Source organism: Camellia sinensis, chromosome 13 (genome assembly GCF_055761805.1).
Source record: "Camellia sinensis isolate YWXY chromosome 13, ASM5576180v1, whole genome shotgun sequence".
NCBI lineage: Eukaryota > Viridiplantae > Streptophyta > Magnoliopsida > Ericales > Theaceae > Camellia > Camellia sinensis.
The window spans coordinates 128,879,704-129,023,882 of record NC_138973.1 but is presented as its reverse complement, the minus strand read 5'-3'; the positions used below and the strand labels follow the sequence as shown (position 1 = coordinate 129,023,882).

Sequence of the window (144,179 nt, the reverse complement as noted above, 5' to 3'; positions counted from 1 at the left end):
CGAATGCATGCTCGGTCGGCTTTGCTCTGAAATCTGTTGCCATGCCACATGTTGCCTCTGTTTGCACTGCTCTATACCTCTAAAAACTATGCCAACTTCTGTGACACTTCTGAACCAACTTTTGGGCATTCTGAAAGGTCATCGACCAAAAGATAGGGCCATCGGCCGTGGGAAATTGGTCATCGACCAAACATAAGGCTATCGGCCAAGTGTTTGTTGCCGATCGGCACTGAATGTGGTCGATCGACTATCTCTTCCTGTGAAAAGCTCCTGTTGCTGCAGTAGAGGACAAATAGAGCATGGCAATACATTTACAAGACAATGTCTGCACAACTACACCCCTTATCATGTTTAAGACTCAAAGGTGTGTAGTTTTCGACCCTCGGACCACCAATCACGCATTTCAATGCATGATGGCCAAAGAAGCCAAGTGTGCAATTCAATATCAAATGAAATGCACAAAACACATAAGGGGCCCCAACCTCTATCATGCTTGATCAAGAGGCGAGGGAATGCACACACAATGCAATGCAACCTAAGCATGCAAGCAACTCAAGCATGATACAAATCTAATGCAACATGAGCATGCAAACATACAATATGCAATAGGCATACAACCTAAGTATGCAAACATGCAAGGCATGTAACAACAATGCCAATGACAAACATGCAACAACATGTGAGGCAAGCACGTGGCAACATGTAAAGGGACAAGTATATCTAGACCAATGTAATACATACATGATGAACTTAACAAAGTAACATAATCATGCAAGCGTTACAATGTAATAGGCATGCAACAACAATACTAATGATAAGCATGCAACAACATGCAATGGGACTAGCATGTAAACATTCAAAGCAACTTAACAAAAGGCATGCCAAATGCATTATAACTCAAGCATGCAACAACATGCAATAGGCCAAGTATGCAACAACATGCAAGGCAAGCATGCAACAACAAGCGAAAATGGACTTAAACCAATATGGACAGCTCTCAAACATGCCCAAATTAGTGGCCAAAATGCTAAGAAATGAGGGACAAAAGCATATACAAACATGCATACTAATTGGCCTATCACCTAGGCATGAAGACACAACTCATAAGCACACTTAAAAGAGTGAAAAGTATGCAAGTGTGACAACACTACATGCTCTGAAATGATGTTAGAAATGATGCCAAATCACACATATAATCATAATCATAGCATGCATAAGGCTTAAAGCCTAAGACTAGCAAAGGGACTTGAACCAAAGCTACACAAAACAAAGAGCATATGGCAAGTATAACCAAAAACAGTCCTAAATCATGTCAAAATGAGCCTAAAACATACAATGGCCAAGGCCAAAACATGCTAGAAAGGTGGGCTCAAAACAAAGAGCATGTATGGCTACAAAAGAGGTGTTATACTACACCTATCAAAACCGAACATGGTATGATTTAAGCAACCAAAATCAGAGTTATGGCATGTTAGAACAAGACCAAAAACACATTGAAATGGCATCCTAGAGGCCTAAACATGGAGGCATACACAATGGTTCATTCATGAGGCATAAGATATCAACTCTTTAAAATATTAAAGGAGTGATAAGTTCAAGTATATGAGCATACTATATGGACTGAAATAACATAACAAGTGATGCCAAATCACTGAAATGACCCAAGTAAAGCATGCTAGTGACTTGGACACTCAAAGCTAACAAGCTACATTACATGGTGGTTATACAAAACAATGCAAGCATGACCAAGACAAGGAAAAATAGAGCTCTAGAATGGTAAGACAAGGCTAAAAGCTTCATGGAGTTGAGCCAAAATCATGCTAAAATGACATGTTACAACATGATGCATGTTGAGGCAAACAAGAGGATTGCAAGACAAGTATATGAAGCATATAAGAGGCCATCAAACCAACTTGAAACAGAGGTATATTATGGCAAAACAAAGCCTAATACACACTAAAATAAGGCTAAAACAAGAAAAGGATACAAACCATCAACATAAGCCATTTATGCAAGCATTCAAGATGACAAGGAGAGGGATAACCCTCTCCTATTTAAGATCTCAAAACCACCTTTCCACCACTGAAAATCCTCTAGATTTCAGTGGTAGAAAGGTCATGCAAAGCTAAGAACAAAGGCCAAAAGGGGTGGCCTAAAACAAGGCCTTGGAGGGGGTAAACAATCCCAAATCAGGAAGAGACCTTAAACTAAGGTCTAAAGCAAGTAAAAACAGAACTTTTATCAGTTAATAGCTAATCTTGAAACAATAAGCAAGAAGGGCTAAAAGCTTAAGCAAGAATGGGGTATTAAAAGCAAGTTTGCTCACCCTTGAAGAACACCTCCAAGAACACAACACCAGCAGGTTTCTCTGATCAAAATCACCTCAAGAACCCTAACACCAACTACTTAGGACCTCAGCAACCAAGGATGGTGTTCTACTAGGTGCTCTAGTGCAAAAGTATGAACAAAACAACCTTTAAGGCACAAACACACACAAACATGTGAAGAGAGGCAGATATAGAGATAGATAGATACAACTCTCTAACCCTAAATTTTCAGAACCTTTGAGAAGGGAGGAGGGACTCCTTTCTTATAGGAGTCCAAATTCTAAGCTTCCTAAGCAAGCTAAGGCAATGGACATATCCCTCCATACATGTGTATGGAGAGGGAGAATTGTGGATGCCAACTGTAACAGTTGGTACAAAATATCTACAAAAAGAAGATGAACAAGGTTCAGCCAGAAAATATGGCGATCGACCAACACAAGGGTCGATCGACTAAAAAGAGTGCCGATCGGCCAACACTTTTGGTCGATGGCAAGAAAACAGGGTCGATGGCTTCATGCCTTGGCCGATGGGTTGAGGTAATGGCCAACAAGCCACCCTCTTCCCTCAAAAGCAAAAACACAAGTGCTTGGTCCACAACCAAGCACAAAATAGACAAGTTGGGAGATCTTGAGGCAAGGCGCATGGCCGAGACCTCCGGGAACTCGAAACGAACACAAGTATGGATAATCATCAAGTGTTCAAACGATGACGTCCAAGTCTTGAGGACGGTCAAAAATGGGGTGTCTACAGTTGCCCCTCTTTGACAGAACTCAAAAGTCATAAAAATGATGGGAGTGAATATCAGAGCCCAGATACGACCCATTTTTGACAAGGCCGAAGACTTAGACAAGCATACAAGATAGCAAGATATGTGCCCAAAGGCAGGGGCAAAATGTAAGGAACATGCACGATGCCGAACATAACTTATGATCATGCAAAGAAAACTGTAACGAAGCAAAACATGCAACAATTTTAAGCAAGTGAACACGAATCTAACTACATTATATGCAGAAAGGATGTAAGAGAATTATACAATTCTCGCTACGTCTCACGCGGAGAATGTACAATACCTGTCCGGTTCATCTGGTTGCGCCAGCCTTAAATGAACCGTACATACAATATCGTGCCTGCAAAAGAAAGAAACTTAACAGGTACAATATCGTTAGAAACATGCATAGCAATGCAAGTGAAAAGTGCGTGACAACGCAAGTGGAGGGGTGCATGACAATGCAACCTAAGTGTGACATATAACAATGCGGAAGGGATGCAAGACAATGCAACCTAAGTGTGACGCATGGCAATGCGGAAGGGATACAAGACAATGCAACCTAAGTGTGATGCATAACAATGCGGAAGGGATGCAAAACAATGCAACCTAAGTGTGGCGTATAACAATGCGGAAAGGGGATGCAAGACAATGCAACCTAAGTGTGACACATAATAATGCGGAAAAGGGGATGCAGGACAATGCAACCTAAGTGTGACGCATAACAATGCGGAAGGGATGCAAGACAATGCAACCTAAGTGTGACGCATAACAGTATGGTGAAAACAAGCATAACAATGCAAGTGAAGTGTTCATGACAATGTGATGCACTAAAAAATGCAGGTAAGGTGCACAAGATAGCGCGATGCAATGCACAAAACAATGCGATGCGCAAGATAGCGTGAGTGAAATGCAATCCACTAACAGGTGCATATGATGTGCGCAAAATAGCACGATGAGCAAAATAGCGCGAAATGAAATGCAATGCACTAACAGGTGCATATGATGTGCGCAAGATAGCGCGATGCGTAAAATAGCGCGAATGCAATGCAATGCACTGACAGGTGCATATGATGTGCGCAAGATAGTGCGATGCACAAAATAGCGCGAATGCAATGCCGAATGCAAGTAAGGTGCACAAAACAGTGCGATGAAATGATAGAGTAGATGCTAAAGGTGACAAACTCCAACCATGCTGGAATCATGAGAGGAGGAAAAACAAATCCCAAACACGCCGAAAACATGTGAGGAATGGGGACACTCAAACCACGCTGAAATCGTGAGAGGAGGTCCAAAAACAACCCGCCCAGGCCTGCGTATACAACGCAACCTGAGATAAAACCTGTCCAGGCCCGCATGTCACGCGTCCTGAAATAAATTCCAAACACGCTGAAATCGCGTAAGGAACGGGACACTCAAACCACGGTGAAATCGTAAGAGGAGGTCCAAAAACAACCCACCCGGGCGTGTACCAAACACAACTTGAGATAAAACCCGCCCAGGCCCCCACGTCACGCGTCCTGAGATAAATTCCAAACACACTGAAATCACGTAAGGAACGAGACACTCAAACCACGCTGAAATCGTGAGAGGAGGTCCAAAAACAACCCGCCCAGGCGTGTACCAAACACAACTTGAGATAAAACCCGCCCAGGCCCGCGCGTCACGCGTCCTGAGATAAATTCCAAACACGCTGAAATCGCGTAAGGAACGGGACACTGAAACCACGCTGAAATCGTGAGAGGAGGTCCAAAAATAACCCGCCCAGGCATGTACCAAACACAACTTGAGATAAAACCCGCCCAGGCCCGCCCGTCACGAGTCCTGAGATAAATTCCAAACACGCTGAAATTGCGTAAGGAACGGGACACTCAAATGATGCTGAGATCATGAGAGGAGGTCCAAAAACAACCCGCCCAGGCCCACGCATCATGCATCCTGAGATAAATTCCAAACACGCTGAAATCGCATAAGGAACGGGACATCTCTTAGCGTATCACATGCGAGAGAGAGAAATGAGTGGTACAAACACTGAAACGTGTTCCAAGTGCTCTTAACCAAAGAAAAAGAAACACAGGGACATATCCGAGTGTTTCGAAATGGAATGAGTATTGGAATGTATTCCAAATCTCTAAACCAGAAAAGGAGAAACATAGGGACATATCCCCATGTTCCGGAAAGAAGGAGAAACATAGGGACATATCCCCACTGTTTCGGAAAAAGAAGGAAAGAGAAACATAGGGACATGTCCTCGTGTTTCATAGAGAAAGAAAGTGCAAAACAATGCACAACTCTCAACGTATCACACGTGAGAGAGGAAAGGGACAATTTCTCAGCGTACCACACGCAAGAGAAGAAAGGTAAACCTCTCAGTGTATCACACGCGAGAGACAAAAGGGAAAACCTCTCAGTGTATCAAACGCGAGAGAGGAAAAGACTATACAAGAAAGCGCGGTCATCCAAACGCGTATCAAACGCGAGAGGAGAAGGGTAGGTCCAAACGCATGCCTAAATGTGAGAGGAGAAAGGTAACAGTCAAAACTAAACCGAAACTTCTCTAAATGAACAGTACATACAATACCGTGCATAAATGAGAAAGAAACAAGATAGGTATAACGATGCCATACAATGCATGACGTTAAAGGAATGCAATAAACAGACTAAGCAGCGCTTTAGAAAGCACCTCACGAGGTGAGTGGCGGTGAACCGCTCTACTCCGATGGGGATCCTCCCTGTGTTCCCCGAACACCAACCCTCAACTCACAGTTCAAAGGTTCTGAATTGCTAGCAAGGAGCAACATCTGCTGGGGAAACCACAGATGTTGCTTTTTCTCTTGATCATACTCACAACTTTCCCTATTCTTCAATGAGGTGATAGACTAGGTTGGATCAGTATCCAGAATCGAGATGCATACCCGCTACCTCGGCCTATGGGGCTTCCATACAGATTTTAAGCCAGGGATACTCCCCTGGGTATTTAAACCAGACTTTAGTCTCAGAAATTCCAAACCTTTGTGTTCTAGGCAACAACCATTCGAACTCTAGTTTCCACCATCGCAATTGATCTCCTAGGAACTCATTGCAAGCACAGCCAAGATACCCTCTGGAAGGGACTGGTACTCCGTGAGAGCACTTCTGATCTCCATTCTGGCATGAAAATAGTCGGCACAATATTCTATTCACTCTGAACACACAGCTCATACAGCACACTGCTTATTTTGAACACACAGCCCATAACACAGTACTCTGTTTATTCTGTACACGGCTCATACAACACACTGCTCATTCTGAACACACGGCTCATAACACAGTGCTTGGTTTATTCGGCACACAGCTCATACAACGCACTGCTCACTCTGAACATATGGCTCAGAAAACAGTACTTGATTTACTCTGCACACGGCTCATTTTGAACAAACAGTTCAATCTGAACATATGGGATGCAAAGACGGAACTTGCAGAAGTTGAAACACCTTCAGATGCTCTAAATTTTCCCTCTTTTCTTTTGCTTCATAGTCCGAAACCTATTATAGCTTCAGATAGGTCCTGGTTCTACTGTTCTCACATGACTTGGGTCGAACCCTGCAGTTTTATGAAAGAACAAATCCTGTTTTGCACAAATGTAGAGAATGGCATAGCACTCTGAGCACAAAACGAATCTTTTTTGAAATTAAGAAATGAGCCATCGACCGGGTATTGAGCCTACAACTGAACATAGCGAAAAAGACTCAACAATGGAAAATAAAGGTAAACAACCTAAACGCATCGAGAATCACTCGAAACGACTCAAAGCAAGAATCGAGACAAACAAAACAGCAGACACAATACTCAGATGTGTTACAAAGATGAGAGACCTCTATGTTCCCGAGGAGCTAGTTTCTCCGAGTATTGTTTCCCACCCTTTCTCATATGTGATTCTCACATCACTCGGCCCTCAGGCTCTGTTTTTCTTAAAAAGCCCTTTACCTCACTTTTTCTCTCAACGCACATCTCTATATTCTTCAATCTCTCATTTTTTTATCCCTCCCCTGGGTGGTTGATGGATAAACAAGAAGTTGCGGGCTCTTGCCCCTAGTATTCTGCTAGATTCTTCTTCTTCTGCTCACAACAGTGAACTCCTCCCACAGAGGGGTCGCGCTACAACTGGGTGTATAACCAATCTGCAGATAATATCGGTTGACGATACTCTGTTGGGGAGTTTGGACGTGATCAAATGTGTCCAGAAAAGAGATTGGAATATCTTGATCCAATCCGGTTCGTGCTTCGCACTTGGCTTGATACCTCATTGCTTGGAGGATGTTGAGAGCTTTCAGCCCTTTGTTGTTAGCTTCAGTTTTGCCCTTTCTGGCAAATACGATGCCCTTTCCGGCAAGTAGAGTGCCGTTCTGGCAAGTATGTTAACAATGGGGAAAAGACAGAACACCTGACTCAATTGTGCCCCTAGTTCATTATTTTGACCATTTTTTGTTTTGGCTTTCTATGAAAATAATTTTGATCAATATGGGAGTTAGATTAACATACTTATTCAACTTTCTGATTTGAAATCATGCAAGTTAGTTTGTGAGCAGTGAAAATTTTCCTTTTTTGGGTCCAAGAAATGGTCCAGTTTTGGAAAAATGAAATAATTTTTGAGAAAATTAGTCAACCTCAGTAAAAATTCTCAAGAACTGTTTTTGCAAATGGCCACTGCTCGACCAACACAGAATTTACTCTTGAGATGCACAACCTCAAATCGGAAGTAATGGAAAATTGTCCCTTTGCCTAAATGGCGCTACACGGCAACGGAAAGTTGCCCCTTGTTTGAATAGCGCCGCAGCAACTGTAATCAGTCCTCAAAGTGACGATTACAACCGAACTCTCGGATATAGAAATGACAAAGATGATCTGAACCATTACATGGACACTATTGACTTGGAAATGTTTATGGCTGGACTTCAAGACGAAGTTACCTACGTATCCCAAACATGGGAATCAAGCCTTACATAGTTCCGGTTAAGGTACACTCGGGTATTAACCTCTCCTTTTACGCTCTAACTTTTGCCATGGCTGCCCTTTCTGGGTTTTCAACCTTACGAGCTTTGTTTTTCTTTTTTTCTTTTTTTCTTTTTTCAATTCTTTTCTTCTTTTTTTTCTATCTTTTCTTTTCTTTTCATTTTTCGCATTTTCTTCATTTCTTCTTTTTGCTTTTTCTTGCTTTAACTTTTGCCTGGGTCGCCGTTCCGGGTTTTCGGCCCAACGAGCCTCTCAAGGGTAAAAGTGTAGCTTTGTCCATGTCAAATGGTTTTAGGATCTCGAAGCCATCTAAATCCAGGAGAGTGGCTGTTGTTTGCTGACGATGTTGGAGTCCATCCTATTGGGGTTGAATTTTCCCCTGGCATTGTGGATAGGAACTCAGTTGTCCTTAGTAATACTTTCTTCTTTCCTCCCTTCTGGGATTTGGCATTCTTGCCGATCTTCGTTGATTTGCGGAATGATCTATCTTTGGCTCTTCGAGCATAATCTGACATCTTTTGCCCCTAGTTCGAGGGGTGTTCCTGATCTAGCTCCGCAAGCTTCTTTTGATCACATCTGATCTACTTGCCCCTGGTTCGGGGATTTGGTTCAAACCGGGCCACACGGGCCTCACATTGTGGTTGACCGTTGAACATTCTGAATCTAAGTTCAAGGTTTGAAAGCCAGGGGTCGAGTCTCGGGGCTGAGAGCGATCCTTAGGCTGCATAATCTCAAGAGCGATTCCACACAGGTCTTCGCAGGACGGTGCAAAATATTTTTTGAAATCTTTTAAGAAAGCGACAAATCGCTCGCGCTGAAGACAATGCGGAACCAATCTGGATCAAGCCAGGATCCCTCTCAGTACTCACATTAACAAACATGATTTTATTTATTAAGGGCTTAGCATGCCTCTCTTTCTCTCAATTGATCGAATTTTACAAATCCCGAGGAATTCCTTTCTCTTCGTTTTCATCACAGTGTTCAAAATTTTTTGAAAAACTTAGGTCAATGCAATGATTTGAAGGCACAGAAGAGCAGGTGAAATGCACTGCTGTTTCATTCAAGTTTGCTGGCATAACAGGCTCAAAGCAGAAACAAGTACAAAAGCATGAAAACCACAGCTGTTTCATTTAGATCTTCTGGTGTAAATGGCTCCATGGCAGAAACAGACTCAAAAGAAAGCGAAAAGACAAACACAAAACAAAATAGTGATATCCGAGGTAACGCCCCTGGAATCACTCGACTCCTATGCAACAGGACTGACTCGATACAACAAGACAGACCCAACTGACATAGTACAAAAAGACTGACTATATACAAGATAACAAAACTAACTGAATACCCAAGTCAAAAAGTAAAAAAACTAGCATTTGTAAATGCTCAAAATAGTGTGTGCCATACACCACATCTAAAGTAAACTGAGTGCCACCCGCAAGTGGTTTATCCCCTGATCATATCACATTATCTTCCAGGTTCACTGATCCAGTGACAATAGACTTTGCTGAGCTTGGTGGGAGGACGACCCCATTGTCAAACAAGTCCTATACTTCATGGCGAAGACGGAAGCAATTGTTGCTGCTATGACCAGTTTACTGATGGTATGCACAGTACTGAGTAGCGTCATGACTTTATAGAAGACGACTAGGGAGAGGCGCGGCTCGAGGGGTTTGAGATGCCCTTTTTCAGCAAGGATTTGAAGAGCCTTGGACAAAGACATATAGAGGGCATGGAAGACCCTGGGACCTCGGGGTAGATACTTCGAGGTTTGAGGACTTTTGCTGGACGCACTAGCAAAGGGGTTGGCAGGCGCTGATTTGGTTTTATGATCTTTCCCGGTTATAGAATTAGGGTTGGAAGGAACAGTTCTGGTACGATGGTCTTTCTCCCGATTTTCTACTTAGCTTGAGCTGCCTTCGTTCTGAGTGGCAAAAGTGTCATCCACAGTTTTTACAGCAATTGCAAGCACTTGTTGTTTGTTCAGCCCTCCGATTTTCAAAGCCTCAATAGCCTGCAAAAGTTGTTCATAGGGATCAGTGTCCGCCCCCACCTTGTTCTTACCGCTCGCCTCAGCTTGGTCGAAGGTTTGGGTTGCTACATTAGTACGACGTCCTGTTGTTGTCGACATGTCGTTGCCGAAACTTGGGATGGCTTCAGGTTGATTGAGTTCAATTATAATTCGCCCCAATAGCGGAAGCTCTTCCGGCATGAAGTTCCCGGCATGTGACATGGTCGGTGGTGGAGCCGATATTCCATAGGCTAGATCAGCAACAGATCTCTAAAGATCATCGATCATTCCCATCAGCTCAAAAGTGGTGGGCTCACGGGTTTGAAATATTTAAGGTTCCCAGATTGGATGTGCGGTAGGTGACCTGGGCGGACATTGCATCTCAACATTGGTTTCACTCTGTATGGTGATTCCTTGGTTTAGTGTCGCTGCCATGACCACAATTTCTTCTGAATTCTGTGTCATCATGAGTCTGCTGAACTGAATAGAGGTGATGTGACTGGTGCCTGACGGATCTAATGAACCAGTGAGCCTTAACTGGCCCTTTTCTGCCTTGCCTCAACGAAGGAGAACATTGGTTGCTCTGGACCGAATCTCTGAACTGAAAGAGAAAACAGGAAGCACCTCAGCCCAATTTCACCAGAGCAGACATAAGCATAGCTAAATAACTATATTCGACCATCGATCACTCTTCCCCAAATTACTGCCCCAAAACTGAATCTGATACCCGCAGATATAACTGATTCTCAAAATACTGATGCCCGCAGGCCTAATACTCAGACTTGCAAGCTGATACGTGCATTCCCTATAGAGGTACACTCTAAAAGCACATAATCAAGCAAATGAGAGCTAAAACACCCTTATGTTGGGGTAGGGTTTCCCTGTCCTATTTTGTTAGGAGCTAGGGTTTCACTACGCACATAGCGGTTTCAAACAACCTATATTCGGGTAAGCAACCTGTCCTAGTTTGGAATAGCCACTATGGATTCCGAATATGCACTAGGTCGAATGGTCAAAAAGGGTGCCCCGGTAAAAATCGGGGTTTGTGTTCCCGTCGTGGCAGAGCTCGAAACCGGTCAACCTTATGGCATGCTTTTCAAAGCGAGCCGTTGGCAAACCGTTCAGGAATAGCATACGGAAAACACGGTGTCCTAGGCACACCAATGCAAATGCAATGCAAAGAGACACATAAGTGTAAACAAAACAAAATATCATGAGTTCGAGTTGAGCTCTCTAAGTCCCCAGCAGAGTCGCCAGAAACTGTAGGTGCGCCCTTGTGCTTCATGCTACAGTTTAGACTTAATGTCACAGTTCTTAATCTGATCTCACAATGTGCGATGTGAGATTGATAAATCACCGAAGAGTCCAAATCCGGCAAATCGTTTTGGAAAACTGATTTTTGCAAAGAAGTGCCAAACATGGACTACTTTGCCAGATACAGAGTCGCCACCTAAACATTTTATTTTTGGGGGGATTTAGGAAACCCTGACTCGTGCCTAAGGCCACGTGTCCGTGATCACCAAAGTTGCCTCGGCTCGGGAACTTGGGTACCAGAGGGGAAGGTCATCTATGAGCACCCCCGCTCGCTCGATCAAAGATCGGCTTGTACTAAGCGTGATATCTTGTTTTTGAAAACACATGCGTTCTTATTTCGATTAATTAGCTAGAATTACTACGTGATGCGCACAACAAACAAGTATAGACCAGATCGCCTAATTTGGAACAAAGCATCGCATATTCGTTTGTTTGGAAAATGATTTGAAGTTTGCTACTCGCAAGTAGGCTAAAATGTGGATTTCAACGAATTGTTCCAATTCAAGTAATCCAACCTCACCCACAGGCATTCAGGCGGTTATATCACATAAGCAGTTAGCCTCATGGCAAGCATGCTATCATCGTAAAACTCACACTCATGCAAGATGCTAAAGCGTAAACACTTACAGTGTAATCCGAGCCAAAATAGAGAACTAGTTAGAAATCAATGCATGATCCTAGCTCATGTTAAAATGGCTAATGCATCGCATGCAAAATGCAACTAGAAATAGGCTCGGTTATTCTAAGATGGCATATGAGATGCGACGATTCGATACTTGTATTCAAGTAGGAATTGAAATGCAATGTAGTTAGTATGATGCGCCGAGCCTAGTGCATGCAATACAGATGAATAATGCAAACATGCATAGCATAAGGATGCTAATTGAAATATGCCCTAAAACTAACCATCGTAAGCTCTTAAGTAAAAGGGAGAAAGAAATGGGGTTGGGAAACATGCATCACACACACGCACGCTTATTACAAAATTGCGCCCTCTCGACGGAAGGACTAAAAGAATAATACAAATTAGCTAATTAACTAACTAACAAGCTAATTAATTAGTACACAACACTTAACTAATTAAACAAATTAATTAAACTATGAAAATAGTAAAACAGCCTCGGCAAGAGGGACGAATGCATGCTCGGTCGGCTTTACTCGGAAATCCGTTGCCATGCCACATGTTGCCTCTGTTTGCACTGCTCTGTACCTCTGAAAACTGTGTCAACTTCTGTGACACTTCTGAACCAACTTTTGGGCATTCTGAGAGGTCATCGACCAAAAGATAGGGCCATCGGCCGTGGGAAATGGGTCATCGACCAAACATAAGGCTATCGGCCAAGTCTTTGTTACCGATCGGCACTGAATGTGGTCGATCGACTATCTCTTCCTGTGAAAAGCTCCTATTGCTGCAGCAGAGGACAAACAGAGCATGGCAATACATTTACAAGACAATGTCTGCACAACTACACCCCTTATCATGTTTACGACTCAAAGGTGTGTAGTTCTCGACCCTCGGACCACCAATCACGCATTTCAATGCATGATGGCCAAAGAAGCCAAGTGTGCAATTCAATATCAAATGAAATGCACAAAACACATAAGGGGCCCCAACCTCTATCATGCTTGATCAAGAGGCAAGGGAATGCACACACAATGCAATGCAACCTAAGCATGCAAGCAACTCAAGCATGATACAAATCTAATGCAACATGAGCATGCAAGCATGCAATATGCAATAGGCATACAACCTAAGTATGTAAACATGCAAGGCATGTAACAACAATGCCAATGACAAACATGCAACAACATGTGAGGCAAACACGTGACAACATGTAAAGGGACAAGTATATCTAGACCAATGTAATTCATACATGATGAACTTAACAAAGTAACATAATCATGCAAGCGTTACAATGTAATAGGCATGCAATAACATGCAATGGGACTAGCATGCAAACATTCAAAGCAACTTAACAAAAGGCATGCCAAATGCAATATAACTTAAGCATGCAGCAACATGCAATAGGCCAAGTATGCAACGACGTGCAAGGCAAGCATGCAACAACATGCGAAAATGGACTTAAACCAACATGGACAGCTCTCAAACATGCCCAAATTAGTGGCCAAAATGCTAAGAAATGAGGGACAAAAGCATATACAAACATGCATACTAATTGGCCGATCACCTAGGCATGAAGACACAACTCTTAAGCACACTTAAAAGAGTGAAAAGTATGCAAGTGTGACAACACTACATGCTCTGAAATGATGTTAGAAATGATGCCAAATCACACATATAATCATAATCATAGCATGCATAAGGCTTAAAGCCTAAGACTAGCAAAGGGACTTGAACCAAAGCTACATAAAACAAAGAGCATATGGCAAGTATAACCAAAAAAAGTCCTAAATCATGTCAAAATGAGCCTAAAACATCCAATGGCCAAGGCCAAAACATGCTAGAAAGGTAGGCTCAAAACAAGGAGCATGCAAGGCTACAAAAGGGGTGTTACACTATACCTATCAAAACCGAACATGGTATGATTTAAGCAACCAAAATTAGAGTTATGGCATGTTAGAACAAGACCAAAAACACATTGAAATGGCATCCTAGAGGCCTAAACATGGAGGCATACACAATGGTCCATTTATGAGGCATAAGACATCAACTCTTTAAAATATTAAAGGAGTGATAAGTGCAAGCATATGAGCATACTATATGGACTAAAATAACATAACAAGTGATGCCAAATCACTGAAATGACCCAAGTAAAGCATGCTAGTGACTTGGATACTCAAAGCTAACAAGCTAGATTACATGGTGGTTATACAAAACAATGCAAGCATGACCAAGACAAGGAAAAATAGAGCTCTAGAATGGTAAGACAAGGCTAAAAGCTTCATGGAGTTGAGCCAAAATCATGCTAAAATGACATGTTACAACATGATGCATGTTGAGGCAAACAAGAGGATTGCAAGACAAGTATATGAAGCATATAAGAGGCCATCAAACCAACTTGAAACAGAGGTATATTATGGCAAAACAAAGCCTAATACACACTGAAATAAGGCTAAAACAAGCAAAGCATACAAACCATCAACATAAGCCATTTATGCAAGCATTCAAGACGACAAGGAGAGGGATGACCCTCTCCTATTTAAGATCTCAAAACCACCTTTCCACCACTGAAAATCCTCTAGATTTCAGTGGTAGAAAGGTCATGCAAAGCTAAGAACAAAGGCCAAAAGAGATGGCCTAAAACAAGGCCTAACAAGGCCTTGGAGGGGGTAAACAACCCCAAACCAAGAAGAGACCTTAAAAAAAGGTCTAAAGAAAGTAAAAATAGAACTTTTATCAGTTAGTAGCTAAGCTTAAAACAATAAGAAAGAAGGGCTAAAAGCTTAAACAAGAATGGGGTATTAAAAGCAAGTTTGCTCACCGTTGAAGAACACCTTCAAGAACACAACACCAGCAGGTTTCTCTAATCAAAATCACCTCAAGAACCCTAACAACAACTACTTAGGACCTCAGCAACCAAGGATGGTGTTCTACTAGGTGCTCTAGTGCAAAAGTATAAACAAAACAACCTTTAAGGCACAAACACACACACAAACATGTGAAGAGAGGGAGATATAGAGATAGATAGATACAACTCTCTAACCCTAAATTTTTAGAACCTCTGAGAAGGAAGAAGGGGCTCCTTTCTTATAGGAGTCCAAATTCTAAGCTTCCTAAGCAAGCTAAGGCAAGGGACAAATCCCTCCATACACGTGTATGGAGGGGGGGAATTGTGGATGCTAGTTGTAACAGCTGGTATAAAATATCTGCAAAACGTAGGTGAACAGGGTTCGGCCAAAAAATATGGCCGATCGACCAACACAAGGGTCGATCGACTAAAAAGAGTGCCGATCGGCCAACACTTTTGGCCGATGGCAAGAAAACAGGGCCGATGGCTTCATGCCTTGGCCGATGGGTTGAGGGATGGCCAACAAGCCACCCTCGTCCCTCAGAAGCAAAAACACAAGTGCTTGGTCCACAACTAAGCACAGAACAGACAAGTTGAGAGATCTTGAGGCAAGGCGCGCGGCCGAGACCTCCGGGAACTCAAAACGAACACAAGCATGGGTAATCATCGAGTGTTCAAACGATGACGTCTAAGTCTTGAGGACGGTCAAAAATGGGGTGTCTACACTTAGTTGTCACCTTGCATAAGTTCTTCCTTAAAATGAAACAAGGCTATCTTTTTCTATCCACTTCTCACATTATTTTCAAAGGCATACCTTAAATATTACATCTGACTTATTTGTATATTATTTAGCATATTTTTATCACAGGAGAAGTGAAAAATTACTCATGGTTGCCATATTTTTCTATTACTCTTCTTATTTCAAGCTTTGTGCAAGAGAGATGAGTATTTTCAACCTACTTTCAAATATTCTATAAAAATCAAAAAAATATCACCTTGACCTCATTTTTAGATCAAAACCTTCCTTAAAGTGTTATCCTTCAAGTAAAAATAGTTTTATTGAAAAAGAGACATTGGTTTAAGAGAAAATCGTATTTTCGTAACAGTTGACGAATTTGGACAGTGCTAGAGTATTTCTTTAATAACTAAAGCTATCCCATTTTCGAAAGATGATCTAGATACCAGATAAAATTCTATACAATCCATGGAAAGGCTGAGTTCAAAAGAAATCTAGAAATGTTGCTTAGATTGTGATCTTTAAAGTGTATCTAATCTGAAAATTTATATTTGCTGATGATTTCATATTTTTAATTTCATGAATGTGCTTCTTATCACTTGTTTGGGCTGTAGTATGATTTTTACATTGTTATGTCTATATTTCTTTACAATGATGCTTTGATGATGCTTATACGTGTATAGAAATTATTGTGTCCATGGCTTGTTCTAACCTTAATTTAAAACATCTAACTCAAGGGGAAAGTAAGTGGGGTGGTATTAGGTTTTTGATCACTTGAATAATAATGAGATCATAATGTGTTAACTTCAAGTATGGACTGATGGAATGTGTTCTCTAATGAAGGTTCACTCTTGCACAAGTGGTTGTTTCGAAAGCCTTAAATGGACTGATTGTACTCGGACCCTAGGTATTTATGATGGATAACGTTGGAGGAGTTATGAGCATGACCTTTATTTTACGATCTCTTTTAAGGTCCTCGATTGGCCCTATACAGTATATAATTGTTGTAGGCATCCGAGGTAAAGTCTGCAAAGTAGCAAAAGTTGGGGCATATTGAATAATCTGAGTCCAATTCTTGTGGTTGGGAGGATGAAATCTCTTCGGGGGATTTCTAGATTACTAACACTTAACTTTGTAACCCTTTTCTTGTTTACTTGATTATCATGCTATATTGTTTATCGCAAATATGATTGCGTATTGAATTGGGAAAAAATTATGGAGTGTGTATGCATTTACTGGGTATTCAAAACTCATGATGTTTCATGCTAGGTATTGAAAACGATTAGTTGGTCGAAGGCAAAGTTGAAGCATTTGAAGATATATGGCTACCCTAGAAGAATTAGAAACTAGTTTTGTTAACTCCCAATTTGTAATCATGTTTTGAATTGTAATGTTTAAACTCTTGATGTAATTATGACTTATCTCTTTTAATTATTATTTTACTTATATACCTATATATATCTTTTTCCTTCTGTCAACTTATGTAGACCTTGTGTTAATACCTTATCAAGATTTGTCAAAAAGTAACTTTATTATCTAAAGAGATTGGAAGGAGATTGAATTTTGAAGGGAGGCTATATTGACTCCTCTGATCTTCCCCGGGATCTTACTTGGTTACTGACCAAAAAACTCATTAGTGACATTTCCTAGACTTGTATAAACCATGTATTTTTTGTTAATATATTTGCTGAGATTTTCAATTTTTGGGGCATCACATGTTTAGGCCCACAATTTTTTACGGAATGATTTTCAAGATTTCCATGATAAGATATTTTACAATATATTTTTAGCAAATCGGTCCCTTCTAGATTTTTTAGCAAATATAACTTTCTTAGTACATGACAATTAGGGATGGCCACGAGGCGGGTTTGTCATCTCTCACCCCCACCCCACCCCACCTCCGCTACGGTTGAAATTTTTCAACCCCATCCCCATTCAGACAGGTATGGGGCCCCCCGTGAATCAGATTAAAATGGCCATCCCTAACAACAACTAAAAATGATGAATCTTATGTTTATGCTTTTGCTTAATAAAATTTACTTATTTTAAATATTTTTAATTAAATTAATTTTTTTTATATAAAATTAGTATTCATATTTTAATCTAAAGGTGTTGGCTATTTTTGACATTCCGAAAGTTAGATATGTAATTCAAGCGTGCCAATAAGAATTTGAAAAGTTCTTACAGATAATAAATATCAATTTTTATCAAACAATTGTGTTAAGGTTCTCTTAGCCTCAATGAAGAGGACTTTTACTGTGTTATGTTGAAAAGATGAACCAAAACTTTAACTCACATTCGTCATAGAATAGGAGGGAGAGATTGGGCATAAATTGCAACTGATTAATTTAATAAACAATTGCAAAATGTTACCTTTAGTAAGGGCAACTACAAAGCTTTTAAACCAACTGGGTTTTGAAAGTACAAGGCTAATTTACTCCTACGAAATGTAAGTGCAGTGCATAAGATTAAAGTGCATAAATTTAAAGATAAATGAAATTGACAAAGACGTAGGGTCTAGATTTGGTCGGGGGGCTCTTCAGTCTTTGCTTCCATCTATTTATAGCCTTTTCTTGGTGTCTTTGAAGCAATTAGATTGCTATCTTCCACCATGATCTCCTTCATTCTCACTACTCCTTCGGGACATAACCTTCCCTTCGTGTGCGTGTAACTGCTAGCAACAACTACTTATTAACTCCTTTTTTATGTGCCTCTCACATGTTGCTCGTTACCTCTACTAGTTTAATTGGCTTTCATGGCTTACGTGGGCAATTTCAAAAGTGAGACTCTTCACTATCTTATCAAATACCACAGAATACCATTTCCTTGCCACATGTTACTTTCGAATTTGATGGTTTAAATGTGGCACCAACATAAGGGTAAATTTAAATTAAAAAAATACCATCATGGAAAAATAAGATCCAAGAACTGCCTAAGAGTGGCCGTTTTTGTTATTTAGGGTAGCAGGGGAGATTGATGCGAATGTGACCCATAGGATTAAGGCGAGATGGTGTAAGTGGAGAAGTGTGTCTGGGTACTGTGCGATAAACGAATACCCACTAGACTAAAAGGTAAGTTCTATAGAACGACTATAAGACAAGCGATATTGTATGGACGGAGTGTTGGGCAACTAAGAAACAACATGTAGATAAGATGAGTGTGACTGAGATGAGAATGCTAAGGTAGATGTGTGGCAAGACTAGACAAGACAGAATTAGGAATGAGTGTATTCGGGAATGGGTAGGAGTAGCATCAATAAAAGATAAGTTGAGAGAGAATTGTTTGAGATGATTTGGTCATATTCAATAGAGCCCAACAGAGGCAGTAGTAAAGAGATGTGACGCTATAACGGTAGATTGAAGTGTTAGGGGATGGGGTAGGTCTAGATTAACGTTGGCTAGCGTTGTAAATAGAGATATCGATCTACTTAATTTGACTAATGAAATGTCCTTTGATAAGGCCACGTGGAGAAGAAGGATTCATGTAGCCGATCCCATTTGATGGGACTTAAGGCTTGGTTTGGTTTGGTTTGGTTTGGTTTACCATCATGGAAAAATGAACTTTTTGAGAACAAATTATAAAAAATAAGACTTAATTGTTCACATTAATATTTGATATTAAGAGCAAAATAGAATTTATTAATAAAAAATGTTTGAGCCTCTAAAAAATCTCTCACTCGCAATGATATGAGATGATATGTGTCAACTTTGATTTGTCACACACTCAATCATATAGAGCCAACTCTCTTACCAGATCATTGTGAATGCATTGGTGAATTTAAAATTATAAATTCTAACTTTTATCTTTTTCCAAAAAGAAAAAAAAGAAGTAGCATATCTTGAAAATAGGGTAAATTACACTTTGTCTTTTTGTAACTAGTTATTGTCTCACTTCGGCCCTTAAATTCTTTTTTCACACTTTGACCTTTCATGTTAAGTTTTTCAATTACTACAAAAATTAATTTATTCCTGAAAGAAAATGACATATTAACAACCACGTAATATAAAAATATTTCATTATATATGAACTCACACTTCTGATATGAACTCAAACTTTAATATAAAAATATATTCTTATGTCATGCCATGTGATAATTAATGTGTTATTTTGTTTCTAATTTTGAATAAAAATTAGTCTTAAAAGCAAATAAAAAAAAATTAAAACGTGAATAACCATAGTCAAAAAAAAAAAGAAAAAAAAATTAGAAGTCCAAATAAAAGGGAGATTTAGCAATAGCTCCCCTCATATAAACATTTAGTAGTTTAAGGACGGAAAACAATAAAAAAATAAAAAATAAAAATAACAGGTTCAAGTCCTCTATGACTTCCAATGTCATTTTGGATCAAAGCACCCCCAGTGCTAAAGCATTGTTTAGTAAATTTAGTTAAAAAATCAAAAAGTCACTATAAATTATCATATCACCTTCTCTATTTTTTTACATATTTTTTCATAAAAACTCCAAAAATTACTAAAATAACTTACTCTCAGACAAGGCCAAACAGTTTGTTATCTATCTTTGGAATGATATAAAAACTTTAAAATTCAATTACTTTTTATTTAGATATATGTTTCTCAAAAAAAAATTATTTTTAGAATCCTCTAGTCAAGATTTAGTAAATAAGATCTATGATGAATATGAAATTAAAAAAGTAAAAAAAATAAATTTTCACTAACTCAAGTCAAAGAAATTTCACTAAAATCAGTTAAATTTAGTGTAATTAATTTTAAGTTTCATTGACAAAATTGCTTATTTTCTCCTAGAAAAAATTTCGAATTGTTTAGAGAAATTTATAAATTGCTTATTTTCTCTCAGAGAAATTTTAGAAATTGGACAATTGAGAAGTCAATGAAATTTATTTGACTTTTAGTCAGAAAACTCAACGAAAATTTATTTTGTTCTTTTCAAAACTTCATATTCATCATAGATCTTATTTAATAAATCTCGATGAAACAATTCTTAAAATATAAATTTTACAAAATATGAAATTTTAGATCAAAAGTTATTAAATTTTAAAATTTTGAAACATGTTCCAAAATACAACTTGTCTACAGTAAAGAAGAAGGCGCTAAAATTTCATGGTATCCATTGTTAAATGGGCATTTTTATATTTATGTTGAAATTTGTCCTTATCTTCCTATAATTTCAAATCTTAGGGACTTAAACTAGCAAACAAATTACCATCGGGTGGTGGTGGCAACATGAAAATATGCCTTCCTTCCACTCAGGTGAGTAGGGCTCGATTATTGAGAGGCAAAATTAGTGTTTCCCTTAATTGGTTGAAACTGACCATGCTATACTCTGATCATGATTTTGCCTCCTGTGTTGGAGGTTGGTGCATACCTCGTTTGCTCCGATGATGGGTCCTTTTCTTAGGTTGGGTTAAACCTGATTAGCAACTGGTTACTTAGGATCAGGGCGCACGGATGCTATGATGTCTCCATGGAGCATTTTTTTTTCTGTTAAAAAAAATAACAAACCAATTGTGGTTGTCTTTAAACTCTTACACAAATATGTAGAGGGATCCCTCCCTAATTTTCCCATAAAAAAAATAACTAAACATGAAAAGGGAAAACTATAATTTAGCCCTGGAAAAAATAGGGTAAACTACCAATAGGTCCCAATAGTTGGACTTAATTCCCATCAAGTTCCATTGAAAATAAGTCATACTAAAATCATTATTAAAAATAATTTTTTAACAGGATTTTTTACATATGTCACTAAAAATTAACAATTGGTGATTTTTTTTGTCAATAATTTTTATAAATTGTCGTTAAAACTTACTGACGTGGCTAAGCCCATAGAGGCCATAGCCCACTATAAACAACCCAAGCCCATCACTTGAAGCCCAGTACATAACCCAGCTAGAGGAGTCCAGAACAGCTGGAACCCAGCATGGCACAAAGAGCCAATGACATTCAGACACGTGGTAGGTGAAGGGCGACCCACATCAACAGACAAAGATCTGCAAAGTTATTGCCACGGCACATCACCATTAATGCGGCCCATCACAGCATTTATTACGACAACACCTCTCCGTCGGAACTGGACCCCCTTACCCTAAACAAGGTAAGTTACAGCATAGACTTTCGGCGAGGAGGGCAGGTCGGAAGGGACAGCGAAATGATTACCAAAGGATATAAGCAAACGTTGAAGACAAGAAGAAGGTTACGCTTTCTATCTCTAATCTCTCCCTCTATACTCTACTTCTCTTCCTAACTTGCTCGTCGGAGGGTTCACTGGGGGACTACCCCGTTCCTCGTTGAACTTGCTTGCAGGTTATCCGGTGGGCTTGATCATTTGGACTTGGGCTTGAAGAGCTTGGACCAGTCCGATCCATTCACTGGGACAAACTGTATTATCAGTTGGCGCCGTCTGTGGGAAGTGGTTCTTATCCGGACGCCAGTTGTGCTCATTGTCGCCGGAGACCCTGTCCTTACAACCTTTTCCTCCTACCCATCCAAGTGTATGGTCACGACTAGATCCATGGCTTCTCACCATAATGCTACCGACCATCAAACCGGCCCTCCCAATCCAAACAACCCACCACAGTATATCATTGAGCTTACCAACAGCATTAACCACATGGCCGAACAAAACCAGGCCCTAATAAATGCTTTACTCCAAAGAAACCTTCCGATGCCTGCTCCACCACCTCTAGATATTCCACCTAACCAAGAAAGAGCCCCGAGCCATACTGTTCCGCAACCCTATCTACCCAACTTGGAAGGTTCGCAACCTCCTCCCCCGCATATAAATCTACTGCCTCCCCCTCCACACCCTTCGGTCGTGGCACCCACCCTTGAAGGGGAAGCCAGCAGCGTCCAGCCCCTATTGACTAACCATGGTGACCACATTCTCCTCTGGGACACTGAACTCCGAGCAATGAAGCTCCAGCTCCAAGGGGTCATGCAGAACATTCAGCATAAACCCTCTACCACGGCCAGCTCACCATTTGTTACCTCCATCCGGGACAAACCTCTGACTGCCAAGTTCAAAATGCCCACCATTGACTCTTTTGACGGTACGACGGACCCAGTCGATCATCTAGAGACCTACCGTACCCTCATGATCCTCCATGCCTTCCCTGACAAGATCATGTGTCGGGCTTTCCCCGTGACACTGAAGGGGTCAGCTTGACTGTGGTTCAGCCAGTTACCAACAGACTCTGTCTCCACTTTCCAGCATCTCAGCGACTCCTTCCTCAGCCACTTCATTGGAGCCCAGCGCCAACGCCGCCCTGCAACCCAACTCCTCAACATCTGTCAGACCGAAGGGGAGTCGCTGCACAACTTCGTTACCCGCTTCAACACCGAAGCCCTGCAAGTAGCGGAGAACGACGACAAGGTCATCCTCACGACTTTCATGGCCGGGCTACGATCGTCCAATTTCCTCTTCTCTCTCTCCAAAAACCCCCCGACCTCTATGGCAGCCCTACTCTCCAAAGCCCAGAAATACATGAATGCCGAAGATTCACTAGCCGCTCGGCAGGATCCAATATCTAAAAACCCAACCCTCAGAGAAAAGAGAAAAGACTCAGAACCCAGAAACACCCAGTATAACAGCCAAACAACCCACTATACCGATCGACCTCCTCGCGCTGACCGGTCGGCACCAGCCCGACCGCCCGGTCAGTTCGAGCAGTACACGCCCCTTAATTCTCCCATGGAACAAGTTCTCCACTAGATCCAGCGAGACTACCCCCTCAAATGGCCCCTACCCTCACGGACCCCTTCAAACCGGAAAGACCAGTCCAAATATTGTCGTTTCCACTAGGACCATGGCCACAACACTGATGACTGCATCAACCTCAAGGATCAGGTCGAGACCCTCATTCGTCAAGGGCGTCTCAGCCGGTTCACGGACACCCGCCCACAGCAGAGGCAAAGAACCGAGCCCCTCAGAAACAACCGCCGGCGTACCCCACCCCGGCAGCCAGCCTAACCAAACCAAGGCCATGATCGCCCCCCATAACAGCCTCGGCCCCCAAGTAATCCCCCTCCGCCAGTTGGTGAAATCCAAGTCATTTCAGGTGGCCTTGCTTGTGGCGGACCATCCCACTCCGCTCAGAGGGTAGAGCTCAAGAAGATAAGGCAAGGCTCGGACAAAGCAGTTGCCACGGTAGACCGACCCTCCAAACAGCCCAAGCAGTGGACAGATCCCATCACCTTCACGGACACCGACTGTACTGGCATCCATTATCCTCATGATGAACCTCTCGTCATTTCTGCCCTCCTCTCCAACTATAAGGTTAGACGGGTTCCCATCGACAATGGTAGTTCTTCAGACATCATATTCCTCAACTGCTTCCGCCAGCTCAAAATTGGGGAGGAAAGTCTGTCTCCCCTCCAAATCCCTTTGGTCGGTTTCATTGGTGACTGGGTGACCTCCATTGGCTCCATCGATCTCCCCATTACCATCGGCGAATACCCACGACAAACTACCAAGTTACTCACTTTTCTTGTGGTTGACTGTCCCTCTGCCTACAACATCATCCTTGGTCGCACAGCCCTCAACGCTTTCCAAGCCATCACTTCAACCTACCACCTCGCCATAAAGTTCCCTACCGACCAGGGCATCGGGACAGTACGGGGAGAGCAGACCATAGCCAGGGAATGTTATGTCACCTCACTCAAGGAAGTCAAGCTGAAAGAGGCCATGATCATTGAAGGACTTGACGCCCGAGATGAGGACGAGTTGGTTAGAGGCGAACCGGTGGAGGAGCTCATTGAGGTTCCCATCGATCCCACCAACCCTATGAAGACTGCCAAGATCGGCAGCCAACTATCCCCCCAAGCTAAGGCCGACCTTACCGCCCTTCTAATCAAGCATAATGATGTGTTTGCCTGGACCCATTCAGACATGCCAGGCATCGACCCCTCTTTCATAACTCACCGCCTCAGCATCGAACCCTATTTCCGACCTTACCACCAGAAGCAACGAATCTTCCATCCAGAGCGCAATACACTTATAACCGCAGAGGCTGACAAGCTCCTTGAGGCCCAATTCATCAAAAATGTGGATTACCCTAAATGGTTGTCAAACGTGGTACTAGTCTGCAAGAACAATGGCAAATGGCGACTCTGTGTCGATTACTCTGACCTGAACCGAGCTTGCCCCAAAGACAGCTATCCTCTTCCCCGTATAGATCTGCTGGTCAACGCCACGACCGATCATCAAATGCTCAGCTTCATGGATGCTTTCTTTGGTTACAACCAAATCCTGATGCACCCGTCCGATCGGGAACATACATCCTTCATTACCGACCGAGGTACCTACCACTACCAAGTAATGCCATTCGGATTGAAGAACGTTGGGGCCACCTACCAACGGTTGGTCAATGCCGTTTTCCATCACCAGATAGGTCGGAATATGGAAGTATATGTTGACGACATGCTAGTCAAGAGCAAACTCTCCACTGATCATCTGACCGACCTGCGGGAGACCTTCGCCACCCTACGCAAGTACCAAATGAAGCTCAACGCAGAGAAGTGCGCCTTCGGCGTAGGTCTGGGAAGTTTCTGGGTTTTATGGTCAGTCAGTGGGGCATTGAAGCTAACCCTGAAAAGGTCAAGGCCTTGATTGAGATGCAGTCACCCAGGACGGTCAAGGAGGTTCAAAGGCTCACTGGCCGAGTTGCAGCCCTCAACCGTTTCATTTCCCGTGCAACAGATAAGTGCCTACCGTTCTTCAAAGTTTTTCGGCAAACTTTTGAATGGACAACTGAATCTGAAAAGGCTTTTCAGCAGTTGAAGCAGTGCATGACCAATCCACCCCTCCTTTCACAAGCAATTACAGGCGAGCCCCTCTTCCTCTATTTAGCTGTCTCAAGCACCGCAGTTAGTGCAGCTCTTATCAGGGAAGACAACTCTGTCCAACGGCCGGTCTACTACATCAGTCGGGCCCTCAGGGAAGCAGAGCAGAATTACCCGTTGTTAGAAAAATTGTCCTTGGCCTTGGTCACCACCTCCAGACGGCTCCGTCCCTACTTCTAGGCCCATTCCATAGTGGTTCTCACCGACCAACCCTTGAAGAAGGTCATGCAACAACCAGAACTTTCCGGCAGACTCATGCAGTGGTCAGTGGAACTCAGTCAGTTCGACATCTCCTACCGGCCTCGAACAGCAATTAAGGGATAGGCTGTCGCGGATTTCATCCTGGAATTCACTAATCCTACACCAACCGCTGTGCCCCCACCCCCACCAACCCTTACCGAGCCAGAAGACCGCATTCATGGATTCTCAACGTGGACGGATCATCCCGCAGGGAAGGTAGCGGGGCTGGCCTCATTCTCACCGCCCCTGAGGGCGGCTATTTCAAATGTGCTCTCTGTTTCTTGCTTAATGCCAGTAGCAATGAGGCCGAGTATGAGGCATTGATAGCAGGGCTCCGCCTCGCTAAGGACATCGGAGTCAGCCACATCCGGGTGTTCAGCGACTCCCAGCTCATCGTCGGCCAGATTACGGGGGAATTCGATGCCAAGGAGGACACAATGCGGGCTTACAGGGATATGGCCCTCCCCCTTGTTCTCCTCTTCAATACTTTCCACATAAAGCACATACCTCGGGCAGAAAACTCCAAGGCAGACGAGATGGCTCAGTTGGCCTCTACAGACCAGTCCGACCTCAGCCACGGTGTCCGCCTCGAATACCTAGTCCACCCGGCCATCTCACCCGATTTACAAGAAGTGCAGTTCCTCCAAAAGGAACCCATCCCTTGGGCCTCCGACATCTTCCTATTTTTGACAATGGGGAAACTCCCAGATGACCGACAGCAGGCCGCCAAAGTCAGGGCCCGATCGTCCAATTACATCCTGGTCAGTGGCATCTTATACAAACGTGGTTTTTCACGCCCATACCTGCGATGCCTCAATTCGGCTCAAGCAACCTATGTAATGCGGGAAATCCATAAGGGAATTTGTGGCAACCATTCGGGCGGCAGGTCTCTGACCCACAAAATACTCCGTACTGGTTATTTCTGGCCAACTCTCAATCAAGATGAGACTAATTTCGTGCTCAAATGTGATAAGTGTCAACGTTTTGCCAACACCCGCCACGCTCCTCCTTCAGAGTTGATCACGCTTTGCAGCCCTTATCCGTTCGCCAAATGGGGGATCGACTTGGTCCGTCCACTTCCCACCGGCTGAGGTCAGACCAAGTTCGCGATCGTCGCCATTGATTACTTCACCAAATGGGTAGAGGCAGAACCCCTTGCCACCATAACTGAACGGAACATAACCAAGTTCATCTGGCAGTCGATCATTTGTAGATTTGGCATCCCTCAGGCCATCGTCTCCGACAACGACAAACAATTTGACAACGCCAAGTACAGGAAGTTCTGCGCCGACCTCCAGATTCAACCATGTTTCTCTTCCCCCGGTCATCCCCAGGCCAATGGCCAAGTCGAGGTCACCAACCGTTCTCTCCTGAAGATCATCAAAACTAAGCTCGAGGCTACAAAGGGGCTTTGGGCCGAGGAACTACCGAATGTACTCTAGGCTTACCGAACTACAGCTCGAACTCCCACTGGGGAAACCCCTTTCTGCTTAACATATGGCGCTGAGGCGGTTATTCTAGTAGAAGTCGGTCTGCCTACTCCCAGGGTTTTACATCCGGATCCAGCACAAACGGAAAAGCTCCGTCGGGCAGACCTGGACCTAATCGAAGAACTCAAAGAGACCACCACGGTCAGACTGGCCTCATACCAACAGAAAATGAGAACACACTATAACTGGAAGGTCCGACCAAGGGAGTTCGCTGTAGGGGACCTTGTCTTGAGAGAAGCAACTCTTGCCACCAAAAATCCGACTGAGGGTAAACTGGCAGCCAAATGGGAGGGACCTTACGTTGTGAAAGCCCAACCATGTCCGGGCACCTACCGGCTTCAGGACATGGAAGGTCGAGACCTCCCCCACCCATGGAACGCCGAACACCTGAAACGTTACTTTCAATAAGCTCCTACTTTTGTATCGCTCAGTTATTGTATTTTCTTTTCGACAAATTTACACATTCTTGATATCTCCTTACGCAATGTAACTTTTCAATTAACTGGGTTACACTTCCCCTGTCATCCATTATATATTTCAGTTATCTGTATAGTGTCTCCATGATGTTTTTATTACAGCCCTCACGAGAAGCCTCAGCCAGACTGAGCATCATAAAGCCTCAGCCAGACTGAGCATTATCAAGCCTCAGCCAGACTGAGCACCATAAAGCATCAGCCAGACTGAGCACTAAAAAGCCTCAGCCAGACTAAGCATCATAAAGCCTCAGCCAGACTGAGCATCATAAAGCCTCAGCCAGATTGAGCATCATAAAGCCTCAGCCAGACTGAGCATCATCAAGCCTCAGCCAGACTGAGCACCAAAAAACCTCAGCCAGACTGAGCATCATAGAGCCTCAGCCAGACTAAGCATCATAAAGCCTCAGCCAGACTAAGCGCCAAAAAGCTTCAGCCAGACTGAGCATCATAAAGCCGCAGCCAGACTAAGCATCATAAAGCCACAGCTAGACTGAGCATGGAGCACTCGGCCAGACCAAGCCTCAGCCAGCCTAAGCATAACAAGTCTCAGCCGGACCAAGCGCCACAATTTCAGGTTCCGACTGGGTTCCTTACGACGTCAATGAATCATAGCTTAGCCCCAACTGAGCACGCGTACAGGGCTCGGTCAAAGCCATCTACGTAAACTTCATGTTTGTGGAATTAGTAGACACACCAAGTCACAATTCCAGGTCCAAGTCTTTACACCACTCTTTGCTTAGCCAAATTCCAAAGACGATCGTACGCGTTTTCTTTACAAGTCAGATTATTTTCTTCTCAATCAAACTTTTACAAGTCAGCCTGTTTTCTTACAAGCCAAGCCTCACTCCAATAAACCACTAATCTACTTCAGCAGTGTGGCAAATACAAACTTATATTTTTATTACATTTTAAATTTCACTCTGCATTGAGGATTTCCTAACTTTACTCTACATTGAGTCTTTATTACATTTTAAATTTCACTCTGCATTGAGGAGTTCCTAACTTTACTCTGCATTGAGTCTTTATTGCATTTTAAATTTCACTCTGCATTAAGGAGTCCTTAACTTTACTTTGCACCCAGTTTCTATTACAATTTCAATCCCACTCCGTCTTGAGGAATTCCTAAATTCGGTTGTTATCACAAATTTATCACAACTTTTTATCACAAGTTTTCATCCATTTCAGACGCACAAGTAAACACAGTCAAATGCAAAACACAACTGAAATTTTTTTTATTCACAACTTTGTACATAAGTTCATTACAGCAATTCAAAAAACAAAACAAAAAAAAAGGGAAAACAAACAAAACAAAACAAAAACAATGTCTGTGCAAAGTCTTCTCCTTCTTCTTCTCTAGTTACTCTTTCTCACTGGAGATGAGGTCTTCTTCTTCGATACCCTCATCCAAGGGGGTTTGGGCCACATCATCCTCACCAATTGTTACACTACTGAGGTCTAAGTCTGGGAACAGTTCTTCAGCTCTACGTTTGAACATCTTCCAGCCACTGTCCCAGAACTCAGCCATTTCGTGTTTATAGAAATCTGACTACTGGAAGCTCTCAATAACTTCTGCTTCGGTTCTGTCTCCAGCGGTAGTCCTCGATGGGCCCGCCTCCCCAGATTCTTGCCTAGCCAAGCTGCTGGCGACCGCGGCATCAACTGCCATCTGAAATTCAGCAGACCCTTTGAATTGCTCTACCGCTGCGACGCACAGATCGGGGTAGGCCGCCCTCTCAGAGGCTGCCTTCGCCCTCTCTTCATCCAGCTCCTTCTGCAGGGTTGCCCTTTCAGGCGCAGCCTTAGCCCTCTCCTCCTCCAACTCCTTTTTCAGGCTCTCCTTTTCCGCCGTCACCTTGGCTCTCTCTGCTTCCAACTCCTTCTGAAGGCTCCTCCTCTCCTCCACTGCCTTAGCCCGCTCGCCCTCCAGCTCCTTCTACAGATTGCCAATCTTCACATCTGCCTCATCTTTCTGCCTGACCAGCTCTTTATTACTGCTCATTGCCTCTTCATGGCATTCGACCGCAACTGCACAAGCTTTTTGGGCCTCATCCAACTTCTTCTGCTCGCCAGCCAGTTGGAACTCAAGCGACACAACTTGGCGGCGTGTGTTCTCCAGCTCCACTCTAACCGCTTGCAGATCAGTGTGGGCACTCTCCCAACTTGCACTATTCTTCTTCAACTTTGCAAGCTGAGCCTTGGCCTCATCTGCCTTGAGTTTGGCAGCCCCCGCCTTCCTCAACAGAGCCCCTGCTAAGGTGGCTACCTCCATTTAAGAGGAGCATAACCCCCTTAGCAGTTCAGCCTCGTTGAATCTGGATGCCGAGCGCAAGGCTGCCTCTTCTACAATCCCTACCAGGCGGTCTGCCCCTGCCCTGGCTGGGCTTTCTTCTCCCTCTAGCCGCCCCGTCACCGCACGAGCATGGTAGATCGTTGTGGTCAAACTAACTCCCCCTCATTGAGGTGCAGGACCCCCCTGGGGCTGTTCTTCCGTCCTTGGCCCAAGGCCAGTTGCCCCATCTTCTACTTGCCCTTCAGGGGCGGCCCTTGCGACCCCTGCGGCGATCGCCGCCACCACTAGTACCACCTCCATGCCCTCTGAGGCGATGTCCACCACTTCTGAGGCAATCACTCTTCCTGGGGTCCCCCCCACTTCCCCCCCCCCTCTGCCTCCTTGGCCACACTAGTCTCCTTTACCCTCGTCTTCCTCCTCCTCTTCTAGGCAGGCTCTTTATCACTCCGCATCACCCTTTTCTTCTTCTTCACCACGCCCAACGCTATCTCCTTCAAAGATTTCTCCTTCAAAGGGTCTATTGGGGGCGGTCGCGGCACAAATTCGCCTAAGTCTTTCTCTTCCAAGGGTTTGGAGCGAGGTCGAATTCGCTCCCTTGCAACCGGTTTTGGTGGTCGGTCGGCCTGGGACTCTTTGAATTTTTGGGCTTTCGCAAGGACGGTTTGATCCTTCGCCTCTTGAGCCCTCCTCCTCGCTTCCAACTCCGCTCGGTCAAGGTCCCCACTGCTCGGCTGTGGACCCAACCCTGCCTCAAACAATACAGACGGCTGAACGAGCTCGTCCCATTTAGCCCCTTCTTTCTCCCTCCACTCCTTTACCCTCTTCACTCTATCCTCTGCTGCTACCCCCAACTTTGGCTCCATCGACTTGGTGGGCACCTTCCAAATGGTGTGCACTCCAACTCCTCCACTGGTAGACACATAGAATCACCGTGGTCTCCACCCCTTGATCGACGACGGCAATCCCGCCACCAGCCCTTTCGCTGCTGCTGCCTGCAGAGTGACCCAAGTCTCTTGCTGCCCTGAGGCCTTGTAGCACGCGAAGAATTCGTCCACTGTTGTGGCCACCCCTTCGTTCACCTTCGGCCAGGCACTTGCACAGGACAGCAAGATCTTCCATGCGTTGGGCATTAGTTGGCCCGGCGCCACCTCCAAACGATTTAGGACATCTACTACCACCTGCGGCAGGGGCAGCCTCAGTCCTCCTTTCAATGCCTCCTCATAAAGGGCAAACTGCCCTGGCCTGGCATCGGATGGCCTCTCCGTCGACATCGGCAACGACAACTCTATTTTGGCAGGCACCTGGTATTTTTCGCGAACAACCTCCAAATCCGCTGCAGTAACCGTTGATTTATCTACCTTTGTATGCCAGTGGTCTGGTTCTGCCTGGTTGATTGGCTTTGCAGCTGCTATCATGGTGGAACTGTGGGATCGTGCAACCAACTCCCCCACCCTCTCCATCCTATATTGCTATGCTAACTACACTGCATCATCATCGCTCAGTGGATCCACCCTAACAGTCACAGCTTCTTCTTGGGCCATTTCTATGGTATGCCTGCGAATCGCTTCCGATGCAAGTGCAAGGAAATCAAAAAAGTGCTGCAGAGGTGTATCGTGAGCAACAAATGAAGTAACACTTGGAATGTTTTGGTTCTTTGTAAACAAGTAGGTGAATCGAATGATGCCAAAAGCCCACGGTTTTCCCGTATTCCAAGGAGCCCAGTTAATTTTTGCCAGTTTGAAAACTTTTCAAATCATCTGCCAAAACTGTCTTTTCAACACCCACAATGACATACCATTTCATTTCTACTTCAACGCCTAATCTCCTCCCACGAGATGTTGCTACGTGCACGACCACAATTCACTGTCCCCCCTTACCTCGTTTTTTCCACTTCAAATCACCACGTGACACGCCGCCTATTGAGCGTCGCGCCCCTTCCACTAGGCCAACCCCTGCGGTCGGCCCCCCCTTCAGGTCGGCCATCCCACTCGGTCACCCCTTGCGGTCGGACCACCTCAGGTCGGCCCTCCTCGCGGTCGGCCCTCTCTCGTGGTCGGCCCTCCCTCGTAGTCGGCCAACCCTCGCGGTCGACCCTCCTCGTGGTCGCCCCTTCCTTTCGGCCCCCTTCACGGTCGGTCCACCTCACGGTCGGCCCACCCCCTCGGTCACCTCTACCGGTCGACCCCCACCTCACCATTCCCTGGCATTCTCATTCCCTTCATTTGTATTCCCTTAGTTGAACTAAAGCTGCACTCGGGAATGGGGGACTACTGACGTGGCTAAGCCTATAGAGGCCATAGCCCACTATAAACAACCCAAGCCCATCACTTCAAGCCTAGTACATAACCCAGCTGGGGGAGTCCAGAACATTTGGAACCCTGCATGGCACAAAGAGCCAATGACATTCAGACACGTAGCAGGTGAAGGGCGACCCACATCAGCAGACAAAGATCTGCAAAGTTATTGCCACGGCACATCACCATTAATGCGGCCCATCACAACATTTATTACGACAACACCTCTCCGTCGGAACAGGACCCCCTTACCCTAAATAAGGTAAGCTACAGCATAGACTTTCGGCGAGGAGGGCAGGTCGGAAGGGACAACGAAATGATTACCAAAGGAATTAAGCAAACGTTGAAGACAAGAAGAAGGTTAAGCTTTTTATCTCTAATCTCTCCCTCTATACTCTACTTCTCTTCCTAACTTGCTCGTCAGAGGGTTCACTGGGGGACTACCCCGTTCCCTGTTGAACTTGCTTGCAGGTTATCCGGTGTGCTTGATCATTTGGACTTGGGCTTGAGGAGCTTGGACCAGTCCGATCCATTCACTGGGACAAACTGTATTATCACTTACAATTGGCGGCTTTGTGTAACAAAATTTTCAAACTATCACTTAAAATCGAAAGACAGTTTGAAAATTTTGTGACTTTGTTATTGTGAGGATTGTGGTTAAAAATTAACAATTAGCGTCCTTTTTTAGTAGTGTTAGATGAAAAATGCCATTAACTCTCACAAGACCTATCGGATAATAAGTCCATCTATTAGAATCTATACATATGTCCCCCTTTAAAAGTACTACAACCATACTCTTTATTTTTATTAGCTAGAATATAAAAATGTAACTATTTATTTTGCATAATTCTTTTTTTTTTATTTATTTGTTTATGTACTCTAGCACTAATATTTATTTTATCTATTTATATTCACAAATTGTTTAAAGAATCTCCTAAAACTTTTTAAATGTAATTAACACTGAAGAATTTTATTAAAATAATTATCATAATAACTAAAATAATTATCATAATTAATATTGAAATTTTTTATCTATTTATATTCATAAACTTTTTATTAAAATATGAGAATACTAATTATAATTACAATAATTAATAGATGTCATTTAAAAAGTCTTTGGGTGCTCTCTAAGTTGAAAAATCTGAGGGAGGTTTTAGATTTTTCACGCTAGTATCGGAAAAAATAAATAAATCAATAAAACAAACAACTCCGGTTGGTAGCTCGAAATATCAGAGGGTCGAATGGCTCGAAATTCCAAAACGACGTCGTTTTAGACTTTTTTTGTATTCTCTTACCGGTAAGAGAATATTTTCGACCCATCACTTTCGAGCTACCAGTCATTTTCCTAAAACAAAACAAAATAAAAAGTCTATCCCACAAACACTATTTTATTATTGGGTAAATTACAAAAGTTTCTGTTTAATATAGATTTTCTCCTCGCATTTGATAAATTACATTATTTTTTATGAGATTTGTAATCTCATTATAAATTAGTCATTAGATTGCTAATGTCATGTCCTAAAACTCTCTAAATGATTATTTTGCTCTTTTCCTTCCTATTTCTTCTTGCTATCATCATGAGTACGTTTTATAATTTTTTATCATTAAATTCTAACTGAATATATTTTTATGGATAATTTACGCTGACACCTCTGAAGTTTATATTTACTACAGTTCTCCTCCTCATATTTTAGAAATTACATCTCTTTCCCTGAGGTTTAAAGTTTCATTACAGATTCTCTCCTCAGCAATTTAACTTTTTTAAATACCAAATTTTAAAGTTTCATTACAAATTCAATTTTTTTGTGAGTTAAACTAAAGAAGATGATTGATATTTTTTAAAATGACATAAATAAAATATCTATATTATTTTATTATTTTATATGTATAAAGATTAAGTGATAAATATATTATTTTAATCTAATAAAAATAAATATAATTTTTTAACTATAAAAAAAAATCTATATTAAACAGAAATTACGCTTTATTATTTATTTTTGAACGACATCCCACAAAAGACTATAGGGTTGGTTTGGCAAGGGCTCATTGAGCTTTTTTGGCTCAACGAGTCATAAAAGACAGAATAGGCTCATGAGCCACAACAGACAAAATATCACATCTAATCTCATAATCATTACATTCTTCTCTCACAAAAAAAATAAAAAAAATCAAAAAATCAAAAACCCTACCCAAACCAAACTTTTGAGCCCAGTCTCGTACAATTAAAAAAGCAAAAAAGTCAAAAAAAAAAAAAAAAAAAAAGTAAACCTACCTCTTAAACGGAGGCTTATAAACACGCGGTTTCGTGCTGTCGTTACTCTGTTCCTTTCGTATATGAACAGAGCACGAGATAGAAACGCAATGCTTTACTCTGCATGTCTATAGAGAGAGAAAGCTGTATATACAGAGAGAGAGAGAAGAAAGTCTGCTAGCACCGCCGTGATTGTTTTGCTGGATCGAATCAAACCCACCTTGCCCCAACTCCTCCTCAACGACGACCACCACCACCGCCGTCGCAAGCACTACACTGATCAGTTGTTTCTTCGTGAGGTTGGACCTTTCTGTTTGCTTTAGATCTCAACACAATTATACAGATCTAGATCATCTCAAATGATAACTCTTTAATTCTCCATCAAAGACTCAAAGAAACTGATCAGTTTGATATAGGTCAGAAAAAGTTGGAGTTGTGGTGATGGCACCGAGCACGATTCGGAAGGCGATTGGGGCGGTGAAGGACCAAACGAGCATCAGCATCGCGAAAGTGGCCGGAACTGTAGCGCCAGAGCTGGAGGTCTTGATCGTGAAGGCGACGAGCCACGACGACGAACCAGCAGATGAGAAGTACATTCGGGAGATTCTTCATCTCACTTCGTATTCCAAACTCGGCTATGTCAATGCATTTGTGTTTTCAATTTCGAAGCGGCTGAGCAAAACACGTGATTGGATTGTTGCTGTAAAGGCCTTAATTCTCGTCCACAGAATGTTGATAGATGGAGATCTAGTTTTAGGGCAAGAGATCATGTATGCCAGCCGAAGGGGTACTAGGGTTTTGAATATGTCCGATTTTCGCGATGAGGCACACTCCAATTCTTGGGATCATTCGGGTTTTGTCAGGACTTATGCTTTGTACCTTGATCAGAAGCTTGAATTCATAGTGTATGAGTTGAAATCGAGCCTTGATGATCGGAGGCGAAACAATGATGCTTATGGGAATGGAGATTTCAAAGATGAGGATAGTTATGGGACAACTAGGAGGTCGTCGTGGTCTTATGGTGATTTGAATGAGTTCGCAGGGAGAGAACAGAGAAGAGAGGCAACCCCGGTTAGGGAAATGAAGCCCGAGAGGGTTTTGGAGAAGTTGAATCAGTTGTTGAGGCTTCTTGATCGGTTCTTGGCTTGTAGGCCCACTGGGGCGGCCAAGAATAGTAGGATGGTGCTTGTTGCACTCTACCTTGTTGTGAAGGAGAGTTTTAGGCTTTATGCTGATATATGTGAGGTTTTGGGGGTTTTGTTGGATAGGTTTTCGGAGATGGAGTATGCAGATTGTGTTAAGGCTTTCGATGCTTATGTTAATGCGGCAAAGATGATTGACGAGCTTGTGGCATTTTATAGTTGGTGCAAGGATATAGGGGTTGCAAGATCATCAGAGTGCCCTCAAGTGCAAAAAATTACTGATAAGCTTTTGGGGACACTCGAGGGGTTTTTGAAGGAAAGAGCAAATAGGCCGAGGAGTCCTGAGAAAAGTAGGGAAGATAGTTCGTCAGTTGCGAAAGAGGAGGTAGTGCAAGATTCGAATGAGATAAAGGCACTTCCTGCACCGGAGAATTATGCTCCTCCACCGCCACCTGAACCACAACCACAGCCACAACCTCAGCAGGTGGCGGAGGACTTGGTCAATTTGAAGGATGGAGTGTCTGCTGAGGATCAGAGCAACAAATTGGCATTGGCGTTGTTTTCTGGGCCACCCACCGCCAATGCAAACAGCTCATGGGAAGCCTTCCCGACAAATGGAGAGCCTGAAATGACCTCAGCCTGGCAAACACCGGCAGCTGAGAGTGGTAAAGCGGATTGGGAATTGGCATTGGTTGAGTCTGCTAGTAACCTCTCAAAGCAGAAAGCTGATTTAGCCGGTGGTTTTGATCCATTGTTGTTGAATGGCATGTATGATCAGGGAGCAGTGAGGCAGCATGTAAGCAATACTCAGCTGAGCGGTGGGAGTGCTAGTAGCGTGGCATTGCCTGGGATGGGTAAGAGAGCAACGCCAGTGCTTGCATTGCCTGCCCCGGATGGTACAGTCCAAGCGGTGGGGCATCAAGACCCCTTTGCAGCATCACTATCAGTGCCGCCTCCTGCATATGTGCAGATTGCGGATATGGAGAAAAAGCAGCATATGCTTGTGCAGGAACAACAAATTTGGCAGCAGTATGGAAGTAGTGGGATGCAAGGGCAAGTGGGTTTGGCCAAGATTGCCAGTGGCGGCGTGGGTGGCGGTTTTTATGGCCCGGGTTCACAACCAATGATGATGCCTTATGGAATGGCACCAGTCACCGGCATGGGACAACCTGGAGGTTAACTCTCCACACCCTACTGAACTGGCTTTTGTGTATGCCATTGTGTTTGATTTGTGTACTTACTATTTGCATAAGAGTGAGTAGAAGAAAATTATAGAGGCCATACTACCAGCAGATGAGTGTTTCATATAGTTTCACTTTGTTTTGGTTGTATCTTGGCACAGTTGATGATTACATAATCATAAAATTATTTTCATTTTTGGCTCACTTTGTCATCTAGATTGCTTCTGGGTTCAGGCAAAAGTTTTATTATAGCCTCACCAAACTGGTGGGGGATCAGATTCCAAGATGTTTGATTGTGTTTCGTTTTCATGTTTTTTGGAAACATATACAAAAACTTTGAAAACGCTGATTGTTTTCATTATGTACAAATATATTTTTTGAAAATTCAAAAACAATTTTTTAGTGTTTCCCAAAGAATAGATTGTTCAAGTTTTTATTTATTTATTTATCCTCCCAAAACAGCTGTTGGAAACAATCTGTCAAAAAAGTTTTTTTATGTTTTATGAATATAAAACAGAAAACGAAGACACAATCAAAATTGCTTGTTGCAGACGTTGGATGAGGAGAATAGGTCAACCCAATACTCCAATTACCTCCACTGACTTAGTCCTTGATTGCATTTGGTTCTGTTGGCCCATTTTGACCTGACCTATTCATATTTGTAGCAAATTCTACTAGAAACTCTTGACCCCTTGTGTGTTTGGATAAAATATCCAACACAATCTGCGGCGTTTGGATGTCACAGGATATTTTCTATATATAAATATCAATAGATTACATATGAAATTGTAAATGATTGGCCAAAATTATATGCTAATCTGACAATCTTTCCTTTGAATGTCATTGTGCTGTGAAATATGAATAATGCTTGGCACCCCTTTTGGGGGTCACCCCTCACCCCCTTTGTCACGTGGCGGGTGGTGATTGGAGGAGCAGGAAAAAGAAGAAAAAGAAAATATAACTAATGAGAGAGAGAGGGGGTCAAAGGGGTGGGAGAAAAAGGGGATGAATCATTGTTGGTGAAATATATAATATTAAGCAACTTGACGATATTGAATGGATGTTTGACTATTCAACTAAAGGCTTCTTTTGAATTGAAGAAAGTAAATCAATTGAACCAGGATACGTGGCGTGAGATTTTGAATTTAACTCTTATGAACGTGGGTGAATTTACATAAGCTTCAGGGGGTCAGGTTTTTCTTGAGTTTTGATTTTTTTATTTTATTTTTTTACATATGTATATGAAGAAAATATTTTAAAGAAAAAATTTATATGAAAATAATATTTAGAATTAAATTTCAATGATATTTTTTTAATTATGAAATCATAGTAATTGTTTTTATTAAAAATAAAGTGATCACAAGAAGTCACATTATTATATATAAAAATTATGTGAAAAATCTTAATACAACGTTGATATTGACATGCAAATATATTTAATCTTGCTATGCATATGCAAAAAACATTAAATTGTTAGTTACGTTTGACATGTAGGGTTCACTCTCCATAGGTTTATTTATTATTGGTTTCTAATATCACATAATAATGATGGTGTGAAATAACAATTATATTGAATTTTTACTCAAATTTGTATAAAAAATTTATTTTATCGTTATGTAATTTATTTTAAGACATATATGTATATATATATATATCATTTTTTTATATTGTCTATGATACATTAATTAATCTTTTCAATCTTTTTCAAGGTCAATCATAAAATTTCATGTGAAATACTTTTCTAATAATTTATTTAAGTTTTTGGCTTTAATATTAATTCAAAAATTATTATTTTCTTATTATTGTTGGTTATGTGGAAAAAAAATAAATATTGAAAGTGCCCCCCTCTAATTTAATTTCATAGCTTCCCATTGCCTGTGGGGAGAAATTTGATACCCGTTGTGGTAGTAGTTTATTTCTCCTCTATTATGACAGTTGTATCTAGCTAGTAGTGGTTGTTTGGCTTAGGTTTAGGCTTGGTGGGCTTAATATATTAATTGTGTTAATACTTTATTGACTTTCGAATTATGATGAGTTAGTAGTCTGTTTGATAATATAAATATCTTACTTTGACCCCTCGTCCCAAAAAAGAATAATACTATATGCACCAATTGATATACCAATTAATATACTACCAGATGATGTGACATGATTTTAGAGATTTTTGATATTTGTAATTTGTATAATGGATGAGTTTAGTTATAATGTCATAACATATGTTAGTACATTAGTTAGTATAATAATTGATACGTATAACACCACTGAAAAAGAAGAAAAAAAAAATCATCATCTAGAAGGTGGAAATTATGGACAAAATTAGTTTCGTTAAATGGATTCACCTTTTGTTTATCATATAAACTTATAAAATTAAGTTTTGAAAAATGGTATATAAGTCCTCTTTTCAAACATATTTTATAAGCCTAATGATATGTAAATGATATAATTAATGGATGAGTAGAAAAAATATCAGAGAGAATATTACCTTAATATGTTAATTGATTACCATATCACTGGATTTAAAAATTAGATCTAATTTTTTATTTTAAATAGTAATACTCTTAAGTATTGGCTCGGGTTTGTCTAAAAAAATGAACTGAAAGGTGTTGTTAGGCTGTGTGGACCTTTTATGAGACTCATTTTCACGATTTAAATCGTTCATCTTGTCAAATTTTATGTGTAGATTATTTATACAAAAAATTAGATTGATCCGATAATCGTACCTATATAATCTTGCAATATTTGTCTTAAAAAAAACGAATGATCTATTTTCAAAATTATAGTTATTAGTTATTTTTTTAAAGATATATATAATAAAATTTTATAGTTATGATTCACGAATCAGTTTAATTTTTTTATTTTTTTTTTTATGATTTACACATAAAATTCAATGCTCCCCCTGTCCCATTTTGTTAGTCATTTTTCTCATTTTAAAATGTCCAAAAATGTTAGTCCTACTTGAAAAGTCAAAGTAAATAATATTTAGTTTTTCAAAACTACCATTTTTAAATGGTTAAAAATATATTAAAAATTGAAAATGAGAAGGGTATTATTAGAATAAGTGCTCTACAATTTGAATCCAAATCCAATGATTAGATGTCCCCTAAAAAAATTAAGAATTTCCAAAAGGGGCTATCAAAATGGGACGGAGGGAGTAAAATAAATGGTTTAAATCGTCGAAACAAACTGCTTGATTAATCCTATGAGACCCAACAACACCTTCCAATATATATATATATAGTTTAGTTTTCATTTTTTAGTTTTTGGAATTTGAGTCAATTTATGTACAATCACCAATTATCCCTTAAGATAACTCAAATTATGAAACAGAACGATAGTGTAAATTTGGAAAATACATAGAAAATTCACTAATCACAAGAACTGCCAAAAATGGACTACGTCACTAGATTCAAAATCACCACCGAATCTATTGAAAAAACTAGAAAACCCATGAGTCGTGCCAAAGGCTACTGTCCATCATAACCAAAGTTTCTCGGTTCGGGAATTTAGGTATAAGAGGGGAAGGTCATGAATTGAGCACCACGGCTCACTTGATCAAAGATGGGCCTCTACTAATTCTGGATATGAGATTCATTATAAATACATGCCCATGTTTCGATTATTAATGCTAAAATTCTATGTGAAGCAAACAAATATAGACTAAATCACTTATTTCAAAATGCTCTGATTTCATGCGTTTTGAAACAAAGTTTGAAAAAGTGCAATAAAAGAAAAGATGAGTCTATATGCATGAAAATCAATATTATCCCAACTTAAGCGAAATAACCACTATCCGCGGGCATCCAAAGAGATATATCAAGTAAGCAAGTAGCCGCGTGGTAAGAATGCTAGACATAGGTAGAAAAACACATAATCAGAATACAAAGATGAAAAAAACTCACTTAGTACTCCTCTGCACCAAATCAAGCAAAAAGGGTAGAAAAATATGCATGTTCCTAGATGCAAAAAAAAAAAAAAAAAAAAAAAAAACCTAATGCTGTAACACTACATATTCATTGGACTAATGGGATTGCTCTTGACACTCTTATTATCATACTTGGAGCCGCTTTGATTTATTTTAGAGTATTGATTGGGGTGGTATGATAATGGTAAAATAGGATTGAATCAAAAACATTGATTCGAATAATTTTCTTATGAGCATTCATTACTCTTTTACCTTTTTCTCTTTTCACACTTTGAATTAGGATGTAAGGCTAGAACCATTGGAAAGCTTTTTTCTGGGGGCTTCGATTTAGATTGAAGAACGACCCAAAACAGAGTTCGAACGAGGGAGTTATGGCCGTTTGAAATTTGAGTACCTATGCTAAAAGCAAGTCTGCTCGAGCGAACTTTTGACCGCTTGAGCAATCTGTTCGAGTTACAAAGATTTTGGAAGCTTTTTTTCACTGCTCGAGCCGAGATTTGACCGCTTTAGCGGTCAGTTCAAAGTCAGCCACTTTAAAGTCACTTTTTGGTCCAAACTTTTCATTATTTCTTCCTTTCTTCTCTCCCTCTCCTCCATACCCGAAACCCTAGACCTCCAAACCTTGATTTCATTTATTTTTCACCAAGAATCCACCATAGGTCTTACATTAAAGGTGAAGAACAAGTGAAAATCAACATTTTGACCAATTGGATTGTAATTTCTTCGAAGCTCTCTTTGGGTTTTCATCTTCTTGCCTCGATCGTTGAAGTAAGGGTACTTTTTGTAACACCCCAAAATTTACCCAACATAATCTTGGTACATCAACCGACATTCATTAAAGAATAATAGTAATTTTCCAATCATCTTAATATTGATCATAGAAATTGGTACAAAATAGTCCCATATGCGAATTATACATTCAACGATATTACATACATGAATCTATAGCATGTAGAATTTCAAATTCAAAAAATAAATAAAATGCCCTCAAGGGCTTACAAATTTCAAGGGATAAGCCTGGTTGCACAAAAATAATCTCTCGGACTCAAACAGTTATAGCCCTAGGCTTACAAAATACAATCACAACAAAACAAAGCCTTGTGCTCTATATACATATATCCACGCCCTAGATTGGCGGGTTCACCACATCCTTTCCTACACCAAAATCCCATAGGAGTGAGCATAAGGCCCAGTAGAGAATTCTTAACAAAATATATACATTTATGCAAGATTCCCAATATGAAATGCATATGCCATGCTATGCCAATTAAAAGAGGATTTCTTTCACATCTTTTAAAAAGCCACCATGCTCAATGATAGTTTGAAATCTCAATAATTTAGAAATTTACTATTTAATTCAGAGCGGCAGTAAATACGACTCAGGTAATCCCCAGGTTGGTGTCTGCAAGTAGGCATAACTAGCACTACCAAAACTCCACTTTACCGGTTGCTAACCGGAAGGGAAGTGGTACCTCCTCCACGCATGTTTTCGGTTTTTCACCCCGGACACTCAAGCCAACTTAATCAATTTCATCTACACCTCGTATCCGGACTTACCAAAGTATTTACCCCAAAACATTTCAATAAATTCATTTCACAACATTTCTTTCTCAATGTAAATGTTTTCAAATCTCAACTCAAACCTTGCAACAATGCAATGTTAGAAATGCCAATACAATATATGCCAAAGCTAAATAATAATCTTGTACTCATCAATTGAATGAATATGCAATGCAATAATCGTCATCACTATATAACATTTCTCCATCATCAGATTTCTCAACGACGATTCATTATAATCAAACTTTCCACTCCTCTTTCAACATTATCTAGCATGATACCCATAATTTCATTTAAATTCATCAACAAATGAATACTTTTCACATTTCATGTTAAACCAACAATTTGTTACTTCATAACTTTATCTACAATTTCAACTGCAAATTTCCATCTCCATATTTCACACATTCCATGAAACTCATCATTTCTACAATGGCAACAGATATTTTCCATTTCATTCCTCTATTGTGACATAATAACAAATTGATTGATTTTATAAACCCTCAACCCATTTCAAAAATCTATAAATTTGGGTCTTTAGCTAAGATTAGGTATCTCTTCACCTTTTTAAAAGGACACACACACACAAAACAACCTTTCTCACACAATGAAGGTGAAACCCTCAAGGATTAATTTAGAAAGATTTGAGATTTAAACCCACTTTTGAAAATCCCTATATTCTTGAGCCAAAAGTCAAAACTTTCATAATATCTTCAAGAAAACCTTAAAATCAACATCAACCTTGCAAAAACATGTATATATAACTCAAAGAAGTCCCTACCTCAATCTTGTTGAAGAGATGAGATGAAACCCTAAAATCAAAAGTGTTAAACTTCGATCTCCAACGCACAAAGTGAAGTCCTTGCTTTGTTCTCCAAAACTTATGAAAGATAATGGATCAAAACCCAACGGATTGCTAGAAATCAAGGGTTTTTAGTGTTTGGTGAGAGTTTTTAGAGAGAAGGAGGAGCAAAAATGCTTTTAGAGTGAGAAGGGAGTGTTTAAAAGTGATATACACTTAGCCAAAAAGAAAGAAAAAAATAGAGTTTTCAGACTCAGCTCATCCTGCCCGTGCGGCCCTCATCCCCGCACGTGCGGCCCTCCCAATCTGCACCTCCTCCCACACCTACATAATTATGCAGTGTGCAAGCCAGAATTCCTCAAATTCTCGTATGTGCGACCTCACCTCCCGCACGTGTGGCCTTTCTCCTATACGCGCGGCCTAAGGCCCTGCATGTCCGGCCTTGGCCCTCCAGCGCATAATTTCCTTAGCTCAATCCCTGGCACTCCAGACCGAACCCTTACCTTCTGAAACACGTGAAACTCGGAATATCAATAAATTAAAGGAAAATTTTTTAGGAGTTTTCAAAATAACAATCCAATGGTCAAATCAAAACCTTACACTAAAATCCGACACTATAACAATAGTAGACCGAGGTTAAACAACGAGGAACAAATGAATAACATGACCGGTCATCACACTTTTAATCTAATATATCTATGTTTTGGGATACATGTATGATATTTTTCTAAATATAATTATGTATGAGGTGATTTTTGTGAATTAAAGTGGATTCGATGAATGAAAAGGGGCTATACCCCATGTTTTAGACAAATCATGGTATATTATAGTTGATTATTGTTATTGATGATATAAATTGACTTTTTAAGTGTAAAGGAATGGAAAGCCCCAAATTTTAAAAAACCATAGTTTTCAAATTTTGATTTAATAATGGGTTTGGACAAATTGACTCTTAAATCTTGAAATTTGGTGAATAATTTTGACAATGGTTTTGAGATGCGAGGCTTATTTTTTTTAAAAAAAAAATTCTTAGATATATGTATTGAATTTGGTAGATGTTGAGATTGTGGAAATTATAGATTGGAGAGATTCTTTAGTTGTTAATATTATTAAATGTTGTTGCGAATTGAACAAACCTTAGGGAAATTGGATTTGAAAACTCATATATCATGTGTATTATGATTTTATCTTGTGACCTTAAAATCTTGTGGATGTTTGGAAAATGTTGAAAGGGGGTAAATAGCGTATGTGTGACAACCCCAAAATGCATTTCATAATTAGATTTATTTAATTGTGAGTTAATTTTAAGTTGGGATATGCCCGTTGTGATTAATTTGTATATATCTGTCTGATTTGAAAACTATATATTATGATTTCTATTCTGAATTTGAAATTGAAGGTTTAAATGATTTCAGAAACCAAAATTAACAAGTGGAATAGCCTAATTGAAAATTTTAGAACCTTTTGGAAAGTTTGATTAAAAATTGATTCAGTTTAATAAATTAAGTTGTGTTTAATTAGCCCAATGTTCTAATTAGTATATTAAGCTACTTCTAGCTATGTATGAGTGTGTGTTTTACGACAGCCTTGAGCTCATCCTTAGTTCATTTTGAGTGAAAAAAAACTGAGAATACATTTTAGAGAGAGAGTGAACTCTCATTCTCGAGAGAGAAAGTGAGAATTTGAAAAAGAACTTGAAGATTTAACTAGATTTGATCATGATTGTGCAAGAATAAGAGAAATTGAAGGCTCTAGGTAAGATTTGCAGCCTCAATTCTTGAAGATAATCCATTTTAGAGTTGAGTTCATGAAGTAATTAGGACCATTTGCATGCGTTCTGTAAAAGATTGTCAAAAAGATGATGAAATTTGTAGTAGCTTCACATGCATGCATGAATATGTTGAGTTTGGCCATGTTGAGTTTGAATTCTATCATCTATGTTGAAATTGGGAATTAATTTGCATATGCATCTTTGATTCACCATAGTTTGACCTCTAATTTCATGTTTTGAAAATTATGTAAAAGAATTTGGAAATAAATTACACGTGCATGGAGTTTATGGTTTGCATGTTGGCAATTAAAGAGATTTTGAGCTCACTTTTGCTAAATTGATGAGTTTTGAGTAAAAAGTTTACAAATGATCATGGATTTATGTTTATTGAAGAGTTTTCAAGCTTTAAGAACAAGCCGTGCATGAGTTTTCTTTTGAAAAGGTGTTTGGAAACTCAAACTTTTAGTTTTGAAAATCCAGCAATTTTGCAAACCCGCTTGAGCGGTGGAGTAATTGCTCGAGCGCACAATTCGAGCTCCCAACACTTTTGCAGTCTTCACAGACCACTCAAGCGATCAACATTCCACTCGAGCGCACTTGAGGACCATCTAGTACTTTTGTAGGTTGCACAGTCCACTTGAGCAACCAAGGCCTACTCGAGAGGTCAGACATATTTTAGCATATTTTCGAAAGATGTTCTATGTTTGTATCTTCATCCCCATTTTTATCTGGGCATTATTAGCCATGAAATATGATTCGTTGAGGATTAATAACTAAGAAACCAACATGAGTAATTGAATTAGAAAAGAAAAGAAAGAATTATCTGATTTGAATTATGTGTTACAATGTCTATGATTATGTGAATATGTAGGTTGGAACGTTGAGGACGAACATTGATCTAGTTAAGGTGCATGATAAATGGTTAAAAAGTGTATAATTATTCTATTATTTCTAGATATTAATACACTTTTATAATATTAAGTCCCTCATTTTATTTATAGTCATGTGTTTAATAGATTAATTTCACTTTAAACATAATTAGTTTGTAATTAATATAAAATGTTGGGGTTGATTTGTAAATATCAAACAGAAAAAGAAGAAACAAAAGACAAAAAACAAAAAAAAATAGGTGGTGATTTCTCCACCCACCATCCCACTACATGTAATATAATATATATATATATATACATAATTAATAATACTATATTCATATATATATGTGTAGACACCCTATTTTTGACCGTCCTCAAGACTTGGGCTTCATCGTTGAACACTCGATGATCATCCATGTTCGTGTTCGTCTTGAGTTCTTGGAGGTTTCGGTCGCGCGCCTTGCCTCGAGACCTCTCGACTTGTTTGCTTTGTGCTTGGTTGTATACCAAACACTTGTGTTTTTTCTTATGAGGGCAGGGAATGGCTTGTTGGCCATCCCCACACCACACCGGCCTTGGCTTGAGGCCACCGGCCCTGTTTTCTTGCTACTGGCCAAATATTTTGTTCGGTCGACAGTGTTTTTGGTCGGCCGGCCATTTTTGTTGGTCAATCGGCCATATTTTCCAGCCGACCCCTTTCTATCTGCTTTTGACAGGTATTTTATGCCAGCTGTCACAGCTGGTATTCACTTTACACCCCCTCCATACACGTGTATGGAGGGATTTGCCTCTTGGGTTAGCTTCTCTTAGAAGCTTTAGAATTGAACCTCTATAAGAGGAGAGTCCCTCCTCCCTCCTCCAGGTTCAGAGAATTAGGGTTAGAGAGGTTAGATATAGTATTGTATCTATAACTCCTTGTTTAGTTTTGTTTTATACTCAAAAGTGTGTTTTTGTCTTACTATTGTACACAAACACACACTAGAACACCATCCTCTTGGAGCTGAGATCCTTGGAGGTTGATTTTGGTGTTCTTGGGTTGCTTTGAACTCAGAAAACCTGTTGGAGTGGTGTTCTTAAAGAGGTTCTTCAAGGGTAAGAAACTTACCTCTTTATTCCCCATTTTTGCACAAGATTTTGACCTATCTTGCTTATTGTTTTAGGCTTAGCTATAAACTAATAAAAGTTCTGATTTTGTGTGTTTTAGAACTTTGTTTAAGGTCACTTTGAGGTTTGGGGTTGTCTCCCCCCTCCAAGGCCTTGTTAGGCCTTGTTTTAGGCCATCAATTTTTGCCATTGTTTTGGTCTTTGCATGACCTCTCTACCACTGAAATCCAGAGGATTTTTAGTGGTGGAGAGGTAGTTTTGAGGTCCCAAATGGGAGAGGGTCACCCCCTCTCCATATTGTCTTTGATGCTTGCATAAGTGGCTTGTGTTGTAGCATGTTTGCCTTGCTTGTTTTAGCTCCATTTCAGTATATATTAGGCTTTGTTTTGCCATGATATAGCACTGTTTTAAGTTGGTTTAGACATGCCATGTATGCTCCATACACTTGTCTTGTAATCCCATGTTTTAGCCTAACATGCATCATGTTGTAACATGTCTTTCTAGCATGATTTTGGCTTAGCTTCAAGGAGTTTTTATCCATGTTTTGGTATGCTTGAGGTTTGTTTTTGGTTGTTTGAGTCATCCACGACCTGCTTTGAGTAGCTACCATGCGATCTAGCTTGAAGGCTTTGAGTTTTGAAGCCCCAAGCATGCCTTACTTAGCTTATTTCAGTGATTTGGAGTCACTTACCATGTCATTTCAGTCCATATGGCATGTTTGTTTACTTACATTTGATGCTCCTTTAGTGCCTTAAAGAATTGTTGTCTTATGCTCCATGATTGGGTCATTGTGTATGCCTTTAGACTTAGGCCATTTAGATGCCATCTAAGTGGGGTTTTGGGGCTTATTTTGGCATAATATGATTCTGTTTTGCATTGAATAATCCATGCCATGTTTGGTTGTGATAGGTGTAGAGCAATGCTCCCTTTTGTAGCTTTGAATGCCCTTTGTTTTGGGCCCATTTCTTAGCATGTTTTGGCCTTGTTCCATGCATGCTCTAACCTTGTTTTGGTCTGCCTTGGGACTGTTTTAAGTCCTCGTGGCCCTTTGGGGCTTGGTTGATATGGTCACGGCTTGAACCCCTTGGCTAGCCTCAAGTTTTGGACTCCCTTCCATGCTTTACTTGGGTAGTGTGATTGGTTTGGCACTACTCTTAATATGATTTCAGAGCTTAGCATGCTTGTCATTTGTCCATGTTAGTCCCTTTTAAATGTGTTTAAAAGTTGCCTCTTTTATGCCTTAGATGATAGGCCTTTGTGCATGCATGTTTGCATATCTATTCCATGCCTTTGTTGCATCATATTGGCCATTGTTTTGGACCTATTGGAGAGCTATTCATCTTGGTGTAAGTCCATCCTTTACATGTTGTTGCATGCTTGCCTTGTATGTTGTTGCATACTTGGCCCATTGCATATTGTTGTATGCTTAAGTTGCATTTTGCATGCTTGTTAGCTTGCATTTTGTCATGAGTTTAATATGTTGTTACATGCTTGCATGTTTGCATGCTTGTTCACATGTTCATGTTGCATTAGTTTGCTTGCATGTCTAGGTTGCGTAGCATTGTGCATGTTTGCATCCCTTGCCTCTTGATCAATTATGATTGAGGTTAGGATCATTGTGTGTTTGTGTGCATTTCATTTGATATCAAATTGCACACTTGGCACCTTGGGCCATAATGCATTGAAATGCGTGATTGGTGGCCCGAGGGTCGAGAACCATACTCCTTTGAGTCTCAAACACGATGAGGAGGGTGGTGGTGCAAACATTGCTTTGAAATGCATTGCCATGTCTTGTCTGTCCTCTGTTGCAGCAAACCAGTGTTCTGCAGGAGGAAATGGCCAGTCGGCAACTTTCAGTGCCGGCCGACTATCAATACCCAGCCGATGATCTAATTTTTGGTCGATGACCATAATTCCATGGCCGGTGGTTCTCCTTTTTGGTCGGTGGCCTCCCACAACTCTCAGGGAGTGATTCTAAAGCTTCCTTGGGACTTGTGAATTTTTCAAAAGTACAGATCAGTGTAAACAGAGGCAACATGAGCATGGCGACGAATTTCCGAGCGAAGCCAAGCACTCATGCATCTGTCCCTCTTCCCGAGGCTGCTTTACTGCTTTCTTAGCTTAATTAATCTGTTTAATTAGTTAAGCATTGTGTAATTATTTAATTAGCTTGTTAGTTAATTAATTTGTATTATTTATTTGGTCCCTCCCTCGAGAGGGCGCAATTGTGTAATAAGCATGCGTGTGTGTGATGCATGCCTTCCAACCCCCACTTCTTTCTCCCTTTTATTTAACCGCTTATGATGTTAGTTTTAGGGCATATTTGATTTAGCATACCTTATGCTATGCATGTTTGCATTCATTCATCAGTATTGCATGCACCGGGCTCGGCGCATCATACTAACTGCATAGTATTTCAATTCCAAGTTGAATACATATGTTGAATTGTCGCATCTCATATGCCATTTTAGATTAGCCGAGCCTATTCTAGTTGCATTTTTGCCTGCGATGCATTAGCCATCCTAACATGGATTTGGGTCATACATTTGATTACTAACATATCCCTTGTTTTGGTTTGGAGTACACTATGAGTATTTATGCTTTAGCATCTTGCATGTATGTGAGTGTTAACATGATAGCATGCTTACCATGAGGCTATATGCTTATGTGATAAAACTACCTGAATGCCTGTGGGTGAAGGTTGGGTTGCTTGAATTGGAATAATTCGTCGAAACCCGTGTTTTAGCCTACTTGCGAGTAGCAAATTTCAAACAATTTCCAAACAAACAGATATGCGATGCTTTGTTCCAAAATTAGGCGATTTAGTCTATACTTATGTGTTGTGCGCATCACATAGTAAATTCTAGCTAATTAATTAGAATAAGAACACATATGTTTTCAAAACTCGATATCATGCTTAGTACAGGCCGATCTTCAGATCGGGCGAGCGGGAGTGCTCATAGCTGACCTTCCCTAATCGTACCCAAGTTCCCGAGCCGAGGCAACTTTGGTGATGACGGACACGTGGCCTTAGGCAATGAGTCAGGGTTTCCTAAATTCCCCCAAAATAAGTATTTAGGTGGAGACTCTGTATCTGGCAAAGCAGTCCATGTTTGGCATTTCTTTCTTAAAAATCTGTTTTCCAAAACGATTTGCCGGATTTGGACTCTTTAGTGATTTATCAATCTCACATCGCACATTGTGAGATTAGATTCAGAACCGTGACACAATTGAGTCCGAACTGTGGAAAAGCATAAAGCCCTCGAGGGTATGTCTACAATTTCTGGCGACTCTACTGGGGAGTTAGAGAACTTGACTCGAACTTATGATATCTTGTTTTGACTACACTCATGTGTTTCTTTGCATTGCATTTGCATTGGTACACACCTAGGACACCGTGTTTGCCATCTGCTATTCTTGAACAGTTTGTCGGAGGCTCGCTTTGAGAAGCGCGCCATAAGGCTGACCGGTTATGGGCTCTGCCACGATGGGAACACAAACCCCAGTTTTTACTGAGGCACCCTTTTGACCATTGAACCTAGTGCATATTCGGAATCCATAGTGACCATTCCAAACTAGGATAGGTTGCTTACCCGATTGTAAGTTGTTTGAAACCGTTATATGCGTAGTGAAAACCCTAGCTCCTGACAATAGGACAGGGAAACCCTACCCCAACATAGGGGTGTTTTGGCTCTCACTTGCTTGTTATGTGCTTTTTGAGTTGACCTCTACAAGAATGCACATATCAGTTTGCAAGCCTGGGTATCAAGCCTGCGGACATCAGTGTTTTGAGAATCAGTTATATCTGTGGGTATCAGATTCAGATTTGAGGGAGTAATTTTAGGGGAACAGTGATCAGTAGTCGAGTGTAGTTATTCAGCTATGCTTATGTCTGTTCTAGTAAAATTGGGCTGAGATGTTGCCTACTTTCTCTTTCAGTCCAGAGATTCAGTTTGGAGCAGCCAGCGTTCTCCTTTGTTGAGGCAAGACCAGTCAAGGCTTAGCGGTTCACCTGCTCTGTTAGTCACCGGTTACATCATCTCCGTTCAGTTCAACGGACTCATGATGACACAAAATTCAGAGGAAATTGTGGTTATGGCAACCGCATTGGACCAAGGAATCATCTTACAGGATGAGACCAATGTTGAAATACCACATCCGCCTAGGTCGCCTGTCGCGCACCTGATCTGGATGCCCCAGTTGTTTCAAGCTTGTGAACCCACCACGTTTGAGTTAATGAGAATGATTGGTGACCTCCAAAGGTCTGTGGCTGACCTCCCCTATGGAATGTCGTCTTCGCCACCAACCACATCATATGCCGGGAACTTCATGCCGCAGGAGCCCCCGCTACTAGGGCGAATTGTAATTGAGCTCAGCCAGCCTAAAGCTGTCTCGAACTCCGGCAATGACGTATCAACGGCAACGGGGCTTCGCACGTAGGGTCGAGCTCCAGGACAAACTAACCAACCAACCGATCACTGTGAGTAATATCTTAATAGAGATATCTGAAATATGTTGTTGTCCAATTGCTTACTTCAATGTAAGTTTTATAAGTTCATTGATTCGATTGGCGGACAATGTTTGCTATACCAAATGAGTGGGCCAGAGGCCAATCTGATCTAAATAATAGAATGAATGGTCCAGAGGCCATTTTGACATGAATGGATGAGCCAGAGGCCGTTTTGACGTGAATGAATGAGCCGGAGGCCGTTTTGACATGAATGAATGGGCCAGAGGCCATTTCGACATGAACGTGTAAATGGGCTAAAGGCCATTTTGTCATCTGACTGGGCCAAAGGCCGTTTTGACACAAATGAAAGTTTGAATGGGCCAAAGGCCAGTTTGTTTGGAACCGCAGTCACTTGACCTAAATTGCGTATATATGTTAAATAGAGATATGAATTGGGCCTTAGGCCATTTGAAGCATGTTGTTCTGCATATCGTCTGTATAGCTTCTTTAATTGATATTATTCACTGGGCTTTCACTCACGCTCATTCATGTGTTTGTAGGTGAGCCAAGGGAAGTCCAAACCCAGTCCCAGTGAAGTCTATGTGGAACAACAAAGGTTTTGGGAGGGTCAGCCCTTATGTCTCACGCATGAGACCCGTCTTCGCCCTTTTGTTATGTATTTATATCATGTCATGTTGGCAAAGACTTTGCATCTGTTGTATATAGTCGTGATGGGTTGACTTAGACTTATATGATCTTGTATGTACGAAACCTTATTGTAGACGTCCCTGTGGGCCTCATGCTACAGTTCGGACTCAAATAGTCACGGTTCTTAATCTGGTCTCACAGTGTGAAATGCAAGACTGATAAATCACCAAAGAGTCCAAATCCGGCAAATCGTTTTGGAAAACAGATTTTTAAGAAAGAAGTGCCAAACATGGACTGCTTTGCCAGATACAGAGTCGCCACCTAAATATTTTGTTTTTGGGGAATTTAGGAAACCCTGACTCATTGCCTAAGGCCACGTGTCCGTTATCACCAAAGTTGCCTCGGCTTGGGAACTTGGGTATGATTGGGGAAGGTTAGCTATGAGCACCCCTGCTCGCCCGATCCGAAGATCGGCCTGTACTAAGCATGATATTGAGTTTTGAAAACATTATGTGCTCTTAAACCGGTTATTAGCCTAGAATTACTATGTGATGTACGCAACATACAAGTATAGACTGGATTGCCTAATTCGGAACAAAGCATCGCATCGCATACCCGTTTGCTTTGAGAATGTATTGAAATTTGCTACTCACAAGTAGGCTAAAACACGAGTTTCGACGAATTATTCCAACTCAAGCAACCCAACCTTCACCCACAGGCATTCAGGCAGTTATATCATATAAGCAAATAGCCTCATGGCAAGCATGCTTTCATGTTAACACTCATATACATGCAAGATGCTAAAGCATAAACACTCACAGTGTACTCTGAGCCAAAACAAAAACTAGTTAGTAATCATGCATAATCCTAGTTCATGTTAGCAATGGCTAATGCAACGCATGCAAAATGCAACTAAGATAGGCTCGGCTACCCTAAGAATGACATGTGAAATGCGACGACTTGATACACGTATTCAAGTTGGAATTGAAACACAATGCAGTTAGCATGATGCGCCGAGCCCGGTGCATGCAAAACAGATTAATGATGCAAACATGCAAGCATAAGTATGCTAATTGAAACATGTCCTAAACTAGCCATCAAAAGCTAGTAAATAAAAAGGAGAAAGACGTGGGGTTGGAAGACATTCACACACGCACGCACACTTATTACAAATCCGCCCTCTCGACGGAGGGTCCGAATAAATAATACAAAACAAATAAATAATTAACTACTCTAGCTAATTAAATATTACAAAACCCTAAATTAATTAACAAATCAGTTACAAAGGGAGGCCGATGCAGCCCCGCCTCGGAATGCTTGAATGATGCATGCTCGATTTGTCTTGCTCGGAAACCCATTGCCATGCCTCTGTTGCCTCTGTTTGCACTATTCTGCACCTCTGATAATTGTGAAAATTCTTGAGATGCTTCTGAATTACTCTCTGATCATTATGGAATATCACCGGCCAAGATATATGACCACCGGCTATGGAAATATGGTAACCGACTAGAAGTTGGTCCACCGGCTGGACTTTTGTGGTCGGCCGGAACTAAAGATTGCCGACCGGCCATTTCTTCCTGCAGAATACTAGTTTTGCTGCAACAGAGAGTAGACAGTGCATGACAAGGTATTTTCAAGGCAATGTGTGCATAGCCACTCTCCCACTCTCCCTATCATGCAATAAACTCAAGGGAGTATGGCTCTCGGTCCTCGGGCCACCAATCACTCATTTCGATACATGATGGCCAAAGGTTCCAAGTTCGCAAATCAATGTAAAATGAATGCAATGAAAACAAATGAATGCTACAAACTCTATCATGTTGGGATCAAGAGTGTCGGCGACCGAGGATTGAGGCGTATTTCGTCACTTTAAGTACGAACACACCTCATACCTCATGTTTGGTTTGACACCCCAAACCAAACACAATGCAATGCATGTATGCAAAATGGCTCAAATATGCAAAATGGCTCAATTATGCAATATGGGGCTAAATCAGCAAAGCATGCCAAATGCGATGCAACTTAAACATGCAAATGTAAAATGTGTTAAACATGCAAGATATAATGCAATGCAACCTAACATGCAAGCTAAGCTAATGTAACAAGAACATGCAAATATGATATAATGCAAGCATACAAATGACGTAGCAAGATGCAACATGCCAAACATGCAATCACGTACAAGGGTGGACTTAAACCGGAATGGGAGGCCTCAGCCATGCCCCAAAACAGTGGCCAAAGTACCAAAAATAAGGCACTAAAATGCGAGATAAATATGCACACATGTTGGTCCATCAATTAGTCCACAATGCACAACCTTCAAACATGAGCGAGATGTGATAAATATGAGGATATGGCATTACAATAAAGTCTGAAATCACATGAAGAATGATGCCAAATCGACTACACAATGCAAACATGAAATGTTAATGGAGTTAAAGCTCAAAGCTAGCTACGAGACTTGAACCATGACTATGTCAACCAAGCCCCAAATGGTCAAAGCGACTCAAAACAGTCCCGAGGCAGACCAAAATGAAGCTAAAACTCAAATGGAACAAAGCCAAAACATGCTGTAAAGAAGGGCACAAAACAAGACGCATACAAGGCCCAAAAGGGCAAATGCACTACACCTCTTACAACTGAACATGACATGACTTAGGCAAATAAAATCAGAGTTATAATACATCAAAACAAACCCCAAAACCCAATGAGAAGGTCTTCCAAAGACCAAATCATGGAGGCACATGCAATTGTCCAAATAAAAAGCATGAAACAACAACTCTCCAAAGTATAGGATAGGTGATAAATGCAAGTGTGTGGCCACGAAACATGGACTGAAATATGATGGCAAGTGATGCCAAATCACTGAAATAGTTCAAATGAAGCATGCTAATGACTCACACACTCGAAGCCAACAAGCTAGAATGCAAAGAGGCTATATAAAGCATGGCAAGCATGACCAAATTGACACCAAACAGAACTTAAACACGTTAAAACATGACTAAAAACTTCACAAAGTTAAGTCAAAACATGCAAGCATGGTGGTCTAAATGCATGATGCATTTCTAAGCAAAATGGAGGAATGCAAGGCAAGTGTATGGTGCATGCAAGGGGTCAACAAACCAACCTAAAATAGAGGTAAACCATGACCAAATATCACTAAATACCCACTGAGATGGAGCCAAAATCGACTAAGCATGCATGCTACCCTTATGAGCCAAAAACACAAGCATGTGACACACAAATGGAGAGGAGTGTCCCTCCCCTATACAAGACCTCAAAACCACTTCACCACCACTGAAAATCCTCTGGATTTCAGTGGTGAGAAGGCCAATACACGAAAATTCCAAAGTTCAACAAAGAAAGCACAAAAAGAGGCCAAACAAGGCCTAAGAGGGGGAGGACGACCCCCAACACCAAAATGACCTTAAACAAACATCTTAAGTATGAAAATACAGAACTTTTATCAGTTATAAACTAAGCTCAAAACAGCATGCAAGATAGGCTAAAAGCTAGTGCAAAAATGGGGAATATAAAGCAATAGTGCCCACCCTTGAAGAACACTTCAAGAACAACAACTCCAGCCCCTTTCTCTAATCAAAACCAACCTTAAAGCTCTGAAACCAGTCCCTCAACACCTCAGTAACCAAAGTATAGTGTAACACTAGGTGTTTTAGTACAAAAATAGGAACAAAAACACACTTTTGAACACTACTACACACACAATCTAGAGAGAGAAAGTGATATATGTGATATATATCTTTGAATTGTTCAACCCCCCTAAAGGAGGAGGGAGGCCCTCTTTTATAGAACAAAAAGGGCCTAAGCCTCTTAGAGAAGCTAAGACAAAGGGGTTAAGCTTCTTGGGGAAGCTAAGGCAAAGGTCCAAGCTCCTTGGGGAAGCTAAGGCAAAGGGTTCAAAGCTTCCTCAAGAAGCTAGAAAATATGGCCGATTGACCAAACAAATAGCCGGCCGACCAAAAACAATGCCGACCGGCCATAATCAATGGCCGGTGGCAACAAAATAGGGTCGGTGGCCTCAAGCCAAGGCCGGTGAGGTGTGGGGATGACCAACAAGCCATTCTCTACCCTCAGAAGCAAAAACAAACAAGTTTTTGGTCCACGACCAAGCACAAAACAGGCAAGTTAAGAGATCCTGAGGCAAGGCGCGCGGCCGAGACTTTCGGGAACTCAAAACGAACACGAATATGGATGATCATCGAGTGTTCAAACGATGACGTCCAAGTCTTGAGGACGGTCAAAAATAGGGTGTCTACACTTATATAGTACGTATTTTGTTGTGAGTTATTAATATGCAGATGTATGGTTTGTTATGATGTGCCATGTAAGCACAGCTCTATGAACAAAGTTTTAAATTGCTTCCGTTTGACTCCTATTAACTCTGTTAAAATACGTTTGGTTTGGTTTGAGGCCGTAGGTAATCTTATGATTACTGGCAGGTTATGTCCTTAACCCACGGGGGCGGGTTCGGGTTCGGGTCATGATAGCCAAAGTAAGCTCAATACTTTTAATTTCACCATTCAAGAGTCAATTGAACAAAATCCCCTTCATCAATTCAATTTGAAAACTAAGATTTCATAAAATTTTGGGCTTTCTCCTCATTTGCATATAGAAGGTCAATAGTTACAATTTCTAGCAATAATCAAAAAGAGTATGTCTAAATTGTACCAAAACACGGGAAAAATTCCCTTTAATTTCTCAAAACTCCTCTCATTTAACAAATTATCCCATACATTGTTATGAATAAGAAATTATCACATATAAATCTCAAATAAAAAATATGACAAAGTTAAAAATACCCCCTACCTCGAAATGGTAGCTAAGAGATGAAGACCCAACAGAAAGTTAATCAAAAACATGATCCAATCGTGAGAATCTCGAACCAAGCTTGCTCTTCACTTTTGTTGACGGATTTAAGGTCAAACTAAAGTAAAACTTGAGGAAACCAAGGGTTTTTAGGGTTAGGGTTCGAAATGGTATTAGAGAGAGAAAAGTTAGAAAAAGTGAGAAGGAAGAGTGTTTGGTCGCCTTTTAAAGAAGCTGTCCCGACCAGATCGCTCAAACGAGCTTTTCATCGCTTGAGCGGTAAACGCAAGGTTCCAGAAGTTTTGTAGAGCTACAATGAAAATACTGGAGCCTAAATTATGCTCTCGAGCGGTCTCGCCTGCAAACATGCAAGATACTAGGAGCTGCGCATCTACACTCAAGCGACCAAATGACCGCTCGAGCGGTCACCCAAACAAACTGTTATACAATCATTTGTGGCAAATGTGCAAAATGGCAAAGAAGCTTTGTTTGGTGAAACAATGTTTATGGATTATTTTATTTTATTCATTTTGTGAGATTTATATTAGTGTTTGGTGTAAATTTTACGTATAATTTATGAGGCAAAAAATAATTTAAATAAGTTGCATATATAAATTATAACAATATTGGAGAAGTGCTTTTACTTTTACTTATTATTAACTTTTAATTTGAGAAAAGTTGCACCAAACATACTCATTACTAATTCCTTTTTGTAAGCACATTGCTTAACTAAACCAATTTTTGACGGCTCTAAAATACACCGCATTGAAACTTGTTCAAATCATTTGAATTAAAGCTAACAAAAAAATATAAAAAAATAGCAAACCGGTCCAATCCATATCAAATCGCACTATTTAAATTAGTTTCCTCAATGGATGATTTGGCTTTGATTCTTAAAATAAGTGAATCCTACTTTATGGTTTGGTCCATAGTTTTATAATTGTGATTCTGATTTGCAAGTGAACTAGATTGTTTAGATATTTATATATACGTGTATATAATTTGTTATTTATAGTTCGATTTGATTTCAAATTTTATAAAACAATAGGTAGTGTAATTTGGCCTTGGTTTACTTCAAAACCAATCCATGGTCACTCCAAATTTGAACGTTGTTTTTCTGCTTACCTTAGTACCATTCATCTGTGTTTGGATTCTTTTATTTGCTGAGGGCAAAAGGTAATGGAGAGAGCTAGATTCTTGTGCATGTTCATATTCTAAGGGTAACTAAACAAAAAAATGGATTTTTTTTTTTTTTCAAACCAATATATAGTTTTCTTCTTATTTTCACCAGAAAAAAAGGGGAAAATTCCCTTACCTTTTCTTTTCCTTCCACAAATTCAAAACCCAAACATATAAAAGGTAGCCAACAATAATCAGATAGAGCAATACAAATTGATTAAGCCAGAAAGAGGGGGGAAAAAAGGAAAATGAGAGCAGCAGTACAAGATCCATGGACTAATGACTCAAAAATCATTGAATTTACAAAAGACAATTGAGTTTACAAAGATATATGAATTTGTCCAATCTTGTCAGTATACAATGGTTCCTTTGACATATTCCACAACATGTCTACAAAAAAAGAATAATTTAATTCAATGTGAAGCCTAGAAATTACAATGAAATGCCATCTACATGAGCTTGCACTATCATCACTCTCAGTAACAACTTCTACAACTCTACAATAAGCTACTTTGCCAAGTTAACAGCGTTCAAATTTTCCAGATATAACTGACTCACCTATCATCCAAGAAGAAGTTTTTTGAAACTGAGATAAAAGCTCTCCAGTTTTTTCTAATCTCATCCAATCGGAAATATCCCCAAAATACAACTTTTGGCCCTAAAACAGCACTACTATTGGAACTCGAAAAAGTGACTTCTTCAACCGGCAATGAATTGTTGCCCCAATAGTGAATTCATAGAAATATTACACGGACTAATTGGCATTTAAATTGGCCAAGTCACTTAGTCAGAAAATGGCTGTGAGTCCATGCACAGATGCACTAGTTTTTTTTGGTACTGCCCGAAATATTCACCAACAGCAATAACATCTTCGTTTTCGGGGTTTAACCTGGGCAAGAGTAATCGTTTATCCTTGATTGATTCTTCATCCAAACCTAACCTGGAGATTATATCAGCAAGGATTTCACGACAAGCAAGTATGAACATGGCAGCCGTGTCTGGTTGCTGTGCCTCACGAAGTGCAGCCAGTGCCTCTTGCAATGCACCAGCTGCAACGTACAAAATGAGAGCCCTACATTGGACCATAGTTAAGTTTCAGAACATAGGATATCAAAGATATCTTGGGATGGAGATGAAAGGAAAGAAGTTAAACCTCCAGATATTATTTTCCATGTGAAGAACATGATCACCCCACCTCTGTAACACCCTGCAAGATCAAAGAATCAGAAATCGGGCTCATTAAACAAGGTGACTAACATTGGGAATGCCATATCTGCAAAACCATTTTTCTAATGAAATTAAAACACGTCAATCCATGCCTTACTATATCAAATTTTGAAAACTTAGAGAATGTCAATACTTGTTAGTAGAACAACGGCACAAGCAAAATAAGTATATATCAAGTACTCCAGCTATCCTCTAGGCAGAACCAGTGTTGTACTTAAATGACCAATACCATGATAAATCACTTGTGCTCATAATTTAGTGGAAGCAATTTCTTAATTTTGAAAAGATTAAATCATCGTATTCTTCTCCAACTGGAAAGATGTCCATAGTTTCTTTTTTCTGACAAGTATGTTGGGTGCTGTCCTGACTTTACATAATCAAACTGGAAGACTTCTTCCTATGTGCCTTGCACAAGGCTGTTAACAATCAATCCAATCTGAACGATGGATATTTTCACAATTAACTTTTTTTTTTAAAACAATTTTTCACAATGTAATATTTAAAAATACATAAGAAGTTAACAATGATAACATTCCTCGTTCAACCTCATAATCATGTCAATCCAAGTTGCACAATTATTTAAGAAATTTCTGACACTTAGGTGTTGTGGAGGGAATAAACAGTCACAATTAAACTGCTGACAGTAAGTAGGATGATGTATGCATGTGTGTAAATCATAGGGAATGAACAACAAAACAAACTTAGAAGAGTGTGACACTATAAGCAGACACATGATCAAAATTGACACTGGCAAGCCTCAATAAGTAGAATATATATTATTTAGTCAGAGATGAATGACAATATCATATTAAAAGCTAAAGAAACAAAACCATTTAGTAAATGTACAAGATACAGATGGAAGTTCATGAAGAGATTCTATTGTTGGAAAAAGCAATAAACCTTGCATAATCAGATCCCTTCAAATGTGTTGCAGCTAATGTTGCAGCATCTGTCCAGCATCCAGCATCTTGCAGCTGAAAAGGGGTCAAGTCAGATAGAAGTTATACCCAGCAAGAAATCAATATACTGGTCTGTTCACCAGATTTTCACATTTAACTTTTGGACAAGTTAGTTTCATGTTTAACATACAATTTCTTACCGTTCCTCATGAAAAATCATAGGTAGTGTTTGGTAGAATTTTAAAATTATGATTTGAGAATATAGTTGTATTTTGAGTTTGTGAGTTTTAGAATTATGATTTGTAAAGACAAAATTTGTTTGGTTATGAGTTTTGAAAAATGTTTTGAATTTTTGATGTGACATGAAATGAGAAGTTTTTTTATTATGAGTTTTGAAAAGAGTTTTCAAAACTTAATTCAAAAACTTATAACTCATAACCAAACACACAACACAAAACTCTATTGAAAATTCTATTCAAAACTCATAATCTAACTCTATAAAATTCAATTCAAAAAAATAATGTCATTTTGGTCTAAAAAAATAATTTGTATATTTAAAAAATATCGAAAACAAATATAATTTTTTTTTTCCCCAAATAACAAGTGGCGATTGGCAATTGCAAAAATATATATATGTATTGTACTGATGTCCGGGCGGACGACTGGGTAGACCAAAAATTCAAAAATTGTCTGATTTACCAAACATGTTTTCAAAATGTGTTTTGAAATTGATTTGGAATCAAAATTTGAAAACTCAAACCAAACATAGCATTCAAATATAAGGGTGGAAACTTGATTTGAAACTCACACCAAACACAGCCACATACTCTGTTAAATACCCTATGACTCAATCTAAAGTGCATTCCAGTCAAAGGAAGCTTCTCCAAACTGCATCTACCACATTGCATAATGCTCTCATTCTGCTGCATAAATATATGTTTCTGCATCACCATGTAGCAACATTACCATGATCCTGTCAAGGACCCATTTGGACTTAAGTGTTACTTATTACTGTAGATTGGATATATTTCTCCACACCCTAGGGTGGGAAGAGTTGTTTCCCGACATTTGGCAAGAGGCATTGCCAAGGGTTGTTTCGGATCATTGCCCAACGATTTTTGAGTGTTGTCCCTTTAAATGGGGTCCATCCCCCTTTAGGTTCAAGAATGCGTGGTTGGAGTATCATTCTTTTAGGGCTTATTTTAAGGACTGTTGGGAGAGTAGTAGAGTCCATGGGTGGGAGGGTTTCAAGTTTATGCGACAGCTGAGAGGGGTCAAAGAGAATTTGAAGGTATGGAAGCATGAAGTTTTTGGTGATTTGAATGACTTAAAGGTGGAGCTAGTTAGTTAGGGGTATTGAGGAATTTGATGCAAAGGAGGTTGGGGAGGGCTCAGTGTTGCCTAGGCGCCAAGCGTAGCGAGGCGCAGCCGGCGCGACTTAAGGAGGCCAAGGTTAGGCGCAGTAGAACAGTCGCGCGCCTTGAACGCGACTGGAAGAGACGTAGCAAGGCGCAAGGCTCGCGCCTAGGCGGGCTTTTATTTTTCTTCCTTATTCAGATCTAACGGCTCAAAATTGTGTTCCAAAAGGCTCCTATACATACGATTGCAACTCATATACAACCCAAATTAGAATACGACTCGAATCAAATCCCTAATCTGTGTCGACTTTGACTGTAATCTTCTTCTGGACTCCTTCGACTGGGCTCCTGTCTCGAACCAGGTACTCTTCTTCTTCTTCGCTGTTCGAACCTCCTTCGACTAGGCTCCTCTCTCTCTCTCGTTCTGTTTTCCGCATCGTCTCTCTCGTTGGTTCTTTCTCTATTTTTGTATCAGTCCACTCTGACTGTAATGCATATATATATATATATATATATCTGTTTCTATATACAAACAGATATCTCTGTGTTTGTACTTATCTATATAGATTCTGGACTTTCAAAGGTAATATTAATATATTATTATTAATATTATAACTTAGTTTCTTCTTCTTTAATTTTTATTATTATTATTATTATTATTATTATTATTATTTTGATGGACTATAATTTTTTATTATTATTGTTAATATTCTATTCTTCTTATTTTCTTGTACTCTTTTTATGCTATATTTAATTAATTTTGTATTTTATAAAAATAAAAATATTCAAAACTCAAAAGGGTTACGCCTCAACACCTCGCCTTGCGTTTTCGCGTTTAAAAACACTTATTAGTATTCGTTGTAGAATTTTTTTTTTTTTTTTTTTTTTTTTTGTGTGTGTGTGTGTGTGTGTTAAATGTGGATTATTTGACTTTTGAAAATTGAAATGCTATGTAATATGCATTTTTATGGCTTTGAGAATTATTCTACAATTTACCTCAATTATTTATTTATTTATTTTTAAATTGTCTTAGTACAAACATGCTATGAATCATTAGTCTATATTAATTTATCTATTTTTTACTAAGACTGTGTGCCTTACTTCAATAAAGCCTGTGCCTCGCCTTGCGCCTTACGCCTAGGCCCGAAGAGACCTTCGGCACCTCGGTGCGCCTTGAGCCTTTAAAAACACTGGGAGGGCTTATCTAGGGTTTTGAGGGATGAAAGATCCATGCTTAGAATGAAGTTGAAAGAACTAATTTTTAAGGAACATATTTTTGGAGGACAAAGGCCAAAGTTGAAATGGGCAAAAAAGGGCGATACTAATTCCCGATTTTTTCATAGAGTTGCAACAGGGAAGAGGAAAAAGAACTATATCAAGAGTTTGGAGGTTGGGCAAGGGTTGGTGGTGAATAAGGAAGAGCAGACTGTTAATGAAATATTCGACTTTTATTTGAACCTCTATTCTGACGGGGGAGTAGATCGACCGGGGATTGAAGGCTGATGGGCTCTTGTGGATGTCTTTAAAGTTAGATGGCTCAAGAGATCTTTTGATGAGTGTAAGGTGCATCAGGTTATGTTTGAATGTGAAAGAGATAAGGCTCCAGGCCCGGATGGTTTTTCAATGGCAATGTTTCAAGACTGTTGGGACATTGTGAAAAGGAATTTAATGAAAGTGTTTGGTGAATATTTCGAAGTGGGGAGATTAACTTATGCACCAATGCATCTTTCATATGCCTCATTCCTAAGAAAGAGAAGTTGGTTAAGACTGGATTTTAGGCCCATTAGCTTGGTATCATCTATTTCTGCACTGTCCTGTGGTTCTTGAATTATTGCAGCGTCTTTTCAGCTTGTGTGATGATCAATGGATTGCTCCAAGGGACTGCACACATACGCTTCTTGTGAAGTTTAAAGGGTTTGGCGACAATAAGAGAGCCAAAACATTGTGGTCTTGTATTGTTTTTGCTATCTTCTGGACTATTTGGCTAGAGAAAAATTCAAGGATCTTTGACGGAAAGGAATCAGCTACAGATTCTTTATAGGATGGGGCTGGTTTTTTGGCTTCGTTTTGGGCTTTTGTGTCCCCTCTTTTCAAGGAGTTCCACTTTTCTTAATTTCTAGGGATTGGGCTGCAAGTTCCAAACCTCAGTGATAGGTTTTTTCTTGTAATTTTAGTTTTTGATGTTTGCTTTTTGTTTAGACCCCTTTCACTGTATGAGGACTCCTTGTCCGATATCTTTTCTCTTGCTTTTGCTTAATAAATTTCGTTGTTGCTGTTAAAAAAAATAATTAAATATATATATATATATATGTGTGTGTGTGTGTATCATAATTATCAACTATCAAGATATATCTTAACAAGATATTTTTCTATAATTGATTGTAAACACTCACACTTTGTTTGGGTGGGGTGATTTTGTGAGAAATGATAAGAAAGCAAACTCTCATGTTTGGTTTATAAATTAGGAAAGAAATGGTGAGAATTGATGAGAAAGAGCACTCTCCTATTTTGCCTATTTCATTTCTCACCAAAAGTGGTGAGATTTGGTGAGAAACAAGCCCGTTGGTTATAAAACTGGTAATTCTATTTACACGACATTTCTACCTCATTACTATTTTTCTAATTACACCCTCAAAATTTCAAAAATCTTTTTTCATCTCTTTACACACTGCTTGATTCCACCTATACCTCCATCCCTAACGTCCTCTCTTCTCCTTTCACCCAAAATCTTTCAAACCCTAACTCCTCCATCACCTTGCAACCCCACTGCCATGGCCACTATCTTGCAACCCCCCACCGCCGCAATCATCACCCCGTAGCGTACCCTGCCACTACAACTACCACCTCTGCAGTCTCCTGCAGACCTTATTTCTTTTCAGCGTTCGTGTTTTGTTCGGCAAACCAAGGCCGAACAAGCTTTTTTTGTTAAGCAAGATACAGCCAAACAACCTTAAAATTGTTCAGCTATAGAAGTTCGAACAAACTTAAATTGTTTGGCTACTGAAAGCCAGACAATCTCAATTTGTTTGGTGAACCAGAGGCGAAAGGAGTTTGAAACCCACTTTTTTCAAATAACACAAGACTACACCAAAATGATTGAAAATCATACCCAAATATCTTTTAAACACAAAAATCTTGTATATTATTTATTTATTTATAATGATTATATATAAAATTTATTTATTTTTATTTGTTGTTTGTTGTTTATATATATAGAGTTAATTACATTAAGATCCCCTTAATTATTAACGAATATCACTTTATCTCCTCATCTATGAATCCATACACATTGACCCTTTCAACTATGAAAATTGTAAAAATACACCTTTTTATAGGTGGTTTCGAAGGGGTGAAAGTGATAAATGTTTATAGTTGAAAGGGTCAAAATGTACGGGTTCATAGAAGGGGGGGGGGGGGTAAAGTGATATTCGCTAATAGTTGAGGGAGTCTTGATATAATAAACCCTATATATATATATGTTCTTTAATGTAGATATATTTGGATTTGTATGTTGATGGAGAGTGACAGATGGAAGTGGAGAGAAGGGATGGTGGCTAGGTGGTGATGGTTGGTGGATTTTTTCTTTTCTCATAAATTGGCTCTGCACAAAATAAGAACTGGTCTCTCTCAAACGCATAAATGGTTGGGAGTTCACATCCCCCACAATCGAAACGAAGTGTCATTGATTTAATAGCAAAGTAGCAACGTCAACATCTAAAAATCCAAAAGGATGGCATTGGTTATAAATAATTTCTTGTTATTTTCCATTTCTACTGGCATTAAAAACAAATTTATGTTCAGTGTGTGCATCATGTTGATGCTATTGCTGCCCCAAGAAGTCAATAGGAAGAATTGACATCCCTGGTACCTTTGTTAGCCCTTTTGGGTGAGTTACTGTGATTGCTACCTACGGCACCAAAGCCAATCCATATACACAACCGTGTGGGCTCGATAAAGGTGGGGAGTTCGTAGCATTTCTGTCAGACATTAGAAGTTTACCCAAGTGATATTGGGAATATAAGTAGGAATAATGAACCCAAATGACATCTCCTTGGCTAGCCTTTTTGGGTGAGGGTACTTGTAACAACCCCGTCTAGCAGTAGATGTTTGCGTGAGTGATATTGGGAATACAAGTAGGAACAATGAACCCAAATCACATCTCATTGGCCAGTCCTTTTGGGTGAATTCTCCTGATTGTTACTTAATAACACCCACACATAGGTGAAGAGATTTGAACACAAGATATATCATTTACTCTAATATCATGTTAAATTCTTAATTACTATCTCAACTAAAAGCTTAAATGTTAGAGAGGAGAGCAACTATAGGGTGCCTCTAAATCCCAAATTTTTGGTTGGCACCCAATCTCTTTGAATATTTACAAATTTGAATCCTCTAAATCCCAAATTTTTGGTTGGCACCCAATCTCTTTGAATATTTACAAATTTGAATCTTCACTGTGTTTGGTTCCGGTTTTCTGAGTTAGTTTTCAGAATTTTGTGTTGAAAAGTGTTTTTGAAGAACTGACCATTGTTTGGTTCCATTTTTTGAATTTTGCAAGTTAAATTCAAAATCCCTCCACATTAGATATTCAGCATAAATTTCAAAATATCTGCACATTCAATTTCAGTCAACATAAAGAACCATTCAGCAATTATAAAAAAAAAAGAAAAGAAAATAATAAATAAATAAATAAATAAAAGAAAAGAAGAAAGAGAACAAATCACATAAAAAAATATTTTAAAAAAAAAAAAGAAGATAGAGGATAAGCAGGAGTCAAACTGTGGTTTCTTGTGGGTCGCACTCTATTTACAAACTGCTTAAAAAAAAAAAAAAAAAAACAGAGAAACATCAAATCACCTGACGGAGACAGAAAGAAAAGAAAAAATTCAAGTGTATCTGAAAAATTGGATTTTGAAAACATTTTTTTTTGGACTTGACCAAACAAAAAGTCTAAAATTTCCTAAAAAATGAGCTCAGAAAACTGGAACCAAACACACTGATTGTTCAATTAAGTCCAATGTTACTCCCACCTATCACCAAACCTTATCTCTATCTCCACCTCCACCCACCACCTCCAACTTCTTCAACTAACCCATCCTCTAGCTCAGTTGGAACAAACAATCGAAATCACACTAGGATCTTAAAATGACTACGATCCTAGTCAATATCATGTAGAATCACACTATGATCCCGATTATACTATGATCCTGATCCTACCAATTATTCTCTTATTATTTATTTCTATATATATGTATGTATAAGTGTATATCTATATATAAAATTCACTACAAACTTCTTTTTCAAATGTCTCTTCTAATTTATGTTAACATAAAAGATGTATTATATTAAATTTGTCACTTTTCTTTAATGATTTCAAAATTATATAACATGTGTAAGTGTGGTTGGTAGAGTTGAGTGTGTTAGGTGAGAGTTGAGTGTGGTAGGTAGATGTGAGTGTGTTAGGTGAGAGTTGAGTGTGGTAGGTGAATATGTTTTTTCTCTTCTATATATAGGAATCATGAATCATTGTAATAGATATCAATATATCAATATATCAATCAATAATACATCAATTTTAACATGGTATCAGAGCAAGGTTAACAACCTAGTCATTCGGCTTCACCGGCGGGCGGCAGTCTCGCCTTAGCCGCCCGCCGGACCTCTACACATACCGCTGCCACATTTACCAGTGAGTAGCCCGCAGCTTTCATGTCTGTGAATTTACCACCACAAACATCAGTGCCGCAATTACCACACTGAAAACAAAGCAGCACTGCAGATAATTTTTGTATCTAGCTCAAGTTAGTACAAATACTCTGTTTAGAAGGAATAGCAGCAACATGGTATTGATCCAAGATAAGGGATAAGCACAAATTGGCATTATCCGAGGACGGCTTCTCATTCACTTCATCTTTGCCTCAGTAAACAGAACATGACGATTCACACGTGGGTCATACTTTCGGAACTCAAGCTTCGTCTGGATCCTCTTGGGGTTCTTCCTCTTCACATAAAAGAATCCAGTCCCAGCAGCTGAAACAAGCCTGATGAACAACGAAGCAGTCTTCTTCTTCTGACCCATCTCTTTAGCTGAGGCAGCCTCCACCGTTGACTCCGATGAGTCCGCATCCTCCGACGATCTCCTGATCCGTCAAGTCGTATCGGACGGCGACGATCATCTCCTCAACGCCGACCACCACTTCTCTCTCTTCAAGACCAAGTACGGCAAGTCCTATGCTACGCAGGAGGAGCACGATTACAGACTTGGGGTCTTCAAGTCTAACCTCCGTCGAGCCAAGCGCCACCAGATTCTCGACCCCTCCGCCGTGCACGGCGTCACAAAGTTCTCCGATCTTACTCCGGCAGAGTTCCGGCATAAATTTCTAGGTCTGAAGCGGCCTCTCAAGCTCCCGTCCGACGCTCAGAAAGTCCCATTTCTCCGGCGAGAACCCGAACTCAACCCATCATCCCGAATCTCCGATCTGGCTCCGGAAACCCATTTTCCGGAGACTCTGACTCTTGAAAGAGCTTTTCCGACGAGTCACGGTGTTGAATTGAATCGACTCATAGCTCGTGACAGGTTAAGACACGATCGAATAAATTGATACTGGAAGTGACGTCTTGTGGGTCAGTTGCAATGCCTGCAAGATGCAACTTCATCATCTGAAACAGACAACACTGATTGGCATAAACACATAAACCCATACTTTTTCTTTTTCCTTCTTTCCACGCACTCTTGTCCCCACTCATATATTTTTTTATTTTACTCCTCCTTTTGACAAGGACACGAACCACACACTGTTTTGCACACCCATCATCTTCTTTTTCCCACTAACCAATGCACTTTAATCCCACCAACACAACTTCTTTTCCATACCCACCATGCCACCTTTTTTTTTATTTTTCAAACCCATCTTTCCTTTTGCACCCCACTCACCGACTCCTTGACATCTTCGCTTTCTTTATTTTCTTTTATCTTTTATCCATTAAAAAAAAAAAAAAAAAAAAAAAATCAAACAATTTACAAATTTGCACAACACCCATTTTTATTCATCTCTGGGATCAACCCCGATCACACTTATACACAAAAAAAAAAAAAAAAAAAAAAAAAACCAACAAAACAAAACAAAACACACAGCAATGACCACCATCACAACAACAAAGGTTTACTCTGCCGCCGGTCTCTTCTTCTTGCCTCCGTCCTGCGCGGCCCTTGACGGTGTTGCCTCTGTGTTTCCCATGCCACCGAGCACGTTCACTCCCCGCTGCTCCTCCACTGCAGCATATGCCGGATCTCTAAATCGGAACATCACGGTGGCCTTCCGCTTCAGCTCCTTGTTTTCGCCTTTAGCACACTTATCTTTGCTCGCGCCTCCTTATACATGCGCTGGAGCAGAGCCAGTTGGGCATTTAACTGCTACACCTCATTTGTCCTGCTCTGCAGCCGGTGCGACAAGTTTGTGACCGCAGTCATGGTTTCCACACATGACTTCAAAGTATACTGATTGGCCTCAATATCAGTTTGCACCGCCATTTTTTGCTCCACCGACCGCATCGGAAAGTTCAACGGAGCAAAACCAGAGGTGTTTTGTTGAGGTTCGCGGGCCACCGCACCAGTTATCTCTCTTGTTGACTCGTTGAGGTCGGGAAAGAGAGTGAGTAGACCACGGGATGAAGAGGCCATATTCTGGGTAGCTGAACGGGAAGAAGAGGCCATATTTTTTGGGTTGCTGAGTGTTTCAGCGAAATAGCAATTTCAGACTGATAATGTTCGGCAGGGTTGGTTACAGAGTGTTTCAAGATTTGCAGCTCTCAGAGGCAATCTCTCAGAAAACGAATATCTCTCTCAGAAAATGAAGAGTTTTTCAGAAGTTTTTTCCCAGGTTTTTTTGTCTTCGCTTCTGCCTCAAGCACAGCCTCCGCCTCAGTTTATAAAGACCCTGACGAAGAGGCAGCCACGCGTATCGCGCGCCACTTGACGCCAGACGACAAACGGGCGCGCCAGCCAAGGCACTCACGTGCCTCGCCATCATATTTGGCACGCCTTTTTATGGATTGGGCACGCCTTTTGACAGATTGGGTACACCTTTTGAGGGTGCGACTTTTTAGGGGTCCGACAAGACTCTGTAAACTGTCCCGACATTGATTCCGGTTAGCTCCTTCATGGGTCCGACAAGACTCTGTAAACTGTCCCGACATTGATTCCGGTTAGCTCCTTCATGGGTCCGACAAGACTCTGTAAACTGTCCCGACATTGATTCCGGTTAGCTCCTTCATGGGTCCGACAAGACTCAGTAAACTGTCCCGACATTGATTCCGGTTAGATCCTTCATGGGTCCGACAAGACTCTGTAAACTGTCCCGACATTGATTCCAGTTAGTTTCTACAAGGGTCCAGCAAGACTCCGTAAACTGTCACAACATTGTCTGCTACAACGGTCCGACATGACCCCATAAACTGTCTTCTACATCGGTCTGCCATAACCATACAGTCTTCACCACCGGTCTGACACGACCATACAGTGTCTCTTATCCTATTTTATTTTTATGTATTTTCTTGTTTTGTTACTCTCTCCAAACTCAAGTTGGTTAGTTCCTATCCCCCTTGAATTTGAGGAGGGCTGTAAGTGTGGTTGGTAGAGTTGAGTGTGTTAGGTGAGAGTTGAGTGTGGTAGGTAGATGTGAGTGTGTTAGGTGAGAGTTGAGTGTGGTAGGTGAATATGTTTTTTCTCTTCTATATATAGGAATCATGAATCATTGTAATAGATATCACTATATCAATATATCAATCAATAATACATCAATTTTAACAACATGCATTATCATTATAGATAATTTTTCATTTTATTTTGCATTGAAAGTAGAATATTATGATCCTTGATATAACCCGATCCACGAGTCCCTCCCAACGATTCCACCTAGGATCCTAATTATAACAACCTTGCCTCCAGCCCCCTCCCCATTGCAAACCCTCTCCCCATTGCAAATCCCCTCCCCCATCGCAAACTGCCTCCCCAATATGCTTCTCCCGCCACAAACCACCTCCCCCACCTAAATCCTTGCGAGAGGAAGAGAAAATAAATCTAAGGTTTAAGGAAAGAGAAGAAGTGGGGCTGGGTCGTGGTCATGGCACTAGGAGATGGCAGCTGTGGAGGGTGACAAGGAGATGGGTTGTAGTGTTGGAGGTGAGGAGGGGGTGGGAGCTGACGGGAGCTAGGGAGGGGCTTGGAAGTGGCGGGGCGGCTGGGGTAGCTGCCAAAGACGGCAGCACGGCAGCCAATGGTGTCACTACACATGTCACCAATGCTCCAAATGATGAATAACACAACAAACCACGGAAGAAGTCCTTAGCATGCTCTAAAATGTTCTGCAAAGTTTATGTTGTTAAGTAAACCTATTGACCTATACAATGTACACATGTTCAACGCACAAGCCACAATCAAGGTGCAAAAGGCAACCTCCAAGGCAACAAAAAGATTTGTCCATTTTACAAGAGAGCCAAACAAAATGGTTGATGTACCATTAACAATAAGTATCTTAACAAGTAAAACTTACTAACATCTGAAGTTGATCATAGAAAGGCAAGAAACAGAAAATCTGCTTTCAAGAAATAGGGCGTAACCTGAGAACAAGCTTCTTGATACCTCCCAACAGCACAGAGAAGATGTGTGCCTGACAATGACCTGTCTGTTCTAACCATATTGGCTGCAACAACCTAAACGATCATAAGTAGTAGCCATAAGAAAAAACTCTTAACCATGAATTATGTTTTATAATTTTTTTAGTACAATTTATTTACAGTTGAAACAAACATCAAATGAACATTTACCTTAACTGCCAGTTCAAGCAGAGACCTTGACACAGCAGATGAAAGAGCCACCGCACGCAAAGCATTTGCATAGAAGTAAGTGCTCTCTGGATGTGTGGAAAGCAGTAAACTAACAGCAGCTTCTAGGTTCCCGACTGACACAAGCCTGATCATCAAGGAGATGAAGCATATAACAAGGCACAAACAATGCTTAATTCCGTATTATATAAAAATGGCATTTTGAAATGACTGACACGGGTTGTTGCCCAAGTGATCTTGAGAGGGCACATAGGTGCCTGCGTGACGTATCTGGTTCGAGTCTATAGAGGCATCAACCTTTGTAGTAAATAGTAATCTAACTACCACTTGCTAACATCCTACCTTGTGTGAGCTTCAAATAAATAAATAAATAAACCTTGATTATCATCAACTTGTATGTATACAAGAACAAGTGGGAAGTTTGGGGGAAGTTCTGGGGGGGGGGGGGGGGGGGGGGGAGATTTTGGGAACCTAATTTTCCTTTTTCTTCCCATTTCATTCTCCCTTCTTTCTCATGGGTGCTTATCTTTAGATGTATTAATGCGTCACCAATCCCGAAGGCCACATCTAGTGGGATTAGACCAATCAATTCCTTTATTGCATAGCCCCAAGGTTTCAGTCAATTGGAGTGAGACACACTTTGGGGCGGGACTAGGATGCTCCACATCACACAGCCACAATGGAAAAGTTACAAACCGGAGATCTCTGCTTTGATACAATTTGATATACGAGGAATCAACCCTTTAGGTTCCAATCAATCAGGGTAAGACCCACTTCAACGCGGGGTGATGCTCCACACCTAGGATGTTCTTGCATTACCCTCTTTAATAAATGTATTTCCTGGATTTCTTGGCACTTTTTTAACTGTTGTACTACAGCACTAATGGGTAATTGCCTGATCGTTGAAGTTGGAGTCAGATATTTATCTCCAGCATTGAAACTCCCCATTTGTTCATTGTCACCGGTCATGTTGATGGCATCTAAGAAGTATAACACGCACATAGACACGACATTGAACACACTGGCACGTTTTAAAAAATGCAAGACACGGCACCCTTGAGATACGTTAACATTTCATATATTCACAAATTTATTATACATCATATATGTGAATATTTTATTGAAAGATAATGAAAAATATATAAGATAACACTAATTAAATTTAAAAAACTATATATTTCATAACTTAAATATTAAGATATCATTCATGTAATAATTATTATAAAGAATGCAAAACGATCATATAACATTTGTAATACGATATCATGCATTCATCTTCTAAATGTTTGAAAACATATTTAGAGTGCATAAGTTGTGTTCTGAAAAATACATTGCAATTTTCAAAAATAGTTTGCAAGTTTTCAATACATATTTTTTAGTTTTTAGTAGCTTTTTAAATATTTTAATCAAAAAAATTTACTTTTTAGATCCACTTAATCTAGATACACTTAAAAATATAAAATTTGTGAAAAAATCTTTAAAACTTTCAATAAATACAAAAAATATATTCAGTATGTTTTTGTATTTTTTTTTGTACTTACTGAGTTATTTTTAAAATTCTTCACAAATATTTTACTTTTTAAGTACATTTAGATTAGCTACATCTAAAAACAATTGAATAAAATTTGAAAAAAAAAAAATTCATTGAAAACAAAAAAAACACAATAAAAAATTCAAAACCTTACTATTTGTTGAAAAACTCAAAACCAAATAGAGTTATTAAGGAATTCATCACATAAGACGTGTTTGGGGAGGTTAAAGAAGTGTCACCAAAGTGTCCATGAAAGTATTTGATATTATAAATTTGATTTTTTAATTAAGACTCGAAAGTGTCGGATACACTTTTACGAGTGTCTGAAGATTGTCGGTGTCAGACACAACACACTTGCTTCGTAGAAGTGTTCGTGCTTCTTAGCATGGCATCAACAACGAAATGAAACCTAATTGTAATGCACCCTAAGCGGATCTTAGATTTAACCTTATGACATTCCAAGCACTGCTAGTATCAGCTACGATCTAGTTTGTTTCCAATAGCCATGAATATTACTACAAATTGAGCTCCCATTCATGTCCCTTGATTATTTTCTACAACAAAATTGACAATAACCGAGGAGAAATTTTCCATATTCAATCCCTGAGATTACTACTACTCTACTTCAATCCAGCCTTACCTTTATCATATTTTCATTTATTTTTCTTTTTCTTTTTTAATTAGGGCGCAAATTGTTGGATGTGTGATAAGAGTAGGAAAGATAGAATTAGAAATTAAAATATTAGTAAAATGGTAGGAGTACCACCAATTAAAGCTGAGAGAGAACAAGCTAAGAATGTTTTGATTATATACAATGAAGACCTATAGATGCAACGTTAGGAAGAGTGACATGATCACCATAAATGAAAATATTATGAAGAGAAGACCTAAATTGACATGGGATGCAATAGTTAAAAAATATATGAATTTGTTTAATTCGATGAAGCATGTTCACAAAGCAGAACAATGAAAAATAATTCATGTAGTTGACCCCACTTGAGTGGAACACAATAGTTTAGTTTGTTTTGGTTTGGTTTAGGGAGTAAACTGTTGGCGAGATGGTCAAAGCTCACATTGTCATGAAGCCAATTTTAAGGGGAAAAGAAAAGCTTATATTTAGGTCTGCACCCAATCTACTCACCAAGCAACCCACAACAAGAAAGAAACAAGTAACCATTATAAGGACATCAACTGTTTCTCTTCAAATTTGTTTTTTTAATAATAGATCATGTTGGGTAGTGTCAATCCTAACAAGTACTAAACACTAAACACTCAACCTGAATTTTGGAGCAACGGTATTTTGGTAATGCACTCATGGCATGTAGTCCTAATTCTACATATATGTAACTCCTTCAGATCATAGTGAAACAGCAGTGACTGTGGACATAGTCCTAGTTTTGGAGTGACCCACATAAATTTTGTATTCTCGTGTGTGTGATTTACAATTATTGTTTATTGTTCTTCTCTGTTTTCGTGTCTCACTAATCTTAGTTAAGTGTTACACAATTCCTAAAAATCAATCATATTGCAGAAGTTTAACCAGACATGACCTATTTTTTCATAAAATCTTAACCACAAAATTTTCATTTGAGATGTAATGAATTCTAAGTATTTCTTTTTTTTTTTTTTTTTTAGATGCTTCGGAAAGAAAATTCTAGTATTTAACTCACTGTTCAAATGTTCAACACCGTATCATAACATCACGAAATGGCTCATAAAAGAAAGCTACAAGTCATGATTTTTATGCAACCAAATGATCTAGTTATTCAGAATACTGCTTAGATAAAGTCAAAAACATTTTACACATGCTGAATAGCTATCAGACCTCCATCTACTGGCTAACATGTTCAGAGTTGAGATATAAAATGAAAAAGAATACTGACTCATGTACACGGTTCTGAATAGCTTCTTCATTGTCCAACTTCTCATGCCAAGTAATACGCTCATTTGCACTTCCCCACAACTCTCCTTGCTCAAAAGCCATCAACTTAAGTAGACCATTACTCTGCTAACCAGACATCCCAGTTCAGAATAGAGAATTAAGACATAGCCCAAGCATAATAAATATTTCTTAGAAGAGTGTTGACACATAGAAGACATCCTCATGCTTCAGAACATAGAAGGTAGAAGCTAATCCAAGATGTTCCCAATTATATGCCTTAGAAACTAGAAAATAAGAATAAACTATACACATTTGGCAAACTATTACTTACCAATACATCTGTTTTCCCTGTTTCGGGTGTTTGTTTACCCTTCGATGTTATCCTACTCAGCATGGCTGTGTCATCGAGCTCGGGAATTGATTCTGGAACTGGGGCTTTTTGTGGAGACTTCTTAACCAACTTATTCATCAAATGGTCAAGGGCATAAGGTAACTGTAACCAGAATAGTGCTTCTATGGATTCACCAAAGGTTGCAGCTGCAAAAGCAAACCTCGCAGCACAACCTTTATTTACTATAGAAGCATATAATCTTGCCCTCTCGTCATCAAGTATGCATCCTTGAGTGTGAGAATGGGGAAAATGTTAGAAAACACAATTAATCAAATGCTAAAGGGACATGCTTGAAAGGAAGTACTGCCATGTAGAAGACCAAATACCCACCTTCTTTTCTGTAAGGTTCCAATACCTTAAGAAGCAACTCTGGCACTACAGAGTCACCTACAGGTGGTGAATCGATCATATAACTACGAAGATCTCCTGTTGATGATGCAGTTCCGGGCCTCATATCTATGATGGTACTGCATGTATTGAACCATGCAGGCTTCACACCCAGTTGCAAGATCATGCGCAAGGCCTGTAGCAGATAAACAAGAAAACTTCAGTGGGTAACTACCAATGGATATACATAGGTGATGTTTAATAACCTTATTCAGCACTTAAAACTGAATATATTAAGTAAAAATCAATTAAGCCCGTGTGATAACCACAAATGGTATCACTTAAAAATTTAAGTGACTCTTAAAATGTAAGTTAAAAATTAAGAAAATTTTAAATGCTGGGAAACTTAATTATGACTAAATTTATAAATACTTGTATATAAGCATCAACATACACCATTACAATCTTACAACCTATGAAGCACAGACTACTCTCCGAGGGCTACGTATCAGTGTCGGACACGGACTCAGACACGCGGTGGACACGTGTTCGACATGTCGCAAAAGGTGTCCCTTTTTTTCTTTGATTTTTTTTGCAGCTAGACACGTTATGGACATGTTTCGGACACCGTGGGGTCAAAAACAAAATTTATGAAACTTCAAGTGGGGGTTAATTTGTAAAATACAAAAATTGAAGAAATCAAACCAAGCTCTAACCTTGATTTCGAACAGAAAGAGGAGAAGAGGCTAAGAGAAGGCTGCAGGCTACTCTTGCGAAGGTATGTTCTTCTTTCGATCTTCTTCTGATCTTCTTCTTCTTTCGATCTTCTTCTTCGACTTCTCTCAGTCGCTCTCTCTCTCTCTCTCTCTCAATCTCTCTGTTTTGTTGTCTTTTCTTTTTTCTTTGTATATGCTGATTCACTGTCTCTTTCTCTTTGTGATATTCTTTTTTATATTGTTCTTTTTCCTTTTCTTTTTTTGACTTTTCTCTCTATCTCTATTATTTATTTATATTCTTTTTTTGGTTGATTAATTTATTTATTTATTTTCTCTGCCTTTAATTTTTTTTTAATAATTTTATGACATATAATAAATAAATTTAATTATATATATTGAATGTGTCCCTAGTATGTCGTGTCCTCTATTTTTGAAAAAATTGTGTGTCCGTGTGTCCGTGTCTGTGTCGCGTCACGTGTCCGTGCTTCATAGCTTACAACCACTGTTGCCGCCACCACTCCTTCCATCACCACCACCCTTCCACAACCACCACCTTCATCACCATTGTCATTGTTACCATAAACACCGCCATCATTTCACATTTCATTACCACCACAATAGTTGCCATTGCCATTACAAGCACCACTACAACTACTAATGTAGAGATCCTAATTTTTGATAATTATACATGAAACCCTGAGCCTTAGTTTAAAAGCATTTTAGCCCCTCGTTTCGTAAAAGTTTGCAAAATGGCCCAATAAAGAATAATGTTCCTATATATTATCATAATTAAATCCTAGAATACCACTTTATTATTGGAAATATCTTAAAACTTGATTTTTATTTATTTACCTCCTAGTTTATAAAATAATTCATATATTTTATCTTTATTTTTGTTTTAGTTGTTCTTTCATTTATTATTTATTTGAATATTTATTATTTATTATTTATTATTTATCATTTATTATTTATTTGAATATGTACATAAGTATTATAAATAATATTTTGTGGAAAATATCTAGATATTTATTTCCTTTTAGTCATTAAGCTAGGACCAAAGCTTATTTCCTATAAATTGAGTGCTCTGTCTCAATTCCTTACACATTTCAATAGCCAAGGAGAGAGTGAGAGAAGGAGAGTGTGATTAGAGGGAAGAAGAGAAGAAGAAAAAAAAAAGAAAAAAAAAAGGAAGAAAAGGGTGCTTTCTTGAGTCAAGGTAAGAACATATCTCTCTTGTCTTTTCCAATTCTTTCACCCATCTCATCCTATTGCCTAGTATGCCCTCTTATGTTGCAAATTAATGGCAAATAGGGTTTTTGGTGTGTTTAGAGCTTGTGATAATTTTATTAGCCCTTCATTGTGTGTTTTTGGGCTTGGATATGTTGTTTGAAAAATCTGGTCCTAAGTCTCTAAAAAATAGTTCACTTCTTGCAATTTTATAAAATTTTAGAAAAATCATCTCATGTTGGTTCTTCTGTCAAAATTTAGAATTCTGAGTCCTCTTTTCAACAGAATTTATTTGGGTGAAAATCATCGGGTAGATTGAGAGGAAAACTAGTTTTCCCAAAGGGTGACAAATCTGGACAGGTTTTCAAATATAGCTTGTAGATGAATTTCTGGAGGTGCTGTGCAAATTTTGAGAATTGGAACTGAAACTAGACAGGTTGATTATGGTTTCTGTGCAATTTCAGCCCCTAATTTGACCTGGAAGTATTTTTACCAAAGCATTCTTCTTAGCCTTGCAGAACTAAACAGTGCTAGAAATGGTGTTCTTTTGTGTTAATTGTCTCCAAGTATTTCAAAGCATGCCTAATGTTGTTTGCTTGCCTTACCTTACTTATGTATGATTATCATGGACTATATTTCCTCTCTTATGTTTGTCTCATGCTCTTTTATATTACCGAATTACCGGATGTGACTAACTCGCTTATCAAAATATCTAATAAACGGGAAATGAAAAGGGGTTGATAATGGGTGATATTCACACTAGTGTTTCGGAATATTTATACATATAAATGACAAGAATTATGATGAAATTAATACCAAATGAGTTAAGTCTTGCGCAACCGGTCTATGTGATCCCCTAGGATGACACGGATGTATTCAGACTCTACGCGGTGTTACAGGGTGTAATCGAACCCTATGGTATGGTACGTGCAAGGTGTAAGCGAACCCTAGGCACGATTTGAGTATAAGCGAGCCCACTTGTTTGACCGTCCCTTTTGAGATCCATCAATGTCTCTGACTAGTAAATAACCAGGAGGTGGGCATAGGTGGTAAGGTCTGCAAAGCAGCAAAATTGGGAGTTCTGAGTAGTCCGGTGTTCAACCTTGTGGTTGGGTAGGAGGATTTCTTTGGGAGATTCTAAATGTCTAGTCTAACTACTAATTCATAGAACCTTATTGTAAGATTGTATGTTATGTTACCCGATTTGTTTTGTGTATGGTTGATTGGTTGATAGAAGATATAGGGGTGTGTGTGTTTTTACTGGGCATTCCACGCTTATAGCATGTCATGCCAGGTGAGGAAACAATTTACGATGGAAAAGGTTATCCCGAAGGCAGTCAAGATGAAGTGTTGGAGCCGTGATTCACTTGAAGATTTAGACTAGTAGTTTTTTTTTTTTGACAGTGTTTTGTAATTTTATAGTGGAACACAAATCAATTATATATGCTATAACTCTGCTTATATGTGTATATTAAAATATTTTGGTTATCTATCTTGTGTGAGGTGTATTTTGTACATCCCTTTTATGGTCTCGAATTTTGGGGCGTGACAACTAAAACCCTTTACCTCCACAATTATTGCCATAACCACCACCATCATTACACCATGTCGCTGCCTTCTTTTTAACCATCGCCACAACCACTCTCTCTCTATCCCCACCACCACTGTCAATGACACTATAGGCACCATTGTTGCCTCCACTACCACCAACTCACTATCACATATAAAACTGAAAATTACAATTTAAAAATAATAAATTGTAAATTTAATATTATACATATATACAACTTGTCTTAGTTTAGTACTTAAATTTTTATCAACCAGTTTTTCAACTTAAAAAATTCAGAATTCAATTGTCAATACTTAATTTTCAGTTTTATCAAACACCACCATAGTCACTCTTTGAATTTTGGGAGTACAATGCTAGGCGCAGATTGTGCTTGCACGATATGTTAAGAACTGTGTTTTCCTCATGCACACATTTAACATGAAAGAAAACATGATCAAAAGACTCAAAACTAGGAGGATAATAAAACATTTCCAACATTTTCAAAGAGGACAGGGGTGGAGACAGGCTGGACGGCTTATTCAGCTCCCAATTAGTGTTGTATTTTGGGGGATTTGGTCAAAGACCTCTCATAATAAAACTTTAATGCATTAAGGACAAGCACAAAAAGTTTTCCTTAAAAAGTCCAACACATACCATTATTATCAAAATATTAAACTTCAAAATAATATAACTTTCGATATAGATGTCGGTTTTTAATAAAATTAGCATTTTTAAAATTCTCTCGTCAAGATCTTTCAAATAAGATCCATGTTGACTATGAAATTTTTTATTAAAAAATAAAAAAAAATTATAACTGATGTAAACAATAACAGTATCATGTTACTTTGTTTGCAATAACATGTTACTCTGTTTGATAGTTACTCTAGCAATATTGTCCAAGGAAAAAAAATAAAAATAAAAAAATAAAATAAAACAAAACAAAAAAAGATATTTTACTTTGTCCTTACTCAATTATGCGTTTTTCCTCAGGGGATTTATGAAGAAAAATAAATTGGGCTGTCTTTTTCACCAAACAAGGGTCCAATGGAAGGATTTTGGCCAAATTTTCCTTGTATTTTTCATAAAACACTGATTTTTGCATTTATTATCTTCTTGTTTTCAGCCTCCACTAAATTTGGTAATTGACCATATAGAATGAGCAATCAAGAGAGAGAGAGCATGTTCAATATTGGCGACCCCCTTAACAAATAATGCATCGTATTAACAACAATTAAATACTTTTGCATGCTGCTAAGGAGAAAAAGTAAAGGCAAATAAACATTACCAAAGCATGCGATGTAGGAAGTAATATGGGAGAACACAAAGGCATTGGTCGGAATCTCTCTTTCATGGATCTAGGCCGGGGTTCATACCCAACCCTTTTGTCATTTCTGCATGAAAAGAACAGAAAATTTTAACCAGAATTTATAGCAATTATTAAAACAGGTAAATGAGCCAAATAATTTAATTTTATAATAACATGAGAAAACAGGAAAGTTTGATTACTAGATCATAGATTACAAGATTACTAGGAGAATCTTGCATCTAGAAGTGTTACTCTGGCTAGTACCAAACCATTCTCCTATGAGTAAGCATATCAGTTGGCACTCATTTTACCAGTTTCCGATATTCAGACAGCCAAGCACATGATGTTCTCAAGGTTAGCCAACTCAACAAAGCCCTTTCCCTCCTATGGTCAACCACAATCTTGTTGCATGCTTCACACTGTGTAGGATTACAATTCAGATAAACTACAGTCTAGTTAGTTCAACCAGAGGTACAATAATTATATGCCGCCATCACTGAATCCACTGATTCATCCACCAGCTAAACTCAAGAAATCCTCCAAAGAAAAACAAAGGAAAACAAACAACAAAATTACATGTTAACACAACCCTCCAATAGGCTACAATCAGTTTTCATTGCTCACTATGCAGTGCTATAATTTCAGATAAACCAGTCTATTTAGTTCAACCAAAGGTCAGCCAGGTGCTTATAATTACTATTATTATATTCCACCATCGCTGAATCTACTAATCAATCCACTAGATAAACTCAAGAAATCCTTCCCAAAAAAATAAAAAATATAAATATAAAATAAAAAATAAAAATAAAGGAGACGAAAGAAAGAAAATAACAAAATTACATGTGAAACACAGCCCTCCAATCATAACTAATAAGAAACAAAGTTTAAAGGGTGCTGAAACCGACACCCAAAAAGATGTCAAACAACAGATCTTATTCTATAGACCACCAATAGCATTTTATTTGTCTTCAAAAACTCTTGCATTTCTCTCAAACCATAAAACCCACGATACAACTCAAATTGAGCATCAAAAAAGGCTAACTTTTAACAAATAATAATAATAATAATAATAAGAGGGATCAAATTTGATTAGTCTGAAACCACAGTAGCTATATATCGAAATTTAATGTAGTGAAGTTGAAACAACCTTTTTAATCATACTGGTTCAGATTATAAGTATTTTCATGGCCCTTCCTAAAGTAGAGATTAATTTAATAAGATCATCACAATGATTGATAGGCTACAGAGTCTCAACCATTGTCTATATAAATAGACGTCGCAGACTTACTTTGCAACCTACAGGCAGCAGCGTAAGTTACACTTTAGATTAATTTTCATGAGTTAGAAACATTATCTTCTAAGAAGGATAGGGAGTGTAAGAGGCTTTAACGCATGGTTAATTGCAATGGACAGAATGGGAGCAAAGCCTTAGCGGAGCAGTTCGTTGAGGGCACTGATGTCGGCAATTCATGTAAGAATATTAGTGCGGAATTTTCTTCCAAAGGGCTTGAACAGTCAGATCCAGGAAAAAGAATATTGTCAAAAAAGCTTGTTTTTGCTAGTGCTTTGTTTTTATGAAGATTTTAGGAAGTAAATCAGAAAAGAACACCCAATACTAAATCTGTCATTATTATTGGTAAAGCGGGTGGAGAAAAATGTTAGAATAGGAATATTTTATTCTTATTTGGTTGATTGATGTAATGTAATGGCCCATAATTTATGCCTCATGGCACTCCTATAATTACTCTTTAGTATCAATATAAAAGGGGATGAGGTCTAACTTATTCCCTAACTCTTTCTCTTCTCTAAACCTACATGGTATCAAAGCCTCAATAGGAGAAACCTAAGCACAGTCACCTTTCTTCCACCGCAGGACTGCCTAGGCCACCCAGACCCTTGCCTGGGACAGTCGACCCCTACCCAGGCCAACTGAATGAAGTTCCTGGCCATTCGGCACTTACCTAGGCAAGCTGAAGCTTCCTCTGTCCTCCTCTAGGCCTGTCGGCAGCCCTAGCCTGTCATTCTAGGTCTGTCGGCAAACCTGGAGGCCTTCTCTGCCTTCCTCTAGGCCTGTCGGCAGCCCTTGGCTGGTCGACGAGTGCTGTCGTTGCCTTTGTTGCCTTCGTTGACTAGTGCCTTATAAGTTTGAGTTCTTCTCCTTCGTCTTTCTTTCTTCTCTATTTGTTGTCTCTTCTAAAAACACCAAAACAAAAACAAACAAACAAACAAACAAACAAAAAAACTTAATTATGCTTGCATAGGCGTAGTGGTGTCTTTCCTTCTACTATTATCTTTCAGATTTGTGATTGGCATTGTGTTTGAGAGTTAAATAGTAGAATCTCTATGGCAGATTCCCTTAGTGAGTCCACTACTTCTCAGCCACCTAAGAGCGAGAGTTCCATTATCCCTACTACTATGACTGATAACCTTAACCCTGACCTTAAGATCACCACCTCTCTATTCAATGGTCAGAAGTATCTAACCCGGTCACAGTCTGACTATTTTTTTGAAGAGCAAAGGGAAGATGGAGTATGTTGATGGAAGGTTACACGCACCCAATATCACGGATCCTAGTTATGACCAATAAGAGATCACCAACCCCCTAATCATGGGTTGGTTGATCCATTCTATGGTACCTGAGATTGGAGAGGGCTACCTGTCTATGGACACTGCCTAGGATATTTGGGTTGCTGGAGCTACTACGTACTCTAGGAAGGGGAGCTTCTCACAAGCTTTTGAGTTACGTAGCTCCATTGAAAGGTTGGTACACAGTGAGATGACTATCCTCCAGTATTTTACCTTCCTTAGCAATGGATGGAAGCGGCTTGATCACCTTCAGGATTACAAGCCTATCTGTCCCACTAATTATGCTGGTTACCGAAAGTTTGTGGTGCAAGAGCGGGTCTTCAAGTTTTTGGAAGGCCTAAATGTGAAGTATGATCCCGTTCGGAGTAGAGTACTCGGTATGGATGTGCTTCCTTCTCTCTAGGAAGTCTTTGCTTTTGTGCAGAATGAGGAAAGTCGCCGCTCTGCAATACTTCCTTCTGCTACTACTGATAGCTCGGCCTTGGTTTCTGCCCCCCTTGCGATGGCGACCGTGTGACCTATGGTTCTCGTCCTTCCTCTGAAAAGGATAATCTTTTCTATGACTACTGCCGTAGACCTCGACACTAGAGAGACTTGTTGGAAGTTGCATGGGACTCATTCTGGTGGCCGAGGAGATCGTCCTAGTACTCGAGCGCGGAGGTCTAGTCCGTCTAGAGGCCGAGGGGCCAATGCTCAGGCACATCTTTCAGACACGGTTGAGCCACCATCTTCCTCTCCAGTTGTCTCCCCTGCTGCTGATGTTTCGGGATTATCTGCCTCGGATTTTGAGATTGCTCTTCGCCACTTGCTAGATCGTCAAACCTCCACTTTTGCTACAGGTGCACCCTCTTCTTCCTTTGCCAATTCAGGTAACTTGGCTTCCTTTCCATGTGCATTGCTATCTCATACGACTATACCATGGATTATTGATTATGGTGCTTCTGACCATATGTCTGGCTCCTCTAATTTATTCTCAGAGTATAACCCCTCCTCAAGTCAAGAAAAAGTGAGTATTACTGATGGTACTATTTCGTCTTTGTCAGTAAAAGGTTTAATTCATGCCATCTCTTCCCTTCCTTTGTCCTCTGTCCTATATGTTTCCAATTTTAGTGTTAATCTTTTGTCTTTGAGTCGTCTTACTCGTGATTTAAATTGTAACATGACGTTTTTTTCCTAATCATTGTCTTTTTCAGGACTTTATCACGAGGAAGAGGATTGGCAGTGGTAAAGAGCTCTGTTATCAGAATCTTACGATTCGCGATTCGATTCACGATTCGATACGCAATTTTTGCAAAATCGATACGAATCTATGAGTGAATCTATTTTGGAAGTGAATCTCTAGTGAATCGCACGATTCACAATCGATTCACGATTCGATTCACTTTTTACGATTCATGCAATTTTTGAAATTATTGTGTTCGACATATTTTCGACTCATTTTTTCCATCTTTTTAGTGAAAATGACATAATACAACTTCTAATAGTATTTAATACCAAAATAACCAACATATATATATGATTTGTTATTATTTTAGTGATCATAGATTTTTTTATTCCAATCAGATTCAGTCAGACCTAACATATTTTTAACATTTCTTCTCATTTTTGTCCCCTTAAAAAAATTGTAATATATCTTCTAAAGAAGTTTAAGATTAGAGTTACACTATGAATTATCTATTACTATTTTATTAAATTGAATACTACATGTGTGAGGTCAGTTATACCTGTTAAAATGTTTTAGGCTTTAAAATAAAATATCCTAAATAATTCTTTCTTATTATTTGCTCACTCTTACTTAGAAAAGTATATATGCTTATTGTCCAAATATCAATATCGTTGTTAACTATTGTTACTTTAGAAATTAATAGTTTCTATTTGGTTATTACCCCTATTAAGAATGGTTGATAAAAAAATCTAAAAAAAAAAAAAAAAAGGTAAGATGGTGATTTTACATAGGAACCTTTGTTCACTTCTTACCTATTAAATTACGTGATTATTATTCAAAATAACATTTTTGTTGATTTAAGTCTAAATATTTTATATTCATAAGATACATTTAACATCTAAATGTGTAGATATATGTTTTTAAGTGATTTAGAAAAAGTGACCGAATCTTTACGATTCACGATTCGATTCGATTCACGATTCGGTACGAGACCATTTCGATTAACGATACGAATCCCGATTTGACAACTATGGTAAAGAGGAATACGGTCTCTACATTCTAGATCAGACGAACAAGCTGGCTTATTCATCTATTCAATTACCATCCACCACAGAAGACCTTTGGCTATAGCACTATCGCTTAGTACATCCCTCTTTTTTATTATTTAAGCATTTATCTCCTTCTGTTTTTTAGAAAAATAATGTGCCAGATTTTTAATGTGAGTCTTGTCAACTTGGAAAACAACACAGAGCCTCTGTTGCTCCTAACAATAAAAGTTCAGTTCCATTTTCTTTAATTCATTCTGATGTATGGGGGTCCTTCCCGTTTTGTGTCTTTAAACGGTCAAAAATGGTTTGTTACTTTCATAGATGATTGTTCCAGGGCCACTAAGTCATATCTGATAAAAGATAAAAGTGAGGTGTTTTCTGTGTTTCAAAACTTCCATAAAATGGTTTGTACTCAGTTTGGGGCGGTTGTCAAAATTTTGCGTCTTAATAATGGAGGGGAATATATTGACTCTGATCTTGCCAGTTATTTCGCCACTCATGGCATTGTTCATCAAACTTCATGCACTAATACCCCTCAACAAAATGGTGTTGCAGAATACAAAAATCGCCATCTACTTGATGTGGCTCGTTGTCTATCTTTTGAGATGCGGATTCCTCGATCCTATTGGCAAGAAGCGGTTCTTACCGCCGCTTATTTGATTAATCATCTTCCTACCCAAGTCCTTCAAAAACAAACACCTATTCAAGTTCTGTTCGAGTCTACGTCTTTTGGGTTCTCCATTCCTCCTAAGACTTCTGGCAGTATTTGCTTTGTCCATAATCATTCACCCACTTGTGGTAAATTGGATCCTAGGTCTATTAAGTGTGTTTTTCTGGGTTATTCTGCAACTAAAAAGGGTTATAAGTATTATCATTCTCCCACTTGCAAATGGTTTGTCTCCATAGATGTCACCTTCTTTGAGTCTTGGTCTTACTTTCTCACCTCCCCAGTGTCACAGTCATCCCTTCAGGGAAGCCTTGGTGTGAAGAGATTATTCCACTACCACCAGTGGTTAAACAGATTGAGAATGATACACCAACAGTTGTTTTGGAAAAGGAAGCAGACAAAGTTTATGTTAAGGATAAGGATAGACAGAAAGTCACCTGAATACAAGAGACTACTTTCCTTCCTCTACTGCCAACTTCTTCTCCAGATGAGTGTCCAAAGTCTCTTCCTCTCCTGAACACCAGGAAATTCTGATCCTAATGCTCCTATTCTTGAGTTTTCAGATCTTGATGTTCCAATTGCTAATAGGAAGGGAGTTAGGTCATGTACTCAACATCCTATTACTAATCAAGCCTCTTATTCTTATTTGTCTCCCTCATATAAAGCCTTTCTGTCTAAGATTTCTTCTGTGAGTCTACCTACCAATTTTTAGGATGCTCTCTCTATTCCTAAATAGAAACATGCCATGATGGAGGAAATGAGAGCTCTCAGCAAGAATAACACTTGAGAGTTAGTGGAGTTATCCAGAGGCAAAAATCCGGTTGGGTGTAAGTGGGTATACACTATGAAACATAAAGCAAATGGTTTCATAGAATGGTACAAAGAAAGACTGGTTGCAAACGGCTTCACTCAAACTTATGGGATAGATTACCAGGAGACATTTGCACCGGTTGCTAAGGTGAACTTTGTGAAAATACTACTCTCTTGCAGTAAATTTGGATTGGCCACTTCATTAGTTTGATGTGAAGAATGCCTTCCTTCATAAAGATTTAGCAGAAGAGGTCTATATGGATATTCCCCTTGGTTTTACTGATGCTAAGTCCAAAGGTAAAGTATGCAGACTCCAGAAGTCACTTTATGGGCTAAAGCAGTCTCCTAGAGCTTGGTTTGAAAGGTTTGCCAAGCTATGCAGAGATATGGGTTCAAGCAAAGTCAAGTTGATCACACTTTATTTGTGAAACACTTCTCACATGGTAAAACTACAGCTATTTTTGTTTATTTTGATGATATTGTTCTGACAAGGGATGACGTTGAGGAGATTCCTCGGTTGAAGGAATACTTAGATAAGGAATTTGAAATCAAAAACTTGGGTCAATTAAAGTATTTTTTGGGCATTGAAGTAGCTAGATCCCAGAATGGTATCTTCATATGTTAGAAAAAGTATGTACTTGACTTACTAAAGAAAACTGGGATGCTTAGAGGTAGACCATGTGATACACCTCTAGAACCTGGCCAGAAACTAAGTGAGAATCAAGTGGGTGAGCTAGTGGACAGGGGGAGATACCAGAGACTAGTGGGTAAGCTCATATACTTATCCCACTCACGTCCAAACTTTGCCATTGCAGTGAGCGTGGTTAGCCAATTTATGCATGCTCCTAGAACTTCCCACTTAGAGGCAGTTATGAAAATCCTGAGATACCTAAAGTCTTCTCATAGAAAGGGTCTCTATTTCTCAAAATATGGACATCTCAGTGTGGAAGCATTTACTGATGCGGATTGGGCTGGGTCCGTCACTGACAGACGGTCAAGTTATGGATATTGCACATTTGTTGGAGGCAATCTAGTCACATGGCGAAGTAAGAAACAGAATGTGGTTGCTAGATCTAGTGCTAAGGCAAAATTCAGGGCTATGGCTCAAGGTGTATGCGAGTTGCTATGGATGAGACTATTGTTGGGAGACTTGGGGATCCATCAGACCGATTCCATGAGGTTGTACTGTAACAACAAGGTGGCAATCAACATAACTTATAATCCAGTTCAACATGACAGAACCAAGCATGTGGAGATTGATACACTCCATCAAGGAAAAACTCACTAATGGCACCATATGCACTCCATTTGTGAAGACTAGAGACCAACTAGCAAATGTTCTCACCAAAGGATTAGGGAGCAAACCATTTCATAACATTTTTAACAAGCTAGGCATGAAAAATATCTTCGCACCCGCTTGAAGGAGAGTGTTCGAATAGGAATATTTTATTCTTATTTGGTTGATTAATGTAATGGGTTGGGCCATACTTTATGCCTTATGACACTTTTGTAATTACTCATTAGTATCAATATAAAAGAGGATGAGGTCTAACCCATTTCCTAACTCTTTCTCTTCTCTAAACCTACAAAAAAATGGAAGTCAATGACTGAGGATGAAAAGACACATTTTGTCTCAAGGGTACAATTTTAAAGTTATCAATAGATGGGATCGAATGTTATTTGGGTTGTAAAAAAGCGGTGTTAGATCTCTATTTTGTACCTTTTTCTCTTTTTTTTTTTTTTTTTTTTTTCTTGGTTGCATAAGAGTTGTGTCCCATCGGCAGTTCTCTAACACAATTTTCTTTGTTGCTAATCAATAGGGGAAAAAAAAAAAAAAAGAAAAAAAAGAAACATATCCCATAATACTCCAACAGCAAATTAGATAGAGAAATATATTTTAATATCTGATCAAGTGAATGCACCAAGGCAAAGTGGAAGAATTTTCTTCTTTCATTTTTTATCTAGGGTAGAGGAAGAAATTACATTTAAGGAGAAAATTGTGGCATGGGCAAGCCCCCTTTGTTAAATTTGTTTCATATTAGTGCATCTTTAACATTTAAGTTCTGTTTTGCATTTGAATTTATTTCATTTAAGTTTGATTTTAACGAGACGTTCCGCTTAGGAAACTCTTTAAGCTGTTGATGGAGTGATTTCACTGTAATCTGATTTCACATAAAAGGTATTTTTATGAATGCATTTATATTGCTGAAAGGACTTTACAGAAGTCAACATAGAAATTTCTTTTTTTAACACAGACGCAAGTTTGATCATGGAGCATGGTCAAATCACTTTCATTTCAACACTTGGCTTTCTTGACACTACTATCCCATGGAAGTTTTTCTAGGATTCTACTTGCATGTCTAAGGGTTTGTTCCATGAAATCAGGACACTACAAAATGCTGCAAATGAATGGCTCCAAATCATTCAAGTAGTTATTCAAATAAAGTTTCCGCAAGGGTTTAAGATGTTACAAACTTGTTTACTATGTGAGGGCTTATGGCTTCATCAGCACCTCAAAGCCTTTACCACCTCTCACTCGGATTTGGTACATGAGCACCATCCAAAGCATTGACCAGATTAGTCAAAGATATTCTCCTAAATTTACATTCAAAAAAAAATAAAAATAAAATAGAATAAATAAATAGACCATAAACAAATCTTGGATGTAGAGCATAAAAACATGAGAAGGGGTAAACTGGAATTTCAAACACACAACATTTGGAATTTCATCAAGCCTTCATCTGAGTCCCAATTTTATTTTTTTGTTGGTTTTCCTAAAGTTTCATTTTTGCTTCATTGAGTTTTATGAGTCACCGATATTTTGATAATCTCAAGATTTATGGAGATGGACATAAATGGGGGTCAGTGATAGATTTTTTTTCTAAATTACATTCTATTTTGGATTAAATTGCTTTATTGTATCTAATGTAAAAGCATGGTATTAGTACTTAAATCTCTAGGTTTTCTGCTTCTAGTCTTTAGTCCACCTAGTAGTAGTAAGCAAGGCCTACTAGCCTGAAAAGTTTTAAGCCGTATACTTCAGTATGAGACTTTCAGGTTGCCGATGGATAATGCAATCCAACCACATTGGGATTCTAGGTGAGATTCATATGTCCTTTTTCATGTTCTTCTAATCCTTTGCACGTAAATACCATGCCACTATCTGCAAGTCACTGTTTACAACCCAAAGCAGCACCCATAATCAACACCAAAACCCTTCCCTACAAAGCTCTCACCAACCATGATTGTCAAATTCTTACGATTCACGATTCGATACGAGTTTCAAGCAAAACGATTAAATTCGTGCAACTGAATCTTAATTTGAGTGAATCATACAATTCAATTGTGATTCACGACAATCCTTTGCGATTCACTGCAATTCAAGCAATTTAGTTTTGTTTGCATAATGCATGAAATGGTGTCGATTTCACAAAATTTTTAAACAAAAAAAAAAGACATTTATTTCATTTTTAATCTAAAAAGAATAGACACGGACACGGACACACTGGCATGCTAATTTTCAAAAAATGCAAGACACGACACGTGGGGGACACGCATGAAATATATAATTTTATGTATTTATTATATGTTACATATATGAACATATCATTCAAAAATAATAAAAAATGTAATATGACACTAATTCCAATAAATTTACATGATTTTTGTTTTATTATTGGATCTTAAGTTGTTTTGTTCAAACTTATAATTAGTTTCACATGTGTCTAATCAATAGACACGTGTGTTTAAGCGATACACACGTGTGTCCTCCAAGTGTCCAAAGAGTGTCCGAATCTTTAAAAAATATTAAAAAAATAGGACACGTTTTAAAGAATATCAGACACGTGTCAGGGAAGTGTCCAAAGAATGCCGGTGTCCAACACGGATACCACATGGATACGTCACCTTCTTAAAAGTGTCCGTGCTTTTTAATTTTTAACACTATTTTTTTTGTACATATATAAAATTATATAATATGCTAAATAAAGTGAATCTTATGATTCACGATTCACTATTTTAGCAACACGATAAACGGTTTGCCAACAATACCATAAACCCTAACACTTTCCCCTCTTTGACTTTCAAATCAATATTCCAAATTCTAAGGATTTTTCATCCAGAAGTTCAAACAACTAGAGCTCTGAAATTTCATTATTTATTTTTTATTTTTTTGATTAGCAACAAAAGAGTATTTATTGATAAAGAAAATGAAGGCATAAGGCAAGGACAAGAAGTCCTCTTACAAGTAAAAAAAAAAAAAAAAACCACTATCAAACAAAACAAAAGACACTAAGATTCACAAACAACTCACCAGTCATTGGAAATCAAAAACAGCAAGACCCCTTCAAACCTAGGAGCGACATAAGCCCAAAATAAAGCCAAATGACACACCCTATCTCATAATCAATCCAAGTCTGCAACCTTATCCTCAAACATCATTGCATTCCTTTCCAACCAAATAATCCAAAAGATAGCAAATACAACACAATACCACAATGTTTTTGCTTTCTTGTCACCTCCAAAGCACCGAAAATCAATTAAGAGCATTTGAGCACTAGCACCTAGAGCAACCGAAAAAGAACCAGTCAAGTGAAATAATCGATGCATATGTTCAATACCACGGGGCAATCCAAAAATAAATGATTCGCCAATTGCAACTAAAAATCATAAACCCTGAAAAATCTCTTCTAACTTAAAAAACCCTCCACCTACCAGCTCTCCATACCCAAAACTCACCGCAAAACCAACTATATGCTGCGTAACTCAAAGCTTTCTAGTTACGTCTTACATCACTCGTCCAAACCTAGGATGTCTACCTTCTTCAAGACACGTGGATGCTAGAACAAAAGGAATAATTTGTAACTAACTATACAGGACTAAGGAAACTATATGGAGTTTTCGGCTGCATACTTTCCTGGGTGCCTAGGTCTTAACACCTTGGATGCAGACCTCTTGGTCAGGAGAAAAGCGACAGTGGTAAGAATATTAGCATTCCATCCAAAATTAACTGTCTAATATGAAATGCAAGGCTCTTGTTTTAAAGTTGCTGTTAATTGCCAAATGTAGAAGAAAATGTTCCACCCAGGAAAGGGGAAATATGTTACTTAACCTGTATCCTGTGACCTCACATTTATCAACCGCACAAAAAGTAAAGACATAAGACATGAGCTTTAAAAATCAAAAAGAGAAAAAAGAAAGCTTAATTGAATTGAGGCACGTACACATTAATCTCAACAAGGCGAAAGCTACTGTCAGCTCCAGCAATGCATAATACCAGTGGATCATTCTTATCAGTACGCAAAGGCAACCAATCAAGTTCCAGTACAAGGGTTCCCGGAAATTGAGGTTGTAAAAGGGAATTGGCTAAAGGGTCCTGTGAATCCTGCATATCACAACCATGTTATAAAGAAATATCCTCCATTAAGTGCGGACAAAAGGCCTTCATTTTAAATCAATTCCGGCTTCAACAAAATATGCAACTTCCACGCACTAATTTTGAATAAGCTCATTTCAAAACTCAAAAATATTCAGGAATAGAAAGCTTAGTCCAACAAATGAACAAAAAAAAAACAAACAGGTTACTAGAATATCAAAATATGTATATAGATATCAATATATATGTTGCGGTAAATTAGAGGAGCACTCTTTTTCCTTTCTTTACTATTTCAAAGAGGCTTCAGTTTCAATAAGTTGATGCATATGCATAAAGTGATGGTTTCCTATTCAGGTTGGCAATATGTGTTTCAATGTAACGAGTCCACTTGGCAAATGCTAAGATCACCTATTACAAATTACATAATATATATGCAGATGGTGAAGATAACAACCCATGCCCATGCATGCATGCACACAGGCACACAAATGAAAGACAGAATGAAATTAGTGCCATTTTTCCATCTTACAAGATCAAATACAGAAAATGTATTGTCATAAAACAGTACAGCAATACGCCCACGGCTACAATCTCCAGGAACAACAGGTGAAAACTTGATTCTCCGGATTCCTTCTCTGTGAGTGTTAAATGATGAAGATTGCCCAGTTGTCACATCCCACCACCGTATGTTTCCTGACCTGTCCCCCATAACCTAAGGAGTAAAGGTGTCATTGCCTCCAATCATGGACAGCTTGAGTAAAATCAAAATGTTGCAGTTACTAAACAATTAATAATTTTGAAATTTCTGGAACATACCACATGAGGCAAGCGGTAAGCCATGGCTGTAATCAATCCATCTGATGCAACAAATGAAGAAGAAGGCCATTTCGGTCTGCAGAGAGAATTTTATAAGAATACAATCTAAAGCAATTTATTAGTTGACATAGTAGCAATTAACAGAATGAACTCAAATTGAGAATTTAATCAGTTGTTAGGTATTGGATATGAAAGAAAACTATTCTTCCTTTCTCTAATCAAAGAATAAAAAAATTAAAGGAAATAAAAACACAGCAAATTGGGTCCAGATCAATGCACTATGGAGTGCTAGAAATCCATCAACAACATAGTAATTAAGAAGGATAATAATTGCTCCACTCATTCATCATACTAATTTCTTGTTCCATCTTTGACTGCTGCAAAAACTATGCAACAAGTACTGAAATGGGCATTCATTCAACAAAGAATAGTGGGCTATGCAACAATGGCCAAGTTCAAGTACTTTCCAAAATAAAAATAATAAATAATAAATAATAAAAAGAACTCTGCATCTTGATAATTTATGCTTCTGAAAGAAAAAATAAACATGTCAGAGGACAATGAGTGATCTTTTTGATATGTACAAAATATTCCAAAGAATGAACCGCTGAATTTTTGGATCTTCACTTTGCCTCTGCCATCATTCTTACTCTAGGAACCAACACTCTGATACCACTTGTTATGGTATATATGATTAATACCAAACTCTAGGACTTGAGCAAACAATCACACACAATGAATCTAAAACAAAGAAATAAAAGAACAGGAAATCAAACTCACAAAAGCAACACAAGAGATTTACATGGTTCACCCAAATCACAGGTTATGTCCACGGAGTAACTGCGGATTTACAAAGATCAATATGAAAGGAGTTACAAGAGTCTCTCACACTCAATCTCACAAACTATCTCTACAATGATCTATCTCTCACTCTCACTATTGTGCATCTCTATCTAAGATTACAAAACTAATGAATGAATTAAAAAACATAGAGCTACATGGGTGTAATATAGAGCTAGCCTTAAACCTAATCCTAAATTAATAAGGAAACCAAAACCTAAAATACGAACAAAAACCTTAACCAACAAGGAAATAGTTTAGAGTCCAAATCTAACCAAACACTAATTTCTTTGTTCCCTTGTCTTGTTTCAGGCTCCACCAATACTAGGACCGGAGGGGAAATGTCTATAGAATATAATAGACACGAAGACGAAGAAGAACTACTATAAATCTTGGGGGAGAAGCTTCAATTCCACCAGCAACTAGATCTAGAGATTATCTACAATTTGTATACCTAAAGCAACAAATTCGAAAAGATTAAGTTCTTTCCAAGCCCAAAAAAGCCGATCAGGTAACACAAATGTGGCACTGATGAGGACTGGAAAGGCAATGAATGATAACAAATTGAAGAGTATAAGAATTTTATTCTATTTTCCTTTTTTAGTTCGTTTCTTATTTGTAGGGTTTTATTTTGGAAAAACTACAGAACAACGGGAAATAGGTAAATATTTACCAATCAGTGGAAAGTTTTATAGAATTACGTTACAAATGAGAAGATCAAAAGCTATGTAGCATGGACACGGACACGGGACACGACACGGACACAACACGGACACGCAATTTTTCAAAAAATGGGGGACACGACACACTGGGGACACGTTTAATATATAAATAAAAAGAAAATCATTAATTCTTATACAATTACAATAATAATAAAATTAATAAACATATTTTTTTTAATAAAATGAGTTTTTTTAAATAAAAATAATTTATTTTATAAATTTTAGGTTTATAAAAAAAATACGGATAAAAAAAGAAAGAAGAAAAAAAAAAAAAAAAAAAAAGAGGGAGAGAGAAACAGGATAAGAAAAAGAGAAAAAATAAAAAAAAAGAGAAACAATAAAGGAGAGAGAGAGTGAAATCAAAAAGGCTAAGATAGAGAGAGAGAGTCAGAAAAGCAGAGACGAAAGGGAGGAGAAAAGGAAGAAAATGAAGCGAAGAAGAACAGGGAAGACAAAGAGAAGAAGGAGAAGAAGAATACCACCTCCTCAGCTTCTTCGATTGACAGGTTAAGCTTCTTCCTCTCCCTCAATCTCTCTCTCTCTTTCTCTGTCTCATCTCCTCCCTCGATCTCTTTCTCTCTTTCTGTCTCCTTCGATCTCTTTCTCTGTCCCCTCTGCAACAGTTTTCTCTCTTTCTCTGTCTCCATCGATCTCTTTCTCTCTTTCTCTGTCTCCGTCTCCTCTGCAGCAGTTAGGGTTCTTCGATCCATTCATGCGTGTCCGGAAAGTGTCCCAGCGTGTCCATGGCATGTTCGACTGAAAAATTTCAAAAAAAAAAGGGGATACGTTAGAGAGAGTGTCGGACACGTGTCTACTGCGTGTCCGTGTCTGTGTCCGACACGTGTCCGACACTCGTACGTAAAGCCTAGGGATGTGTCGGTGCTTCATAGATCAAAAGCATTACGGATACATAGAATCTTGTGTTGCTTTAGAACCATTAAAAATATATCGACCATACCTTCAAAATAAGAGCAAAAAATAAAAATTAATTACTTTACATTTTCAAATTATGTTTTTTTTAATAAATAAATAAAAACTACTTTGGCAAAAATAAACACAACAATTATATTTTTCAAATTATCAAAAATTACGTTCGTTCCAAAACAGAGAAAATCATATGAAACTAATATTTTTTTTCCATTTTATTCACCAAACTAGTTTGACATTTCTTTTGAAGGGGAAAAAATAAATAAATAAATAAATAAAATAATTGAAAACTCAACCAAATTGTGCCCCAATGCAAATCATTGTGTTTGGTTTGAGTTTTCTGGATTAAGTTTTTTGAAAATTGACTTTTTTGGTTTTTGTGTTTTTTTGTTTTTAGTGAATATTTTTTAAATTTTAAACATTTTTTTTACTTTTTTTGATGCACCTTACTTAGATGTATCTAAAAAGTAAAAAATTTGTGAAAAATATTTAAAAAAATTAATAAATACATAAAAATACAAAAAATGTACTGAATTCTTGTATTTTTTTTTTATATTTTTGGTATTTAGTGAATTTTTAAATGATTTTTTTTACAATTTTTTTACTTTTTAGGTGTATTTATGTTAGGTGTGTCTAAAAAGTAAAAAAAATGATTAAAATATTTAAAAAATTCAGTAAAAACAAAAAAACACGGAAAATAAGAAAGTAAAATTTTCCGAAAAGTGTTTTGGAAAACTGGAAACCAAGCAAGATGAATGCTATTATAAATTAGTTTTATGGATAGCTTTCTAAAAAATTACAATAATTTATATATTTTTAAAATAAAATTTTATTTAAGAGATAATAAAAATTACCCCCAAAAAAGGTAAATTTTTTTTTAAATGGCACTAAAAATTAGGCCCCCCAAAAAAGTCACATATTTTAGCACAAAAAATATTTTTCGCTCTTCTTTCTAGAAAAACTAAAACTAATTTGGTAAAAAAGATAAGGTGCTCATCATTTTCTTATAATGGGATATTTACGTAGGTTCTAATAAGTGGACTTATTATCCAATAAGTCCTATAGTAATTAATGGTGTTTTTCATCAAACACTATTAAAAAAACATCACTAATTATTAATTTTCAACGACGGTTTGAAAATTTTTTCACAAAAAATGTCACTATTATAAGTTTTAGCAACTGTTTAAAAAAATCTTTACAAAAAAAAGTCACTAATTTTCAACTTTTAATGATAATTTGAAAATTTCGTCACAGAAAAACGTCACTAATTATAAGTTTTAGTGACAATTTATAAAAAACCGTGACCAAAAAAAAAAAAAAAGTCACTAATTGTCAATTTTTAGCGACATGCTAAAAATCATCACAAAAAATTATTTTTAGCAATGATTATATTAGAACTTATTTTCAATAGGACTTTATGGGAATTAAGTCCAACTATTATGACCTATTGGTAGTTTACCCTCATATAATTCTATCTTTGGAATGAAAATAAATTTTGAAATTTAAAAAATATTTTTGACATTTACGTTCGACAAATAAAATATAAATTAGTTTTAACAAAAATAAACATTAAAATATAATACAACTTATGCATGGATGCAAGTTTAATTTGTACTCAGTTGCAAGTCCAACTTGTGTGGACCTTTGATTTCCCAACCTTTCTACCTAGATGATGGATAGCCACCCGAGTTTAGTTGCTAAAGAGAGAAATTACCTACCAAGTTATGGAAGTGAGACTCGATCCAATTGAAGATTTTCTATGCATGGCTTTTCTTCGAGTTGGTCAGTCTTTGCCAGTAGTGTCATCCTCCCCGTTGGCTATAGGGTTGTCCCTCAATGATGTGTTCAATTAGGCTATAGATTCAATCAGTCGATTTCATTGATTTAATCCGGTATAAAGACAATTTCACCTATATTGAATCTAAACATCAAAATAGCTTATATAGTTATGATTCAATTCAAGTCCACTGACTTTTGATTGAGTGAGTTCATAGGTGCATTTGAGTGTCCCGAAGGGCTTCTGTAAGGGAGTGAAGCTTCTGTAAATATCGTGAGCTAGATCACAAAGTTGAGCTAGAAGGTGCCTTTTTTATGCTATCAAAGTACCTCGCAATCTTTTATCCGTTGCCAGGAAAGTCTCGTTTAACATGGCTTGTTGCTTCCAAACCTAGTAGTTCATGCACTTGGAGTAAAATTTGTTCTATCATCAGGCAACCCCACCAACAATTAAAGGCTCAAAATGGTTGAGTGGAACTACTAGCCTCTTCCTCTCTTCGAAGAACTGTTGACGAGATGGATACAAAGAGCTACCAATAGGGCCAATGAGAAAGCGGCATCCCTTATTGATTGAGCTAACAGAGGGCTTTGAAGGGATCATTCTCATCTCATTGGAATACACAAATGGGATCCCGCTCTCAAGTCAATTTGAGATTTTGTGTTCATGGTCCGTCAGTATAGGTGTTCTCATTCCGGATTTTTTTGTACCACCTAAAAAGGCACGAGACAGGAGAGAAAAGGATCCATGTATTTGTAAGTGGTATATTCGTAAAGGATCCATGCAAGTGGTGTCCAAACATAAGATGTGAGGTGAGGGTAAAATGGTAAAAGCAACTCAAGATTCTAGGTATTTGTAAATATTACTCAATATTCCTTGTATTCGTAAATATTTTTCATCTTCTCATTTGTAATGTAATTCTAAAAAACTTTCCACTGATTGGTAAATATTACCCTACTTCCCACTGTTATTTAGTTTTCCCTTTTATTTTTGGTAACCTAAATTAGGGTTTCTAAGGGTGCCTATAAATATGGCCTTATGTGATAGATGCTTAGATTGATGGATAGTGTGATAACCCTAGTCCGTATTATGCTAATTAATCTTAATTATGATTGTGACTATGTAATTAATATGATTTTGAGTGATATTTATATGAATATATGTGGTTTTGAATTTCTATCTGTTCACCGTAGAAAAATCTGTTTGATTATCTGCTTTAGAATTTAAATTGAAGGCCTTATCGGCCACAGAAACCGAAATTGACTACACCATTGCGATTGGCAAAATTTTTAGAGCCTATGGTGAAATTTAATTGAAACTTTATTCGGATCAAAACAATTAGATTCAGAACGATTAATTAAGCACCATTACTTAATCATAATCAAATATGATTAAGGAAGCTTATATAAAGGGCTCTATTACACTTAACCCCATTCTTATGAGCTCAAAATCTGAATTAGCTCTCTTGAGAGAGAGAGAGAGAACCGACTTTGAGAGAGAGAGAAGTCATCTTTGTGCATTTCGGCTCAAGAGTTGTGAATTTGGAAACTACACTCAAGAATTAACTATAATTAGTGGAGATTGGAGCTCTTAGGTAACTAAATTCATAAGTTTGAGTTTGTAATTTTGTGGATTCAAAGTTAGATGGCAATTTGAGAATATAATTTGAGATGTAATTGATGAATATGGAGCTTGTATGTACATGCATGTGCATAATTGCCATGAATTTGTATAATTAAGCACGATACATATGATCCATGAAGAATTTGATGTCAATTCATGCCTTTGATCCTCATCTACATCATTTAAGTTGGAAATAGGAGTTGTATCCCACATGCAAATACAATTCAGAGGTATGAGTTTTGAATACATGAATTTGTTATGTTGGAAATAAGTTTGGTGTAATTTGGGGCATGCATGTAATTAATTCATGAGATTTGAGCTTCATAATGTGATGAATTGGTGTTTGTATCATGTTAGTATATGTACATGAGAACTATGGATCATAAAATGCAAGATATATTGGTTTGAATGCAAGTTTGAGCCTCGAATAGAATTCTGGAAAACCCAGAATTCGGCATGTCCGCTTGAGCGAGGTAATGGCCGCTCGAGCTTCAAATGCCAGCTCCCAGCAGTTTTGCAGACATTGTTGTCCGCTCGAGCGGGGAGAGTCACGCTTGAGCGTCCAAGGCACATGTCTGACCTTCAGCTCGAGCGTCCGAAGTCGCGCTCGAGTGTGAATGTAAGGCAACCAGTACTTTTGCAGACCATGGGGGTCCACTCGAGCGGCGAAATCCACGCTCAAGCGAGGAGCCCTGTTTCAGAAACTTTGTAAAGCTGTTTTGTGTTTCATTTTCCGTTCTCTTTCATTTCTAAGGACTCTTAGGCATATATTAATCATTGTAAATGAGTTAAAAGAATAAGAAAGAAGCCTAAGAGGGATGTATGAATTAAGAACGGATTGAATCGTTTGTGACCCATTATGTTCATGAAATGTGAAGGGTCAAGCACAAGGGCAAACCATTCGGCAGATCACTGTGAGTAATATCTTAGTAAAGATATTTTGAAGTATGTTATTTGTCCTATTGCTTCTTCCTATAAAAGTCTTGTAAGCTTGTTAATTTGAATTGTGGACAAATATCTGTTATGCTATCGATCGGGCCAAAGGCCGTTGGATACGAATAAATGGGCCAAAGGCCGTCGGATATGAATGATTGGGCCAAAGGCCGTCGGACATGAATGAATGGGCCAAAGGCCGTCAGAAATGAATGGATTGGGCCCGAGGCCGTTTGATATGTTTGAATCTGTAGTCACTTGATACACTAAGTAGAAATATGAATTGGGCCCAAGACCGCTTGATGTATTTGTTTCAAACTCCGTTCATGTACTTTCTTTATTTGATATTATTGTTTTCACTCACTCTTATTCATGTGTCTGTAGGTAAGCCAAGAAACATCCAAACACAGCCTCAGTGAAGTATGTGAGAGACAGTCAGAGTTTTGAGGAGTCAGCCCTCGTGCCTCACGCATGAGACTTGTTTTCATCCTTTTGTCCTTTTGTCCTTTTGTATATTCTTGTTATGATTGGCGAAAACATTGAATTACTTTTGTATATAAGTTTTGTTTGGCTGACTGTATAACTAAAAGTTCCTGAACATAGATTAACTCTATGGGTTTGTGATGTATGAGTTATTATAAAATATTTTTGGAATGATTTTGCTTCTTCATGTAAGCACAGCTTTATGGACAAAATTTTCAAGTTGCTTCCGTTTGGCCACTTAACTCTGATGGAGTATATTTTACTTGGTTTGAGGCTGCAGGTAATCCCTTGATTACTGGCCAGTTATGACCTTAATCCACAAGGCGGGTTCGGGTCATGAAGATAGTGATTGTTAGGTCTCGTTTGGCAAGTGGCTTTTTTAGTTAAGAAGCGAAAAAGTTACTAAAAAAGCAAAAAAGCCAACAACCTATACCAAAAAGTCAAAGATTCTTTTTTCTCTCTACTTTTTGCACATCTTTTCGTAAAAAACCAAAAAATTATCCCAAACATACTAGTTTTTTTTATATCATATTTTAGCCAAAAAGCCAAAAAATACTAAAAAAGCCTGTTCCAAAACGAGACCTGAGAGTGGGTTTGGGATTGTGATCCCCAATTATCTCTTCTTCATTGTTCTTCATTTTTTCCACTGTTGGTCAATTTGTTGCTTGCTCTCAACTGCAGAGAGGCTTGCAAGCACTAAAAAAAGAAAATAACAAAAAAAATACTACTGCTAAGATGAAATCACTTGTCCTTCAGCTGTAGTGGGACACATACTTTCGAACAAAAGAGAACCTTTCTCAAGAGTAAGCAGATGCAGTGCATGTGGCTAAACAGTGAATGGAGTTTAGAATAAGGGAATAATGAGTCAAGTTTGTCATAAGAGATATTGCAAATAGGTACATTTATGAGATGGATGAGGACTCGTTTTGCTACAGAGGTATCATATCGTATTGAGGATGCCTTGAAAATCTTTCCAAGCTAAGCCACAAGGGATAAAAGTTGTTGGTTGAAAGCACGCAGGTAATAAATGGGCTTGTTCTCAAAGGCAAGGTGGAAAAGGCATTGTCAACAAAAATGCCCATCTACAAAGCGCCAAGAAACACTAGTAACCCAAGTAATCACTCTAATGCATGTTCTTTGACTAGATCAATGCATGTATAAACCCTAAAAAGCTCCCAAAGAAGAACTTTCATCTTGACGTGATTAAGTGAATGTGTATTTGTATTTGGGACAAGGGGAGCAGATGAATTTTTCCATCTCTACAGTGAGGATCTCTCTCTGTATATATATAATATATATATGACAACAGTAGTTTTAAGCTATCTAGATGTGGCAATTGTTGCCAAGGTGTAGTCAAGTTGCAATGCCATCAGCACCATTGATATGGATTACCAATTTTACAGGCATTATGAAGTGTACATTATTCTTCATTACTGTCTTCCCTAATCCTGTACAATTAAAACCTGTTGTGAGATTATTAGTCGAATCCCATGCACAGTCCGGCCAAACAAAGGTGGCATATGTGATTCTATTTCAAGCATGGACAACACTAGCACACACATGCACATACAAAAGCAAAAATAACAAAGTGCGACAAACATATCAAGTGAAACACTGAAAAGGTGAGACTTAAGAACAATGGACAAATATTAAGTGGTTTATAGTTTACATTACCTGTGTTGGCAGCAAGCAAAAATACTAGAACAGAATTTAACAATCACCATTATCTCAATACCCAAAACTATTGGCCTCCTAGTGTACCAACTAGTTGCATAAGAGGAAATTATACCTGAAGTCTCGGATCCTTCGTCCATGAACCTCAAATACACCTAGTGCACCATTTACCAGAGCAAATGCAAAACTCTCAGAAGAGTCATCCTGTGATCCATCTGAGCTCATGCTCTCTGCAAATAGAAGTCACTTATATGCATGAACAATTTTGTACATCCAGGAAGATCAATTATATACCTATTGATCAACCACAGTAAATAGCATGTAGCATAACAAAGTCAAACAAGCTCACTAGAATCGATTGAAGATGCTTTTGTTGGGGAAGATGTCTCAGCAGTTGTCATAGCTGTACGATCTTTGGATAATGACCATTGCCTAGAAGGTCCATTTTGAACTGGCCGTGGAACTGTTGGCAGAGTCCATTCTAATACAGTGAATGGAAGAGCTAATGATCTAAGCTACATGGAGCAATAAAAAATAATAAATATCTAGAAGAGGATTAAATACTTTTAACAAAACATTAGGCAGTCTCATATATGTGTGTATACATATTTGTACCTATGTCACGTGGACTCGAGTATGAGTATCAGGTGCGATTACGTGTTTAAGCATCAAATTTTCCTAAAAAGCAGATTATGCATCCAAAAAGTTGGGTGCGGGCACAGGCATGTATCTTAAGCACTTGTATATATTGTATTTGTATAATATTCTTAGATAAGATGTTATAAATTATTTAGAAGAAAAAAAAAATGATAAATTATAAATTATTTAGAAACATAATTCAAATTAAATGGGATTTGAGAAAAATATGAAATTTATATATTCCATTTCTATGAGAAGCAAGAAATGTTTCTTTACTAGCAAATGTAGACATTTTCTTCTTCAAACATCTTATAAAATTAGAGGATCCAAGTGTCTAAATCGGGGTATGCGACACATCTCCCACACACTTACCCTAGTCATATCCAGTGAACCCATTAACATAAATTTTTACTACAAATGGCAAATTCACTGATGAACCAAATTAGGAAACTCCAGATGAAATACATTAACATATAAATTTACAAACAAAAGGCATAGTTACTCAATATCAGAACATTTAAAAATGAAAATGACAGCTCTAAAACCTCCTTAACCAAAATTTTAGTGTGTGACCAAAATTTCATCCTTTTCCAACCAAAAATATAAAAATCACAATTTCAATTTCATAGCTTGAAAATTGACAACTGACAAGCATTGGAGCATGCAATTGAAACAGAGTAAGATAATGCAACTACCAGACCCTTTAAATCCATTGACCTCACAGACAAATTTGGAGAGAGAGAGAGAGAGAGATTATTATTCACAAAACAAAACATAACATAATCTGCTTGAGGTGATTGATTTGCTTGTTAAAGGAGAAAAATATTAGTATTTATTCACAAATAAGGAAATGAAGGCAAACTAAGTTACAAGAGATCCTTCCATTTCTACTGCATTCAAGTATTCAACCACTTTGCTATTTCAATCCCATAGAAGTGCACCCACGTTGGAGTCGCATGAACATGGTCATGTTCTATCATGTCCTTTATTTTCTGGTTGCAATGGAATCCTAAAGATGTTTGATGCTATTTCTGAGGTTCTTTCAACATTGTACGACAATGGAAAGAACAAAGAAATTGCCTATACGTTGTTAAATACCTATCTCAAGTAAGGACTTTTGTCATTTGGTGCAGCCTTTTCCTCTTAACAAAATCTACCTCTAATATGTATCAATTCAAATGCAGTGCCAGGCATAGTTAGACAGGTTACAAAAACATTGGCAACTAATAGGCCTGTTACCAGATTCCTCCATATCATGTATGGAAAACCTTCAGAAATAATTGCATTTCCAAAATGTAGTTTTTCCTAAAGGAAACATCAGAAACTGGATTAACTGACTCGTGTTCTTTGGTTTTCACTTTTCATAAAATGGCCACCAGCAGATGAAAATTTTTAACCCAATGAATAAGATTAAATTAAATCAAGGACATAAATAAACCAGTTCCTTTTCCCTACAGCTTTCTTGAATTTATTTGCTTTTTAATATCCTCTCTATAGAAGAATCCATAATCTTCCATTAAAAACAGTTGAACTGCATTACTTCTGGCTAAGAAATCTCATGATATAGCTTTTTTCACAAGAATACAAAGGACGAGGAAAGAGAGTCTTGTCCTCTCTAAATAACAGATGAAACTTTCAAATTACAGACTACAACAGCAAAGTACAATTAAAAACAACTATCATGAGAAGAAAAAAAAAAAGTAAGATGTAAAGATCTAGGAATTGCATGAAAACAGTGCAATTTTCTTAGACAGCACATCAAACTCATGTTCAGCCTTATCACTGTGACACATCTCCAACAATGCCAGGAAAACGCAAGTTAGATGTGTTGGCTGTTATTCTAAAACAGTTAATCTCTAGATTAACGTGAAACGAAAATTTAATGCACCAACCTGAAACAAAATCATAACTCAAACTTGCTCTGTTCACCCGAAATGATATTAAAAACGAAAGAAAATGATTATAAAAAGAATGATTTAGGTTTGAGAATGTGATTTTAGATATGAAAGAAGCCACTTGATGTAAAGATGCCAAATATCAGGTTTGTACCCAATCTATTCCTCCCAGTACCCACAGGCGTTTCTATAAAAATCTCGCAAGAAGAATTTTTCTTCAACAAAGTGCAGAATTTACTATTTGCCAAATTACACTAGTTTAAGTAGTTTATTTCATTCCGTTCAGGGCATCTCCAATGCACAATTGCTATATTGGAATGCTATTGCTAAATTATAGCACCGCTACAATGTCAGAATGTCAAATTATAACAATCCTGCTCCAATGCACAAATGCTATATTTTGGCAGAATCACTTTTCCCTCCACTTTCACCCTTTCCAGTGTCGACACCACACAACTCAATTTCATGACTTTCCAGTCAATTTTGATGTCATGAGTTCGTGTCGACACCACAGCTCAATTTCATGAGTTCCCAGTGTCGACGTTTCATAGTGACAACAAAAATAAAAACTAAAAAAGATTTTTTTGAATTTTAAAAAATTATTTGCGCTTCTACAAAAAGATAAAATCATATAAAAATTATAATTTTTCTGCTTTTGTTCATATTTTTTCACCTAATTAGTTTGTATTTTTTAAAAAAAAATTTCTCCACTTTTTTCCTCTCTCATATTTGCAAGTATGAATACATACTACATATATATATATATATATATGTATGTTTCTTAGTGTACATGTGAGTATAGCAAATATTTTGTTTTGTTGATAATTTTTTTTTTTTTTTTTTTTTTTCCAGGAAGAGAGATGAATAGTGGTTGATTGATGAGTTAGCAGATTAACCTTGTGCCAAATTTGGCACAGGGTATGCAATGCTAAAATTTGGCAGCTTGAATGGCACTGCATTGGAGCTCTGTTTTTTAACCAAGCTGCTATATCACAGCAATAGCAGTTCAAATGGAAGCTGCATTGGAGATTGTTCTCAAGATTCAAACAAGCCTAGAAAATCTAATATTTCTGAAAATAAAACCAGCAATGAATTATATAAGCTCCTAAGACCTCTTACAAATACCCACAGCTGACTAAGGGCAATTCTTAAAGTAGATTTTACGTAATATATGGAAGAGAAAATGTTTCGGCCAACTTACCATTATTGGAGACTTTGTCATTGCCCACACTTCTACAGGTGCATCACGAAATAAAATCAAAAGATACCTACAAATTTTGTCATCATAAAAACTATTATCACTACAAGCTGCTCAAGAAGTTGTTATAAGTAATCATGAGGATAGCTTCAGGCAACAAGAAAAAAGAAGATGCAGCTTCAACAGGAAATTAAACCAAAAATGAATCAGTACTTTACCCCAGCCAACCGGGACTAAATAAGTATTATAATTATACTGAATTCATAGCTTGAAAACGAAGTTGTTATGAAGTTATAACATAATAAATGGTATTTCTAAGTTTGGTTAAGATTTTTTTAGTGTTTGTTTGTAATAAATCTACTTATTCTTGCAAAGCAATTCATTCACCTTGAAATTTTCTGACAATATTTAAGTATTGACCTTTTCATATACATAGGATTTAACATGTGACAAAACACTTCATGCAACTAATACCAAAGGTTGAGACCACCAAATTTAACTTTCCCAGCAGCCACATTGACCAAACAAGCGGGTAACATCCTTTGTTTATGCAACATTTATTGGCAAACATCCCTATGCTACTCCTATGATATCCACCGGCTTAAACTGTAATGGATGAGTATCCATTAGCTTAATATTAAGAACAAATGAGATCATTCCTCCCATCTGACAGATAAATCACTTATCCATTAAAACTTCTCAAGCTACAACACTAATACTGTCCTCCCATATCCACTGTAGATCTTACCTATATGAAATAGGTACTAACCTGCAATACCAATTTTGATATCAATATGAATTTTTACATCATTGCCTTTCCCAACCTGAGAATTATCCGGTGACTAAAAAGCACTTTGTCTCCTACTAACATTCTAGGTAAGATATCCCTAACAGTTTCTGATCTCAACATCTGGTTTAGGATCCACAGTGAGACACTTACTTAGATGTAGAAAATATGAAAATCAGTGTTATCTATTTAAGCATATGAGGACATCATTGAGTAATACCCAAGAGATGGCTGACTGACTTGAAGTTCTACAGGTTATGCATATTGAACAGCTGTAATTCAAGTAAGAATTTTCAATCGAACAAACTTTTACTTATCACAAATCATGAAAGAATAAAAAAAATAGAAGAAAAACAAAAAAAGAAGTGATTGAGATGAGCATCATAGCACAAACTGTATGATTCAATGTATAATTCTAAATTTTTTTTTTCTAGAAAATAAGTCCAATCTCTCTAGCTTCTCAAAGGTATATGTATTTGTCAAATCACTAGTATATAAAGGAGCACAACTTAACATACTAAGAAGCCAAGTTCTGATTTTGTTGTTAGTTTAATGTTTTATTTGTTAATGAGTCATTAAATTCTTGTTGGAGTGTTTTGATCATTGTGCTTCGTGTTAAAAGGTGATGTGATTTTAAGTAGTCATGTTACGGCTAGGGGAAGATTACTCACCTTAATCAATTTTATTTCGGTAGATAAAATAATAGCCCGTAGAAAAGATTTAAATGAGTTGAGAGACCTTAAACCCTAAAGAGTTGTAAAGGGTTGTTCCAATTTGCATCAGCAGCCTTTTTTACCATTGTTTATGAAAGTTTAGTATGCTACAACAGTTTTTTTCCGACTCCCTAGGGTATGGAACTGGGAGGTGGGTGTTTAAGCATAACCTTTTAGCTTAATACTATTTAATAGCTTGATATACATTGTTAGAATTTACCTTCACCTACACCACTACCACCTCACCTACTACCACTACCACCTCACCTACTCCACTAAACCTAACCCACTACACCACTACCACCTCCACTTCACCTACACCACTACCACCTCCACTTCACCTACTACACCTATATCTCCTATATAAGGAGCCTCTCACATTTGTACTAAAAATATCAAACAATCTTGTAATATATCAATCAATAATACACATCAATTTATTTTACATGGTATCAGAGCTATAAGATTTAGGCCTATACTCTTTTCTTTCCGGCGGGCAGCCGGCCGGCAACCTTGCCTTCGCTGCCCGCTGGAGTTTTTCAACACCTCCACAGAGTATGGCTCAATCCCAAGCTTACTTCCATCAAACACAGCAGAGCTACCAACACTCACCGACTCACATCGAGGATCGAAGAAATCATCCACCACCGCCACCACAGAACCTCCATCTCTGTCCTCACCACCAGTCTCCATACCAACTTTTCACGAATCCCTACCCTTCATCCAGAAGTTTCGTGGCAAGACCATCATCGTCAAATACGGCGGCGCCGCCTTGAAATCCTCGTCCCTCCAATCCTCCGTCATCTTCGACCTCGTCCTCCTCTCCTGCATCGGCATCCGCATCGTCTTCGTCCACGGCGGTGGCCCCGAGATCAACCAATGGCTGAGTCGACTCGGCATCCAACCCAACTTCCTCAATGGCCTCCGAGTCACCGACGCTTCCACCATGGAAATCGTCTCCATCCTCCTCCATTCACGCAATCGAAACCACAACCACACTGAGGACTCTCCACAAACCTCTCGATCGGGAAATCGACTGATGCGATTCCGACGGAGAATTCGAGCTCGTCGTCGTCGCGAATCACCTCTCCGATGTTGAGCCAGAGGAAGAGAATCTTGACGCTGACTCCTTTCAAGTTCTTCAGCTTGCCCTTGGATATCACTCCTGTGATCGTTGACTTGTACTTGAGCTCGTAGTTTTGGATCGTGAAAGTGCACGTTTCGTCCAAATAGGCCTTAAATTTGCCTGTGGATTTGTCTAATTCGTGGCTCTTGGCTCCGATCGGAAGAATACCTACAGGAAAATCGTATTGTTCAAGAACTTGGTACGCTGTGAGGGTGTCATCGCCGGTGGCTGAGGAGGTTGAGAGACTGATTAGGAGGATCAGAACGACGAAGAGAATCGCCGGTGAAGACATCATCGATGATCCATCCCTCTCTCTCTCTCTAAAAGGAAACCCACATCATTGATACACACTCAGAAATACACCAGCTGCATGTGCTCTCTCTCTCTCTCTCGGGTTAGAGGTGAGAGACAGAGTTAAGTAGAAAAAAAAAAGAAAAAGGAAAATAGCCACACTGCTTCTCCCTTTCTCTCCACTAGCCCACTTTAATCACATCTCATGATTCCCGCTCTTTCTTTTGTCAGACTCCACACCCCCCACAATATGCTGTCGCCAGAACCCACTATTCATCCCACTAGGAGTATATAGAATATATATATCTTAAAAAAAAAAAAAAAAAAAAAAAAAAAACAACAACAACAACAACAACAACAATTTACAAATTTGCACAACACCCATATTTTATTCATCTCCGGGATCAACCCCGTTCACAAGTTTACACAAAAAAAAAAAAAAAAAAAAAAACCAACCACAAAACAAAACAACAAACCACCACATCCACAGGCGGGATTTTTCTCTACTCTGCCGCCGGTCTTTTCTTCTTGCCTCCGTCCTGGGCGGTCCTTGCCGGTGTTGCCTCCGTGTTTCCCACTCCACTGGGCACGATCACTACTCCCTGCTCCTCCACTGCAGCATATGGCGGACCTCCAAATCGGAACATCACGGTGGCCTTCCGCTTCAGCTCCTTATTTTCTACTTTCAGCACACTTATCTCTGCTCGCGCATCCTTATACATGCGTTGGAGCAGAGCCAGTTGGGCGTTTAAATGCTGCACCTCATTTGTCCTACTCTGCAGCCGGTTCGACAAATTTGTGACCGCCGTCATGCTTTCCACACATGCCTTCAAAGTATACTGATTGGCCTCCACATCCGACTGCACTGCCATTCTTTGCTCCACAGACCGCATCGGAAAGTTCAACGGAGCAAACTCCGGGGCGCTTGGTTGAGGTTCCAGTGCCACCGCACCCGTTATCTCTCTTGTTGACTCATTGAGGTCGGGAAAGAGAGTGAGTAGACCTCGGGATGAGGATGCCGTATTCTGGGTAACTGAACGGGAAGAAGAGGCCATTGTTCAGATGTTTCAGAGAAGGGTTGGATACAAAGTCTTTACCGAGTGTTTCAGAATGACAATGTTCAGAGGTTTCTCTCAGTTTTTCTGTCTCAGCTTCTGCCTCAGCCTCAGCCTCCGTCTTATAGCCGAGGCAGCCATGCGCATCGCGCGCCTCTTACCACCAGCCGACAAACGGGCGCGCCAACCAAGGCACACACGTGCCTCGCCATCATGTCCGGCACATCTTTTTATGACTTGGGCTCGCCTTTTGATGGCACGCCTTTTTATGGATTGGGCACGCCTTTTGATGGCACGCCTTTTGAAAGATTGGGCACACCTTTTGAGGGTGCGACTTTTTAAGGGTCCGACAAGACTCTGTAAACTGTCCCGACATTGATTCCGGTTAGCTCCTTCAAGGGTCCGACAAGACTCTGTAAACTGTCCCGACATTGATTCCGGTTAGCTCCTTTATGGGTCCGACAAGACTCTGTAAACTGTCCCGACATAGATTCCGGTTAGTTTCTACAAGGGTCCGACAAGACTCTGTAAACTGTCCCGACATAGATTCCGGTTAGTTTCTACAAGGGTCCGACAAGACTCTGTAAACTGTCCCGACATTGATTCCGGTTAGTTTCTACAACGGTCCGACATGACCCCATAAACTGTCTTCTACAACGGTCCGACATGACCCCATAAACTGTCTTCTACATCGGTCTGACACCGCCATCCAGTGTCCTCTACAACGTTATGACACCACCATACAGTGTCCTCTACAACGTTATGACACCACCATACAGTGTCTTCACCAACGGTCTGACACGACCATACAGTGTCTCCTATCCTTTTTTTTTATGTATTTTCTTGTTTTGTTCCTCTCTTCAAACTCAAGTTGGTTAGTTTCTATCCTCCTTGAGTTTGCGGGGGGCTGTTAGAATTTACCTTCACCTACACCACTACCACCTCACCTACTACTACTACCACCTCACCTACTCCACTAAACCTAACCCACTACACCACTACCACCTCCACTTCACCTACACCACTACCACCTCCACTTCACCTACTACACCTATATCTCCTATATAAGGAGCCTCTCACATTTGTACTAAAAATATCAAACAATCTTGTAATATATCAATCAATAATACACATCAATTTATTTTATATACATCTTGGGCCTATTTCCTAACAGCTTAAGCTTTTGGGACTAGGGGTGACTTAACATGGTATCAAGGCTAGATACCTGAAAATGGGAAGTGTGTGTCCTAGCCTGCACACGGGAGGTGCTACCAAGTGAGCACACTATGCATGATAGAGAGTGTGAAGTAAAGTCCCACATCGATTGGGTACAAAAGTAATGTGAAGTATATAAGTGTGACGACACACGTATTATTTTTATTTGTTATTTTAGTGAGCATTATTGCATGATTAAGTGTTTAATTGTGCTTATCTATTGGTTTGTGAATTATCTGTTAGATTACCGACTTAGAATTCGAAATTGAAAGCCCAAATGGATTCAGAAACCGAAATTGACTAGTTCAATAGGCTAATTGAAATATTTAGAACCATTTGGTAAGTTTAATTAAAATTTGATTCGGATCAAAATAATTAGAATAAATTGATTAAGATTAGTTAGACTTAAGCCTAATTAATTAAGCCTAATCTCATTTAATTAGCCTAACCTAATTAAGTATATATATATATGGGTAATATAAGCTCTATCTTCTACACATTGAGCTGAAATTAAAGAGTGAGTTAAGAGCTCAACACTTTAGAGAGAGAGGGGGAATTCTAGAGAATTGAAGAAAGATTGAAGGGATTAAGCGATCAACATCAAAATTCAAGCTCTAGCTATGGAATCCATCCATAATTCTTAAAGACAATCCAGGTAGAAATTGAATTCACCAAGTTGTAGGATCATTTGCATGTAATTGGAAAGAGAATGTTAGAAACAACTTGAATATGGCAGGAATGAGCCAATTGTATACATGCATGCATTAATTTGCCAATTTTGAATTTGATTTCCAAACATTCATACATGCATGAGGCTAAATTTACCATCTTTGAAGGTTCTACATAGTTTTTACACTTCTCGTCTTTTTATATTAGTATTTTGAAAAGAAAAGAGTTGAATTAAACACATGCATGGTGAGAATTATGAGTTTTGGGTTTGATTTTGAGAATTGGCAAAGGTTTTGAACTTATGATTTCAAATGAGCTGTGTTTTTGAGTCTTCTAAAAGAGTTTCTATGCTTTTGGGTCTGGCCATGCAAGCTTTGACCATGAATAATGCATTTTTGAACTTCAAATTATGCTTTGGAAATTTCAGAATTCATTTACTTCGCTCAAGCGATAAAGTCATCGCTCGAGCGCACTTTGCATACTCTCAGTATTTTTGCTGACTTTTGCAGTTGGCTCGAGTGAACATCGAGCCTACTTTGACACCATCTAGTACTTTTGCAGTTAGGCCACACCACTCAAGCGACCAAAGGTGCGCTCGAGCAAAGACCCTATTTTTAGCAATTTTTGGCAAACACTCTTAAGTGCATATTTGTATCCTCATGCTCTTTTAGACATTCTTAAGCATCATTTAGACATCCTTATCCATGGAATAAGTTAAAAACTCAAGAAAGAGAATTGAATTATGATACGCTATCTGCTAAGAACGTGTGCTTCAATGTGTATCTCTATTATGTGTTAGTGTATGTGGTTATCCGAGATCCGACACCTGTGCCAGCCTAGTATGAGTAGTATCTCTGTAAAGATATGTTGTTAAAATGTAGTTTGATTAACTGCAAGAATGTTATTTTGAAGTACTATTTTGATAAAAATGAATGATTGTCTCTTTTGAAAGTAATTGTGGCATTCTTTAGTGAAGCCCTCACCTACCATGGCTCTTTGCTATAAGGCCCTTGCCTGAGAGAAACAATACCGTGGCCATTCGTAAATAAGACCCCCGCCCGAGAGAAACAATACCGTGGCCATTTGCTATAGGTGCACAGAGATTTCTGATGTTGACCCAAGTGGTCCCTTTGCTGACCTATACGGTCCCTTTGTTAAACCCATATTGTCCCTTTGTTATGCCTTCGGGCCTTTTGCTTTGCACTATTGGATGTACCACATATGAGCATGATTTGTCAACTTCGATATGACAAGTACTTAATTATGTTTTGCTTCAAAATTCATATGATATGATTTTGTATTATGATAGACATCATTCATTTAACCTCTTTATACTGATATTACTCACTGACCTTTAGCTCACCCCCTTCCCCTATATATATGTAGTTGAGCATTCGGAGCATCAAGTTTAGAAAAGCCTCGGAAGCCCACCTTTTTGTGAAGCCGCTTTGAAGTGCCTCCGTGACAAGGCGTGCTTGGACTCAAGAGGAGCTGAGCATTGTCAACCCTTTTCGTTTGTTTCCTTTGTTATTTGGAAACTTGATATGTATGGATTTTTTGTATAAGTGTCTAAGATGTTGTGATGTATCTATGTACTTATATCTTTGTAAAGAGGTTGAAGTTTTTAATATCATGGAATTTGCATATATGCACCGCTCGATGGACAGAGTTATGTTTTAATAATGCTTCTGCAGTGCCCGTACATATATTATTAATTATCTATTTTGTCTTTGAGGCTAGGTAATCTGGGATTACTGGCCGGTCGCGGCCTAAACTTTTAGGGGCGGGTTCGAGTCACGACAATAAGTGTGAGCACGCCCTCACCTCAATAGCTAGTTTTTGGGGTTAAGTTTTACCCAAGACCGTATAACATGATATCAAAGCTCCAGCTAGGGGAAGTCTTGGATTCAAGTCTATGTTTGCATTCTTTCTTCAGTTATTTGTATTGTTTTCTTCTTTCTATGTATGGATGGTTGTATCATCACACGCAAGACGAGGTTGCATGTGAGGGAGGGTGTTGAATAGCTTAATATATATATATATATACATATATTTTGGCCCATTTCCTAACAACTTTAGTTTTTGGGACTATTGGTGACTTAACAAATACTGCTCTCTAATCTCCTTCCTTCCTGTTTTAATCTTCTTTCATAAGCTTTTTCTGCGTAATTTATTTATTTTTCTTCCAATTAGCTAGGTATGAATGTTGGCAATTAGTTTTGCATGAACAAGAAGTAAAGGAGAAACAAGTAAAAGTAAAAAGTATTTGAATTAGTAGACTATGACACCTTCCAGACGATGAAGCCCTTAAAGCTCTTATGGGTGCACGCTCTGGCTTTTGTAAAACCCGAAATGGTCGATTAAGGCCACTTCTGACACAGGTCACAATAAGTCTATTGATATAGCCTCCTGTTTTTTCACTCCCCTGCAACATCAAAGTATCATTGTATGTAACAGGGTACAAAAAGAAGTGATAATGAAACAAATTAAGCCATCAGAATTACTGAGAACCAATAATAAAAACAGCAAGACGGGTAAGAATAGGATATATACATGGGAAAAAATATAGAAATATTAATTGGACTGAAATGATGTCTTAAACAGAATGACTTACCTGGGTATAGGAGAATGAAACAAGTCTAGAATTTCCAAGCCACCGTAGCCCCCGAACAGTACTATTATGAACAGAGAAACTCGCGGCAACAGCATTAGCAGAGACATCAATCACATCAATTGTACCATTTTGAGTTCCCAAAGCAACTAATGGAACAGCAACAGCAGGATAGTTTCCCCCACCTTCACATGCAAATTCTCATAGATAAACTGATGACTCCAGTATTTCTAACTCATAAATGTATCTTATTAAACATGGTACTCAACAGAGGGAAGAAAAAAATAACAGACAGACAACTCACGGGCCAAAGTAGCTGTTAAAGAAGGTGATGGTACAGCCAGCATAGTCACTGTAGAAGAAAGAAGATGAAGCTGTCCCACTAAGCAAATCTGCATCAGTAATTCAACCTTCAAGTAAACAAGGATGACCAAAAAAAAGTATTGAAACAGACAAAATGCCATTCACTACTGTTTGTCCTTAATCATGAATTATACAGCAATGAGCGACATACAAAACCAATTCTGCGCTGCCCAGGCAAAAACTGGACACAAAATCAAACAAATCAAAAGCTATGCCACATAGCCCAGATAAAATAAGGGGAAAGGCTAAAACAGACCAAGAGGGCCCACCACCTCCTGCCTCCAACCTTGCCAAGGCAAAAGGCACCATGCATGAAACTGTGTCCTTTTGGCAACTTGGCTTTTTTAGAGGTTTTTGGGCTTTTTGATTTATTTATGAAGTGAAAAAAATTAATGGTAGTGTTTGGTAGAGTTTTGTAAATGTGATTTGAGAGTATGAGTTGTATTTTGAGTTTGTGTGTTGTGGAATTATGATTTGAGTGTAGAAAATTTGTTTGGTAAAAAGTTTTGAAAATAGTTTTGGAAAAGTGGTTTGATTTGAGTGGGAAATTATTGATGTGACATTTGATATGTGATACAAAAATTTACAACTCATAACTAAACATACAATTCAAAATTATTTTAAAGCACATAAAAAATTTAAAAATTTTCAGAAAATATTTGTCCCGATTATATAAATCAATTGCAAAAAAAAAAAAAAATCTGGAACCAGCCGGACATCCGGGTGGTCTACCGGGTGGTCATCCGGGTGGTCATCCGGGTGGTCTACCGGGTGGTCATCCGGGTGGACAAAAAAGGCGCCTGTGCATCAGAGTTCTCTCTGCAGAGTGTAGAAAATTAATTTGAAAACGAAACCAAACATCATACTCCAACACACAGGTAGAAAACTGATTTCAGAGCACAACCAAACAGAGCCAATGTGTTTGGAAATGGTTTTTTTCATTGGAAAGATAGTTGTGAGGAAAAAAATGATTGATTGATGTGTATGATGATGTGAAGTTTTGCTAATGGGGTTGAATTTATTGGCTTTTTGGCCTTTTTAGCCAAAAAAAAGCTCTTGCCAAACAGGGCCTGAGTTTGCTCCGCTGAATTTTGATGACAAGACATCAGATCTCACAATTAGATTATTGGAGAATTACTGCAGATCTAATTCAAGGTAATCCAAAATAGTCATAATTTCATGCATCATACACGAGAATTAGCCAACAAGTTTTTCCAGCCAACCTTTTTTTTTTTCCAATTCAACCAGAAGCCAATCAAGTTTGTTCCAAGTGAAACAGCAAACAGTATAGTAGTACACCAATAACCAAAAAAAAAATGTTTATAGTAAAAATGCACAGATATAGGTACAGGTAAAGAAATAGAAATAATTAAAATTTCAAGATTGTACTCTGTTCATGCTGACAATAAAAAAACCATGAAACTGGGAGGATGAAAATACATGTTTTGGTATATTAGAGTAAAAAGGCCATTTGAATATGAGAAAGAGTTGCAAGGCTTAAACTAGTTACTAGTAATACATCTACCCAGTTAAGTGTTGTAAAAGTCTCAATGATGCAGGCGATCCATGTACCTCAGAAACTATTTAAATGCCTTTCAGGAATTGTACATCTACCCCAAGAATATCAAAGATAAAAGGCTACTTTTGCCCATCACTACTGGCTTCTTTTTTTTAATGATTAGGCTTCCTTTGAATTTTGTCGAACTGATGATTTTTCACTCCTTTGTGACACATATCCAGGGATTTTTCAAAGACTCGCAGAATAGTAATTTTTTTTCTTTTCTATTGGTCAAATGTCAAATTCAGATGCTCATAGACAAAACATAAATTTGGCCTAAGAACTAGAAGGGTTTCCATATGTTCATGCTTCTAATGATGTAGCGTAGTCATCATGCGACAACAATGAACTGTCAATATCCAGCCAACAAAAAGAAAAAAAAAATCCAGTACTGATCCGTCAAAAACTTTTCTCAACCTTAAATGACATCTCTTCAAGGCTGAAAGTTGAACTTCGTGCACGGTTGCCAATGATATTAACATTATTTAGTCGGTGAAATGCATCTACTTCAGGTTCATCAGCAGAAGAAACACCAGTGCTCGACTTTGTCTCTAGACCTGGCACTTCACTACCTTCATCAACAGTGCCAGAGTTTCTTGCATCCTTCTGTGCATCTCCAGGTCCTTCAGCGGTCAGGAGCCAGTTCCAAATTTTTCCGTCATCAGAAATGGATAGCAAATGTATCTTAGAAATGAGAAGAGATTCATCACAAAAATCAAGAGGAGTATCAAAATCCTCATCAGGGGAAGAAGTATGAGAAATATCGGAATAAAGCTTGGCAATATTTTGAAGGATGGAATCTGATTGGGAGATGACAACTGCAAGAACAGAGGGAGAAGGGACAGATGTGCCAATTGAGGGGATCAATTCTTCCATCATACACATTATGTGAACCTGTTCTCCTCTGTGATAATATGAAAATAAGTACATTATCTTAATTCAAGCAAACAATACACTTTTTAAGTAGCTTTCTCATCTATGCGAAGGGAACACATTTTTTTAATTAACAAGAACTGCAAAGATGTCAGATATAATTTCCCAAGCTTCCAATAAAAAAAATAACGCACAAAGTATAGGAATCAATACTCCATTTAACAAACAGCAATTCACAATGCTCATGCTGACAGTAATAAATAACCTACTACCATCGTATCATACAAATCTGTTTGAGTGACCAGATATTATATCAAGTTATCAACTTGTGTAACTTATCCAGGAAGAACCATGATTTTAAATTTCAATTACATTCCGTAGAGTTAAAAGAGTTAACTCATTCAAAAGTGAATCATTTCTTATGAAACACAAACTGATATTTTATTGTTAAACTTCAAATAACTTCCACCACTTGTCCCTTTGGCAACTACACGTTGGCCTGAAATTGAACTTTAAAATTTCTTAGATTGATATTTATTGAAAAAATTACTTTCAATCTATATATAAATAATCTAAATGACTCCAAAAATACATTCCCAATGCACTTTCGTGGATAAACAATAATTATTTGAGAGAAAGAAATGGCAAAGCCATAAACATGTAGACTCCTTTCACAACAAAAATATATATATTTGAGCTCCTGGCAAATGAAACATCACATCACAACACTGGTGTAGAATGCGTAAAAAAACTATTCTTTTTTCTTTTCTTTTTTTCTTTTTTTCTTTTCTTTTTTTTTTTTTTGGACAAGTAACAAAACTATTCATTTAATAAAGATATTTGTTAACTAGAAAATATTTGTAATTGGGCATCAAGGAAGCAACATGATTCAGACAACTCAATAAATCAAATTCTTTGAACATAAGAAGAGATACAGTTATATATACCTACACACATAGACATGCATGCAAGTATGCACATAAAGATACTACAAAAAATCTCATGAACATAAATACATTAGAAGAAAAATCTTCCTAGATTTATTATTGTTAGTGATAAGGAACTGCTGTAATTTTGTGTTTATTTGATATAAAAACATGGGTGTTTGTTGGGAAATTCTATTTGCAGACCACACAAAATCTCAGTACACACCATTTGTGTCGTTCAGATATAACTTCCGAACAAAAGTCAAATGGTTGGACATAAACTTCCGAATAAAAATGAAATGTTCAAATATACATTCCGTTCATTCATTTGTTTATGTCCGAACAACTGTTTTTTGTTCGGAAGTTTATATCAAAATATTTGACTTTTGTTCGAAAACTTATATCCGAAGGGCATAGATAGTGTATGCTAAGTGGTTGTTTGGCATGTGCTAAAATAGCATAGGCTATTTTAACACATTATCCTATTTAGGTCACAATCATCTTATTTAAGTCATATCACCTCTCTATCACATCACTTCAAATCCAACCCATATTTCACATTTTTTTGTACAAAAACAAAAAGTATACTAATCTAACACTTCCCAAACAACCCCTAAGATTTTTTGTGATGTGCGAATAGAACCACCCGTGTTCATCGGGACAAGTCAATTAACTTAGACCAAAAGACCCTTTCTTGTTTTTGCATTCTCTTCTCTTTTCTTCGTTTTCCTGGATTGACTCATCATGGAGAATCTCCTGCTGATTTTCCATAATTTTTTGAAGCGGTAGGCACTTTCTACTTTCGAATAATTTTTGGGATTTTCATATCCGATTTTGATCTTCTTGCTAGAGGATTTGGGTGATGTTTGGCTTGATTAAATCCAATCTATGGGTGCGTGCCGACTAAGACTCCCAAAGGTTCTTAGAGCAATTTACTGCAAAATAAGGTTTTCTTTTTTTTTTTTTGGTCTTTTTGTCTTTCTAGTCGGTCAACCGTGGTTTTTTTGCACTGTTCCTACCTATGAAGCATGGATATTCCAAAAAAAGGTTACATAAGCATATTCGATAAGGATACAATTCCCATACAACCGAATACGTATCGGATACGACTAAAGAGTATCTAAAAATTATTTTTTATTTTTTCAATTTCGGATAGGTCTCAGATACAAGAAGTATACGTTTTGTATACAGGATGGATACATTCAGCATACAACAAAGGCCAAAACATAATTTTTGAAAGACTTTAATAAGGGTCATATATAAAGTTTCAAAAATTATGTTTTGGCATTTGTCATATGCCGAACGTATCCATCCTATATACAAAACTTATACTTCTCGTATCTGAGACCTATCCGAAATCGAAAAAATAAAAAATAATTTATAGATACTCTGTTTCTTAGTTTCCTCTTCATAAGAAAATCTGGAAAATCTGGAAAGCGGTTGTTGTTTCTCATAAAGTGAAATTTTTCATGTGGTCCTTAGCTCAAAAGGGTGTCACAACCAATGATCTTTCCCAAAGGCGGCAGCCTAATCACTCTCTGTCCTCAATGGTATGTGATGTGCAAGAGGAATTCGAAATTGGCGGATCATTTATTGCCCGGTGGCTTTTGTTTTATGGCAGCATCTTTTCAGCTTATGTGATGATCAGTGGGTTGCTCCGCGGGAGTGCATTCATTTGCTTCTTATTAGCTTCAAAGGGTTTGGCGGCAACGAGAGAGCCAAAACTATGTGGTCCTGTGTTGTCCTTGCAATCATTTGAACTATATGGTTGGAGAGAAATGCTCGAATCTTTAATGGCAAGGAGGAGACAAATGCAGAGGCTTTGTGGGAGAGGGCGGAGGATTTGGCATCTTTTCGGGCATTTTTGTCTCATCCTTTTAAAGGAGTTTCATTTTTCTTGATTTTTAGGGATTGGGCTGTTGTTTGCCATCCCTAGTGCTAGGAGTTTTGTGCCTTTTGTTTGGACCTTTTTCTTTTTCTTGTATGAGGACTTCTTGTCCTCTTTCCTTTTTGCTTGCTTTTTAATAAAATCTTTTTGTTGTTGCCCAAAAAAAAAAAAATGTTTAATGCAAGTAAAAAATACCAAACATATGCTACAGCTTAAGTACTTATAGAATAATCAAATGAAGAAAAAAGGAGGGAACCTTAGCCTATATAGAGACAAAGAAATGAAAAAACAAAGCAGCACCATTGACCTCTATAGGTCAATCCTCCCTCTCTCTCTCTCACTCTTACTGAAGAAGAGGAACAAGTGGCAGTTGACATGGAATATTCTTAGCTTAATATAATTGTTTTTAGCTTGCTTTTGGATTTGTCATGTGCAGAATCAATGTTTGATATTAAATAAATCAATGAACTCTTGTTTTTTATTTTCGTTTTATACATACTACATTATTAAAAATTATAAACTATATATAATTTTACAAACGTATCCTCGTCATACCCGTATTTTACTTTTTTTAAGTTTTGTCGTATTTCCGTAGCTATATTGTATCGTATGGTATCCGTATATGTTCTTCCTAGGTCTCTACTCAGGCTTAAGCTTCTTTTTTTTTTCTGGTCCTAGGCTGGGTTGAGCTATTTTGACTTGATTCTTGATTGGGGTGATCTGTTTTTAGTTTGTTCTTGGTTTGGCTAGGTTGTTTTCGACTTGTTATCTGTTATCCCTGGTGTGTGGCTATGTCGAAGGCTACTGATAATACAAGAGGTTAAGGGAGCAGGTTGGGTTGTGCAAGAGCTCTACAAAATAATCCCGCCCTTCAGATTAATCCAGAAAGGTTGGATGGGAGCAACTATTTGGCATATTCGTCGAAATACCCTGCTTCATAGACTAAGAACCTATATTAACAAATATTTATCTAAGAATGCACTTGTAATGTTTTGGTTACTTAACCCTACTATTAATCTATGCTTTATAACTTCAAACAACCTAAAAGGTTTGGATTGTAGCAGCTCAGACATATTGTCAAAGAGGTAATAATGCCCATATAAAGCACGGATATTCCGAAAAGGGTGGCAGACGAGTATTAGATACACATACGCATCTGATACGGATACATATTCTCGCTGTTTTAGAAGTGTCCGTGCTTCTTAGCCAAAAAAGTATCAGTATTTGATACAAATTCTAGAAATATCCGTGCTTCATAGAATGATTGGATTGAAGACAATCAGCAGCCAGTACACCACTTGGAGAAGAGCTAGGCCATTTGAACAATAAGGTAGCATTTTTTTTAAGGCTTTGATTCATTTATACAAGAGGTATACAATAATTTTTTTAGGCATCTCCAAGTAACTAGAGATTAGTAGATTGAATAACATCAAAATTTGATATGAGCTTGGAAAGAGTATTATTGATCTTTGAACAAGAAGTTCCTCATTACTCAAACACTACCAAAACCATGTCTTGAAGCACATGTTTGCAAAACAAAATCAAAATTAAGTAACAATTCATAACAACCAGAGCAATTTAAGCAGAATTCAGTGCTTACTCTTTGCGCCGCCATGTACTAAGCCTCCCATCAAGATGAGCACAATACAGCAACTCAATATTTGGATCCGGCAACACATCCAAAAATTTGCCACAACCCCGTGGCAGCCCCGCGCTGAACAATGTGGTCTCGTATTTCAAATCAAACACAACCAATTCTCTAGGAAACGTCACGAACAGAATGTTCTTCCAGTGCGGGGAAAACGCGAACCTTGCTATATACTTGGGGAACACCACCATCGCCGGCGACAATGAACTGGACGCAGCACCGCCGGCGGCCACGTCTCTCTCCATCCTCTCCAATTCGGAAGTGTCAGGACGAATCTGGAACTCCTTGATTACGACTTGGTCCTCAGTGTCGCCGAGGACCATGACGGAGAGGAGGAAGCCTTTGAGGCCTAGGGCACAGAAATGGCGAGAATCGAAGGGGTCGCGGCGGATGCAAGAGAAGAATTCGGGAGAGGCGTCGTACTTGAAGAAGCAGCGGCCGGTGGTGGTGTTGAAGAGGGAGAGGAGGGAGGGACCGGAGAGGGAAGCGAGGATCCAGGAGTCGGGTCGGGTCTGGATCCAGCAGAGGTCTTGGATGCCGGACTTGGAGGAGTCGAGGACGAGAAGTGGGGATTTGAGGCGGAGGTCGAGGAGAAGGATGCGGCCCTGGCGATCTCCGACGGCGAGGAGGAGGTGGGAGGTGGAGGAAGGGTCGTGGGAGAGGAGGTCGCGGCGGAGGGGGAGAGGGGACCAGCGGACGGAGGTGACGAATGGGGAGAGAGAGGCGGTGGAGGGAGAAGGGAGGGGGATGACCGAGACCAGTTGCATGGACCGGGAGTCGACGATGGAGAGGCTGCTGCCGGAGGCGTAGGCCAGGAGGCCGGAGGCGCTGAGGTCGGCCGATCCGCCATTGTTGCGGGAAGGTGGACCCGGGAGCATGCAGTCCCACGACTCCTGAGGTGGTCTTGGAATCGACATTGCTGTGTGTTTTGGTAATCTGCTATGCTATGCTATGCTCTTGCACTTTCAGGAATCAGGACTGTGATGTCTGTATAATCTAGATGTATATGTGTTATGTGTATAGAGTATTAGAGAGAGATGTGTATAGAGAGTACTGAGAGGGAGGGAGGGAGGTTGCTGTCGTTTGTTCGATCTTGCTTGGTTTTTGACAGGTCGCCTCTCTCTCTCTCTCTCTCCCCTCTCTCTCCCCTCCACTACGAGTTTTGCGCTTATGGCGACAGAGATCACCGATCTTGACCGGGCCCGGAATTGGATTCGATCCGGGTCGATTTATAATTAAATATTCATTCGTTTTAAAATATTAGTCATTTATTATAATTTTTTATTATTTCAAAATATTAATTTCAGCCCCCTTTTTCCCACTTTTTTGACCTCTTCTCTTATTTATTGGTTACATTTTCTTTTTTTTTCTTTTTTTTTCCTACTCCTCCAATCATTACCGGCCATGTGTGTTGGGGAGTGGTGATTGGAGGGAGTCTCTATCATTACTCTTAAAATAATATAAATTTTTTATTTTACTATTCTTTCAAATTCATTAACAACACAAAAAGTATATTTATGACAATTGATATTTTTAAAAATAGTACTACCAGAGAATAATTTTAAAAAATTAATATTTTTTAAATACAATAATTATACTATTAAAAAAATTAAATTTTTTAAAAGAAACTATTATTTTAAAGCGAAAGGAGTGTTAAATTTTTAATTCATCTTTCATATATAAACACAAGACATTGGAACGTCTTCATCCATGTATATGGAACACATTTATTTGTATGTGAGAAAAAAGAAATAAAAAATAAAATTATATGTAACGTTTTTTCTTTTTATAATAATTGACGATTTAAAAAATTCTAACAATACATACCTATAAGTAATGACAGATTCAAGATTCAAATTTTGGAAAGCAAAACACGTGTAACTTCTCATCTTCTGAAATTATCATATGGCTTCTGTCTAATCTGGGATCGGATTAGAAGGTGTTGTTGAGTCAGTAGGGGCCTATCATGGGTCCCGTTTTGATAATCTGGACCGTCAATGTGTAGAAATTATCGAGTATTATATGATTGTAAAAAATCACGTTGATCGGATATCGATAGCTATGTGATCAAAACAGTTTTTTGTCAAACGTTAATTTGTTCACCGCCCAATTTTTTTAATACGAAACTGATTTGATCATATGGCTATCGATATCCGATCAACATGATTTTTTACAAACTTATAGTACTCGACGAGTTCTACATATTGAACGGTTCAGATTATCAAAACGGGACCCGTGGTAAGCCCCCACAGGTCCAACAGCACGGTCCGGACTGGACAAAAGCCATACCCTATAATATACATAGATTTTACAACTAGTGGTAATCCGTGCCATGCACAACATATAAAAATAATAATAATATATTTTTATACAAAATAATATAAATAATTAAATTTTTGTATGCAAATTATGAAAACAAAGAAGATTGAAATTTATAATTTAAGTCCCATAATTTTATCACAATTTATTTATTATTTTTTAATTTGTCACAAATTTAATCATGTAACTTTCAACCTCCTTGCTAGAATGCAAACTTAGGTGAACTCAACCCAAATAACTTAAGTCGAGCTTAAAATATTTTAAAGATTGAATAACATAGTTTTTAATTAAGTGAGTACCTATGCAGAAATTCAAAAATTCAAATTAAATTTGAGTGGACTTGGGCAGAAATACCAAATAACCTAAGCAACCAAAACAAAATTATATATATAAATTATTTGCTAATTTATTTTTTAAAATAATAAATAAAATTAATTAAAATTTTAATATTAATGAACAAAAGAAAAGACAATATACTTAAGATTTTCAATAGAAATTTTCTTGAAAATATTTTTAAAAATACACCTCTTAGAAAGGGATCATCAAACAAATGGTTGTTTGAGAAGTGTCATATTAGCTCACTTTTTTATCATTTTATCTTTTTTGGGTCACATCATATCTCTACTTTTCTACACATCTTTTCGTAAAAAGTAAAAAAGTATACTTAATTATCTTTTTTGAATCATATCACATATTTTTATAAAAAGTAAAAAAAAAAAAAATATATATATATATATATATATATTTATTTAACACTTCTCAAACCACCACTAAGTTGATATTAAAAAATTTTACTTTTTATAATGGCATAAATAATTTAAATATGATTTCTTATAAATTCTTTTTAATTTAAAAATTACAATAAAATATTAAATAGAATAAAAACAAATTTCTTACAAAATAAAAGTATTTGAATAAAAAAAGATAAGAAGAAAATTTAATATGGTATTTTCACAATATGAAAATAATTCTGGATGAAAAATAAATTATCGCTTATAACTCTTTTTTTTTAAATAAAAAAAGTTTAACGAACTATCACTTTTAATATTAAAAAAAAATTAACATTTCTTTCTAATTTATTTTGGCAAAAGTAACTTTTTAACAATTTAAACTAAAGATATCTTTATTCTTTATTTTAATTTTTTTAATTGACAATTGATGTTAAAAAAAAAAATCTAACAAAATCAACAATATTTGGTTAGTACTAAAAAAGTTATGTTTTATTCTTTTGTTTAAAAAAAAAATTATATTAAAAAATATTATTATCCAAGTCCTTATAGTTTAGAAGGATATAATTTTTTTTTATAAAATTTAAAACAAAAAAATAAAATAAAATTAATAGCGATTAATAATTTGAACACATGTATTTAAAACAAATTATATTTAGACCAAAAATATTATAACACATGTGAATATTGATCTCATTGTAATTGTAGTAATATAATTTGAAGCGAATTTAAATTTGAAATTTTATTTTATAATTTAATAAAGGATGCAAAATTTAATGAATTAATATTGATCTCATTCCAACTATAGTAACATCATTTAAGTAAGAATCCAAAATTGTAATTTTATTTTAACAACATAAAATTAATTTATAGACCAATCATATTGTAACATGTATTAACAAAAAAATTAAACAAAATTAAAAAAAAATGAGAAAATTGAATTACAACTTTCAACTTCTATGAAATGACAATATTTTGCAATTATAATAGTATGTACATATATAGATAAATCTTGAAATAGATCATTATTTGAAACTTATATATTATGGAATAAATCATTATAATTTTAAATATAAATTAATGGAATGCTTTCCGTATTTAGTGCCCTCAAATTTAAATTTTGAAATGGATTAGTATACTTTCTATTTTTTTATTTTATATATTTGATATATTTTCCATTTGAAAGTCATAAATCAAGAGATATTAAATTTTTTTAGAGGATTTTTTAATTATTTAAAATCAAAAAATTAGAAATTTTAATTTGAGATATTGAAATTTTCACAAGACTTGTGGTTAGAAAGCCTCTTTTACTTATATAATATATAGATAGATAAATTTAATAAGAATTTATATTTGTTTTAGATATTTTTTGAATATACAAATTATATTTTGTAGATTTAGGTATGGGAGAAGTCAAAAAAGACTTGTGGGTTGGGAGAAGTCAAAAAATTCTGAGATTTTTTTTTTAAATCAAAAAATTAGAAAATTAAGATTGGAATATTGGATTTCTCACAAGGTTTGTGAGGTAGAAACCCCATTTTCCTTATATAATATATAAATAGATTTTTGGAGTACATCCACACACTCCTAGATCATGAGTGTAAAAATGGCCCAACCCAACCAGGAGCTTTTAGGCACCCGCCAAAATTCGAGCTAATCCAGTCACGAAAAATTGCAGCCCAATCCCAAGCCCAAGGAAAAATTGGGCAAAGCCTGGCCTGAAATTGATTTTTTTTTTTTTTTCCCTACCAAATTAACCACACACAACTTTGGACAAAATGATAGGCTCTAAATAATAGAAAATGAAATAAAATATTACAAATTTATATCATCAAATAGATATAGATTATAGATGGTAGGGAAATTGCATCATGTTAGCCCCAAGGTTATTCACATTTCAATTTTATTGATTTTGATTATTGATAAAATATCTTGAGCTTATTTAATTATTCAAAGTTTTCAAAATATTCTCATGCCTTTTGTCTTCAATGATTCTAAAGAATATATGCTTCTAAATTATTATATTCTCATAAATAATGACACCTCAAAGCAATAGAATCAATACACTTGTGCACAATATTACTCTTGCTTAAAACATGTCAAAAGGTCGACACCAAAACATGATAGGGTCGACACCAAAAGAGAGTGAACAAAGTTTAAGCCTTCCGGCAGTAAAGGGTCAACACCCATTTAAGTGAGAGTCGACACCAAGACATGACAAGGTCAACACCAAAAGATAGTGCACAAAGTTTAAGCCTTCCAGTAACAAAGGGTCGACACCCATTTAAGTGAGGGCCGACACCAATAACTTATGGCAGTCATGGCAGAAAAGAAAAGAAAGAAAAGGGTTGACACCCTTATGTCTGGGTTTCAAAACCTAGCCGCCATTCCTGATCCGTGAGCAGACTTTCCTGACACAACTGAGGAGACAAATCTTATTTTATTTAAAAAGAGTTATGGGCAGTAACTTTTGACTTAGTGGAGGAAGAATATCCTATCCACACTATTCCCAAATCTATAAAAGGTAAAAAGTATGGAGACATATCTTATCTCCACCTATCTAGATTTGAATTATAAGCATGGGCATCACATCTTTTGAGGAGACTCCACTACAAAGGCTTGATGACAACCTGTACATACCCATTCTCTGCTCCAACAACTAGAAGACATCACCCATGCTCTGCTCCAACGGCTAGAAGACATCACCCATGCTCTCCTATAACAGTTAGAAGACATTGAAGTCTATAAATGCAAGCACTTCCCAAGATCTAGAAGGTGAACAACTCTAAGCATTCAAGTATTATTTCTGATTAATCTGTGCTGCACATTACACTTGTACTTTCACTTTCACATCTGATTTTATTATGAATGTATCTCAAAATTTCCTATGCTCTTACACTTTCATATACTCTTTTGAGAGAGAAATCTTGTAAGAGAGGACTATAGTACCTCTTGTTCTTGTTCCTTTTTGTTCTGAGTGAAAACTTGTAAAGTGAGGCATTTAGTTGAGAGGTCCTCAACATATAAAGTAAGTCCTATGTAAAAATCCATAAGCTTGGTGAAGCTTTGTTAGTGTTTTGATTTGATCCATAATGAAGAAATTCTCAAGGAGGATCCTTGAGGAGTGGATGTAGGCCTAGTGTGTCGAACCACTATAAATCTTTGTGTTTGAGCTCTATTCATTTTCTCTTTGATTTTCATTATTATTGATTGCTTGCTGAAATTTATTTACTTTATTTATTATAGATTTCTGCATTTATTTTTTATTAACCCAATTCATCTTCCTCTTGGGTTGCCTACCTGGGTAACAATTGGTATCAGAGCCTAAACTCTAGTTTAGTAACTTAACCGTCTTAGAGTGGTTTATAGTACCTCCTAGTTTCTCTCTTCCTGAAGGCTAAGCCTTCAATAGACCACCTTTCTTCAGCAGCACAGATTTTAACTATTGGAAAACTCGAATGATTATGCATATACAGTCTATCGATTATGAGGTTCGGAAAATTATTTGTGATGGACCCAAAATCCCCACCAAAATCATAGATAACCAAAAGGTTCCCTAACTTGAGAGTGAATGGACCAATGCTAACTATAAAGATATTCAAGCAAACGCAAAAGCTGTTATTATGTTATATTGTGCACTTGATGCTACCTAGTTCAATAGGATTCGTACATCTGAAACAGCAAAAGAAATTTGGGATAAACTTGTAGTAACTCATGAGGGAACTACTCGAGTTAAAAAGTCTAGAGTGAGTTTGTTTGTTCATAGTTATGAGCTCTTCAATACGAAACCTGATGAAACTATCTCTCAAATGTTTGCTCATTTTACTGATATTATAAATAGTTTGAAATCTCTTGGTAAAACTTATACTAATACTGAGGTTGTTAGAAAAGTGCTTAGGTCACTGCCGAAAAACTGGGAAACCAAAGTTATTGTTGTCATAGAAGCCATGAATTTATCAACACTAAGTCTTGATGAGCTGATGAGATCTCTCTTAACTCATGAAATCATACTGCAAGAAGGAAATGAAGAAAAAGACAATAACAAAAAAAAAAGAAAAAAAATAGCCTTTAAATCCACCTCGAAGTATCAAGAAGATCAAGAGGAAGAGGAAGATGATTCGGATGACGATGACGATGACGATGAAGAAATGGCATTCATCACCAAGAAGTTCAAAAGGTTTGTAAAAAAAAAACAAGGTGTACGGAAGTTTTTTAGAAAAGACTTCAACAAAAGAGATTTTCCAAAGGGAGAAAATTATAAAAAATCTGAACTCACTTGCTACAAATGCAACAACCCTGGACACTACAAATCAGAATATCCAGAACTTAAGAAACAATTCAAGAAGGACAAGAAAAAAGTCATGAATGCAGCATGTAGAGAAGATAACGATGAAAGCAACTCAGAAACTGAAGTTTGCAAAAATGAAGTTACTAACCTATGCTTAATAGCACTTGGAGACGAAGATGAGGTAAATGACTAATCCCTTACGTTTGATGAATTACAATATGCTTTTGATGAATTACATGCTGAATTTAAAAAACTTAGCTTGAAAAGTAGTTGTCAAAAGAAAGAGATTTCAAGTTTATCAAAAGAAAATGAATCCTTGACTTCCAAGATCAATGTGTTAGAAAATGAAGCTTTGAAAATAAAAAAGAAAAATGAGATTTTAACACTAAAAGAGTCTTCAATTTTTGGAAAAATGTTATATGCTTTGCAAGGCAAAAATGAGTCTTTAAAAAAGGAGAAATTTGTTTTAAGAGAAAACATAGAAGACTTGAAAACATCCTTTCAAAATTTACTCAAGGTAGAGATAACTTAGACAAAATTCTTAAAAGCCCAAATCAAACTTTTGGAAGAGCTGGGATTGGATACAAACCATTTTCAAAAGTAAAGAATCCCAAAAATGTTTTTGTTCATGCATCATCAAGTCATTCTTATATTACATGTCATTTTTGTGAAAGAAAATGTCATCTCTCTCCTTCATGTCCTGTTAAGAAAAATTCTTTTGTTGGAGGGGAAAAAAAAAAAGTGGGTTCCTAAAAACACTTCAAACTCTAACTCATATAGACCCAGAAGAATGGGTACCAAAAAGCCAACACAAATCTGAATTCTACAGGTGTGCTTCAGGACAAAATCCAGCAACAACAGATGGTGTCTCGACAGTACGTACTCAAGGCACGTGACTGGAGATAAAGCAATGTTCTCATCCCTTCAACCTAAAGGAGGTCATGTAACCTTAAGAGATAATAGTAAAGGAAAGATCATTGGCATAGGTAGTATTGGTAATACTCCTTTTCTAGTTATCAAAAATGTCTTTCTAGTTAAAGGTTTGAAACTTAATTTACTTCGCATTAGTCAATTATGCGATAAAGGTAATAGAGTTATTTTTGAAAAATCTCACTACACTATTGAAAGTTCTATTGATAACAAAGTTTTATTTGTAGTTCATAGACATGAAAATGTGTATGTGTTTGATTTGCATGATTTATCTTTCTATTATGATGTTAAGTGCCTATCTACTATAAATGAATCCGATTGGTTATGGCATAGAAGATTAGGACATGCCTATATGGATTTACTTTTAAAACTTTCAAAATTTGAGTTAGTTGTTGGTTTACCAAAAATTGTTTTTGAAAATGATAGGCTTTGTGATGCTTGTCAACAAGGTAAACAAACAAGAGTCTCTTTTAAATCCAAAAATGTTATTTCTACATCTAGACCACTTCAACTCCTGCATATTGATTTATTCGGACCATCTAGAACATTAACACTATGTTTGGGAACCTAGGAGAGAAAATAAAAGAAAGGAAATGATTACTTAAGTTATAAGATAAAAGAAATGAAATGAAATGATTGTGATTTCTGTCATTTTTGTTTGGATAAGTAAGAAATTAAAGAAAAGAAATGATTAGGATTTCTCTCCTTCTTGTTTGGTTAGATTTCATAAGAGAAAAGAAAAGAAATTATTTTATGTTATATTATCAAAATAACCTTTTTATATTTTCAATCATTTTATTTCTTTTATTTTTATGGGGGCAAAATTGGTATTATGAAAATATTGATTTCTTTTCTCTTCCAATCTCCTCACTTTTGGGAAAATTGAAAATAAGGGTTATAAGAGAAATAAGTTTCTCTCCGTTTCTCTCAATTTCTCCTCATTTCTATCCACTTAAGTTATCCAAACAAGTAAGAGAAATACATATCACTCCATTTCTTTTCTTTTCTCTCTAAATCACTCAATCCAAACATAGCGTAAGTTTTGGAGAAAAATCGTATGTTATTGTTTGTGTTGATGATCATACTAGATATACATGGATATTATTTTTAGCACACAAAAATGAAACTTTTTCTACTTTCCCAAAACTGTGTAAGAGAATTCAAATTGAAAAAGTCTTAATATTTGTAATGTTAGGAGTGATCATGGTAGAGAGTTTGATAATGATGATTTTATATTATGTTTTGTGATGACCTAAGAATAGATCATAATTTCTCAACCCCTAGGACTCCTCAACAAAATGATGTGGTTGAAAGAAAAAAAAATAGAATTGTTAAAGAAATGACTATACTTTGAGCTGAAGTTGTTAACACTGCATGCTATGTTGTAAATCGTGCCATGATTAGACCCATTCTTAAGAAAACCCCATATGAACTTTGGAAAGGTAATTTTTGTGCCTTTGGTAGTAAATGTTTTGTGCTCAATAATAATAAAGATAATTTAGGTAAGTTTGACGCTAAGTCGGATGAAGCTGTGTTTCTTGGCTATTCTAATTCTAGTAAAGCTTACCGTATATTTAATAAAAGAACTTTACTTGTTGAAGAATTTGTACACATTGTGTCACGACCCAAACCCGCCCCTATAGGTTTAGCATCGTAACTAGCCAGTAATCCTTGGATTACCGAAGGCCTCTGAACAGATTAACAAAATTAAGGGGCTAGCGGAAGCTAATACATAAATATAATTGTTCAATGAGCTGTGCTGACTTATATGAAACGGAATATTTAAAAACTTTATATAAGTATGCAATAGTCATTCATACATTATACCCACACACATTATAGTATCTTAAGTCCAGCCAACAGAATTAAATCAAGTCATACATATACACAGAACCAACAGAACTTGAACACAGGACACTTCGGGAACCTCCACGTGAGGCACAATGGTTGGTTGACAACAGAACACAGATCCAGACAAAAGCCTTCAGGCTCGGGCTCCAGAATGCTCACCTATACATATATATACACACAATGAGCTAAAGCCCAATGAATAACATTAAGGTAAAGGGGTTAGTGAACGAAATCTGAATATATCATAAGCAGAAAACAGACCAGAGCATAATCATTTTCATATCAGAACATAATAATGGTACATCTCATAGAACACATCACAGAACGTCTTCCGACTAGAGTAATCGGTTCCGGATACCGATTAAACACATATCACCACAATGAAGTGGCTAACGAGATCTCGTAATTACTTGTATGTCATGGACCCACATTTTCATGCCGTCCTCCATAATTTGGGACCATCTATGGATGCCATAATAGATTTCAAACATGGGATATTAGTTCATGAAAACATATATCATTTCAGAAATCACAGCTTGTCATATTTCATTTAGAACATAATTCATATGAACGTATCTTTACAATAACGTTACTCACAGTGGTTTCCTGCAATGGTCAATCAACCCTCGAGTCTTGACCTACAACCACAAAATACATAACACAAGCATGTCTTATCATTATACATTCAAGTGGCCATTAAGGCTTAGCTTTCATTACATTGGTTCTTATTTTTTCTTGTCACATTGCCTAAAACACACACACTTGCAGTCTCGGAACTTGGTACATTCTTTTCTTAGTGTGTTTCTAATCCATAACCTCATTACTATGGCTTAATTAAGGCTTAGGAATGCCTAAGATGCAATGAGGACGCCAAAACATCCCTTGGAACACTTAGGCAAAATTTCTAAAAATAAGGTCCACGCTTGAGCGTAGCTTTCCTTGCTCGAGCGGACATGCAAAATGTGAATGGTCGCCCGAGCGCACATTCCTTCGCTCGAGAGATCTGTAAAAGACATGAAACTTCTGGGAGCTTGCAATTCACGCTCGAGCGGACTTTTGGTCGCTCGAGCGGAGTGCATGCCCTCAGATTGGTCGCTCGAGCGTGAACTCCCACGCTCGAGCGTAGATGCAAATTCTAGAATTTCCAGATTGCACCTTCAAGCTCAAAACTCGAATTCCAACCTTCAAAACACATCTCTTGGGCCCCAAAACTTGAGATAACATAGTAAACTTGTAAAACATGATGAATTTAGGATCATTTCATAAAATCATGGCCCAAGGGTTTGCCAAAAGTTCCCAATTTCAACTTAAACTTCAAGAATGTTTATGAACACAACATGCATGAATTTTTCTTGTATCAAACTTCTCAAAACATGATCAAACACCACAAAACAACTTGAAAACTTGATGATTTCCCCAAATGAAAACGAATTTCAAACATGCAAGAGAGGATTCATGGAAATCATGCTCAATTTGTAAGAAAATGTACATGCATGCATGAATTAACTCTAAATTCATCATCTATGGTCCAACTCTTGTACATAATCACAAATTCTTCTTGAAATGATCTACTTGATGGTTAAAAGTCATAATTAAGTCTTAAATCCTTACCTAGAGTCTTCAATTAGCTAGGTACTTGCACAATCTTTGATCAATTCAAGCTATAGCCTTCAATCTCTCCTTAATCTCATCTTATCTCTCTCTAGAATTGCACACACTCTCTCTCTAAAATGAATTCTCAGATTTTGGCACTAAGAGGTAAAAGAATTGAGCTCAAAAATGAGCTTAAGGGTTACATATAAAACTATGGTGCTAAAATACATTAATTAGAACATAAGTCTTGCCAAACGCAACTTAACGAATCGGACTGAATCAATTTTTTTAATAAAATTTTCCATATGGTTATAAAAATTCCAAATAACATATTGGTGTAGCCAATTTCATTTTCGGATGCTGTAGACACCCCATTTTTGACCGTCCTCAAGACTTGGACGTCATCGTTTGAACACTCGATGATCATCCATGTTCATGTTCGTCTTGAGTTCTCGGAGGTTTCGGTCGTGTGCCTTGCCTCAAGACCTCTCGACTTGTTTGTTTTGTGCTTGGTTGTGCACCAAACACTTGTGTTTTTGCTTCTAAGGGTAGGGAATGGCTTTTTGGCCATCCCCACACCTCACCGGCCTTGTTTTCTTGCTACCGGCCAAAGCTTTTGGTCGGTCGGCAATGTTTTTGGTCGGCCAGCCATTTTTGTTGGTCAATCGGCCATATTTTCCAGCCGACCCCTTTCCATCTGCTTTTGGCAGATATTTAGCTGGCATCCACAATACACCCCCTCCATACACGTGTATGGAGGGATTTGCTCCCTTGTGTTAGCTTCTCCAAGAAGCTTAGGAATTAAATTCTTATAAAAGGAGGGCCTAGTGTTACACTAGGGGTTTCTTGAATTCTAAAGGGGTTTTTGTTCTTAGTTTTGCACTAAAACACCTAGTGTTACACTATACTTTGGTTACTGAGGTTTTAAGGGGTTGATTTCAGAGTTTTGAGTTGGTTTTTGATCAAAAAGAGGTGCTGGAGTTGGTGTTCTTGAAGTATTCTTCAAGGGTGAGAACTTACCTTTTTATTCCCCATTTTTGCTTAAGATTTTAGACCTATTTTCATACTGTTTTGAGCTTACTGTATAACTGATAAAAGTTTTGTATTTTCATGCTTGTTATAGTTGCTTAAGGTCATTTTGGTGTTGGGGGTTGTCTACCCCCTCTTAAGCCTTGTTTTTGTGCCTTCCTCTTTGGGCTTTGGAACCCTTCGTGTATTGACCTTCTCACCACTGAAATCCAGAGGATTTTCAGTGGTGGAGAAGTGGTTTTGAAGCCTTATATAGGGGAGGGACACCCCTCTCCCCTTGTGACTCATTTGCTTGCATTTAGGGCTTATAAAGGTAGCATGTTTGCATAGCTTTATTTGGCTCCATTTCAGAGGGTATTTGGTGTTAGTCTATCATGTTAGACCTCTGTTTCATGTTGGTTCGATGGCCTATTGTTTGCATCATGCACTTGCTTTGTAATCCCCTCTATTGTCATAACATGTATCATGCATTTAGACCATCATACTTGCATGTTTTAGCTTGACTTCATGAAGCTCTTATCCATGTTTTGACATGTTTAAGTTCTGTTTGGTGTTGATTTGGTCATGTTTTCCATGCTTTGTATAGCCACCATGTATTTTAGCTTGTTAGCTTTGAGTGTGTGAGTCATGAGCATGCTTTATTTGGGTTATTTTAGTGATTTGGAACCATTTATCATGCTATTTCAGTCCATGCTCCATGCTTGTATTCTTGCATTGACCATCCTTTTAAAGCTTTGAAGAGTTGTTCTTTTGTGCCTTAAAATAGGTCATTGTGCATGACTCTTTGTTTAAGTCCTTGGGCTGCCATATCAGTGGGTTTTGGGGCTCCTTTTGGTATATTATAGCTCTATTTTTCTTTGAATAATCCATGCCATGTGTGGTTGGCGTAGTTGTAGTGGAGTGCTCTCTTTGTGGCTTTGAATCCCCCTCATTTTGCGCCCATTTCCTAGCATGTTTTTGCCTCATCCCGTGCATGTTCTAGCATTATTTTGGCCTACCATGGGACTGTTTTGGGTCACCTTGGTCCTTTGGGGCTTGGTTGACATGGCCATGGTTCAAGTCCTTTGGCTAGCTTTGAGCTTTAAGTCCATTAGCATGCCATGCTTGTCTTGTTTAGTTGATTTGGCATCATTCTTAACATGATTTCAGAGCTTATTGCATTGTCATATTCTCATGTTTATCACATCTCACTCATATTTGAGGATTGTGCATTGGTGCACAGTTTATGGATCAATGTGTAAACATGCGTGTTTTGCCTTTTCGGCGCCTTAATTCATCACTTTGGCTACTGTTTTGGACGTGGCTAAGGTCTTCCCACTATAGTCTAAGTCCATCTTTGTATATAGCCGCATACTTAACATGGTACATCTTGTCGCATACTTGCTAGTTTACCTTTTGTCACGTGCTTGTGTAGGTTGCTTTGCATTTAGCATGCTCGCTACTTTAGCCTTTGTGTGCATGCTTGAGCCATGTTGCACTTGGCATATTCATATTACATTGCATTACTTTGAGTTGGCATGCTCATGTTGCATTGTTTTCATGCATTGCACTACATTTGGCATGCTTGCATGCATTGCATTGTGTTTGGTTTGGGGTGTCAAACCAAACATGAGGAATGAGGGACGTTCGTACTTGAAGTGACGAAACGTACCTCAATCCTCGGTTGCCGACATTCTTGATTCAACATGATAGAGTGTGTAGCATTCATTTGTTTTGTTGCATTCATTCATATTGATTTGCACACTTGATATCTTTGGCCATCATGCATCGAAATGCTTGATTGGTGGCCCGAGGGTCGAGAGCCATACTCCCTTGAGTTCATAGCATGATAAGGAGGGTGGTCCTGCATACATTTGGCTTGGAAATTCCATGCCATGCACTGTCTGTTCTCTGTTGCAGCAAAACCAGTGTTCTGCAGGAAGAAATGGCCAGTCAACAACTTTCAGTGCCGGCTGACTACCAATATCCAGCCGATGATCCCATTTTTGGTCGATGACCATATTTCCATGGCCGGTGGTGTTTTCTCTTGGCCGGTGGCATCCCAAAGTGCTCAGGGAGCGGTTTAGAAGCAACCTTAGGATTTTCACAAATCTCAGAGGTGCAGAACAGTGCAAATAGAGGCAACATGGCAATAGGTTTCTGAGCAAGGCGAATCGAGCATGCATCATCCAATCATTTCAAGGCGGAGCTGCGGCGGCCTCTTTAATTTTATACTTAGATTGTTTTGTAATTAATTTATTTATTAATTAAGGGCTTTGTAATATTTAACTAGCTAGGGTAGTTGGTTAATCATTCGGTCTGTATTATTTATTCAGACCCTCCGAGGAGGGCAATGTTGTAATAAGTGTGCGTGTGTGTGTGATGCATGCCTTCTAACCCTACGTCTTTCTCCCTTTTATTTACCAACTTATGATGGTTAGTTTAGGGCACGTTTCAATTAGCATACTTATGCTCACATGTTTGCATCCATTTATCTGTCTTGTATGCACCGGGCTCGGCACATCATACTAACTGCATTGTATTTCAATTCTGAGTTGAATACGTGTATCGGTTGTTGCATTTCATATGCCATTCTAGAATAATCGAGCCTATCTTAGTTGCATTTTTGCATGTGTTGCATTAGGTATTTCAGTATAGTTAGGATTCATGCATGATTTCTAATTAGCTTCTTTCTTTGGCTTGGAGTACTCGGTAAGTATTTATGCTTTAGCATCCTTGCATGCGTGTGAGTGACTGCCATGATAGCATGCTTACCATGAGGCTATTTGCTTATGTGATATAACTGCCTAAATGCCTGTGGGTGAAGGTTGGGTTATTTGAATTGGAACAATTCACCAATTGAGAGTTTTAAGCCCACTTGAGAGTGGCAAAATCATGTTTTCTTAAGCCCACTTGAGGGTGGCAAATCCACGTCTTAGCCTACTTGCGAGTAGCACCATCAAACCATCTTTCAAATAAACAAACATGAAATGTTTTGTTCCAACTCAAACGATCCAGTTTATACTTGTATGTTGTGTGAATCACATAGTAATTCTAGGCTAATAACCGGAATAAGAGCACATAATTTTTTCAAAACTCGATATCATGGTTAGTAGAGGCCGATCTTTGATCGGGCGAGCGGGGGTGCTCACGAAGTGACCTTCCCCAATCGTACCCAAGTTCCCGAGCCGAGGCAACTTTGGTGATAACGGACACATGGCCTTAGGCACAAGTCAGGGTTTCCTAAATTCCCCCAAAATAAAATATTTAGGTGGCGACTCTGTATCTAGCAAAGCAGTCCATTTTTGGCACTTCTTTCTGAAAATCAGTTTTTCAAAACGATTTGCCGGATTTGGACTCTTTGATGATTCATCGGTTTTGCATTGCACTCCGCGAGATTAGATACAAGACCGTGACATTAAGTCCAAACTGTAGTAAGCCCCGATGAACAAAACGGGATTCCCTCCCAGGACGTTCGGGGACGTCTACAGTTTCTGGCGATATCTTGTTTTGACTACACTCAGGTGTTTCTTTGCATTGCATGTGCATTGGTGCGCCTAGGACACCGTGTTTGCCATCTTCTATTCCAGAACGGTTTGCCGGAGGCTCACTTTAAGAAGCGTGCCATAAGGCCGACCGGTTACGAGCTCTGCCACGATGGGAACACAAACCCCAATTTTTACCGAGGCACCCTTTTTGACCATTCGACCTAGTGCATATCAAAATCCGTAGTGACCATTCCAAGCTAGGACAGGTTGCTTACCTGATTATAGGTTGTTTGAAACCGCTGCGTGCGTAGTGAAACCCTAGCTCCTGACAAAATAGGACAGGGAAACCCTACCCCAACATAGGGGTGTTTTGGCTCTCACTTGTTTGCTATGTGCTTTTAGAGTGCGTCTCTACCGGAATGCATGTATCAATTTACAAGTTTGGGTATCAGGCTTGAGGGCACCAGTATCGGTATTTTGGGAATCAGTTATCTGCGGGTATCAGATTCAGATTTGGGGGTAGTAATTTGGGAACAATGATCAGTGTTAGAGAACAGTGTATTCAGCTTATCAACTGTGTGTTTTTTTATACCCGACTATGTGTTGTGTTTATTTAAGCCGTTATGCTGTTTGCTTTCTGGTTGTGTTATTTCCTCATTATTGCTTTATTTATCTTTTTTTCTAGGTAGTTTAGCACAATTGCTTCCGACCAAGCAGATATTCCCCAAGCACTCTGGACTAGAGGTCGTCAACTCCATCGATCTGAGGATTTGGTAGACGGATAACCAGTGTTCTATTTCTTACCCCCGGTTGTCAGACGGAGGTCGAGAAGATGCAGTGTATAGGTGCTGAGATTGCCAGATCAGTGGTCTTTGAACAGCCAGGTTGAGATTTTCGAGTCTACTACAAAGATAGACATACCAGTAGTTCAGATAGATTAGGGCAGTATGGCAGGAATGGAAGAAATGGTGTGTTAGCTCCAGGAGAGCATGAAAGCCATGCAGGAGGACGTTGTTCGTCAAGCGGAATTTGCCAAACAGCAGGCCGTTGTCATGGCCCAACAGGCAGAGCTAATTACCAGGCTACAACGCAAACCGGAGCATCTGCTTCACACCAAACTCCCCCCCACCAAGAGTCCCAATACCTGAGGAGACGGTGAATGTCCAGAATGTCTAGGAGGATACAGACATCCCAACGGGGCCGGTTCCGCCCCCGATTCTACCTCAACTATCCAAGGCACCCACTCCTATCAATCAACTGGATTCTCCCTTCGAATTCGAGGTGGACCCCACGACATTAAAAGTAAGCAAGCTTGAAAAGCTGTTCAAGAAATCTTAAGGTGTCAAGACTATCCCAGATATCGAAGATGGGTACACCGACGCAGCTGGACAGATTTAAGATGCCACATATTGACCGCTTTGACGGGTCCGGGGATCCCACAGTGCATTTACGACTGTTTTCAAATATATTAAGGCCGATGGGCCTCACCAGACTACAGAAGCTTTCTTTATTCGGCCGGACCCTGTCGGGTGTGGCGGCCATCTGGTACGCAAAACTGGAAGACGATGTTAAGAGGAATTGGGATGAGATGGCCGGGGCTTTTGTCGCTCAGTACTCCTATAATACACAGATCGAGATCACAACCCGTGATCTCAAGACGACTAGGCAGGAGCTTAAGGAGAGTTTTTCTGACTTCGTAACCCGGTGGAGGGCCAAGGCCTCAATGATGACCACTAGGCCCACTGACAAAGATCAGATTCGGATGATTGTGCGCAATCTCCAGCCCAAGCTTATGCAGAAAATGATTGTTCTCCCCTTCCCCACCTTTTCAGATTTACATGAGATGGGGGTACAAATTGAGGACGCTATGAAATAGGGTTTGATTGACTAAGATAGAGAGCAACCCAGGAGAACCTTCAACCGCAACACCAATACAGGCACATGCAACGCCGCAACTGCCAGAGCTTCAGAAATAAGCATGGTCACCACCACCCCTCCAAGAACCCTTACGGCTACACCATTCTCCGGCGCATCTGGTAGTAGCTCGCAAGCAGCCAGATAAGCACCCAAGGGCCAAAGAGCCTTCACCCCACTATATATGCCCCTGTCCAAAGCTTTAGGAGTTTAATTAGAAAAGGGCACTTAAAGCCCCTGGAGCCGCGGCCATTGCCAGAAAAACTTCCCCCCTCCCATAACCCGACGAAGTACTGTGCGTTTCACCAACAGCATGGTCATGACACCGACCAATGCTATAGATTGCGCCACGAGATTCAAGATCTCATTGATAATAGGGTGATTGTGCCTCTAGAGAAACCCAATGTCACAACCAACCCTCTCCCACCACACAACCAAGCTCCACCTCCCAAACACATCAACTTTATCCAGACCGGGGTCATGTCATACGACCCCAGCATATATATCACCCCATCTCACCTACCCAAGCCGGAGGTGTTCCTTTCTAATAGCACTGACTTGTGCATGTTGGACATCTCCCGAACCCAACCCGAGCCAATGATGGTGGCTATCGAAGACAGAATAGGGATGATTTTAGAGGAAAGTGGTACAGTGGATTCAGGGACTGAGGAATTGGAGAGCTTTGTTGAGGAGGTGTACAACCCGAGTGGCTACATTGCGTCAGCGGGGCAGATTAGGCCAAATGTGGAATTGCCAATAGGGGAAGAAATTTGTGTACTACGGGGGGATGGACTTGATCAGAGGATAGATGACTTAGCAGTTCTAGAAGAGGACATTGCTGACCTCCAGATTTTCAACAAACAAGATTCGGGGGACATGACGGTCAACTAGTTCGATTTTGAGGAGTCAGTAGAGGTTATAAGGTGGCTTGATGACCAACCATATATTGTTGAAGAATCTCAGCTGGAAAAGGGCCCGTCTGGGGCAAGGACATCAATTATGGCCGGAAGGGCCGGGGATCAGAATACATTGCCGGAGAGCGCTGGTGCCAAGAATTTCGCTCAGGATTTGGGCATTTTGAACACAGGGAATGTTGAACAGCAAACAATACTGACGCAGTTGGAACAAGAAGGAATCAAAGACTCTGAGAGAGCCAGAAAAGCCAAGGCCCCTGTCGGGACTGAACCTGCTATGTGCACAAAGGTAGGGTGTGCTGCGAGCACCTGGACGGAAAGTACTGCGAGTACAAGGATAGTTACAACGGAGCCGGACAGGTGTCTGTCGGCTGCCGATGGAATGTGATGGGAGGACGATGATCTATGTCTTGCCCACACAGATGAGGATTGGGGGAGTAACCAGCCAGATGATACCTGGTATATTGGTGAAGTCGACCATATGACTAGGAGTGGGCGGTATTTCAAGCCCCCGCACCTAGATCAACTAGAGGCGTCTGGAAAGGATAAGGAGGTGGAAAAGCAGAAAGAGAAGCTACTTGAAGATGAGGCTGTGCTGAAATAATTGAAAAAGGTACAAGCAGACATCTCCATTTAGGGGCTGCTTATGGCTTCGTGTGTTCACAGACAAGCTGTCTTATCGGCAATGGACAAGGCCAAACTCTCAATAGACACCACGCCTGAACAGCTAGTGGGATTGGTTTTTTCGGGAGGGGCTTCCCCGATGCTGACCTTTTCCGATTGGGTTGAAGCCCGCAGATTTTGTGCCGACAGCTCAGGTGATAAGGGCATATGATAACACAAGCAGAGAGGTGATGGGGACTGTGAAAATTCAGACCCAGGTTGGTCCAGGACAGCATGAGATCGACTTTCATGTCTTGGACGTTCCCGTAACCTTTAACCTACTTTTGGGGCGGCTGTGGCTGCACCAGGTAAAGGCAGTCTCTTCCACCTTGCACCAGATGTTGAAATATCCCCACAAGAAGGGGGTGGCTATTGTTTTCGGGAATTCGTCAATCCATCTGCCACCGGAAGTATCTACGCCGATTTTGGAAATCGAGCACGGCACGGAGGATGTGTTCCTATCAGGGTTTACTCTAGCTGAAGCCCGGGTTGTACAAAACATCTTAACTGTTGATGAGGGGTTATATGTCAGCACACAATCAGTGTACCTCATGAACAAGCTCCAACACATCCTCGGGATGGGATTACGGAAGAGTGGCCGAAAGGGCATTGCAGTATCGGCCGAAGTGCCGCACAACCCACATACCTTTGGCTTGGGTTATCTGCCCACCAAAGAGGATTGGGTGAGGAAAGGTAAGGAGATGGCTGGGAGAACCAGAGCGAAGTAGGCGAGGAAGCCTTTTGAGTTGATGCACCGACCCATCCTGGGTACCCTAAATGGACGCTTCGTCCGGGAGGGGGAGGATTTTCTATTTTGTGGCTTCCCAAAGCCATGGCTAAATGCCAAAAACAGGCGCCTGCTGGGATTTGAGATCTTCTTCGACCTGCAGTTATCAAGGGATGATGTTGCCGAGGAGCAGACAGACCCATCAGCTGAGGTTGAACAGAATGAGAAAGTGGATTCTGAGAGCACCGAATTTGAAATGGGGGTAGTACTGGCTTATCTACTTTTAGATCCTCCAATCGTACAGAAGTGCTTGGGGGATAAATTATCGGTGTCCATGATCGGGAATGAAACGGCTGCGAGCCCACCTACAAACATTTTGGATGCATTCATCGCACCCTCTCTCATCTGGCAGTACGAGGAGGGATTTTTATCAAGTAGCACCAGGTCCGGTAGTGAGCCGGAATCTGATTCCACCGAATCTTTGGAGTCAGAATCAAGTTCCAGCTCGTCTGAGTCTGAGTCTAGTAATCCTGGGGGTGATAACCCGGATACCATAGTCCTGTCCAAGTCATCTTTTTCTTTCTCTTTTGAGTCTGTTGTAACAGAGGAATTAGACGAATTGGATGTGCTTAATGAGAATGAAATAGCTGTGACTTCCGAGTACTTTCCTGTGCCTTTGATTTATTGCATTAATTAGGACTTTCAAAATTTTGATGAAAACGACGAGGAAAAAATTCCTCCGGTTTTGAAATATTTGCTAGAGTAGGAGCATGAGAGATTTATTAAACCTTTGGTCGATGAAATCACTACAGTTAATGTTGGTACTGAGAAGGACCCGGGGCTGGTCCAGATTGGGTCCACGTTGTCTTTGGAGGAACGCGAGCGCTTAGTTGCTTTATTAAAAGATTTGAAAGATGTTTTCGCGTGGTCCTACGAAGATATGCCTGGAATCGATCCTAAAATTGTACAGCACCGGATCCCTCTTGACCTAGAGGCCCGACCCGTTAAACAGAAACTCAAAAGGATCTGCCCGGACTGGGCCCTCAAGATTAAAGAAGAGGTCACCAAGCAAATTGACGTAGGGTTCCTGCTGGTATCTGAATACCCAACTTGGTTGGCCAACATTGTTCCAGTGCCGAAGAAGGATGGCAGGATCCGCGTATGCGTGGATTTCAGGGATTTGAACAGAGCCAGTCCGAAGGACGACTTTCTCTTGCCGCGTATTGATGAGTTAGTGGACTTCACAGCGGGGCATGCTTTGCTTTCGTTCATGGATGGATTCTCAGGCTATAATCAAATAGTGATGGCACCTGAAGACCAGGAGAAGATTGCTTTCACCACCCCGTGGGGGACTTACTGTTACAGGGTGATGCCATTTGGGTTGAAGAATGCTCGAGCTACATATCAACGGGCCGCGACCACAATATTGCACGACATGATCCATAAAGAAGTTGAGGTGTATGTGGACGACATGATTGTCAAGTCCAAAGAAAGAGAGGGCCACTACACCGCCTTGCAAAAGTTCTTCCAAAGGATCAGAGAATTTCGGTTGCGGCTGAATCCCCAGAAGTGTACGTTCGATGTTACAGTAGGGAAAATGTTAGGGTTTCTGATTACACAGAGAGGTATCGAAGTCGACCCTTCCAAAATCAAGGCCATCTTAGAAATGCCACCACCAAGGACTGAAAATGAGGTGCGAGGCTTTCTGGGTAAAGTGCAATTCATAAGACGGTTTATCTCAAAATTAACCTTGACTTGTGGACCATTTTTTGATCTCTTGAAGAAAGGAAAAAAGTTCTAATGGGATGGCTGATGCCAAGCTACTTTTGAATAGATCAAGCAATACTTACAGAACCCACCCGTGTTGTCACCGCCCGAGCCGGGGAAACCGTTGATTTTGTATCTTTCAGTAACTGAGACTACAATAGGCTGCATGCTCGCATAAGAGTCTGAGGACAAGGTAGAGAGGGCTATCTACTATCTGAGCAAGAAGATGCTGGAGTATGAAACCCACTACACACCGTTGGAAAAGGCTTGCTTAGCCTTGGTATGTGCTACCAGGAAGTTACGACACTACCTGTTAGCTCACTCTGTAATGTTGGTTTCAAGATTAGATCCCATCAAATATCTCTTCGAGAAACTGGCACTTACGGGTAGGCTAGCTCGTTGGTTGCTGTTGCTTTCCGAATTCGATCTGAAATATGTGACGCGCAAGTCAGTCAAGGGAAGAGCGATAGCGGAGTTCTTAGCCGATCATCCAGAGGAAGGAGGTGAAGCAGTTGAGTACTTATTCCTAGATGAGGCCATTTTTCATATCGAAGACGAAACTTGGACGATGTACTTTGACGGAGCGTCAAACCAATACGGGTATGGGGTAGGAGTGTTGCTAATAGCACCCGACAATTCCCATATCCCTCTAGCCTTCAAACTCCGGTTCAAAGCCTCGAACAACGAAGTAGAATATGAAGCATGCATTGTTGGTTTAGAAGCAGCCTTGGAACTAGGGGCAAAACGGTTGGACGTCATCGGGGACTTGAACCTTGTTGTATCTCAAGCAAAAGGAGATTGTAAAGTCAAAGAAGAAAAGATGATAATGTATCACCAGACCTTGGACTTGTTAATTCCTTGGTTCGAGAAACTAAACTTTGCTCATCTGTTAAGAGAGAACAACAGGTTC

General features: G+C 38.6%; 2 protein-coding genes across 2 annotated transcripts; one reads left to right on the top strand and one right to left on the bottom strand.

The window, feature by feature from the left end:
* Positions 1-34,529: 34,529 nt before the first annotated feature.
* Positions 34,530-36,991, top strand: LOC114264500 (putative clathrin assembly protein At2g25430). Its single transcript, XM_028205133.2, has 2 exons — positions 34,530-34,763; positions 34,881-36,991. The coding sequence occupies exon 2, from the start codon at positions 34,906-34,908 to the stop codon at positions 36,784-36,786; it is 1,881 nt and encodes a 626-aa protein (XP_028060934.2). The 5' UTR covers positions 34,530-34,763; positions 34,881-34,905; the 3' UTR covers positions 36,787-36,991.
* A 21,208-nt stretch (positions 36,992-58,199) lies between these two features.
* On the bottom strand, positions 58,200-122,283 carry LOC114264508 (Transducin family protein / WD-40 repeat family protein). The gene is made up of 20 exons (XM_028205144.2): positions 121,032-122,283; positions 116,162-116,648; positions 114,128-114,215; positions 113,827-114,008; positions 113,501-113,637; positions 105,360-105,426; positions 101,974-102,139; positions 101,740-101,854; positions 92,649-92,724; positions 92,362-92,544; positions 91,681-91,841; positions 80,161-80,266; positions 75,387-75,579; positions 74,997-75,283; positions 74,667-74,788; positions 71,235-71,379; positions 71,028-71,120; positions 60,050-60,123; positions 59,076-59,129; positions 58,200-58,994 (listed from the first exon to the last, which is right to left on the bottom strand). The coding sequence occupies exons 1-20, from the start codon at positions 121,994-121,996 to the stop codon at positions 58,706-58,708; spliced, it is 3,990 nt and encodes a 1,329-aa protein (XP_028060945.2). The 5' UTR covers positions 121,997-122,283; the 3' UTR covers positions 58,200-58,705.
* Positions 122,284-144,179: the final 21,896 nt, after the last annotated feature.

What these genes read in the sequence shown, in the direction of transcription:
- LOC114264500 (XM_028205133.2), top strand. Translation starts at nt 34,906, where the DNA reads ATGGCACCGAGCACGATTCGGAAGGCGATTGGGGCGGTGAAGGACCAA.
- LOC114264508 (XM_028205144.2), bottom strand. Translation starts at nt 121,996, where the DNA reads ATGTCGATTCCAAGACCACCTCAGGAGTCGTGGGACTGCATGCTCCCG. An exon ending in CGAAGGATCCGAGACTTCAG is followed by an intron (nt 92,725 to 101,739) that starts GTATAATTTCCT and finishes TTCTCTCTGCAG; the next exon opens with ACCGAAATGGCCTTCTTCTT. An exon ending in GGAACCTTACAGAAAAGAAG is followed by an intron (nt 75,284 to 75,386) that starts GTGGGTATTTGG and finishes CTCACACTCAAG; the next exon opens with GATGCATACTTGATGACGAG.